Source organism: Mastigoproctus giganteus, chromosome 13 (genome assembly GCF_048544385.1).
Source record: "Mastigoproctus giganteus isolate SK-2022 chromosome 13, ASM4854438v1, whole genome shotgun sequence".
Classification (NCBI taxonomy): Eukaryota; Metazoa; Arthropoda; class Arachnida; order Uropygi; family Thelyphonidae; genus Mastigoproctus; species Mastigoproctus giganteus.
Window position 1 is genome coordinate 174,125,749 of NC_143587.1, and position 144,179 is coordinate 174,269,927.

General features: G+C 39.7%; 1 protein-coding gene across 1 annotated transcript; it reads right to left on the bottom strand.

The window, feature by feature from the left end:
* Positions 1-13,608: 13,608 nt before the first annotated feature.
* prel (preli-like) lies at positions 13,609-114,752 on the bottom strand. Its single transcript, XM_090388114.1, has 4 exons — positions 114,670-114,752; positions 64,089-64,213; positions 33,766-33,979; positions 13,609-14,066 (listed from the first exon to the last, which is right to left on the bottom strand). Exons 2-4 carry the CDS (start codon positions 64,178-64,180, stop codon positions 13,731-13,733), a joined length of 642 nt encoding a protein of 213 aa, XP_090244240.1. The 5' UTR covers positions 64,181-64,213; positions 114,670-114,752; the 3' UTR covers positions 13,609-13,730.
* Positions 114,753-144,179: the final 29,427 nt, after the last annotated feature.

Consider the following 144,179-nt stretch of genomic DNA (forward strand, 5'->3'; position numbering starts at 1 on the left):
ACTAAGTACTATATGTTCTAATACCTCTTGTGTTTGGGATTTACATAAAAAAAAAAAAAAACTACTGAAGAAGAGCCAACATCTGAACTATGCCAACCTTAAAATTGTAATTCCCATCACTCATAATGCAAGCCTTGCTAAAACCACTTAGTCCATTAATAGAATACTGAGCAATCTATCTATCTCATCATCGTTCTGCTATCCACGGGTCAATGTATGAAGCCTCGCCATCATACCCAGCCTGTGTACTTCTCTCCATCGTTGATTTCACAATTTCCTCCTCTCTTAATGACATCGGTCTGTCATGTCCTGCCATTTCATTCTTGGTCTCCCCTTGGTCTTTTGTCCCTTAATTGTAAATCAAACATTCTTCTTGGCAAATGCCTCTTGTTCATCCTCTTGACATGACCAAGCATTTCAAACAGTTACCTGTCCAGAATAGGGATTCTGGAGTTTTTCAACCTGAATTCTCTCCCTAATCACATCACTCCTGATTTTGCAGCATCTAGTCTTTCCAGCTATGCTCCTCACAAATCTCATTTCTACCCCCTGAATTCTGCTTTTATCCTTTTTCCTCATAGTCAGTATTTCAGATGCATACGTCAGAATTGGTACATAATAGGCCTGATATAGCCTTCTTACACTTCAGTGGTATGTTCCTGTTCCAGAGCAGATCTCTTGTCTGCCTATAGAAACTACCACCCTGCTTGTATCCTTCTACTTATTTATTCGTCTATTATTCCAGTCTTTGTAATGTTGCTTCCTAGATACTTGAAGTTAACCATTTTTAGCTGTTTCCCTTTCATTGTAATTAGTATTAGTAATGGCCGCATGGTGCAAAAAAGCCTATGGCTTATGCTGCACCAGCCAAAAAAAAAAAAAAAAAAAAAACACAATGATAAAAAAAACAAAACAAATTATTAATAAAAGAAAAGGAAATTAAACCTATCAATCCTATGCGTTTCCCTCACCCGGAGGTACTATCCAGATGTGCTTTGAATTTCCCCAAACTGTCAGCCTCTACCACCCATGTAAGCAACTTATTCCAGTAATTTATAACTCGCTGGCTAAAATAAAACTTCCTGCAGTCCAATCTAAATATCTCCCCCCGTAACTTGGATTTATGTCCCCTAGTTCTAGCATCATTTATAATCTTGAAAATTTCGTCCTCATTCATTTTACTGATGCCTCTCAGAGCCTTAAACACCTCAATCATATCTCCTCTAAGGTGTCTAGTTTCCGAACTCTGCAACCCACATATTCAAAGTCTTTCTTCATAAGGACGCCCTTTTGCCAATCTCACCAGGCGAGTTACTCGTCTTTGCACCCTTTCAAGAAGCTTGATGTCTTTCTTTAGGTGCAGTCTCCATACTTGAACACAGTATTCCAAGCATGGTCTAACAAAAGCCTTATATAATGGGATTATCACGTCCCTATCTGTAAAAGTTGCAAAAGTTCAATAGATCATCGATAGGACACCATGGGCCTTCTTGCAACCTGTTTACAATGCTCAGAGAATTTCATGTCTGACCGTATCATAACACCCAAGTCCCTTTCCTCTAGTACTGGGTTTAGTTGAACTCCAAGTGAATAAGTTATTTTGGGATTACTGTTTCCCAGGTGTAATACTTTACACTTTGTTGGATTAAAGCATAGCTGCCATTTTTCTGACCATTCCTGAATGTCTATCTAGGTCTCTCTGAAGAAGCTCAGCTTGACAGTGATCATTAACTACTCTACCAATTTTAACATCATCTGCGAATTTAGACATCACGCCCTCTATCCTTTCATCAATGTTATTTATGAAAATTAGAAACAACAGTGGTCCTAATACTGGTCGTTGGGGAACCCCACTTCTTACGTCAACCCAATCTGAGGAATAGCCATTAATCACAACCCTCTGCCTGCTGCCCTGAAGCCATCCTGATATCTATCTAAGGATTTTCCCAGTGATTCCAACCTGTTCCAGCTTATAAAGTGTAAGCTTAAGCTTATTTCAAAAAATAAAATAAATAAATTAAGATAATAAGTATATGGGCGAAATTAACATGGAACATTCTATATAATTAGAAAATTTCAGTGAACAACAATTATACACGCAACACAACAGTTGTAATGGGATAAGGAATAGTTATTAGGAAAATATCTAAGGGTGAGACCATATTTCTCAGAAGTACGGTGAACATTTGACTTACTAAGGGGAGGTCAGGTCGAAATTCAGAGCAATTTAGGTAAAAGTTCGGATATATAAGAACTGGTTCGGTGGAGAAAAAGCACGAGAATTTTGTCAGAGTATGGGCGAGAGGGTTTGCCGGAGTAAGGGAAGCAGAGTTTTTCGGAGTTAGCAAGTTGGGAAGCAGCTGTTGTTGTTGTTTAGTTAGTTGTTGGCGCATCGGCTTCTGTGGCCATAATGCACCTCCCAAGGTTTTTTTGCAGTACTGTGATCCAAGCCCGAGGCGGGATTCAAACCCGCGACCTTTGGGCTGCCAGGCAGGCACTTTACCCACCCGGCTATGGGAAGCAGCGAGTAAGTTAGTAGACAAGAGAAGTCGTGGTTGGGAGTTGTAGTTAGATGCAGATATGTAACTAGTAGTTCAAGAGAGTAGATAAATTTATAGTAAGTGGGCCGTTTAGTATGAATAGGCCACATTAAAGTGAGTTTGTTCGAGGAGAATCTTGGATAATAACAAGGAATCAGATGTGGAGGCTATTAAAGAAAGTGCTGGAAGATCAAGGAGCTGGTCCCAAAAAAAAAAAAAAAAACTCGGAGAAATGAAAGTTATTGTAAGTACTGTTTCGTATTATTATTCCTAGTCAAGGAAATAATCCAAAAAAAGGAGAAAGGCATTCTGAAATCCTAACTGTGATAAATTTGACTGGCCTAGGAGGTAGCTGGATAATCAAATTGGATGTCGTAAAGAACTATATATAATTGAATTTAGAATGAGATACAGAATAGACTTGTTGAAATTGTCAATCCCAGTGGGGGAGCATCTGTAATTTGTAAAAGTTTTCTTGTGATAAATTTTATATGTATTTAATCAGTTTCTATAATTAAACATGCTAAATTTTTCATGTGTATTGTCAATTGTCTCACTAAATTTTCTAGCTAAATAAATAAATTGCCTGGAACACAGTCAGAGGCCCCAGGATAACTTGTAGTTACCAGATAAAATTGACATGCCTATTAAGAGAGGAAGTCATACAAAAGCAACCGCTCGTGTGGGACTGAGTCAAAAGCTTTGCTGAAATCTAAATAAACAATGTCGAAATGGTCCACTTGATATTGATGGGTCAACTGTTGATGACCCTGCTCAGGTAGCTAACAAACTAAATGAATATTTTGCATTGACATTCACACATGAGGAGTTATTCAGCGAGGGGAATGCCAGAGGTGTATTCAACTCTAGCAGTAAGCTACAGAATCTTGAAATAACTGGGAGTAAAGTGGAGGAGAAACTGTTGAAGATAAACACAAGAAAGGCACCCGGGGTGGATGGGATCTATCCAGTTATATTAAAGGAGGCAGCAAAGGAAGTAAGCAAACCCTTAGCCATAATTATGAGAGCTTCCTTGGACTCAGGGGAGGTACCCATAGACTGGAAATGTGCAAATGTGACCCCAATTCACAAAGGAGGATCAAAGGCTGACACAAGTAACTATAGACCTGTGAGCTTAACTTCTGTTCCAGGAAAATTAATGGAGGCACTGGTTAAAGAAGCACTGCAGGATCATTTAGACAAGACTTCAGTTATAGCTCGGACACAGCATGGTTTTGTTAAGGGGAAGTCTTGCCTGACCAATTTGATTGGATATTATGATGCAGTCACAAAAGAACTGGATGCAGGGAATAGCTTTGATATTATATACTTGGATCTTAGAAAGGCTTTTGATACTGTTGCGCATGGAAGACTGCTACACAAATTGGAACAGTGTGACATTGGAGGCAAATTGCTGCTATGGATAAAGGGGTGGTTGAGGGGGAGAAGACAGAGAGTGGTAATCAATGGACACTGCTCATCGTGGACTAATGTTATTAGTGGAGTCCCTCAGGGCTCAATGTTGGGTCCATTATTGTTTTCTGTATTTATAAATGATATTGATGATGGTATATCAAGCTTAATGTCCAAGTTTGCAGACAATACAAAGGTTGGCAGGGTTGTCAAGGACACTACTGACACTATGCTGCTGCAACAGGATCTGGAAAGGTTGAACAGATGGGCTGAGAGGTGGCAAATGAAGTTTAACATTGACAAATATAAAGTACTACACATGGGAAACAGCAACCCCAGAGCAACGTATCAACTCTGTGGTACTACACTGACAGTGGTAGAGAATGAAAGGGACTTGGGGGTGATTGTGCAGGCAGATATGAAGTTCTCTGAGCAGTGCAGACGGGCTGCAAGAGTAGCTCATGGAGTATTGTCAATGATATACAGGAATTTTTCCAGCAGGGATAAGGAGGTGATTATTCCATTGTATAAGGCAATGGTCAGGCCACACCTAGAGTACTGTATACAGGTCTGGAGACCTCATTTCAAGAAGGATGTAGAGCTGCTGGAACGAGTACAGAGAAGGGCAACAAGATTAGTGAATGGAACAAAGGGGTGCTCTTACGAAGAAAGGCTTAAGTTTTGCAAATTACAGTGTCTGGAGACTAGGCACCAGCGAGGTGATCTGATAGAGGTGTATAAAGCCTTGAATGGTTTAAGCATGCTCAATGCTGATGGGATTCTTCCTCTAGCTCAGAAAAATCACCTGAGAGGGCATAAATTCAAATTGAGGAAAGACAGATGTAGGATAGACGTGCGGAAATTTGCCTTTAGCCAGCGGGTGGTTGGTTGGTGGAACAGACTGCCATCCCTTGTGGTGGAGGTTGATAGCCTAAATAAGTTTAAGGCTCAGCTGGACAGGTATTTTGAACGAACAGAGGGGTGAAGTGGAAGTGGGTTTTTTTTTTTTTTTTTTTTTTTTTTTGGCTGATGCTGCATAAGCTTGCTTTCTTGCATCAAATGCCTCTACTAATGCTAATGCTATCCCCAAGTTTCTCAAAACCTCCCACACTTTCTCTCTCTCTCTTTACAGCATCAAATGCTTTCTTTATATCTAAAAATGCCATCCATAATTCTTTGTATTCGTAACACTTTTCCTACAGTTGCAGAAAATTAGATCCACTGTCAATCCGCCAGGCCTAAAGCCGTACTGTTCCTCAGCCATCCTATTTTCAATCGTTCTTGTTATCTTCCACTCTAACACTCTCTCATACAGCTTACTCGCATGTGGTGATGCCTCTATAATTGGAACACTTTTCCCTGTTCCCCTTCTTCAACAACGGGATGATCAAACCTTCTTTCCAGTCCTTCAGCACCTGTCTCTCATCCCAGATTTTAAGGAACAGTCTCTATGTTCATGCTATCACTGCCTCGCCTGTAGCCTTCAGCATTTATCCCATCCATACCAGCAGACATACCTGTCTCGATGTATTTCCATGCCTGCACATCATTCCACGTCAAGTCTCTCTCTCTCCGCTTTCATCCCCTCTTTTAGGATCAAACTGCCTTTGTCCCTTTTGCTGGGCTGTCCTGCACGTTCAACAGATTTTCAAAATACTTCTTCCATGTTCCTCTTATCTCTTCCTTGGTTATTAGGTTCTCATTCATCAAGTATTTGCTCTGTTCACCATCTCTTCTCCTTTTCCTCACCATACCATAAAGTGTCTTTTTATTACCGTCGATATCTTGTTGTAGTTTCACTCCATTCTTCCAACCACACTTCTTTCCTCGTTAATTATCCGCCTGGCCTCTCTCTTTTCAGTTTCATCTCTCTCTAGGGGTCGTGGAAGATAACAGTCAGTGGAATTTTGGCTGCTGTAAAGGGATAAGTATTTTTAATTTTTACCTTATTCCTCGTTACTTAACATAGTATATTGTGTTTTACAGAGATATTAAATAGGTTAGTAGCGTTTGTTAGCTTCTTATTTTCAATTTAACCAGTGATTTCTGGAAGTTAAGACTCCCGGTGTTACAAATATTGCTGAACTAGCCGCCATATTGTACCCGATAAGAAATAGCTTAATGTATATACAGGGTGTCTCAAAAATATTGGTACAAACGTTTAGGGGAGGTAGGTAACATCTAAAGGAATGTGAATCGCATAAGAACCTATAACTGGAAACGTCACCGTAAGTCGGTACACGGCACTGTTCATCAGTTCGCGAGAGGGAAAATTTCTGGTTTACTCATTCAAGCAGTAGTCGTCACACGAAGAGCATGCATCGATATATGAACTGTGAGCTGGCAGACATGCACCTAGTGTATGGATTAGCAGAGGGCCCACACGGTGTGCATCCCCATGTGGCACAACATCGCTTTGCAATAAATGTGTGGGCAGGTATGGTCGGTGACTGCTTAGTCGGCCCATACCTGTTACCATCCCGCATGAACTCCGCTAAATATTGGATCTTTCTTGAACAAGTTCTAGCAGGGTTACTTGACGATGGATCAGCAAATGTGAGATGCAACATTTGGTTTCAACATGACGGGGGCGCCTAGTGTGTTTGTGACCATTTCAACAGGCGTTTTGGCCGGGGTGGACCCGTTGCCAGGCCCCCACGCTCACCTGATTTACCGAGCCTTGATTTCTTTCTGTGGGGGGGCCCTCAAATCTATCATTTGAGGGCACCCCGCAGAAAGAAATCAAGTATGAATCACCTGTGGAGACAGAAATGGATCTTGTGGCAAGACTCATCGGCACTGCTGCTACTGTGAAAGAAACTCCAGGTGTGTTCGACCGTGTCTGCCAATCCATGCTGCGTCGGTGTCACCCATGCATCGCGTCTCATGCTGGAACCTTCGAGCATCTGTTGTAACATCATGAAATGCATCCATCTCGTACTCCATTGTTAATATTATGTCAAATAAATGTTTGCCACTAATTACTCTCTTGTGTCATTTCCGCTTCTTGTGCCTCTGCTACTACTTTCCTGTGACGTTTCCGGTTATGGGGTCCTAGGCGATTCACATTCCTTTAGATGTTACCTACCTCCCCTAAACATTTGTACCAATATTTTTGAGACACCCTGTATATTTCGAACTGATAGCATAAGGTATAAATTAAAACTAGATAGCATAATACGAAGCACTGTATTAGGAATCTGTTAGTTATAATAGTATTATCAATTAATCAAAAATAATATTAATCTTATTAAAATTCATTGTTAATTAAATTGTATTTAAAGAGAAGTCATGACCCAGACAAGAGCTGCGAAGCAAAGATCACAGACTAACGAGAGTGCTGTGACTCGGGGGAGAAACGAAGGGGTCAATTCTCCAACGCATCACAATCTCAAAAAATGTGCAAAATGTGAAATTTTTGCCGACCTTTCTAAAGCAGAATTTGATCTAGACAAGGAGGATGCCTTTGTGTGTGCTCAGTGTCTAGAGTGTTGAGAAATTAGGCACCAACTCAATGTTCTGATGGGAGTCTATGAGAGTTTGAAGTGTAGGATAAATGCCCTCGAAGAAATTAATATGAGGGGCCCATCAAGCTCTCAGCTGCCCAGCTCAATGACAGAGCTCACTCCTGTGCATCAGACAAAACAGAGGCAATCTCCAAGGCAGAATGCGCTGGTCCCAAAGGAACTAGTTATTGTTGGTGACTCTTGTCAGGGAGACAGGGAATATACTATGCAAGAAGAATAGGAACAGAACCAGGGACAAAAATTGATGATGTTGTAGACTAGATATCTTTTAAGGGCACAAAAGATGATGCTGTTGTACACGTTGGAACTAATGACATTAAGAGTAGATCTGCAGATTTACTCAAAGTACAGGTCAATGTTGAAAAAAAGTCGTGAGTTAGAGTTGAATGTGAAAGTGTCTGCAATTCTGCCAAAACAAGATAGGAGGGAGCATATGATGAGCCTTTTTGATCAATTCGGCCCTGGAGAGATTGTGCAAGGCTTAAGGGGTAGAATTTTTTTTCAGCCAGGTCTGTGCTTGTTAACAGGAGAGACTGCTTCTACAGGAATGGAGTACACTTAAATAGAAAGGTCACAAGAATATTTGCTGATACTATCAAGGCAGTGTTAGGTGGGCCAGAAAGCTGCTAGTTTGGGGGATACACAGACTAAAAGGTTAACAATGGCTGTAGGCAGAGGCAAAAGTGATTCTTGCACTGCTTTTATTAGAATGAGCAGCAGCCTGGAAAGCAAGGTAATGGCAATTTCCAGGACTGCTAGGCATCATAGTGGAAGAAGTAAATACATGGACTGTGTTAGGGTAACTAAGAGTAGGGACAGGTGCATGTACAAAGCTAGGAGTATAGTTATTAAATTTGATGAGGTTGAACTGCTAGTCAAAGTATCAAAAGGCAGATATTGTTGGGATATCAGAGACATCGTGTCACACAGATATAAGCAGTGCAGAATTGGGATTTGAGGAGTACAATTTGTACTCCCGAAATCCCTTAACTAACAGCATAACCCCTCCTCCTAGGAAGGGAGGAGGGGTTATGCTGTTAGTTAAGAAACACAAAATCTAAGGAAGTGCATCCAACTGATGTTGGTGGACAATGCAGTGTTCAGTCTGTTTGGTGTGAAATAAGAACTGAGAAAGGAAAAATGAGAAGTGTGTGTTATAATGCCTAATGAATCTGATGAGTATAATGAGCAATTGTGCAGAGAAATAGAGTGGGCCAGTAAATCATTAAAATCCCCCATTATAAGACTATCAGTGGGTAGTCTTATAATGGGCGATTTTAATTTTCCAGATATTGACGAACTTGTGGGTTGGTCACTCGGACACTGACAAGACTTTTTTGGATTTATTGGATGACTGTTTTGAGTAAGAACTTGAGGGGGCATAGTTTCAAACTGAGGAAAGAAAGTTGTAGAATAGATGTGCAGAAATTTGCCTTTAGCCAGCAGTTGATTGGTGGAACAGGCTTCCATCTCTTGTTGTGGAAGCTAATAGCCTAAATAAATTTAAGGCTTAGCTGGACAGGCATTTGGATTGAATGGAGTGGTGAAATGGGTTTTTTTTGGCTGATGCTGCATAAGTTTGCTTTCCTGCATCGTATGCCTTTACTAATGCTCTTTATTCTCATCATCTTTTCTGAAAGTAGGTGCTGAATGCATTATTCTTGATTTTCACAGCCTCTCTCATCCTATCATTCCACCAAACGGTTTTCTTTCCATCTCTTTCTATTGCTTGTCCTTCCACAAACCTGCTCTGTCAGTCCTACTATACAGTCTTTGAATGCTTTCCATTCTGATTCCACACTGTTCACCACTGTCTTAGGTATAACCTTCCTGAACTCTTCTCTAAACATCACACCTTTTTCCTCTTCTTTCAACTTCCACACCTGTAGTTTTCTCTCTTTTGTTATTTTGATCCTCTTCAATTTAGGGAATCTTGAAATTCCAACAACTAACCTGTGATCACTGCCCAAGGAAACACTAGGAATGACACTGATGTCCACTAGTCTTCTGTGTCACTCTTTATCCACGAGTATATAGTCAATGAGGAATTCTGTTGACCATCCCAACTGTACCTTGTTACTTTATGACTCTTTCCTCTTCTTGAACCAGGTGTTTCCTATGACCAAGCTGTTCCATAAACAGAAATCCAACAGCCTGTCACCATCATTCCTAGGTTCCCAGCCATGCGGACCCATAACATATTCTAGTCCTTGTCTCTCCACTCCGACTTTTGCATTCAGGTCACCCATGATAACTATATCTCCACCTGTGATGTTCTCTTCGAGCTTGTCCTCGAACTCCAGCTTCTCTATTTCTTTTCAACTGGTTTGCAGTGCATTAAGAGAGAGAGAGAGAGAGAGAGAGAGAGAGATAATCTTTAATGCCCTTCACGGCCAAAAAGCCAGGGGTTTACATTTGTACAACTTCCCGAAACTTCCGGGAAAATAGAACAATTAATTTACAAAAACAGGTAATTTTACAAAAGAAAACATATTTTATACAAAGGAGAGAACTCCTTACGAGAGTTGTGCTATCTTCAATGTTCAATTGACATGAGTCTGTCACTAATATTATTCACATCCATTAGCCTTTCCTTAATCCTCTGATCTATAATGATGGCTACACCCTTCCTCGCTACATCACCCAAAGACCAATATAGGTAACAGCCTCCTCTTAACTCTCCACCCAATCTATCTACCTATCTCACAAAATTGGGGCTGAAAATCAACCCATCCAAATCTGCCTTTATTTCAACTTAAGCCTACTGCACTGTGATTTCCACACCTCTTAACATACAAACTCTCAGGTTACAACTCATTCAGATCTGGGTGTGATATTTGATCCTGAACTCCAATTGCATCTTCAGGTTGATAAGCTTTCTTCCTGCACTGCTGGGTGCAACTATAAGGAAAACCCCAAACATGAAAGGTATTAGAACCTATAGTACTAGTACTGCACACAGGATGAAGGTTGAGAGGACAAGATACTTGTTGAAATACAGCTGAATTTCTGTAGGATGTGACTTAAATTAAAATGACAAGAGGTTGGTTTGTGAGTTTGAAATTGGATATAAACAAATGCTGACTATTTGAAATTGGATAGAAACAAATGAAACAGATGCTGACTGCTTGCAGCATGGTTTGGAAGATGGGAATTAGAGATACCAACAGTGCTCATGAATGTGCCTAAAGAAAAGGAATGCTGAAAAAATTGATCATGTATTAGACAGACTGGGGAGAGACTTTGTAAGAGATGGGTCATTAATTAACCTCACTGGCCTCTTTGAAACTGAGTCAAGCAGCTTAAGCGAGGTTTTGGGAGGGAGAGGGAAAATATGCACTATCAACATTTGGGTGGGGTGAGGCTGATTTTTGATTTGTACCAAGTTGATAAGAAGAAAAGTAAGGCCAATAATCAAAAACAGTTTTTTTTTTTTTTTTTGGATGCGCAGGAAGCAATATTTGTGACGTGCTGAAATCAAGAGAGAGATGTCAGGGTAATCCCTAACAGAGATATGTAATCATGTTTAGTAATCTGGAAGACAAGCATACTCTTTTTTGCAAGAAATAAGACAGAACTAAGTTTTAGAAGAATTAAAGCTAAGGGATGGTGGTGGATATTTGAGAAGTTGAGGCTGTTTGTGCAAGACTAGTTTCCTCAAACTGAAAGATTGAATTTGGTATGCAATCAACAAAATATGAATAGAATTCTAATCTGTCTAAAGAAGTTCATTAATATATAAGATAAAAAGAGTAGGAGAGAGAACTGAACATTGGAGCATTAATGGAGAATATAGATGACAGAGCAACATCTACAGGCATTAACAATAACAGGCCCAACACCAAATTCTGGGGGACAATAACTTTAGTACCTAAAAAAAAAAAAAAAAACAGTGCCCACTGATAACCACTCTGTCTTCTCCCACACAAACATTCCTTTATCCATAGCAATAGCTAGCCCTAATTCCATACTGTCCCAGTTGTACTACAGCAGTTTTTCATGAGGAAAGAATAAGACTTTTCTGAAATCTTAGGTATTTGAAGTGAAAATTATTTTTTGCTATCAGGCAAGATCATTCCTTAACAAATTCACTCTGTGATTAGTGCATAACTACATTCCTATCTAGATGGCTCTACATTACTTCTTTAACCAGTGACGACTCCATTTATTTCTCTGGAACAGAAATAAATAGGGGTCTGAAATTACCCATTCACCTTTGGATCATTTTCTGAAATGAGGGAGATATCTTCACATCTACAATCCATAAATAACTCCCCTAAATCCAAGGATGCTTTCCTTGGATCCAAGGAAAATTTATCCATAATTATGCCACTACTAATACTAATTAATTGGCATATAAGCTCTATAGAAATTCACCCCCAAAAATTTTCAAACTGTTTTTAGATTAATTTATTTAAAATAATTTAAATGATTTATTTAAAATAATATAAAGAGGAAAATTCAGGAAAATATAAAGAATATATCTGATTTCAAAAAAATAAAAAATTGTTATAGTTAGGGAAGGATTTTACGTGGTTGTTTTCCACGTAAAATCTTTAAAAATATTACTGATTTCAGTTGTTGTTGTTGTTATTTGGTTTTTAGGAGCATTAGCAACTAAGGCCATATTGCCCCGGGATATGCGGTGGTCATTCCCTGACCTTTCCGCATCCTCCGTATTTGGTGGTGACGGGCTCGAACCCCGGTCTAATCAAGAAGCGTGTGCTACGCACTGCTGCTCCTTCCCACCTGGCTAAGGAGGCACACTACTGATTTCAGAGAAATCAGTGTGGAAGCCATGGTTGTGGTAAATGCTTGACCCTATTTATAATGGACTTCAAATTTAAAGTATTTTATTACTAAACATAATCAGCATGTGTGTGTGTTTTAACTGACAAGACACCTTGGTTATAGCATAATATATACACTTCACCCAGTCCTACACATTTTAATGACAAACATGTATCTATACACTTATGATTTCTGCTTTTTTTTATATATTTAAGATGTTATGTAACTCACAAAGGATAGTACTTGAACACAATTTTCAGGATTATTCTGATAAAAATAGGGTATGTTGGCTCTTGATAAGTTTTGTAACCAAACTTTCATATATAATATTGTTCTTATAGAAAATGGTTTCATTATACAAAATATGAATAATGAAAAGGCTGTCTGTATAGGGAAAAAACAGATGGCTGCTGAGGATATATAAGTGCAGAAGTTTTAAAAATTTTATAGTAATGTTATAGGAAATATTGCTCATGTAGCTCACAAGTTAAAAATTCATTTAAGTAAAATTATACAATAAAAAATTAATGAAAATTAAACAATAAATAGAGTAAAAACAGTACCTTAAATTTAATTTATTAATATATTTGAAAGTAAACTCAGCTATACACTACTTCCCTTAGTGAATTTTCAATTACAAAATTAGCAGACCCAAACAGACATTCATTCACGCATCACACCAATTTGTTTTCAATAAAATAATTTGCTTTAAGAAATAACACTTCCAAATACTACAGTAATAAGTAACAAAACAAATAACATATTGTTAAGCAAAGTTTGAATGATATATAGGCAGATTTCTATCCATCACTTAAACAGTACTTAATGCTATGGGTGACAGACAGGCAGACATGCCATTTTCAAAGCATCCCTTAATTACTAATTAATAATTTTGTTATCAACAACTAATCAAAAAGCAATTTCTTTAGAAATAAAAAGGATTAGTTTATCCATTCAAGGCTTGTAATTTTAATTTAATGTGTATTTCAGGACAAACTACTGTGTTAGAAGTGCCTAGTCATTTCATGCTGCATAAAAATTATTGAAACTGCCATTTAGAAACGTGCATGAGATGTCAACCAACTACTAATGTACAACTTAATTCTCACTGTTTCAAATTTTCCAAAGAAGTGATGATGTATTAATAATTTATAAGAAATGTTCTATCTCAAATAAGAAATTTCAAACTGACAACACAATTCATGAAGTGAATTGTGTTGAATTATGAAATGTCACAACACATTTCATAATTCACTTTGTAAATTATATAATTAATTTACTTAATTTACCTAAAGCATATCAAGCAACATGTACTTAATATTTATGAAGAATAAGGGTGTTAAATATTTAAGGAGCAGAATACAAATAGCAACTGATCCACAATATCCAGAAATGATTTCCATGTGAAACCATGCTACAAGTTGAAAATTAAAAAAGAATGTTAAATATTACAATAGCTTTACTGGCTATTTGGAGCACAGACAGCAACAAGTGGAGCTGCTTTGGATTTGGCCAACTCTGTTGCCTTTTTAGCTTTCTGCCGCAATTTCTTGTTTTCTATCAATATATAAGGAACAGTAATCTCTTGTAAAGGAGAAGTGGGAAACATCTTCTCCAGTACAAACTGAAATCCATGACATGCTTTAACTGTATTCTTTCTAAACCTTTCCACTCCAAATGCTTGAATAGCTCTTCCAAATCCAAAGATAGATGAAGACACCCAAGCTGCACGATCCACCATAGTCCATTTGTGATTTTCCTCATTTTGTCTATACACACACTTCTCTTCTATAGACTGAAATTAATAAGATAAATTAGTGCAATTACATCATTACTACTCAGTTGAATTTTTAAGAAAAACTAAAGTTTGTACATCATTACTATAGTATCTCATATTGTGAAATCATTCACAAGTTGCCTTCCTCTTATACTTCAAATAAGTAACACTGTCCCAACAGAGAAGTCTACTGTTACTTATTTTCAGTTGAATACCACCACCACTACCCACACACCACCATTTCAAAGTTATTTGGCCTCTCATCAGCAGACAGGTAGGTAGGTAGGTACGCAGAAGTATAAGAGCTGAAGACCCACTTGTGACTTATTTACACAGTATGAGACACAAAAGATGTACTTCTTAGACTAACAAAACTTTAGGACAGAAAACCTCAAACCAAGATGTTGATAACAAAGTTCAAACTATTGTTAGTACTTTTGCATCATTACTACATAGCTTTGAAACAATGCTCACTAGGCAATGATAGTACTCACCTGAGAATAAGTAACAGCAGACCTCTGTAACAGGAAAGTGCTACATATTTGAAATATAAGAGGAAGGCAACATGGTATGAAGGATTTCAGAATATGATATATTATAATAATGATATCTAATGTACAAACTTCAGTTTGTCTTAAAAATTCAGCTATGTAATAATGATGCAAATGCACTAACAATATCACAGTTTGAATTTTTCATAGTTTGTGGCTAAAATTTTAAAAAACCCTAAAATTTTATTAGTCTAAAAAAGTTATGAACTACATTTGTCTCTACTTTAAATAAATATTATAAAAAATTGATATGCTGACTTTGAACAAAAAATATCAAGCAAAACCACATTTGTACAAAAGTTCAGTTCACACTCATCCAAAAGTACCAGATAGTGGTATTAAGTGAAGACTAGAAATCAAATTAATATTCAATTATAGATCTTTGCATAGCACAGCAGACAGGTTCTTGTCCACTTAAAAGTTCAATCCAAAATATGATTTTTTTTAATCCACTGTGATCTTAATGATCTGAAGTTACACAACTGAGAAGAGGCTAAGTTTAGCTGTTTCAAATATTAATCAACGATGACAATTAGCAATACATGCCATATAACAAAACTAGGCTTTGCATAAAAACTTTTTATATTAACTTCCATTTACAAAAATGCAACAAAAAATATAACATAAATGCATGCTAAAGTACAATGACAGCACAGTTATATAACAGTCTCAATGCATTTTACTCTTCAGATGGTTAGAATAAATCAATATTTGATCTCTTGACCCTGAATGCTGAAATATTTCTTTTCGGCATGTGATTAATCAAAGTTCCAAAACAAGATATTATTCAAAATAATTTGATTGTTAAATATTTTCCTTAGTAGATACTTTATTTCTTGATTGTGTACATCTGTTTGTGTGTGTGTATGCATGCACACATGCTAACAAACAAATTAATGTATACCGTGCTTTTCATTTCATTAGCAAATAGTGAATAATTATTAACTATTTGCTAATACTATTAGCAACAGTTAATGATTCATGATTTACATAAAAAAAGACAATCAAAAAATGAGAACATTTTGTTTCTGCATATCTGCCATATTGATCATTCATTCCAATTAGCAAATCACAACAAAATTCTCAGTGCTTCAACTACAACATATTGTGTTATGTATGTTATGTAACCTACGCGTTATGTATGAAAAAAAAAAAAAAAATAAATAACTACCAGATTTTTATTGGTTCAACTTTAATGAAATTTCGGAAGGCTTCACAAATCTTTCTCGAAGAGTCAAATATAACATTTTATGAAAATCCATCCACTGGGAGTAGAGTTATTCTGAATTAATGGAAATGGGGTAGACATCAGGGACTTTAGATACATAAAGTGCCTAAAAACTGTATTTCAAAAATCAACTGTATCCAATGCAAATTTCTACAAAGAGCTTCATGAATATTCCCAAATGACAAGACTGACAATCCACTTTCCACTAGATTAGCACAAGTTCTAATAACCTCAGAGCAATAATAAATAATATTCAATGTACAGAAACAACACAAACTGTGTTCAACCAAATCATTAGTTCAACCAATTCATTTGTACAAAACATAACCACTTTTAACTAAATAAGAACTGTCAATCACACAGAAAAAGTTAAGTGCCATTTTGCACATGGCATCTTCTAAAGAAAAGTGGCATTTTTTAATTAATTAGTGCAATAATAATGTAAAAAAGCACGAAATTTATCTCAAAAACAGTCAAGTTTCACTACAATACTCGCCACTCTATCAGTTTTCTTTTAAGCTCAAGTGGTTGGCTATGAATCCAGAGAGAGGATACTTCTCATTTTGCACTTTTCTTGAAAGGGTGCAAATTACAAGATCAACTGCTGAAATGCACATATCTATACACACACACTAATAATCCATATCTCACAATTCGAGCAACATCCTGTCTTCCCTTGCATACTGAATCTCTTTCTCTCCCTCCCTGCCCCATCCTTTAAAAATTCAATCCTTTCCCTCCACTTGAGCTGCTTCTCAGCTCAAGCCCTCTGGATCAGGATGAGCATACATACAATTAAAACCACATCAAATGTACTAAAGCAAACACTTTAATACCATGTACAGAGTGAAGTCCATTTAACAATAGTGACACACAAGATATTCAACTGTAGCACATCCAATAAAACAAATGAAATTAAACCATATACAAATACAGTGGATTCCAGTTATTTGGGCCACCGGTTAATCGGGGCAGCCGTTTATTTGGGGCAAATCTTAAAAGACAGAAACCAATCGAGAAAATAGCCAGGGTTTACTTTGCTTAATTGGGACAGCATGCCGTTTAATCGGGACAGGAGACCGCAGCACTGGAGATTACCCTACAATTGTCTCAGACGGTACCACGTGGTTCGGTCAAAATCCTGAAGGTCACAACCATAAAACAATAAAAACAATTAGCAGTCATCTGGTTATTGGGCTTTTCTGTTAGTGAAATCTATCATAAACGGACAGTAAACTCGATCTTATTGAATTTGCGATAATACTGACAGCTGGAATTCTGTGGGTTATTATGGTGAAATGTGTTTGCACTTCCACGAAATCTTTAATCATATAAAAAAATTAATTTTCAGATCTTCTCTTCATTCCTATTTTTAAAGCTTTGTAACCCATTACTCCGTTCTCACTTGCGCGTATCGTGTTACTTGCAATTTGTGTGTACCGTGTTCTTTGTTATTGATTGCTTATCTTTTTACTGTTTTAAATTTTAACACCCACCCACCCACCCACAAATGTCAGTGAACAGAAATGTCAACTAGTTCGTATGTACATATTACAGTACGATTCCGATTTTCACGTATCATTTAATTTTTTAATTGGTAAGGTAATAAAGGGTAAATTTGTGCTTAATATATCTTTGCTTTTATAGCCTGTGGATAATATTCCTCCTATTTTCGCTAATTAGAATCGCTGTTTAATAAAATTAAAATTAAATTCACAAACGTTATCATAATGACCGACGCTTACTGCACATCGTATATAGTGCACGGTTACTATGTTGAGTTCGTCATAATGTGATTTAATTGTACAGTGAACAAATTGTAAGGGGGGGTTACATTGTATTTTTAACTATTTATGTGAAACTTCGGATAATTGGGGCAGCCGCTTAATCTGGCCAACATGCACTAGTCCCAATGTGTCCCAAATAACCTGAATGGACTGTATTTTATTACAACTGCCTTTTATTTAATATTTTCATTTTTTGTTCCATGCAATTTATAAAGTACTTTTTAAAGAGTGCTTGTAAAAATAAAAGTTCAGTTGCAACTAATTAATACAATTTACATTTAAAGTAAATTAAGATAGACAAAACAAATTATGTCAACTTGAAACTTGAAGTTCATAAACAGCCATAAAAGTTTATATTATTTAATTTTAAATAATTTGGCATAAACTTATCATGAAGCTCTACATTTTTATTTTCAGTTTATTTAAAAATTCTTTTATATTATTTAGAATTTCACAATGATATTTTATAATATTTAACTTCCGTTGCTAGTAAGCCATCTAACAAGCAGTTTATTTTTTTTAAAATATGTAAATAAATTATATCAAATTCTCCCATATCCTTTTTATAGAGTCAGTTAGTATCTCTAAGTGTTTATACAGTATTCTATAGCATTAGACGCCAAGTGAGGAAGCGTCTTCCTTCTAGGCAATTCCAATTCACATTAAATATGTGAGACACCAGCAACATCTAATGTTGTAAAGCTTTGATTCTGCCAGCTAAATGCAAACAGCTGACAAAAATAGACTTCACACTACATCTGCCAGATGTCACATGAACATCTGGGTTTCAATCCAGGGTATCAGTGACCTCAAATTCTAAAAAATACAATAAAAACTATTATTATTATTGGATTTTATTGTTTATTTTCATTCTATATTTTTTAATTGGGTTTAGAAAATTTTAATTAATAGATCACCATTTTAATTCAGTAAAAAAGCTAAAAATTAATTTTTCATAACTAAAAAAAAAACAAAAACACACTGGCACTGTGCTTGTGTGAGTTCATTCTCACCTCACCTCGGTCTTCATTAAACTGAGTGCACAAGTGATGAAAAAGTAATCACAAGTAATAAAAAAATTAATAAATAACAAAGGAAATAGACAACCTATGCATTTCCCTCCTCCCATAGGTAACCATGGGAGCAGGGAAAGCCAGCTGAACTTAGAATTTCTCGAAACTGTCAGCCTCTACTACCCAATTAGGTAACTTATTCCAGTAATTTATAATTGGCTAAAATAAAATTTCCTGAAATCTAGTCTAAACTTCTTCCCCCATAACTTGAATTTATGGCCCCTAGTTCTATAATCATCTATAACCATAAATTTTAATCTCATTCATTTTACTTTTGCCTCTCAGAGACTTAAACACCTCAATCAAGTCTCTGCTAAGGTGCCTAGTTTCCAAGCTGTGCAACCTACATATTTGTAGTTTTCTCATATGGGTGTCCTTTTGTTGATCTCATCAGACAAGTAACCCATCTTTGGACCCTTTCAAGAAGCTCGGTGTCTTTTTTAGGTATAGTATTCCATAGTATAGTATGAACATAGTATTCCAAGTGCAGGCCTTGTATAATGGGATTATGATGTCCTTATCTCTACTAGAAAATGATCGCTAAACCATAAATAGGATGCCATGGACCTTCCTTGCAACCAGTCTACAATCCTCAGAGAACTTTATCTGACCGTATAGTAACTCCCAAGTCCATTTCTTCTATTACTGACTTTAGATCAACTCCACCTAGTGTACAAGTTATTTTGTCATTAGTGCTCCCCAGGTGTAAGACCTTGCACTTTGCTGGATTAAAGCAAAGCTGCCACTTTTCTGACCAGTCCCGAAGTCTATCTAGGTCACTCTGAAGAAGCTGTGCTTGGCAGTGATCACTAACTACTCTCCCAATCTTTACATCATCTGCAAATTTAGACATCACGCCCTCTATCCCTTCATCGATGTCACTTAAGAAATTGAAAAACAAGATTGTCCCAATACTGATCGCTGGAGAACCTCACTTCTTACATTAACTCAATCTGAGGAATCACACTCCCCTGTTATCCATCTAAGGACTTTCCCTGTGATTCCAACCTGTTCCAGCTTATAAAGAAACTGCTCATGTGGGACTAAATCAAATGCTTTGCTGAAATCTAAATAAACAATGTCGAAATTATTCCCTAAATCCAGCTCACGAGTGACCCTGCCAAAATAGCTAACCAGATTTGTTAAACATGATTTTCCCTTTACAAAACCATGCCACGTATCCTTCAGTATTCATAGAAATGATAATTTAGATCATTTTTATCTAAATGATCCTGAATTCCACCCTTCATCATTGCCTTCATGATTTTCCCTACTACTGAAGCTAGACTGACTGGTCAGTAATCACCCACTACACTCTTAGAACTGCCCCCATGTACTGGAGATACATCAGCACTTTTCCAATCCAACGGAGTCTCTCCTGGGGTCCAATGATGCTCTAATAATTAGCCTCAATGGTTCAATGCCCTCGCTTTCCACCTCCTTTAAAATTATAGGGTATATACCATCAAACCCAGGAGCCTTACTCGCCATAGATTTGAAAGTTTTTTTCATTAAACATGTGAAATTTCAATATCATTAATTGCATTAATTTTTCTTCTGTAAATATCGATGCAAAGTAACTGTTGAGTTTCATCTGCAACACCAGCTGGGGTATCTAATACTATCCCACATCCATTACATAAGGGTCTGATCTGGGTTGTCCTTCTCTTCTTTGCATTTATATATGTGAACTCCTTATCCCCACTCTTTGCTCCTTTTGCCAGCCTAACCCCACCACACGTCATTTCCCTTCCCATTTGCTCCAATCAATTAGAGGCAAATTAAAATCACCTATAATAATAAGACATTCATGCTTACTTGCCCATTCCATTTGCATATAGGCTCATCATAATGTTTTCAAACAGGCCTATGGGCTGGGAATTTCCATACTATAATAATTAATGATAAACACCAGCCAAGAAATTGAACTGAAAATTTACTATAAAATAAAATAATATACAGTGAAATGTGATGAAAATAAAAACACTGATTAAATTATAGTTACAATATAATTTAAAATATAGTTAAAAGTAATAAAATTATCTAAAATAAACTGGGTTAAAAGTGATAAAACAATGAAACCTGGAGCTTTTGGAGAACTGCCGTCTCCTTCTTCAACAGCATACTACTAGTGCTAAGACACATCCTTAAGTAGCAGGTCCATGGCACTCATGCACGTGATCATCAGACACATGATCTACATTCTCCATGCGCGTATCGGAAACGGAAGTGGCTCGGGAGCGTGCCAAACAGAAACGGTCATCCCTTCTGAGGACAACTGCCTCAAACATGGGGTGTAAACGGATCCCCCTGTCCCTATTAATAGTATTGTGACTGGATGAACCGATTCGCAAGCTCTCGAGCCACTTGCGTTCCCAAAATCCATGGGCGCGGTCAGTAATGACCGCGTCTTCAGGGGAGATCCGATGCTGCTTTTCCCAGAAATGCTCTACCACAGCAGACCTCGCATAGTTAGCAGTCTTGATAGCGGTCGTGTGTTCCCCCAGACGGTCCTTTAAACGTCGCCCCGTTTCCCCCACATAACACTCCTCACAATCCGGGCACTTAATCTCGTAGACCACATTGCTAGTATGGTCCTGGGCTACGGGATCTTTAACTTGGGATATCACTGTGTGCAACCTCCGACCCGGAAGTTGCACACAGCGAGTCTGGCACTCCTGCATTTGTGGGTAGTCCCACTTATGCTTTATCTGGATTTTTAGCTGGAGTCATCTCTCCTATAGTGGGACGCTCCAGTTTAGTAATCAGGAACAGCAAGGAATTTGTGAACTTTATAAGAAGCCAATCTATAGGTGAAGACGAACTCATGATTTCGTTTGACGTGGTATCCTTGTTCACATGTATCCCCATTGATCATGGGGTGCATTGTGTAAGATCGGCCTTGGAACGGGATAATTGCTTTAGTGCTAGATCTTCACTAAGCATTGATGATATTTGTAAAGGTGTTGAATTTTGCCTCGCAAGCACTACCATGGTGTTTCAAAAAGTTATGTATAAGCAGGTCCATGGCAAGGCCATGGGTTCCCCCATCAGTGCCATTGTGGCCAATTTGGCAAGGGAGGAACTGGAAACTAGGGTTTTTCATCAGTTGAATTTCCTCATGCGCGAGTGGAGGAGATATGTGGACGATACCTTCACTATTTTAAAAAAGGGAAAGGAAGATGAGGTGCTCAATTTACTCAACAGCTTTTCCACATTTATACAATTTACCTCGGAGGTGGAAGAAGCAGGGTCCCTCCCGTTTCTGGATGTCTTGGTGAGCAGAGATGGATCTAGATTAAAAACAACGATCTATAGAAAGCCTATGTGCCTTGGCCAATTTGTTCATTATAGCTCAGCACAGGCTTGTCATCATAAGAACAGTGTAGCCAGGGCATTGTTGAATAGGGTGGGGACCCACTGTAGTATCCCTGAAGAAAAGGAAATAGAAATTTGCAAAGTCACGGCAGACCTTAGGAAATGTGGATACCCCCAGAGGGTCTTGGACAAATATGTTCATAGGGCTGAGTCCAATTGTAGGGAGTCGCCTGCCCCTGTGGCTACTGCATACATTCCTTACTATCCGGGCCTTTCAGAACGTATTGTACGGGCATTGCGGGAGTGCCAGACTCGCTGTGTGCAACTTCCGGGTCGGAAGTTGCACACAGTGATATCCCAAGTTAAAGATCCCGTAGCCCAGGACCAAAATAGCAATGTGGTCTACGAGATTAAGTGCCCGAATTGTGAGGAGTGTTATGTGGGGGAAACGGGGCGACGTTTAAAGGACCGTCTGGGGGAACACACGACCGCTATCAAGACTGCTAACTATGCGAGGTCTGCTGTGGCAGAGCATTTCTGGGAAAAGCAGCATCGGATCTACCCTGAAGACGCGGTCATTACTGACCGCGCCCATGGATTTTGGGAACGCAAGTGGCTCGAGAGCTTGCAAATCGGTTCATCCAGTCACAATACTATTAATAGGGACAGGGGGATCCGTTTACACCCCCTGTTTGAGGCAGTTGTCCTCAGAAGGGATGACCGTTTCTGTTTGGCACGCTCCCGAGCCACTTCCGTTTCCGATACGCGCATGGAGAATGTAGCTCGTGTCTGATGATCACGTGCATGAGTGCCATGGACCTGCTACTTAAGGATGTGTCTTAGCACTAGTAGTATGCTGTTGAAGGAGACAGCAGTTCTCCGAAAGCTCCAGGTTTCATTGTTTTATCGCTTTTAACCCAGTTTATTTTAGATATTTTATTGCTTTTAACTATATTTTAAATTATATTGTAACTATAATTTAATCAGTGTTTTTATTTTCATCACATTTCACTGTATATTATTTTATTTTATAGTAAATTTTCAGTTCAATTTCTTGGCTGGTCATTTATACTATAATAATTAATTTTTCATTAATTATTATAGTATCATCATAATGTTCACAATCACATGGTCTGTAGATTACTCCAACTCTCATTATACCTCTGCTTCCAAAAATCTCACTCCATACAGATTCTATACTAGCATACAAAACATCTGAATCTGGGAATGCTTTCGTCACACTCAGGCTGCTTTTGATAAGAAGCATGACCCCACCACTCCATTCTATCTGCCCTATCCTTCCTAAATATTGTACTGAACAATTCTCATGCCAAGACATATCCAATGGCATTTCTTCACTTGTTCTCAAAACCTGTGCCCCAGAGATCCCTTATTTCTTTGTTCCCTTTTACACTCTTATTCCAATGGTTGGCATAAAGGATCAGTGAAACTCAAGAAGATGCTTAAATAAAAAGTGAATCCACATAACCGCACCAAAATAATAAAACTGATTTAATGTTAGCCACATGCAAAGAAGCCCTAGACTTTTGTGGGCACAAAAAAAAAAAAAAAAAAAAAAAACACCTAAAAAAAATAAAACAAATTATCTATATTACTCTTCATTCCACGTAGATATCTATCTACCTTTGAATTTTGCCTCAACCACAAATGGAAGCAATTTATTCCAGTAATTAACAAGTCACTGGCTAAAAGGAAACTTTGTGCAGTCCAGCCTAAACCTCTTTCCCAATAATTTGAATTTATAATACAGTGGATTCCAGTTATTTGGGCCACCGGTTAATCGGGACAGCCATTTATTTGGGGAAAATCTTAAAAAACAGAAACCAATCGAGAAAATAGCCAGGGTTTACTTCGCTTAATTGGGACAGCATGCCGTTTAATCAAGGCAGGAGACCACAGCACTGGAGATTACCCTACGATTGTCTCCGACGGTACCACGTGGTTCGGTCGAAATCCTGAAGGTCACAACCAAAAAACAATAAAAACAATTAGCAGTCACCTGTTTATTGGGCTTTTCTGTTAGTGAAATCTATCATAAACGGACAGTAAACTCGATCTTATTGAATTTGCGATAATACTGACAGCTGGAATTCTGAGGGTTATTATGTTGAAATGTGTTTACACTTCCATGAAATCTTCAATCATATAAAAAAATTAATTTTCAGCTCTTCTCTTCATTCCTATTTTTAAGGCTTTGTAACTCGTTACTCCGTTCTCACTTCCACGTATCGTGTTACTTGCAATTTGTGTGTGTTCGGTGTTCTTTGTTATTGATTGCTTATCTTTTTACTGTTTTAAATTTTAACCCCCACCCACAAATGTCAGTAAACAGAAATGTCAACTAGTTCGTATGTACATATTATAGTACATATTAATTATTCCGATTTTCACGTAACATTTAATTTTTTAATTGGTAAGGTAATAAAGGGCTAGAAAAGAATAGCGAAAGCTTAAAATAAAGGGTAAATTTGTGCTTAATATATCTTTGCTTTTATAGCCTGTGGATAATATTCCTCCTATTTTCGCTAATTAGAATTGCTGTTTAATAGAATTAAAATTCAATTCACAAACATGATCACAATGATTGGTGCTTACTACAACACATTGTATAGTGAACGGTACTTTGCTATGTTGAGTTCGTCATAATGTGATTTGATTGTACAGCGAACCAATTGTAAAGGGGTGGGGGGGGAATACATTATATTTTTAACTATTTACGTGAAACTTCGGATAATTGGGGCACCCGCTTAATCGGGCCAAAATGCACTAGTCCCGATGTGTCCCAAATAACCGGAATGGACTGTACCTAATTCTGGAATCATAACAGTGAAGATTTCACCCTCATTCACCTCAGGTCTCCTCTAAGGTGCCTAGTTTCCAAGCTCTGTAGTCAACACAGGTGGAGTGTTTCCTCATATTGATACCATTTTGCTAATCTTACCAGGTACACTACTCATCTTTGGATCCTTTCAAGAAGCTCAATGTCTTTTTTTATGCATGGTAATGGCCGTAGCCCAGTGGTCAGGTATGCAGTAGTACACGCTCTTTGAGCAGACCGAGGTTCAAATCCCCCAACTGCTAAATACGGTCAATCTGCTAACCCGCACTGGACCAGTGTGGCAGATTACGGTCCATTTCCCACAACATGAATCGTTGAGGATTCCATTCTGCAGTGGAATGATAATGGCTGCAGTTTTATCTACTGCAGAACACAATTTTCCAAGTGTGGCATCACAATTGCCTTATACATTGAGACCATGACCTCTCTATCTTCACACCAAAAGGCCTAACAAATCTTCAACAGAACAGCATGAGCTTTTTTCTCTGTGATCCACACTACTCAGTGACCTTGTCTGACCACATTGCAACTCCCAAATCCCCTCCCCATACCACTGTCCCAAGTTTTATCTTACCTAAAATATTAGCCACCTTGAAGTTTCAATTCTCCAAAAGCAAGACCCTCTATACTAAAACATGGCATCAACTTCTGTAACTATCCCAGGTTTATTTTTAAAATTACAATGACTCTTTTACTGATTTCTTGCACTGATACTCCACAAAAGTAACAAAGAACCAAATTACAATATACAGGTAGTTCTTGATTGTACGAGTTAATTCGTTCCTGGCGCATGCTCGTAAAGCGAAAACTTGTAAAGTGGGAATTTATTTCCCATAGACAATGTTAAAAATAGGGGTTAAGTTATCGACACTGAAATTAGTTAGCCAATTAGTTTGTTTAAACAATGATTGATTTATCGAAAGAAATGAAAACATAGCCTGTAAACTCAAGCAAATTATAATAATAGAGAAATTATTTCCGACTTACAAATGTTAAAGAATGTTTATTCTTCGTCATCGACTAAATGCACACTCGTTGATCACTCAATAGTGGCTTGGCACTCGTCGGTTTCTTGCACAAGCAGTTGTCTTCTTCAGAAATGCTTTAAGAGGCGTTTGTTTCCAAGATAATCTTCTCTTTTCTTTATAAATTGGAAAAGTGCCAATGTATCTCCCATACATGAGGGTGGTTCTAAGAGTGAAGTGGGAAATTATCGACCTGTCAGTCTGACTTCAGTGGTAGGGAAAATCATGAAGGCAATGATCAAGGGTGGAATTCAGGATCATTTGGATAGAATTGAAATTCTCAAGGATACTCAGCATGGTTTTGTAAAGGGAAAATCATGTTTAACAAATCTGGTTCGCTATTTTGAAAGAATCACTCTTAGAGGTTGAGATTATCAAAAAATTAGAGGAAATGGCACCAGATACATTAATAGCACTATATAATAACCATATGATAGAAGGTATATTCCCAAAAATATGGAAAAAAAGCAGTGTTAAGATTAATTCTCAAAAACCCTGAAAAACTCCCTACTGATCCCAAATCATATAGACCAATAGCCCTACTTCCTGTACTAGGGAAAATATATGAAAGACTTATAGCAGATTAGCTCAATATTACACAGAACCAGGTTTACATTCCAACAGTAGTACGGTTTTAAGCAGGGAAATTCTACGGAGGATGCCATGCACCACCTACTGACAACAGTTAAAAACACTGAGGAGAAATATTGCTGGCAATCTCTACTGATTTTGCTGGGGCATTTAACTCACTCTGGTGGCCTAGTGTCCTTAGGAGACTCCGCCAGGCAAATTCCCCACAAAACCTCTATAAGGTAATAAACAACTACCTTACAGACAGAAGTGTCTCAGTATGCACAAGGTACCAGGAATTGACATGCCCTGTGAATAAAGGCTGCCCACAGGGTTCAATCCTTGGCCCTTTCTTCTGGAACATTGTTCTGGACGAAAATCTGGCCTTGGATCCGAGTCCCCCATTGAAAGCCTGGCCTTTGCAGAGGATATAATTTTCCTTGTAAAAGGTAACACGCGAGTGGTTGTAGAGCAAAGATTAAATGCCGCCCTCTTGCAGCTGCAGGAGTGGGCAAAACTGCACATGCTCAAAATATCGCCTGAAAAAAACAAAACAAATACTTCTAAAAGGCAATTTGGACATAAGAAGACGTCCACAAATCAAAATTAACACAACCACTATAAAAATGGTAACAGAACTAAAATATCTTGGAGTGGTCTTTGATTCAAAATTAACTTTTTACTCCCATTTGATCTACTTGGCAAAGAAAGTCCGAAATTATGCAGGTATGACTGCCAGGATCAGTCGAGCAGATGGGACTCAAAAGAAAGACCCTGGTAATCATATACCGTGCAATGTTCCTACCTGTCATCACCTATGGAGCCGGTGCGAGGTTCATCCGCTCGACCATAGTAAGAAATAGGAATAAATTAGAATCGATACAAAGGACAATACTACTCTCTATTACCAGAGCATATCGCACAGTAAGCGCACCTGCACTACAGTTGCTGGCCACAACTCTCCCACTTTACCTGGAAGTAGCCAAAAGAGGCTTATATTATAGATTTAAAAAGGGCATTTGATTGTACACAGAATTTCTGGGGATAGCCCTTGATACAACCAACACCTTCAATGATGAAAGAAAAAGAATAGCCACAAAGCTCCATGAGCTATGCCAAACAAAGTGGGAGCAGAAAACCAGAGGTCTGGTTACCAAATGGTTTCTGCCACGAGTGTCAATGGCTAGCCCAAAGCCACCTAAGTGGTATGCCCCTGGACTTTTTACAACATTTATATTGACAGGTCATGGCTCCCTAAAAGCAAAACTAACCTCCTTAGGGCTGATTGATGACCCAAAGTGCACCTGTGGTGAAAGTGAAGACTGGGCACCCATTCTATATTCCCCCAGAGCAGAGCTAATAGCACAGATTAGCTCCCTTCCCAGGGGAGAAGAACATCTGTTCATCACAGAAGAGGAAAATTATAAAGCTTTTACATCTTTCACACAGAAAGTATTCGAAATGCACAGAACAATCCAAAGAATGGAAATTAAACAATCATCAATAGTAAAATTGCCCAAGTTTCCCACCATGCCCAGACGATCACTTAAAAACTGTCAGGATAGCAGTATTCTGTGCCCTGACATGACAAAACTCCCCAGGACTACCCTGCCATGTGTAGGAACCTGGGGCCCCATACCAAATAAGTAACCACGTAGGGTAGGGAGATGTACAGGCAGCCAGGGAAGCAGATTAGCTGAAAAATTTCAGTAAGCTAGTAGCAAAGGGATGCAATGTAGAATGAAAGAAGAATGAATGAATGAGAATGAAAGATAGAATGAATAGGCTGGGCACTGAGTGAACTAGGAATTATGGTAAAAGGGAATAAATGGCAGTTCTGGTGAAAGAAAGAGTGACCTACCATGAGGGAAGGGGAGAGTGAATGGGAATGAGTGGAAGAGCAAATGTAATTGGCAAAAAGAATACAAAGTTAAAAATAACTTACATTACTTTATATATATACTAGCAAACATTTGCTAACCACAAATACTATCACTGCATTCTCCCCTGGCCTGCAAAAAAAAAAAAAAAAAAAAAAAAAACCTTGCGGCTTGGTCTGCACAACAACTGAAGAATAACAGTAAGTTGAGGTGCCCAGAGAGTGTAGTGCAGAAAGTAAGAGTCGAATAAATGAGATGAGAGCTAGAAGAATGAATAAAAGTGTAAGTGTATGAAAAAAAGAATACAAACCATAAATGCTACAGTTAAGTACACTAAGTACAGTTAAGTGGTTGTAGAGCAAAGATTAAATGCCGCCCTCTTGCAGCTGCAGGAGTGGGCAAAACTGCACATGCTCAAAATATCGCCTGAAAAAAACAAAACAAATACTTCTAAAAGGCAATTTGGACATAAGAAGACGTCCACAAATCAAAATTAACACAACCACTATAAAAATGGTAACAGAACTAAAATATCTTGGAGTGGTCTTTGATTCAAAATTAACTTTTTACTCCCATTTGATCTACTTGGCAAAGAAAGTCCGAAATTATGCAGGTATGACTGCCAGGATCAGTCGAGCAGATGGGACTCAAAAGAAAGACCCTGGTAATCATATACCGTGCAATGTTCCTACCTGTCATCACCTATGGAGCCGGTGCGAGGTTCATCCGCTCGACCATAGTAAGAAATAGGAATAAATTAGAATCGATACAAACCTAGATATTACCCTAGTTTTAATTAGTATATAAATTTACACTACATATCATTGCATCCCTCCTGGTGGTGAGAAAAAGATGAATGAGTTGAGTGAAAAAAAAAAAAAAAAAAAAATATATATATATATATATATAACTTGGGAAAAAAAAAAAAAAGAATGCAAGTAGAGTGAGAATGCAGATTATGAATGAAGTAAATGTGTCTCTCTCCCACCCCTTCGCCTGGTGGATTATGCCACCAGCCAGCTAACATATCCCACCCCCAGAGCGGGATGGGCAGCTTGACCTTCATACCGGATTTGACACTACTTGGACATGACACCGACGAAGACGTTCTGTGGCTTTGCTGCCAATAATGCCATTGGCGATCCGAACTGGGTACTCTAACCCGGTTCCCTTTAAAACACCATCCCCAGGCAGGGGAGGGAGGAGACAGGTCTCTGTCTCCTCTCCTCCCTGCCTATCTCCCATACACCCCATACTTCACCTGGTGGGGTGAAGTATGGGGGGGTATGGGAGATAAGCAGGGAGGAGAGGAGCATTGTCTCCCCCCTCTCACTAACCCGACCGAGTTAGTGAGGGGGGGGAGACAATGCCGCCAAATTCTAATCAATGTCTAAATTCTACTGGTTTCGTGTAAATCTCTAAGACAACTAACACTATTATCTTTCATCTAGCGTATAGCCTCACGCGTCTAAATTTAATAACATCAAAATTTTGCCCGACCTATTAAGCATTTAACACTTCTCTCTAGCGTTTAACTCCAACCAGCAATCCCATTAAGCATTAATGTCAAATGCATAATTTTTATATATATATAGGTCCTAGCCACTGAAATCCCAGGAAACTAGGTGGCAGGACCTGCCAGAGCAACTTGTTGTGATACTGGATATACCTGGCTAGCCTCCAAGTGGCAAGGTATGGGCAACATCGGGTCCCACTAGGGGCCTGGCGGCCAATAAACCAGACAAACAATGGGCACAACATATCACACTGCACAGACTGGGCCCACACACTTTCAAGTCTCTGGCTTGTCCTCAATACAGTGAACACACGCGAAGATGGGAGAAATCGCAGGTGCTGTCTGGCACGAACATACTTTATACCTTACCTTGTCAGCGTAGTACCACAGAGTTGATACATTACTCTGGGATTACTGCTTCCCATATGTAGTACCTTACAATGTTAAACTTCATTTGCTACCTCAGCCCATCTGCTCAACTTTTCTAGATCCTGTTGCAGCAGCGTACTGTCATTAGTGTCATTAACAACCCTGCCAACCTTCGTATCGTCTGCAAACTTGGACATTAAGTTTGATATACCATAATCAATATCATTTATAAATACAGAAAACAACAATGGACCCAACACTGAACACTGAGGGACTCCACTAATAACATTAATCCACGAAGAGCAGTGTCCAATGATTATCACTGTCTTCTCCCACTCAACCATCCCTTTATCTGTAGCAGGAATTTGCCCCACAATGCCGCACTGCTCCAATTTGTGCAGCAGTCTTCCATGTGCAACAGTATCAAAAGCCTTTCTAAGATCCAAATATATGATATCAAAGTTATTCCCTGCATCCGGTTCCTTTGTGACCACATCATAGTATCCAATCAAATTGGTCAGACTAGACTTCCCGTTAACAAAATTATGCTGTGTCGGAGCTATAACTGAAGTCTTGTCTAGATGATCCTGCAGTGCTTCTTTAACCAGTGCCTCCCTGGAACAGATGTTGTTGTTATTTGGGAGCATTAGCAACTAAGGCCATATTGCTCCGGGAATATGCGGTGGTCATTCCCTGACCTTTCCGCGTCCTCCGTATTTGGTGGTGACGGGCTCGAACCCCGGTCTAATCAAGAAGCGTGTGCTACGCACTGCTGCTCCTTCCCACCTGGCTACGGAGGCGCCTCCCTGGAACAGAAGTTAAACTAACAGGCCTATAATTACTTGATCCTTTGATCCTCCTTTGTGAATTGGGATCATATTTGCACATCTCCAGTCCATGGGTACCTCTCCCTTGAGTCCAAGGAAGCTCTCATAATAATGGCTAAGGGTTTGCTTGCTTCCTTTGCTGTCTCCTTCAATATAACTGGATAGATCCCATCCACCCTAGATATCTTTCATAACTATTTAGGTTAATTGTGAGGTCATCACTAGATTCACGAGTCATTCCCTTGTATTGGAAAAGTATTGTACTGCCAATGTATTGCCAATACATAAAGGTGCCACTAAGATTGAAGTAGGTAATTACCAACCAGGCAGTCTGACCTCACTGGTAAGGGAAATCATGGGGGCAATGATAAAGAGTGCATTACCAGGTCAATTAGATAAAAATAGTATTGTGAAGGAATGCACATGGTTTTGTAAAGGGAAAAAAGCTCCACATCATGATAATTAAACATTGTTTACTTAGATTTCAGCAAACCATTTAATTTGGTCGCATATGAGCAGTTACTGTATAATTTTGAACATGTTGGAATCTAGCGATGATCTCACAGGGAAAATCATTAGATGGATTGCAGGATGGCTACAGGGTAGGAGGTAGATGGTTGTGATTAATGACTATTCTTCAGATTGGGTTGATGTTAGAAATGGGGAGTTCCTCAAGGATCAGTACTCGAACCACTTGTTTTATTTTCTTAATTGACACCAATGAAGGGATGGGAGCTTGATGACAAAATTTGCAGATGATATCAAGATCAGTAAAGTAGTTAATGATCAGCAACAAGCACAGATTCTTCAGAACAATTTAGCTAAACTTCAGAGATGGTCAGAAAAGTGGCAGCTATCTTTTAATGAAAGAAAATTCAAGATCTTACACTTGGAATAGCAACTCAAAATAATTTACACACTTATTGTGGTTAAGCTGAAAACAGCAGAGAAAGAAAGATTTGGAAGTACACTAAATCAGACATGAAGTTCTCCAAATAGTATAGACAGGCAGCAAGGAGAACCCTTGGTGTCCTATAGATGATTTATCAAACATTTCCTTGTAGAGATAGGTCATAATATCTCTGTATAAGGTAATTTGTATGACCACACTTGGAATACTGTGTCTAGGTATGGAATCTGACCCTAAAAAGACATCAAGCTTTTTGAAACTCTACAATTGTTGCGAGCTTTAGTGTAGGCAGAAAATGAAACTGAAGAATTGGAAACAAGCCAATTACGATATGCAACATTCTTCTCTTGAACAGCCTGAGCACATTTATTGGAAAACCAAGTTTTAGATAAAGGACAAGATTTTAAAGTGGAGTGCGGAATCTTTATTCCGCACTCCAAAGGATTCCATTCCTAAGAGAATAATTTTGTTAGCATGATCTGAGCAATCGCTGACATCAGAAGTTTTGAAACAGTAATCCAACCAAGGAAAAGATGAAAAGAAATCTTGCAGGTCATCCCATTTTGCATTCTTGTAATGCCAAACAACATGAGGTTGGGAATAGCCATGAGATTAAGGTTCTATTGGAGAAGAGAATCACCAACTTGTGATCTGAGGTGACTAAAGGACCACTCACTTCAACCTCATGTACTTATAATGGTTGTTTGTGAGAAAAAGATCAAGCATTTTGGCTGTGTGGTTAGGATTGTCCAGTATTCTGGTAGGTAAATGAACTATTTGTGCAAGGTCATTAGCAATTGCAAAAGCCTCAGCATCTCAACCAGCTGGGTCTGTGTTACTAGAGAACGGAAGCCAGCTGGAATTAAAATCTGGAACATTAAAATCACCAAGAAATATTACCTCACTGTTAGGAACGTTGTACTGGAGAAAGTCAAGTTTCAAAGAGAGGAAGTCAGAGTTCCAAGTGATTAGTGGGGTTGGGAAAACGTAGAGACAACAAATGAATTTGGCAGAATGAGGTAGAGAGATTTTAAGACAGAAAAGATCAAAAAGAGCCGATTCGAAATTACTAAGTCTCTGACAGGGAATATCGGAACGAACATATGCACAAGTAATACCTTTGAGTTCATTGTTGTGAAATCATTCATTGTTAAAGGAATCATAAAGCGAATAATTTGGGCAACTGATATAAGCAGTGGGGTTTAGCAGACTGTAAGTGGAAATGGGCATCATTGAGATCAGAGCTGAGACAACGTACATTTGAACTAGAAAGAAACTAGAAAGTGTTTGGGAGGTTTAGATCTTTTCACAGATAAGTTTGCTCTATTAGTGTTCTATTCGTGCTGGAGAAATATGTGATAGTACAAGATATTTCAACTCTCTGAAACCATAAGTAGAAATAATTAGGTTTTCACAATTGCAAATCAGATTATATATTTCATTCACATTATAGTTGTGCATCAGACCTTTTAAAGAATTTATTGATACCTCTGATATGTGATGTCTGCATAGAAGTTTACCTTTTATATTTCTATACAGACCAATCACAATTAAAAGCCAACTGCTATTAACGCTGCTGGTTACTAAACATGAGTTCAACTGAAAAGTACCTAATATGGAAAAATATGCAAGAATATGGAAAAATTATCAAATTTCATCAAATGCAAAAAAAATTTATTCAAAGTTCAGTTCTATCAAAGGAAGAGAAGTTAAGAAAGAATAACAAAGCTATATGTTGTTATACTGCATTGTGTATTTTCAGTTAAACATAATCAAAAATTATGAAATCTTAGAAATGCTTACCATTATGCTCCTCATGCCAATATTTCTTGTATATGTGGTAATTGTTTTGTTACTGGGGTCAATGACAGATTCTTCTATAACCTGTACAGAGCGAGCATGAATAAATCTCTCACCCCATTTAGGAATCCTATTGGTTTTGGTAAGAAGCCTCTTTGAATATAATTTTCCATCTGTAACTTTTCTGGAAACTATATCTTCGGACAGGACATGCTTGCTAACAAAAAAAAAAAAAAAAAAAAGAAAAAAAAAAAGAAAGGTATCACTAACTGATTATAATATCTGCCCTTTATTTTACATAGTTTTTCTTTTAGCTTTAGCTCTAATAAACAAGTTATTGAATTCATAATTTATATATTAAAAAAAAGCAACAACTATTATGCATAAAAAAAGAAATTTCATTTCTGTGCATCCTCCAAGTGAAGACCGGCATCTAATATAGACATTTTGTTTAAAACTATTTTTACATATGAATAAGCAAAATTATTTTAAACTAGTAAATGGAAGACATTAATAGCTTCATCTTCATATATTATGCCTGTATTTTATTTTTTTTAATCTAATATATTTTAGATTTAGATTATTAATGAATTAATATATTTTGGTCGTTTTTTGTAAATAAAAGGTATAAAAAACACAGCATTTTTAAAATATGTATTAATTTTAAAAAAATTTTAAAAATGCAAACAGTTAGTATTGAAATCCATTAAGAAAAGATAAAATATTGGCATACCCAAAAATAACAAACTCCAAAAACTTTTTCCAGAAATTTAAAAGAAAGTTTACACCTGTCAAGTATAGCACCACCATGTTTGTAAAAATTAGGAGAGCCGTGACTGAAGGGTTAAAGACAAATGAATTACAGTATGAAAATTATCAGCGGCCTTAGGTAGTTGTTATGGGAGCACACACCAAGCATTTTGAGAAAACATTTAGAAATGAAAAGTTCTTATTGGGTCCTTTTATTCCTTACTCCTGAACAAAAGTAGTAGTAGTAGTAGTGGCATGTGATGCAAGAAAGCAAATGTATGAGCTTATGCAGCATTAGCCAAAAAAAATCACACCATTCCCTCCAAATGCCTGTCCAGTTCCTCCTTAAATTTATTCAACCTATCAACTTCCACAATGACAGATGGAAGTTTGTTCCAGCAATTAACCACCCGCTGGCTAAAAGCAAATTTCCACACATCTATTCTACATCTGTCTTTTCTTAATTTGAATTTATGCCCCCTTAGGTTCGTAATCTGAACAATTGGAAGGATCCCATCAGAATTCAGCGTGCTCAACCCATTCAAGGCCTTATATACCTCAATCAGATCACCGCGCAGGTGCCTAGTCTCCAGCCACTGCAATTTGCAGAACTTAAGCCTCTCTTGGTAAGAGGATCCCTTCATTCCCCTCACCAATCTTGTTGCTCTTCTCTGTACACGCTCAAGTAAATCTACGTCCTTCCTAAAATGAGGCCTCCAGACCTGTACGCAGTACTCAAGGCGTGGCCTGACCATTGCCTTATACAGAGGGATAAATCACCACCTTTTCCCTGCTTAGCAAAATTCCTATATATCATTGACAAAACCCCATGACCTGCCCTGGCAGCCTGTCTGCATTGCTCAGAAAACTTCATATCTGCCTGCACAATTACTCCCAGGTCTTTTTCATTTTCTACCACCTTAAGTGTAGTACCACACAGTTGGTACGTTTCTCTGGTTGGTACGTTTCTACCCATATGCAGTACTTTGCATTTGTCAAGGTTAAACTTCAGTTGCCACTTCTTAGCCCATCTGCCCAAATTATCTAGATCCTGTTGCAGTAGCACACTGCCATTACTGTCATTAACAACCCCACAGATGCTATCTCCAAGTAGATTGGAGATAGCATCTGTGTTTGCCTAGAAAACTCATATTAAAGTCTGAAAATTTTTTACTCAATAATCACTGGAGAAGAATCCTGGATTCACCACTGTAATGCTGAATCAAAACACTTTAAAGAAATGGAAGCATACTACATCTCCACCTCCAAAGACAAAGTGGTCTATGAATTTTGCTAGCAGGGCTAAGGAGATGATTATTCCTTTGTATAAGGCAATGATTAGGCAACACCTTTAGTACTGCACAGATCTGGAGGCCTCATTTTAGAAAGGATGTGGAGCTGCTGGATTAAGTACAGAGAAGGGCAACAAAGGTTGGTGTGCAGAACAAAGGGGGGTGCTCTTACCAAGGAAAGCTTCAATTCTGCAAACTGCAGTTTTTGTTTTTTTTTGGCTGATGCTGTATAAGCTTGTTTTCTTGCTTCATTTGCCACTCAGCTACAGAGGCTGCAAATAAAGGAATATATTTAAAAGAACAAACAGCACATTTGCAACTACACCAACAGTAATAAGTTAAATATACAATACAGTAATACCCCGAAGTTACGCGATAGGTGGGTCCGACGAAAATCACTTAAGTCGAATTCGCATAAGTCGGGGTACAACTTTGCATATAATTACATATAAATTTTGTTTAATTGGGACCAAGGACTAACAAAAACACTAGTTTAGAAGAAAAATATTTAATAAAATTGCAGTTCTTTATAAATATTAATACAAAATATGTATTAAAACATAAATGAGTTACGTAAAAAAGTTATTTCGATGTCAATGACTTCATAAAATCTAACAAATTCGTCTGACGACACAGCGCCTTTTTTTCACGCAGAATTTCTTCGTAGCAAGCTAATAATTTTTTTTTTATTTCTTGCTTTGTAGCTATAACGCGTTCTTCGTTGGAGTCTATGTTTTCTAAAATTTTTAAGCCCTTTTCAATTGAGCTGAGACCTTCTGTCAAGCTTGCAATTGCCATGTGCTTTTCAGTGGAACTGGATCTGAAGTAGTAGTAGTGGCACATGATGCAAGAAAGCAAGTGTAGGAGCTTATGCAGCATCAGCCAAAAAAAAAAAAAACACACCATTCCCTCCAAATGCCTGTCCAGTTCCTCCTTAAATTTATTTAACCTATCAACTTCTACAACGACAGATGGAAGTTTGTTCCAGCAATTAACCACCCGCTGGCTAAAGGCAAATTTCCGCACATCTATTCTACATCTGTCCTTTCTTAATTTGAACTTATGTCCCCGTAGGTTGGTAATCTGAACAAGTGGAAGGATCCCATCAGAATTCAGCGTGCTCAACCCATTCAAGACCTTATAGACCTCAATCAGATCACCGCGCAGGTGCCTAGTCTCCAGCCACTGCAATTTGCAGAACTTAAGCCTCTCTTGGTAAGAGAATCCCTTCATTCCCCTCACCAATCGTGTTGCTCTTCTCTGTACACGCTCAAGCAAATCTACATCCTTCCTAAAATGAGGCCTCCAGACCTGTACGCAGTACTCAAGGCCACGCCTTGAGTACTGTACGCAGTACTCAAGGCGTGGCCTGACCATTGCCTTATACAGAGGGACAATCACCTCCTTTTCCCTGCTAGCAAAATTCCTATATATCATTGACAAAACCCCATGACCCGCCCTAGCAGCCTGTCTGCACTGCTCAGAAAACTTCATATCTGACTGCACAATTACTCCCAGGTCTTTTTCATTTTCTACCACCTTAAGTGTAGTACCACACAGTTGGTACGTTTCTCTGGGGTTACTTCTACCCATATGCAGTACTTTGCATTTGTCAAGGTTGAATTTCAGTTGCCACTTCTTAGCTCATCTGCCCAAATTATCTAGATCCTGTTGCAGTAGCACACTGCCATTACTGTCATTAACAACCCTGCCAACCTTTGTGTCATCTGCAAACTTCGACATTAAGCCTGATATACCTTCATCAATATCATTGATAAATACACAAAACAACAGTGGACCCAACACCGAACCCTGTGGGACTCCACTAATAACATTAGTCCACGAAGAGCAGCACCCATTGATTACCACCCTCTGTCTTCTCCCACTTAACCATCCTTTTATCCATTGTAGCAACTTACCCTTAATACCATTCTGCTCCAATTTGTACAGTAGTCTTCCATGCGCAACAGTGTCAAAAGCTTTCCTGAAATCCAAGTATATGATATCAAAATTATTTTTTGCATCCAGTTCCTTTGTGACCACATCATAATAACCAATCAAATTTGTCAGACAAGACTTTCCCTTAACAAACCCATGCTGTGTTTGAATTATTGCTGCAGTCTTGTCTAGATGATCCTGCAATGCATCTTTAACCAACGACTCCATTATTTTACCCGGAACAGAAGTTAAACTAACTGGTCTGTAATTACTCGTGTCACCCTTCGATCCACCTTTGTGAATTGGGGACACATTTGCACATCTCCAGTCCGTGGGAACCTCCCCTGAGTCCAAGGATGCTCTCATAATTATGGCTAAGGGTTTGCTTAGTTGCTTTGCCGCCTCCTTTAAAATAACTGGATAGATCCCATCCACCCCAGGTGCCTTTCTTATGTTTAACTTCAACAATTTCTCCTCCACTTTGCTCTCAGTTATTACAAAATCATTAAGTACACTACTACAATTTGATAACCTTCTTCCATTTTCAAATTGTAATAATTCCTCACGTGTGAATGTAGATGCAAAATACTCATTCAGTTTGTTTGCTATCTGAGCAGGATCATCAACAGTCGAACCAACGATGTCAAGTGGACCAATCATATTCATCCCCTTCCTTTTAGAGTTTATATAAGTAAAGAAATCCTTGCTGTTTTTCTTAGCATCTTTTGCCAAAGATTTCTCGTAATCCGCCTTCGCCTGCCGAACCTCCTTTGTGACCTGATTACAGACTAGCTTATATCTGCCACAGGCTTCTGCGTCAACTGATAATTTATATGCATCCCATGCATTTTTCTTCTCTGTCACGAGTCTCATTAGTTCATTTGATAACCATTTAGGCCTAAACCTTGAACGATATTTCTTAATCGGTATATAAAGTCTAGTAGCTTCCACGATTAATTCTTTGAATGCTTCCCACTTAGAATTTACTGTTTGTAACATCGTCAGTTGATCCCACTGTACAGAATTTAAAAACTGTCTGAGACCACTGTACTCCCCTTTACGGAAGCAAAAACCCTTTCCTTTACCCCTGACGGTAGTTACCTCTTTGAGTAAATCCCACTTCAGCACACTGTGATCACTGCCACCTAGTGGTTCCTTTATCTGCAAATTCTTAATACACGAATGATCACTGCTGATAACCAGATCAAGAGTGTTACTTTCTCTGGTTGCCTCTCGAACATGCTGCTGCAGAAAACAATCATCCAATAACTCCACAAAAGTCTGACTAGTGTGTGAGTGACCAACCGACAAGTTCCAGTCAATATCTGGGAAGTTAAAATCCCCCATTATAAGACATTCTGATTTACTGGCCCACTCTATTTCTCTGTACAATTGTTCATTGTACTCATTCAAGTCATTAGGCCTATAACACACTCCTACTCTTATTTTTCCTTTCGCAGTGCTTATCTCACACCAAACTGACTCAACAGAGCACTGTTCATCTATATTAACTGGGTGCACTTCCTTTGATTTTATGTTTTTCTTAATTAACAGCATAACACCCCCTCCCTTTCTGTCCTGTCTATCCTTTCTGTACACATTATAGTGTCGGATACTTCAGTGACGTTTTGCTCACGCATCTCTACGAGCTCATTCATTGTCAGCTCCTGACTATGTGAATCCAACAGCTCGTTGACATCATCACCACTGACTTCCAAATCTAATTGCCTGGCAAGATTAACAAATTCTTCTATCACATGAGCGACATGATCAGTTTCTGGCGTTGTTTTTGTCTCGTTTTTGAAAAAAATGGACAAAGTTTCTTCCAGACACCATTCAATGTTTTTTGTGAATTTCATCCCAAGATTCTTCAATGATTCTTACGGCATCTAAAAGATTGAATTGTTTCCAAAAGTCTTTAACAGATATCTCACTATTTTGTCTCATAGCTTCATTCAGACGTGCAAACGAACGCCTCGTGTAGTAAGCCTTGAATGTTTTGATGACGCCCTGGTCCATCGGTTGAAGCAAGCTGGTTGTGTTTGGAGGCAAAAACACAACTTTCACATGTGGGTCGAAATTAATTAGGGTGGCAGGAGGGTGACCGGGTGCATTGTCAATAAGAAGCATCACTTTAAATGGAATCTGTTTAGACTTGCAATAACATTCGACTTCGTGTATGAAGTGGTGACCAAACCAGTCCTCAAAAATGGAAGCTGTCACCCAAGCTTTATGATTTGACTTCCAAATCACTGGTAAGCTAATTTTAGATATACACCAAATGAAAAAATCAAGAACCGCGTAACTCCAGAGCTCGTGTAAGTCGGGGTATTACTGTACTTTACATCTTGCAGGTAGCCACCTAGAAAGAGTGGCTAAATTATAGAGGTCTTACTATAATCTGATTAAGAATACTCAGTGTTGACATTATCATCCAACTACAACTAAACAGATGCACAATCAAGCAAAGAAAATAGTTCGTTTTTCTGTAAGTTTCTTATATTTAAATTGCTGCATCTTATCATTCATTGTTACATTGCTGCCAAATCTCCAGATTTACATCAGAGAATCAGTATTTTATGACCCAATTTGACCCTCTCTCCTTTTTTTTTTTTTTTTTTTTTTTTAATAGTTTTCTGCTTTTTATTTTCACAAAAAAACAGTACAACTTGTTAAAATCAGAATTAATTTTTTTTTTAATTTATATGAATTTTTTCTTATTTTCATTAATGAATATGGTTGTAATACACTCCTCAGAATAGTTTGTCCACCACTGCCATGCTCATGAATATGCAGAATGTTCTCCTGTCAGTTAACTGGTTTTGGAGTTGATCATCCCATGATTTTCAATGTCCTTTGCACTATATCGAGCACATGCTGTTGTTGTTGGTTTAGGGATTTATTAGGTACATTGGCAACTATGGCCATAATGCACCATCGAGCACATGCAAGTGTACCAGAACAAGTCATTTGCAAGTGTCCATACGTGTGGCACTAAAAGCACCTTAATGGGTTTAGTACATATTGTCTTACTGGGCACTGCAAGTACCTAGCTTTGATAGAATTAGGAGATGTTGGTAAATTCAAAGTAGGGATGAGGTTTCTAGTGGTCAGTATATTTCCATCTATCTATGCACAAATATTCTTTTCAACAGCTGTCACTCCTTGTGGGTTACATTCAGAGCAAATTTCTTCTTCTGCCACTTCAAGAAGATCCCACTCAGAGATCACACCATGAGAGGAATCAAGTGACGTACTCATAAGGAGTTACTATAATTGGAATGTCGCCAATAGAGAAGTGGCTCTGAATGCTTATTGTTTTTCTATTGGAATGTCACCAGATTATCTTTTTAAACCAGAATGTCTAAATGTCATTAGCATTAGCAGAGGCATGCAAGAAAGCAAGCTTATACAGCATCAGTCAAAAAAAAAAAATAAAAACCTTCCCATTTCGCCCATCCGGTCACTCAAAATGTTTGTCTAGTTCAGCCTTAAATTTATTTGAGCTATCAACTTCCACAACAACAGATGGAAGTCTGTTCCAGCAATCAACTACCAACTGACTAAAGGCAAACTTCTGCACATCTATTCTACAACTGTCTTTCCTCAATTTGAATCTATGCCCCATTAGGTTCTTAGTCTGAGCAAGCAGAAGTATCCTGTCAGCATTGAGCCTGCTCAAACCATTCAAGGCCTTATACACCCCCCTTGTTCCTTCGTAAGTGCACCCTTAGTTGCCCTTCTCTGTACTCGTTCTAGCAACTCTACATCCTTCCTAAAATGAGGCCCCCAGACCTGTTGCAGTACTCAAGGCATAGCCTCACCATTGCTTTATGCAAAGGGATAATCGCCTCCTTTGTCTCTGCTAGCAAAATTCGTATATGTATATCATTGACAAAACTCCATGACCTGCTCTGGCAGCCCGTCTGCACTGCTCAGAGAACTTCATATCTGACTTCACAATTACCCCCAGGTCTTTTTCATTCTCCACCTCCCTGAATGTAGTACCACACAGTTGGTACATTTCTCTTGGGTTACTTCTACCCATATGCAGTACTTTGCATTTGTCAATGTTAAACTTCAGTTGCCCATCTGCTTAACTTTTCTAGATCTTGTTGCAGTAGCAACAAGATCTAGAAAAGTCTTTACTGTCATTAACAATCCTGCCAACCTTTGTAGCATCTGCAACTTCATCACATACCTTCATAAATACCATTGATAAATACACAAAACAACAATGTGCCCAGCACTGAACCCTGGGGGACTCCACTAATAACATTAGTTGAAATAGAGCAGTGTCCATTTATTACCACTCTCTGCTGTCTCCCACTCAACCATCCAGTTATCCATTGCAGCAACTTGCCTTTAATGCCATACCGATTTGTACTGCAGTCTTCCATGTGCAACAGTATCAAAAGCTTTCCTGAAATCCAAGTATATGATATCAAAATTATTTTTTGCATCCAGTTCCTTTGTGACCACATTGTAGTATCCAATCAAATTGGTTAGACAAGACTTCCTCTTAACAAACCTACGCTTGTGTGTAAACTATTACTGCAGTCTTGTCTAGGTGATCCTGTATCACCTCTTTAACCAGTGACTCCATTATTTTCCCCAGAACAGAAGTTAAACTAACAGGTCTATAATTATTTGTGTCACCCTTTGACCTCCTTTGTGAATTGGGAATAAATATGCACTTCTCCAGTCCATGGGGACCTCCCCTGAATCTAAGAATGCTCTCATAATTATGGCTAAGGGTTTGCTAACTTCCCTCGCTGCCTCCTTCAATAACTGAATAGATTCCATCCCCACAGGTGCCTTTTTTTGTGTTGAACTTCAATAATTTCATATTCCAGCTTATACACAGACTATATAAGCTGGAATATGTCATAATTGCAGTGAAAATCCTTAGATGGATCACATTATACCTGCAAGGTAGGGTAGGAGGCAATGGGATATGGTTACCCTTTACATTGGGCTATTGTAAAAAGTGAGATTTTCCAAGGACTGCTGTATTTGATTTTTTTAAATAATATCAAAGAATTAATGTCAATGATGTTCAAATTTACAGATGTCAAGTTCAGCTGAGAAACAATAAGAGCCATGCATGGTTTTCTTCAGGACAATTTAGATAGATTTCAGAGATGGTCAGAAAAGTGGCAGCTATTTTTTAATGCAACAAAATATATCTGGGAAAGGTGCAACCCCAAAAATACTAGATGAAGAAAGAAATATATGAATTACAATATGATAAGTCATGCAGTTCTCAGAAATGGAGACAGGAAGCAAAGAGGGGGCCATGGTATTCTACTGATGACTTATCAAATATTTTCTTGTAAAAATAGAGAGATCATAATCCCAATGTATAAGGCAATTGTAAGATACGCTTTATACATTTGGATTACTGCACTAAAGTATGGAGACTGCACCTGAAAAACAAAACTTTCTTTTGAAGATGCCAAAGAGAGGGAATGCACCTTGTTAAATTAGCAAAAGGGCATCTATATGAGGAAAGACTGAATACATGGACTACAAAACGCTTGAGACTTGAGGTATACGAGGTGTGACAAAATTCCTGGACTGGTGATGTTGTAGTCATGTTCAATAAGTGGCAAAAGTAAAGAAAGCCAACACGAGAACCACAGAAAACTTCAGGAGAACTTACCGGGCAAACACGTTTCCTGCTACCGCAGTTGCTCCCTGCATTCTCGGTAAACAGATGGTGCTACAAGTTATCGGTAGCGGCAGTAGAAGTAGACAACGATGCATGCCTTGATTAGTTTTTTTCTCATTATTAAAAGCATTATTGGAGTTCATGAGTATAATGCCTTCATGGCTGAAATTTACTTATGGGTACATCCCCCAGACTGCCTCAGTCTTAAGGTATTTATCCTCCACTTCCCGCTGTTTAAAATAGTAAAACGACTTCTACAGATGCTGCGTTTTATCGGTAGTAGCAGTAGAAGTTTCCTATTGGGAAAAAAACAGCGGGAATGGGGATAAACACCCTAAGACTGAGGCAGTCTGTAGGGTGTACCCATAAGTAAATTTCAGCACACTCATGAACTCTAATGATCTGCTTTTAATAATGAGAAAAAAACTAATCAATACATCATTATCGACTTCTACTGCCACTATCGATTACACACACCCTTAGGAAATGAGTTTGACCGGTAAGTTAAGTGAAGTTTCATGTGGTTCTCGTGTTGGCTTTCTTTATCTTAGCTCAATAAGTTTGAAAATGAACAGAAGTGTTATGTTGTAGTTCAAACTTCCTCTTACAGATGGTGGCATAAAGAATATCCAATAGGCTGACAGGCTGCAGGTAACAAAAATTTTGTCAGTAGCATTATGTCACAATTTTGCAATGGAGCAACGAATGGATTTTGTTATTTTGGTTTTTTTTTTAGGAGCATTAGCAACTAAGGCCATATTGCTCCGGGATATGCGGTGGTCATTCCCTGACCTTTCCGCATCCTCGTATTTGGTGGTGACGGGCTCGAACCCCGGTCTAATCAAGAAGCGTGTGCTACGCACTGCTGCTCCTTCCCACCTGGCTACGGAGGCGCCCCGCAACGAATGGATACCAAATTTTGCTTTAAACTGGGAACAGAAATTTATGAAATGTTAAAACTGTTTATGGTGATGAAATTTTCAATTGGATTTCAATTTTCAATTTTCAATTGACATTTGTGATGACTGACGAAGGCTCTGTCAACCTCTCGAAATAGGACACAGTTTCAAAAATTCAGGAAAGAGATCGTTGTTTGAACCTCAAAATCGATTCATCAAAGACACTGATTTATCAGACTTCATCCAGACTAGCCAAGACAATACTAATTTCCTCAACTGTATTGTCACTGGAGATGAACATTGGATATTTCACAATGAAGCACCACAGCATGCAGTGGATCTCAAAATCACCACTGTTATGATTCCAAAACTAAGGGCCATAAATTAAACTTAGAAGAGAAGGGTAGGAAGTTAAATTAAAAGAATTTAACTTCCTACTTTAACTTCCTTAATAAAAGAAAAGTTAAATTAAATTAAATTAGAAATTAAACTTAGAAGAGAAGGATAGGAGAAGGGTAGGCAGTAATTAACAACTCATTGGCTAACAATGAGTTGTTAATTACTGCCTCCATGAGTGACTAAGGTTGATAGCTTTGGGAAATTTAAAGGTCAGCTGGATAGATTTCCCAAAGCTAAATTTGACACACTAATTACATAATTAATAAATAATAATTTACCGTTTGTTTTTTTATTATTAATTTTTTTTTTTTTGTTAGTGCAGCAAAAGCCTGGACTCCCTTACACCATGTCTAATACTATACCTAAAGTCTCCTGACTATAAGCCCCATTTGACACCCTCCAACCAGGTTCCACCTCAAGTTGACTCCCACTCTCTGCTGAGGGAATCCCCATTCTTAAGGACCCACTAAAAGAGCCAATGTTGTCATCACAAGTGCTAAGGTCTGAAGATGGTGTCAGTCAACCTCTGTTTTCGTTTGCCTCTGCTGTTTGCCCATGAACTTTAGGCTTCTGAAAGACTATAAACCTTTGTTATAGTAGATCTCCAAATGAACTCTGTAGCAGCCAGTTCATGCATCACTATATTGACCCATATGTCAATTGTCAAAAACTTTTAGCCTTAATGTAATTTAGTTAGTCTCGAGTTAATGTATACTGAAGTTGGCCTCCTGAAAGGAGAATACATGGTTTAGACGAAGTCCAGAGTGTTATTTTAATATTATAGTCTAACTAAGAGTCTGGTGCACTGAGTCAACAAGAGATTCTAGCAATATTTCAATATATTTCAGCATTGTTCCAGCAGTAATATTGCAGAAATTTGTGCTCTTCATCTATTCTCTCCACACAGCTGAAACTCCTAACAGCTGTTTTGAAAATGCTTTCTTTGATTTCTCCACTAAAAATTTCTAGAAATCACTGCTAATTCAACACAATTAGGAAAAATTTATGAATTAAGTTAAATCTAAATACATACAGGTTTTGTTGGCATCATCATCATCCATTTTCAATCCACTGCAGGATGAAGGCCTCTCCAGAAACTTTCCAGTTCTTCTGTTTTCTGCAATGGCCATCCATTTACTACCCCAAAACTCATGACTTTCATCTGTCCATCTCCGTTGCCTTCCAGGTTTTCTTCTAGATCCTCTTGGGTACCATTCTGTTATTTTCTTAGTCCATCTGTCGTCATGTCTTCGAGCTATGTGTCCTGCCCAAGACCATTTTAGTTCTTTAGTTTTGATAAGAATGTCCTTTATTTCAATTTGCTACCAATTTAATTGCTACTGATTACCAATATAATTTATTCCATCCTTCGCTGTGTTCTCAGCTCCTCTTCCATTCTTTTGGTGAGTGCAGAAGTTTCACTTCCATAAGTCATGATGGGGAGTATACATTGGTTCATTATTTTACGTTTCAGACAAATTGAGATATTGCTCCTCAGTATATGACTATATTTGCTGAATGCTATCCATCCAAAATTTATTCTTCTCTTGACTTCCAGCCATTTATCATTATTACAGCTAATGACTTTTCCCAGATAAATATATGATTCCACCTTTTCAATTACTGCTCCTTCAATCATTATATCCCTTTCTGTGGCATACTGGTTCATTACTTTTGTTTTAGCCATATTGATCTTTAGTCCAAAATCCTTACTAACTCTGCATAACTGATTAAGATTTTCCTAATTCTTTGGGATCGTGGCTTATGACCACAATGTCAATTGCAAATCGGAAATGGTTTAGGTACTCTCCATTCACATTGACTCCTTTCTGCGACCAGTCTAATCTTCTGAAAGCTTCCTCAAGGGCAGCAGTAAAGAAATTCGGAGATATTGTGTCTCCTTGTCAAACTCCTCAATTTTAAATTTACTACTGTCTTTGTCTAGTCTAATAAAGGAGGTAGCATTCTCATATTTTCTTCAAAATCATAATATATGGGGTATCTATGCCTTGTCTTTCCAGTGCCCGAAGCATTGCCTTATGCTGTATGGAGTCAAATGCCTTTTCATAATCCACAAATGCCAGGCATAATGGTGTTTTATATTCATTTGCTTTCTCCATTAGCTGTGACATTACGTGAAGATGATCCACAGTTGAGAATCCTGTCCTAAAGCCAGCTTGCTCTTTCGGTTGATTCTCATCAAGTATTCTTTCTAATCTGTTAGTAATGACCCTTGTGAACAACTTGTAGATGTGGGATAACAAAGCTAATTTGTCTATAATTTCCAATTTCTGATTTATCTCCTTTCTTATGCAGCAAAATTAAGATTGCATTATTTTACTCCTTAGGCGTCACACCTTTTCTATTGCATTTTGTGAAGTCTTGCCAGTTTGTGTCATGTCTCTTCCTCCCAATTTTAACAACGCTACAGTAACTTCATCTTTCCCTGGGGCTTTCTGATTCTTCATTTTCTTCAACGCATGTTCTACCTCATCAGGAAGGATATCAGGATATGTTGTATGTGTTTCTTTTTTGCGATCCATCTTCCCCACTGCTGGCATCATTCCCTTGCTCCTTGTATAACTCTTTATAGTAATCTGCTATTTGAATTATGCCTTCTCTGCTATTTATAAGTACACCATCGCTATTCTTCAGTTTCAGTATCATTTGTCTTTCTATATTACTGCTGATTTAAATCCTTTGTTTTCCCTTAATGCTTGTTCCTCTTTTCTTGTGTCCTCTCTGAGTCTCTTTCTAATGGCTTTGCATAACTCGGTATACTCAATTTTCTCCCTGTCAGTGTTTTTCTTGCTAACATGAAAAGTTAGCAAGAAAATGACAAGTGTTTCTCGACTAATTTTTTCTTCTTTGGATTTCTTTTTACCTATAGGTTTCTTGGGCTTTATCACTTTAAGAAAGTTGTAATATTCCTCGTCGATATCTTGGTCCTGAGCAGTCTGCAGAAGCTCAAACTTGTTCTTGTTCTTAAGTTCCAGTACATACTGCTTTTTCTCCTCTTCTGTTATATCAAAGGCCTTTGTATTATTTACTAGAGTCAGTTTTTTCCTTTCTTTTCTTATATCTATATTACCATTCTGTGATCACTTCCAACATTTACCTTGTTCAAGACAGTAACATCATTCACGATATATATTCTGTTAGTGAGAATGAAGTTGATTTCATTAGTTGTTAATCCATTTGGGCTCTTCCATGTCCACTTTCTGTTCACCCTTTTCTTGAAAAAAGTATTCAATACTGACATTCCTCGAGATTCTGCAGGTTCCACAAGTCTTTCACCTCTTTAATTTCTTTCAACCAATTCCAAAATTTCCTATAGTTCCCCTTTCTGTGCTGTTTTGCCTCTTTCCAACCTTAGCATTGAAGTCCCCTATAATAAAGAATAAGGAGTTTGAGAACGAGAGTATCCTTTGCAGACGTACATTTTTGCCACTCCTGGAACAGAGAAGTTTTTTCTGATTTATTTTCTGTTTTATTAGCTTAAATTGGCATATTAACTTATTTTCTAGAGTAGTTTTATATTCTTATTTACGATACTTAGATTAAAGTAACTTAGATAGAGATTTTGTAGGTATTACTTAGTATCGGAAAGAGTATCAAATCCATGTGTTTACCGTTCGTAACTGCCGCCACTGTAACGCGATACAAAATATCTCGAAATAGATAGCATAAGCTTAATATAGTATAGTATCATACATAAGAAGGGAGGAGGGGTTATGCTATTAGTTAAGAAATACATAAAATCCAAGGAAGTGAAGCCAGTGGACATCGGTGGACAGTGCAGTGTCGAGTCAGTTTGGTGTGACATAAGCATTGGGAGATCAAAATTGAGAGTAGGAGTGTGCTATAGGCCTAATGACTCTGATTAGTATAATAAGATACTGTACAGGGAAATAGAGTGGGCCAGTAAATCAGAGATTCTTATAATGGGAGATTTTAATTTCCCAGATATTGACTGGAATTTGGGGGCTGGTCACTCACACACACTAGCAAGGCTTTTGTGGATTTATTGGATGATTGTTTTCTACATCAGCATGTTCAGGAGGCAACTAGAGGGAGGAATACTCTTGATTTGATTATCAGCAGTGATTCTTCATGCATTAAGAATCTGCAGATAAATGAACCACTAGGTGGCAGTGATCAGTGTGCTGAAGTGGGATGTACTCAAAGAGGTAACTACCATTAGGGGTAAAGGGAAGGGTTATTGCTTTCGTAAAGGCGACTACGATGGACTGAGACAGTATTTAAATTCTATACAGTGGGACCAACTGATGATGTTACCAAAAGCAAATGCAAAATGGGAAGCATTCAAAGAACTTATCTTGGAAGCTACTAGGCTTTACATACCAACTAAGAAATATTGTTCAAGGTTTAGGCCAAAATGGATGTCAGATGAACTGATGAGGCATATGGCAGAGAAGAAACATGCATGGGATACATACAAATTAACACATGACACAGAAGCCTATGATAGATACAAGTTGATCTGTAACCAAGTTACAAAGGAGGTTAGGCAGGCGAAGGCAGATGACGAGAAATCTTTGGCAAGGGATGCAAAGAAAAACAGCAAAGAGTTCCTTTCTTATGTAAACTCTAGAAGGAAGGGGATGAATCAGATTGGTCCACTTGATATCGATGGGTCAACTGTTGATGATCCTGCTCAGGTAGCTAACCAACTAAATGAATATTTTGCATCAACATTCACACATGAGGAGTTATTCAGCGAGGAGAATGCCAGAGGTTTATTCAACTCTGGCAGTAAGCTAGAGAATCTTGTAATAACTGAGAGTAAAGTCGGGGAGAAATTGTTGAAGATAAACACAAGAAAGGCACCCGGGGTGGATGGGATCTATCCAGTTATATTAAAGGAGGCAGCAAAGGAAGTAAGCAAACCCTTAGCCATAATTATGAGAGCTTCCTTGGACTCAGGGGAGGTACCCACAGACTGGAGATGTGCAAATGTCACCCCAATTCACAAAGGAGGATCAAAGGCTGACACAAGTAATTATAGACTTGTGAGTTTAACTTCTGTTCCAAGAAAATTAATGGAGGCACTAGTTAAAGAAGCACTGCAGGATCATTTAGACAAGACTTCAGTTATAGCTCGGACAAAGCATGGTTTTGTTAAGGGGAAGTCTTGCCTGACCAATTTGATTGGATGCTATGATGTAGTCACAAAGGAACTGGATGCAGGGAATAACTTTGATATTATATACTTGGATCTTAGAAAGGCTTTTGATACTGTTGCACATGGAAGACTGCTGCACAAATTGGAGCAGTGTGGCAATGGAGGTAAATTGCTGCTGTGGATAAAGGGATGGCTGAGGGGGAGAAGACAGAGAGTGGTAATCAATGGACACTGCTTGACGTGGACTAATGTTATTAGTGGAGTCCCTCAGGGCTCAGTGTTGGGTCCATTATTGTTTTCTGTATTCATAAATGATATTGATGAAGGTATATCAAGCTTAATGTCGAAGTTTTCAGACGATACAAAGGTAGGCAGGGTTGTCAAGGACACTACTGACACTATGCTGCTGCAACAGGATCTGGAAAGGTTGAGCAGATGGGCTGAGAGGTGGCAAATGAAGTTTAACATTGACAAATGTAAAGTACTACACATGGGAAACAGCAACCCCAGAGCAATGTATCAACTCTGTGGTACTACACTGACAGTGGTAGAGAATGAAAGGGACCTGGGGGTGGTTGTGCAGGCAGATATGAAGTTCTCTGAGCAGTGCAGACAGGCTGCAAGAGTAGCCCATGGTGTACTGTCAATGATATATAGGAATTTTTCTAGCAGGGATAAGGAGGTGATTATTCTCTTGTATAAGGCAATGGTCAGGCCACACCTAGAGTACTGTATACAGGTCTGGAGGCCTCATTTCAAGAAGGATGTAGAGCTGCTGGAACGAGTACAGAGAAGGGCAACAAGATTAGTGAATGGAACAAAGGGGTGCTCTTACAAAGAAAGGCTTAAGTTTTGCAAATTACAGTGTCTGGAGACTAGGCACCAGCGAGGTGATCTGATAGAGGTGTATAAAGCATTGAATGGTTTGAGCATGCTCAATGATGATGGGATTCTTTCTCTCACTCAGAATAATCACCTGAGAGGGCATAAATTCAAATTGAGGAAAGACAGATGTAGGATAGACGTGCGGAAATTTGCCTTTAGCCAGCGGGTGGTTGGTTGGTGGAACAGACTTCCATCCCTTGTCGTGGAAGTTGATAGCCTAAATAAGTTTAAGGCTCAGCTGGAGAGGTATTTTGAACGAACAGAGGGGTGAAGTGGAAGTGGTTTTTTTTATTTTTTTTTTTACTAATGCTAATGCTAATAATATTGTCAAGTCCTCTTCTTCTTCTTGGTCCTTAGCTGGCAGCTGGGGGAGGCGGTTGACCACGCAACCAGTATGCTGCTGTAGGTGCCGCAGGGTTTCGGACTTGCTCTATGATGTTCTTCCATACTTTTCGATCAATGGCGTCAGTCCTGGCCTGGTTAAGGTCGAGACGTCGGGTCTTCACGTCATTTTCCACTTGCTTGGCCCACGTTTTCCTAGGCACAGTCCGTTGGATGCTCCATTGGGTGGGTCGTTGTCTCCAAAGGAGTGTGGATGGTATTCTGTTCGTGCCCATTCTACATACGTGGCCAAACCATCTAAGCCTTCGCTTCTGGATTTGGTCGGCAATGGCTGGTTGCTGTTGGCATCTGGGGCGGATGGTATCATTAGTGATGCGGTCACGAAGTGAGATGCCCAAAATCTGCCGCAGGCATCGCATTTGGAATACCTCAAGTTTGTTTAAATCTAGCTTGAGAGAAATCCATGTTTCTGATCCGTAAAGGAGAATGGGCAGGATCAAAGTCTGGAAGAGTCGGATTTTAGTCTTTGAGGAAATGTTGGTCCTCTTCCACAGACACCATTTGAGCGAGGCGAACGCAGTGGCCGCCTGTCCAATTCTGCTGTGGATTTCCATGGTGGATGCAACTTTTTTCTCCTGGACCAGCGACCCAAGGTATTTAAAGTCCTGCACTTGCTCGATCTGGACGCCTTCGAGATAGTTGGTGGCTTGCGACCCAACTGTTGTCAGGGTCTTTGTCTTATCAGCATTGATCTTCAAACCGTATGGCCAGGCAATGCGGGCAATGTCGTAGAGGATGTCCGTGGCTTCAGAGTCGTTACCAGCAAAGATAGCACTATCATCGGCAAACATCAGGTCAGTCACATAGTGATCCTTGTCATATTGTATGCCCCGTCTGTTTCTGAATGCTTGCCTCATAATGGCGTCGACCACGATGTTGAAAAGCAACGGGGAGGCTACATCCCCTTGGCGGACTCCAGTTTGGATGTAAATTCCTCAGATAAATCGTTCTGGATGCGCACCTGGCTGGTTAAACCGTTGTATGCAGTTTGTAGGAGTGTGATGACTTTTCGAGGTACATGTTTGACCTCTAGTAGTTTCCATAAGGCAGGCCGATGGACACAGTCGAAAACAGACTTAGTCAATGAAAACAATGACAGTTCGCTGTCCACACCGGATCCTCTCCTCCATCAGCTGACGGATGGCAAAGATTTGATCACAGCATCCTCGCCCGGGTCTAAATCCCGCCTGTTCTTCTCGACTGGTTTGCTCGCGATGTTTTTGCAGCCTTGATTGGATGATCTTCATAAAGACCTTTCCGATGATGGAAAGGAGACTGATGCCACGGTAGTTCTTGCAATCCTGGTTATCACCTTTCTTGTGGATCGGTACGATAATCGCTTTCCTCCATGTTAGCGGAATTTGTTCAGTGCACCAGATGGTTTTGAGGAGTGAGTGTAGTCGGCGAAGCAGTACATCTCCCCCGGCTTTGATTGCTTCTGTGGTGACTTGGTCCACTCCTGGTGCCCTGCCATTCTTTAGGGATTGTATGGCTGCTTTCACTTCTTCTACTGTAGGCTCAACATCGACCATGGAGACTTCAGGGGGATCGATCTGTGCAGCTTCTGGCGGTCCCTGAGGTGGGTCGTGATTATACAATGCTTTGAAGAATTCACTCCACCGTTGCAGGCGTTCGGACGGTGATCGCACGAAGGTCCCATCAGCATTCTTGATGTTGTCACTAGTCAATTTGGTCTTTCCACTCAGAGATCTGACGGTGCGGTAGAGAGGGCGGTACTCATTCTTGGATGCTGCCACTTCAAGATCGTCTGCCACTTTGTTCCAGTATGCTTCTCTTTCCGCTGTCATCCTCTGTCGGACTTCTCGGTTTAGCTGCCGGTACCGTTCAAAGTCGACCAACTTTGCCTGTTTCCGTTTGTCCACGAGGTCGAGGCACTCGTCTGATATCCATGGTTGCATTCGACGTCGGGCAGGTGGACATAGGGGCTTGGCACATTCCAGGATGGCATCAGAGATCTGCTTTTCTTCTTCATTTATATCCTCGGGCACGGCTTGCGTCTCGAAGCGGTTGAATAGGGCGATCTGATATGCCCCTTTGTTGGCAGCATTCATTAGCTACCTCCAGTCCAGCTTGGGTGACCGAGATGACCTTTTTGCATGCCGTAATTTGAGCTGCACCTTAGCCCGGATGAGGTAGTGATCAGGTCCCCTCATGGCACAAACGTCCATGAGTGATGAGCGAAATCGGGCGTTGATCAGAATGTAGTCCAGGATTGCTGAGTCCTTGCCAGATGGATTTCGCCATGTAAGTTGATGTTTTTGAGGGTGCTGGAAATGGCTGTTTCTGATGATCAGGTTGTTAGATGCGGCAAAGGACAACAAACGTAGTCCGTTGTCATTGATCTTCCCATGGCCAAACTTGCCCATTGTTGTTTCCCAACCAGATCTGTCCACGCCAATGTGGAAATTAAAGTCCCCTGCAAGGATGATCACTTCTGTCTGTGGAATTGAATCCAGCGTATGTTGGAGCTGGTTGTAGAAGTCATTCTTGGTCAGGTCCAGGCTAGTCTCAGTTGGTGCATAGGCGGAGATAATATGGTGCCCTTGACAGTAAGGACTGCCAGGCGGTCAGAAATTGGTTGGAAAGCGATCACGCTACTGGTGGCCTGAACATCGACCATAAAGCCCACTCCTGCTTCTCGTTTCTCACCACCAGAGTAGAATAGCATAACCGCTTCGTTAGGTGCTTGTGGTTGGATGATCATCGTTCCAGACCCGTTGAGCCTTAATTCGGATAATGCCGCGATTGATACCTTGCACCTAAGTAGTTCTTGGGCAATGATTTCCTTTTGTCCAACGTGGTGCCCCGTTCGAACATTCCATTCGTCAATTAAATTGTACTTTTAATTATACATTTAAAGGCTTGGGTTATGTAACATAAAAAATTAGTAAGAAATAAATAATTAATACTTAACTTGATACGGAAGTTATATAAAGGGATTTCGTAGATAACACTCGATACTGAAACATAAATATAGCATTATAACTATGTTGAGATATAAGTTTAGGGTTTTAATTTTGTACTGAAATTGAAATTTTATTGAAATTAAATCGAAATCATGACTCTGACCAGAGCAGCAAAGCAAAAGGCTCAAGCTAATGGGAGTGCTGTGGCTCAGGGGAGAACTGAGGGGGGCAGTTGCCCTCTGAATCACAGCCTATTAAAATGCACTACTTGCTTGATGTTTGTGGAGCAGTCAGGTACGGGACATGATACTGCCATGGGGGATGTCTTTGTGTGTGCGCGATGCAAGGAGTGTAAGGAAATCAGGCAACAACTCAGCATTGTTATGGGCCTATATGAGAGCTTGAAGGACGGTGGATGCCCTCGAAGGATTAAAAGTGAGGGGCCCATCAAGCTCTCAGCTGCCCACACCAATGCCAGAGCTTGCACTTGGTCATTGCGCAACACAGCGGCAGCCCCCAAGGCAGAATGTGCTGGTCCCAAAGGAACTAGTAGTTGTTGGTGACTCTATTGTCAGGGAAATGGGAAACATGCTTTGTAAAAAGGATAGGTGGAATAGGACCAGGGTATGTCTGCCAGGGGCAAAGGTTGATGAGGTTGTAGAGCAGATATCTTTTAAGGGCACAAAAGGTGATATAGTTGTACACGTTAGCACAAATGATATTAAGAGTAGGAGACCGGTGGAATTACTTAACAAGTACAGGTCACTGTTGAAAAAAAGCCGTGAATTAGGGTTGAATTTGAAATTGTCTGCAATTCTGGCCAGGCACGATAGGAGGGAGTATATGATGAGAGCCCTGTCGATCAATTCGGCCCAGGAAGGATTGTGCAATGCTCAAGGGGTAGAATTTTTTTCAGCATGGTCTGAACTTGTTAACAGGAGAGACTGCTTCTACAGGGATGGGATACACTTAAATAGAAAGGGTGCAAGAATGTTTGCTGATGCTATCGAGGCAGTGTTAGGTGGGTCGGGAAAACTGCTAGATTGGGGGGATACAAGGACTAATAGATTAACAGTAGCCACTGGCAGAGGTGAAAGTGATTCTTGCACTGCTTCTATTGGAATGAGCCGCAGCCTAGAAAATAAGATGCAGGATATTTCAGAGACTGCTAGGAATCATTGGGGTACAAATAAACAAATAGGTTGTGTTAGAGTAGTTAAAAAAAAGAACAGGTGCATGTATACTTGCGTGTACACCAATGCTAGGAGTTTAGTAAATAAATTTGATGAATTTGAGGTATTGCTCAAAACATCAAAGGCAGATATTGTGGGGATTTCAGAGACGTGGTGTCACACAGATATAAGGAATGCAGAACTGGAATTTGGGGAGTACAATGTCTACAAAAAGGATAGACAGGATAGGAAGGGAGGAGGGGTTATGCTATTAGTTAAGAAATACATAAAATCCAAGGAAGTGAAGCCAGTCGACATTGCTGGACAGTGCAGTGTCGAGTCAGTTTGGTGTGACATAAGCATTGGGAGATCAAAATTGAGAGTAGGAGTGTGCTATAGGCCTAATGACTCTGATGAGTATAATAAGAAATTGTACGGGGAAATAGAGTGGGCCAGTAAATCAGAGAGTCTTATAATGGGGGGATTTTAATTTCCCAGATACTGACTGGAATTTGGGGACTGGTCACTCACACACTAGCAAGGCTTTTGTGGATTTATTGGATGATTGTTTTCTACATCAGCATGTTCAGGAGGCAACTACAGGGAGTAATACTCTTGATTTGATTATCAGTAGTGATTCTTCATGCATTAAGAATCTGCAGATAAATGAACCACTAGGTGGCAGTGATCACAGTGTGCTGAAGTGGGATTTACTCAAAGAGGTAACTATCATTAGGGGTAAAGGGAAGGGTTATTGGTTTCGTAAAGGCGACTATGATGGACTGAGACAGTATTTAAATTCAATACAGTGGGACCAACTAATGATGTTACCAACAGCAAATTCAAAATGGGAAGCATTCAAAGAACTTATCTTGGAAGCTACTAGGCTTTACATACCAACTAAGAAATATAGTTCAAGGTTTAGGCCTAAGTGGACGTCAGATGAACTAATGAGACAATATGGCAGAGAAGAAAAATGCATGGGATACATACAAATTAACACGTGACACAGAAGCCTATGATAGATACAAGTTGATCTGTAACCAAGTTACAAAGGAGGTTAGGCAGGCGAAGGCAGATTACGAGAAATCCTTGGCAAGGGATGCAAAGAAAAACAGCAAAGAGTTCTATAATTATGTAAACTCTAGAAGGAAGGGGATGAATCAGATTGGTCCACTTGATATCGATGGGTCAACTGTTGATGATCCTGCTCAGGTAGCTAACAAACTGAATGAATATTTTGCATCAACATTCACACGTGAGGAGTTATTCAGGGAGGGGAATGCCAGAGGTGTATTCAACTCTGGCAGTAAGCTAGAGAATCTTGTAATTACTAAGAGTAAAGTGGAGGAGAAATTGTTGAAGATATATACAAGAAAGGCACCTGAGGTGGAAGGGATCTATCCAGTTATATTAAAGGAAGCAGCAAAGGAAGTAAGCAAACCCTTAGCCATAATTATGAGAGCTTCCTTGGACTCAGGGGAAGTACCCATGGACTGGAGATGTGCAAATGTGACCCCAATTCACAAAGGAGGATCAAAGGGCGACAAGTAATTATAGACCTGTTAGTTTAACTTCTGTTCCTGGAAAATTAATGGAGGCACTGGTTAAAGAAGCACTGCAGGATCATCTAGACAAGACCAGTTATAGCTCAGACACAGCATGGTTTTGTTAAGGGGAAATCTTGCCTGACCAATTTGACTGGATACTATGATGCAGTCACAAAAGAACTGGATGCAGGGAATAACTTTGATATTTTATACTTGGATCTTAGAAAGGCTTTTGATACTGTTGCACATGGAAGACTGCTGCACAAATTGGAGCAGTGTGGCATTGGAGGCAAATTGCTGCTATGGATAAAGGGGTGGTTCAGGGGGAGAAGACAGAGTGGTAATCAATGGACATTGCTCGTCGTGGACTAATGTTATTAGTGGAGTCCCTCAGGGTTCAGTATTGGGTCCATTATTGTTTTCTGTATCTATAAATGATATTGATGATGGTATATCAAGCTTAATGTCCAAGTTTGCAGACGATACGAAGGTTGGCAGGGTTGTCAAGGACACTACTGACACTATGCTACTGCAACAGGATCTGGAAAGGTTGAGCAGATGGGCTGAGAGGTGGCAAATGAAGTTTAACATTGAGAAATGTAAAGTACTACATATGGGAAACAGCAACCCCAGAGCAACGTACCAACTCTGTGGTACTACACTGACAGTGATAGAGAATGAAAGGGACCTGGGGGTGGTTGTGCAGGCAGATATGAAGTTTTCTGAGCAGTGCAGATGGGCTGCAAGAGTAGCTTATGGTGTATTGTTGATGATATATAGGAATTTTTCTAGCAGGGATAAGGAGGTGATTATTCCCTTGTATAAGGCAATGGTCAGACCACACCTAGACTACTGTATACAGGTCTGGAGGCCTCATTTCAAGAAGGATGTTGAGATGCTGGAACGAGTACAGAGAAGGGCAACAAGATTAGTGAATGGAACAAAGGGGTGCTCTTACGAAGAAAGGCTGATGTTTTGCAAATTACAGTGTCTGGAGACTAGGCACTGGCGAGGTGATCTGATAGAGGTGTATAAAGCCTTGAATGGTTTGAGCATGCTCAATGCTGACGGGATTCTTCCTCTTGCTCAGAATAATCACCTGAGAGGGCATAAATTCAAATTGAGGAAAGACAGATGTAGGATAGACGTGAGGAAATTTGCCTTTAGCCAGCGGGTGGTTGGTTGCTGGAATAGACTTCCATCCCTTGTCGTGGAAGTTGATAGCCTAAATAAGTTTAAGGCTCAGCTGGACAGGTAATTTCGAATGAACAGAGGGATGAAGTGGAAGTGGTTATTTTTTACTTATTTATTTTTATTTATTTTTTTTTTTTTTGGCTGATGCTGCATAAGCTTGCTTTCTTGCATCAAATGCCTCTACTAATGCTAATGCTAATGATAGTGTAATGAGTTTTCTCTTCATCTAGGAGGCTCTCGATTTCGGTGTACATTTCTTCAACCTCTTCATCATCATGGCTCAACCATCATGGTTGGTGCATAAATCATTATAACCTTTAGCTTATACCTCTTAGAAATTCTGAGTAGTAGTCTTGACACCCTTAGTGATGTACTTTTGAATTCTAAAATACTGTTTTTTTATATCTTTATGGACCAGAAAGCCAACTCCACCTTCACTCATTTCACTGTTTCCATTGGTGTACAGTAGATTTCCACTTGATAAACTTATAAGTGATTCATTTCTTCTTCTTGTTTCAGCCGAACTGATGATATTCAAATTCACATTTTCTAATTCCTTTTCCAGCTCTAATATCCTGTCTTCACCGATGAGCGATCTTTAGTTGTAACAGGCCAAGTTCAGTTTCTGTGCATGGCAGGCTGAGTGTCTGACAACACACAGAATGCCTGTTCCCCTCTAAGCCCCTGTTGGCATCACTTAATTATTGACCAGCTTTACTGGGGAAGTAAGACTAGCTTTACCAGCTAGTTTTACTTCCTCAGGCTTTACTCCAATCATTCTCTAGTTTTGTGACACTGAAGCATCATCTGGAATCAAACTGTTAACATGCACACTTCATGTTTCATGCAGCAGGCACTCCTGTTACTGACAGACTGGTGTCAAAATGCAGGCATTTCTTGAAGCACACAGTTTCTAATTTTGCATTTCACTTGTTGACAAATCTAATGGAAGTTTTAACTTAAAAATTAATTAAAAATATATGCCTTTAATATAAAAATGCAATTTTGACAGTTGTGTTCAGAAGAAATTGAAATAAAGGTATAATCAAAAAAGTAGTAAACAAATTTGAATAATTTTTTATGATCTTTCATGCATGCAGTTTGTTGCCACCTAAGTGATATTTTCAAATTTTAATTAAAATTTGAAAATATCACTTAGGAAATATCGAGTGGTTGCTGACGAGGCTACTAGAGACGGTCGTTTTCAAAGCCGCTAAGTGGATTTTTGTTAATTATTGATTTGAAATTATTGTTTTTCTAAAACTTTTGATTTAAATTTAGTAGTATAACATTATTTTGTGATTTTCTGATTAATTTGGTGTATTTATTCTTTACTCGGCCTTGTAATTGCATAAAAGTATCGGTAAAGGTTTCCACCTGTTTCAACTCCGCTAACCGTTCGTAATTTTCCCGCCTTTGTGATACGATATACCGTACTAGATAGCGTTAGTTGAACTTCGTTAGCAGTTAAATTGTACGTTTAAATAAATACATATAACGACTTAGATTACAAACGTAATATAATTAATTTTATTTAACATAATTAATTATACATATAACCACTTAGGTTACGTAACATAAATAATTAGTAAAAACAAATAATTAATACATAACTTGATACGAAAGTTATATAAAGGGATTTCGCAGATAACACTCGTTACTGAAACGTAAATATTTCGTAGATAACACTCGTTACTGAAACGTAAATATTCCGTAGATAACACTCGTTACTGAAACATAAATATAGCGTTATAACTGTGTTTGGATACAAGTTTAGGATTTAATTTTGTACAGAAATTGAAATTTTATTGAAAGTAAATCTAAATCATGACTCAAACCAGAGCAGCAAAGCAAAGGGCTCAAGCTAATGGGAATGCTGTGGCCCAGGGGAGAACTGAGGGGGGCAGTTGTCCTCTGAATCACAGCCTTGTAAGATGCACTATTTGCTTGATGTTTGCGGAGCAGTCAAGTATGGGACATGATACTGCCATGGGGGATGTCTTTGTGTGTGTGCGATGCAAGGAGTGTAAGGAGATAAGGCGACAACTCAGCGTTGTTATGGGCCTATATGAGAGCTTGAAGGATAGGGTGGATGCCCTCGAAGGATTACAAGTGAGGGGCCCATCAAGCTCTCAGCTGCCCACACCAATGCCAGAGCTTGCACTTGGTCATCGCGGAACACAGCGGCAACCCCCAAGGCAGAATGCGCTGGTCCCAAAGGAACTAGTAGTTGTTGGTGACTCTATTGTCAGGGAAACGGGAAACATGCTTTGTAAAAAGGATAGGTGGAATAGGACCAGGGTATGTCTGCCAGGGGCAAAGGTTGATGACGTTGTAGAGCGGATATCATCTTTTAAGGGCACAAAAGGTGATATAGTTGTACACGTTGGCACTAATGACATTAAGAGTAGGAGACCGGCGGAATTACTTGACAAGTACAGGTCACTGATGAAAAAAAGCCGTGAATTAGGGTTGAAATTGAAAGTGTCTGCAATTCTGCCCAGACACGATAGGAGGGAGTATATGATGAGAGCCCTGTCAATCAATTCGGCCCTGGAAAGATTGTGCAGGGCTCAAGGGGTAGAATTTTTTTCAGCCTGGTCTGTACTTGTTAACAGGAGAGACTGCTTCTACAGGGATGGGATACACTTAAATAGAAAGGGTGCAAGAATGTTTGCTGATGCTATCGAGGCAATGTTAGGTGGGTCGGAAAACTGCTAGATTGGGGGGATACAAGGACTAATAGATTAACAGTAGCCACTGGCAGAGGTGAAAGTGATTCTTGCACTGCTTCTATTGGAATGAGCCGCAGCCTGGAAAATAAGATGCAGGATATTTCAGAGACTGCTGGGAATCATTGGGGTACAAGTAAACACATGGGTTGTGTTAGGGTAGCTAAGAAAAAGAACAGGTGCATGTATACTTGTGTGTACACCAATGCTAGGAGTTTAGTAAATAAATTTGATGAATTTGAGGTATTGCTCAAAACATCAAAGGCAGATATTGTGGGGATTTCAGAGACGTGGTGTCACACAGATATAAGAAATGCAGAACTGGAATTTGGGGAGTACAATGTGTACAGAAAGGATAGACAGGATAGGAAGGGAGGAGGGGTTATGCTATTAATTAAGAAACACATAAAATCCAAGGAAGTGAAGCCAGTCGACATCGCTGGACAGTGCAGTGTCGAGTCAGTTTGGTGTGACATAAGCATTGGGAGATCAAAATTGAGAGTAGGAGTGTGCTATAGGCCTAATGACTCTGATGAGTATAATAAGAAACTGTTCGGAGAAATAGAGTGGGCCAGTAAATCAGAGAGTCTTATAATGGGGGATTTTAATTTCCCAGATATTGACTGGAATTTGGGGGCTGGTCACTCACACAGTAGCAAGGCTTTTGTGGATTTATTGGATGATTGTTTTCTACATCAGCATGTTCGGGAGGCAACTAGAGGGAGTAATACTCTTGATTTGATTATCAGTAGTGATTCTTCATGCATTCAGAATCTGCAGATAAATGAACCACTTGGTGGCAGTGATCACAGTGTGCTGAAGTGGGAGTTACTCAAAGAGGTAACTACCATTAGGGGTAAAGGGAAGGGGTATTGCTTTCGTAAAGGCGACTACAATGGACTGAGACAGTATTTAAATTCTATACAGTGGGATCAACTGATGATATTGCCAACAGCAAATTCAAAATGGGAAGCATTCAAAGAACTTATCGTGGAAGCTACTAGGCTTTACATACCAACTAAGAAATATTGTTCAAGGTTTAGGCCTAAATGGTTGTCAGATGAACTAATGAGGCATATGGCAGAGAAGAAAAATGCATGGGATACATACAAATTAACACGTGACACGGATGCCTATGATAGATACAAGTTGATCTGTAACCAAGTTACAAAGGAGGTTAGGCAGGCGAAGGCAGATTACGAGAGATCCTTGGCAAGGGATGCGAAGAAAAACAGCAAAGAGTTCTTTACTTATGTAAACTCTAGAAGGAAGGGGATGAATCAGATTGGTCCACTTGAGATCGATGGGTCAACTGTTGATGACCCTGCTCGGGTAGCTAACAAACTAAATGAATATTTTGCATCGACATTCACACATGAGGAGTTATTCAGCGAGGGGAATGCCAGAGGTGTATTCAACTCTAGCAGTAAGCTAGAGAATCTTGTAATAACTGAGAGCAAAGTGGAGGAGAAATTGTTGAAGATAAACACAAGAAAGGCACCTGGGGTGGATGGGATCTATCCAGTTATATTAAAGGAGGCAGCAAAGGAGGTAAGCAAACCCTTAGCCATAATTATGAGAGCTTCCTTGGACTCAGGGGAGGTACCCATTGACTGGAGATGTGCAAATGTGACCCCAATTCACAAAGGGGGATCAAAGGCTGACACAAGTAATTATAGACCTGTGAGTTTAACTTCTGTTCCCGGAAAATTAATGGAGGCACTGGTGAAAGAAGCACTGCAGGATCATCTAGACAAGACTTCAGTTATAGCTAGGACACAGCATGGTTTTGTTAAGGGGAAGTCTTGCCTGACCAATTTGATTGGATACTATGATGCAGTCACAAAAGAACTGGATGCAGGGAATAACTTTGATATTATATACTTGGATCTTAGAAAGGCTTTTGATACTGTTGCACATGGAAGACTGCTGCACAAATTGGAGCAGTGTGGCATTGGAGGCAAGTTGCTGCTATGGATAAAGGGGTGGTTGAGGGGGAGAAGACAGAGAGTGGTAATCAATGGACACTGCTCATCGTGGACTAATGTTATTAGTGGAGTCCCTCAGGGTTCAGTATTGGGGCCTTTATTGTTTTCTGTATTTATAAATGATATTGATGATGGTATATCAGGCTTAATGTCCAAGTTTGCAGACGATACAAAGGTTGGCAGGGTTGTCAAGGACACTACTGACACTATGCTGCTGCAACAGGATTTGGAAAGGTTGAGCAGATGGGCTTCGAGGTGGCAAATGAAGTTTAACATTGACAAATGTAAAGTACTACATATGGGAAACAGCAACCCCAGAGCAACGTATCAACTCTGTGGTACTACACTGACAGTGGTAGAGAATGAAAGGGACCTGGGGGTGGTGGTGCAGGCAGATATGAAGTTCTCTGAGCAGTGCAGACGAGCTGCAAGAGTAGCTCATGGTGTATTGTCAATGATATATAGAAATTTTTCTAGCAGGGATAAGGAGGTGATTATTCCCTTGTATAAGGCAATGGTCAGGCCACACCTAGAGTACTGTATACAGGCCTGGAGGCCTCATTTCAGGAAGGATGTAGAGCTGCTGGAACGAGTACAGAGAAGGGCAACTAGATTGGTGAATGGGACAAAGGGGTTCTCTTACGAAGAAAGGCTTAAGTTTTGCAAATTACAGTGTCTGGAAACTAGGCACCAGCGGGGTGATCTGATAGAGGTGTACAAAGCCTTGAATGGTTTGAGCATGCTCAATGCTGATGGGATTCTTCCTCTAGCTCAGAAAAATCACCTGAGAGGGCATAAATTCAAATTGAGGAAAGACAGATGTAGGATAGATGTGCGGAAATTTGCCTTTAGCCAGCGGGTGGTTGGTGGGTGGAACAGACTTCCATCCCTTGTCGTGGAAGTTGATAGCCTAAATAAGTTTAAGGCTCAGCTGGACAGGTATTTCGAACGAACAGAGGGGTGAAGTGGAAGTGGTTATTTTTATTTATTTATGTTACTTTTTTTTTTTTTTTTTTTTTTTTTTGGCTGATGCTGCATAAGCTTGCTTTCTTGCATCAAATGCCTCTACTAATGCTAATGCTAATGCTAAAATATCCCATTTCTCATTGCTGAATAAAAGACTGTTTGCCTTTGTTCATGGAGACAGTAGCAGAGTAACAGGTTATAATGGGATAGGTTCCCAGAACGTTCATACCATGTGCAAAGAGATGGATTATAAACCTGCAAAACACAGCTCTTTCAAAACTCATACGAAAAGCACAAAAAAAAAATTCCAGATGGCATTACACATTAGCAGCAAATGTCGATAATTACAAAACAATACAACACTATAGGGTAACAGGCTGATATCTAACTAAAAATTATTCCTTTAACATACCTATATGGATTAGGATATCTAGACCAAAAGGCTAGAGCAACTTGTTCCCATGAGAAATGAAATGTATCATTTTGCTCATAAAATTTTACCATTTTGATAAAATTTCAGGCAATTCTATTCTGTTCCTGTATAAAAGAAAACACAAAATAAGCAAGTGGGTAGGTGGTGAAAAAGAAAAAAATTAATAAACATTTTGTATAGCCACAATAACTCATTTGCACTGGAAGTTATATCTTCCAGACATACTATTTTGCTTTAACAACGAATCGTTAAAAAACTGTCAAATTTATCACACAACTTTGGTCACCTGTTTATTATTGTTGTAAAAATGATGTAAGAAAAAAAAAGTACTTACAAAAAATTGTCAAAAAAACATTTCAAAAGAACTCTGCTCACTTGTTTATTGTTGTTCCTAACAAAACATTTCAAATGGGTGGTTATTAAGTTTATCATATCATATGACACTTGCACATTGATATTTATAAAAAAATTGATCAATAGTCTTCACTCTCAAGCACAACCAATATATCAATTTAACCATTCGGTCAAACTTCTCTTTCCTTTGCTATTTTCATATAATGGTGATACATGAAGCCTCAAAAAATCAGTCATACACATGATATTTTATTTTTATAATGATTACAATATTGCTGACAAATTAAAAAAATCAAAATGATAAAATATATCATGAAACATAAAATATACCACACAGCTACATTATAAGCAGTAAGTTTTTCATGCATTTTATAAAAAATAATAACTACTATAATTATAACTGTTATAAATGTTAACTAAACACAATAAAATGAAATAAATATTTCATTTTATTGTGTTTATATTACTGATAGGTAACTAATTACTCATGCATTGAGGTTGAAACTACAGCCTGCACTTGTAGGTAGCAGGAATGTATTTTGTGGACAGGATATCCTTGAATAAAGTAGTGCAAGTTCATTAAAAGTTCATTAGATAGTGTGACACCTTAAAAGTTCATTAGATAGTGTGAACCAGAGCTGTAATACTCAATAAAAAGCATCTGTAATGTTTAAAAGTTCACAGAAACTGCTACTTAGGGAGGATAGGGGTAATATCAATATACATTTCTTGGATAAGGCAGTAATTAAGTTATAAGTAAATAAGTTACATTGACAATAATGCTTGCACACATCAAGAATTTTGTTTACTGCCACAATTTCAGAGGGCAGTGCTGTTTCAAATGAGCAGGAAGCTCATGCTAGGGAAGCAGGTTTAAATAAATTCAAGGGGTGTGTCATTATAATAAACTACATGTATATGAGAACACTTAGTGTTAACTATGTATATCAGGAATGTAGTCAATACAATGATTGAATCCAAAGTCCTAGTAAAGACAACTAATGCTGATAAAATAGGGCTAGGGAGAATGTGGTGCCACCCAGAAAAAAGTGATCATCAATTTCACTATGGCATACACAATGTATTGCAAAGAAAGGGAGTGATGGGTTCATTTTTTTTTTTTTTTTTCCAAATCAAAAGCAACCTGAGCTGAGACAAGTTATGCAGGCTAGTATAAAATCTGTGTGAAATGACTGCTGTAATCAAAGGTATAATGAGAGTAGGAGTAATCTACAAAGAAGATTATGATGACAAACAATGTGCAAATGAAAATGGGCAAGCAAGTATGCAAGTAAGAATGTCTTATTATATGTGATTTCAATTTGTCCCTACTGATTGGAAAATGAAAGGGAAACTCAGAATGGGGACCAATTTTTATATCAACCAAATGACTGTTATTTGTATCAGTATGTTAGGGAAAGTACAAGGAGAAAAAAATTCTAGAACTGATCATCTCTTAAGAACCAGATGGCAGCATAGGATTGCCAGTACATGAACAAATAATAGCAGGGAGTAATCACGGAGTTCTAAGTTAAATGAGGAGAGTGGCAGCAGTTGTTAAGCAAAAGGAATGGGTTACAATTTCAGAAAGAGATTAGGACAACTAAAGGTGCTATGTAGCTGTATCAACTGGGAAGATAGTGTAGAATGAAAATACATCGGATTTAAGGTATAATTTGCCAATATTGACTGGGACTTGTGATTTGGTCACTCACACACTAGCAAGACTTTTGTGGATTTCTAGGATGACTGCTTTCCTGGTTCCTCGTTTTGTGGATGACTGGTTGCCTCTCGAACATGCTACTGTAGCATGTTCGAGAGGCAACCAGAGAGAGAAATACTCTTGATCTGATTATCAGCAGTGATCATGCATTAAGAATCTACAGATAAAGGAACTAGTAGGAAGCAGTGATCACTGTACCGATGTGGGATTTACTTAAAGACATAACTACTAGCAGGGGTAAACAGAAGAGTTTTTGCTTTCATAAAGGTGACTATGGTGGTCTCAGACAGTTTTTAAATTGCATACAGTGAACCAACTGATGATGGCTACCAACAGCAAATTCTAAATGGGTAGCATTTAAGGAATTAATCTTCGAAGCTACTAAACTTTCTCATAACAACTAAGTAATACTGTTCAAGGTTTGAGCCTAAATGGATGTCAGATGAATTAACAAGACTTGTGGCAGAGAAGAAAAATGCATATACATTATCAGGCGACACAGAAGCCTAGTCTGTAATCAAGTCACAAAGGAGGTTAGGAAAGCGAAGGCAGATTACAAGAAATCTTTGGCAAAGAAAAATAGCAAAAGCTTCTTCACTTATGTAAACTCTAGAAGGAAGAGGATGAATCAGATTACTCACACTTGGTATCGATGGTTTGACTGTTGATGAGCCTGCTCAGGTAGCTGACAGACAAACTGGATGAATATTTTGCATCTACAATGAAACATGAAGAATTCCCTAAGGAATTGGAGGCCAGAAGTTTATCAGGCTCTAACAGGGGGCTAAATGATTTTATAATAACCGAGAGCAAAGTGGAGCATCTTTGGATTCGAGAGAAGTCCCCACAGATAGATCTGCAAATGTAATCCCAATTCACAAAGGGGGAACAAAGGGTGACAAATAATTACAGACCTGTTAGTTTAACTTCTGTTCCTGGGAAATTAATGGAGTCTGGTTAAAAAGTAAAGCAGGATCATCTAGACATGACTGCAGTTTGACCAATTTGATTGGATACTACAAGATGGTCACAAAGGAACTGGATGCAAAAAAATCGTGTGTGCACCCTGTACACACGAAAGATGTTAAGTGTGTAAACATCTTTGACGACACCTATTAAATTTTGAACGACTAAAACCGAAATCATGAACAATGTAATTTATGCTCATACCTGCCACTTACTCTTCCGAATCAATGTTAGTGATAAATAGAATACACACACACGCCTGCTGCTTACTCTACCAAATCAATGTTTGGAAAATATTAGGCCAATAGCCTAATTACCCATTTGATTATTTGTTGAATAGTATGATTGCAACAATACAAGTATTTGTATTACTACAATCATACTATCATGTTGGATCATGTTTCTCTGTCATGCTTTGTCACAAATTACACATGCAGCGCTACGAGATCTGCAAGAAACGGCAGTATCCACGCATAACACACTATTGATATGACAAGTCCATTTCAGGTAAATGCTTCAACATAATGTAATCAATACCATCTGGGTCTGCGGCACTATTGGATGATCTATTTAATGATTCTTAATGCAAAGGAATGTTAATGCAAAGGGTTGGTTGTAAGGGAAGGAGCGGCGTGTGAAGAAGTTGATTTTATGCCGTTCTGCAGCTGCTTTAATGTTTTGGAAGGCGGATGCATAAGAAAGCAGAAGCAGAGATTGTGGCAAATGATTCAGCCAGTGCATTAACAACTTCTTCAGGCGTATACACGTCTTTCCCTTTGCAAGAATATTTGCTGATGCTATCGAGGCAGTGTTAGGTGGGTCGGAAAACTGCTAGCTTGGGGGGATACAAGGACTAATAGAATAACAGTAGCCACTGACAGAGGTGAAAGTGATTCTTGCACTGCTTCTATTGGAATGAGCAGAAGCCTGGAAAACAAGATGCAGGATATTTTAGAGACTGCTGGGAGTCATTGCGGTACAAGTAAACACATGGGTTGTGTTAGGGTAGCTAAGAATAGGAACAGGTGCATGTATACTTGCGTGTACACCAATGCTAGGAGTTTGGTAAATAATTTGATGAATTTGAGGTATTGCTCAAAGCATCAAAGGTGGATATTGTTCAGATATCTGAGACGTGGTGTCACACAGATATAAGGAATGCAGAACTGGAATTTGGGGAGTACAACGTCTACAGAAAGGATAGACAGGATAGGAAGGAGGAGGGGGGTTATGCTATTAGTTAAGAATTAGTTGGTTGGTGGAACAGACTTCCATCCCTTGTTGTGGAGGTTGATAGCCTAAATAAATTTAAGGCTCAGCTGGAGAGGTATTTCGAACAAACGAAGGGGTGAAGTGGAAGTTTTTTTTTTGGCTGATGCTGCATAAGCTTGCTTTCTTGCATCATATGCCTCTGCTAATGCTAAGACACTATTTCTTGGTAAGTTATCTTGTTCATATATTTCATGGTAATAACTTCTATAGTGAAGAACATGTAGATGCTATAATACGCATATATGTGGTATTATATGGTGAAAAGACACATAAATGGGGTTGTTCCTCAAGTAGCATCGATTCAGTGCATGCTGATAAAAAATGTAGGTGGCATGCTACTCAAGCTATTCCTGCATCTGAAATCCAATCTAATGGCTATGATCAGATGTACATTTTTTTCTATTCCCTGCAATTTTTTTTAGTCTTGTTTTTTTTTTAAACTTTTTTTTTTTTTGCTCTTTCTTAGGTATTTTGTCAAAGTTTTACTCCAGAAACCCTCCTCAAATGACAAAACAAGGATATGATGAGCAATACATGAAATTTGGATTCACATCCTTTCGTGATTGTGGAGAATTAAAGGGACAATGCATCCTGTGCCAGAAAGTTCTTGGAAATCACTCTTTGCGCCCATCAAAGTCGAAGCCCCATTTAGAGAAGACGCATCCACAACGTCAACGTGGACTACTTCAAGCAAATGGAACAGAATTTGAAGTGGATGAAGTGGATCCAGCACTTGGATCAAACTGGAGCATTGTTTCAGCAAGACAATGCATCTTATGCCGCCAGCTTCCTCATTGTGCAACAGAAGAAACCTCACAGTCGGAGAGACTCTGATCAAGCCATGTGCTCTGAAGATGGCTTATATTCTGCTTGGAGAAGCTGAAAAAAAAAAAAAATTCAACAAAATTTCTTTATAAAATAATAATGTTCAAAGGAGAATTGCTGACTTGTTTAGCGACATAAAAGAACATGTGATTGCTGAAATCAAAGGAACTGCATTTGGATTGTTCTCAAATCAGTTGGATGAATTCACAGATGTTTCATCCTGTTCCCAGCTTCTTGTCTTTGTTCGGCATGAGAAGGGTGATTCTATCAAGGAAGAATTCTTATTCTGCCTTTCTCTTGAAAGAAATACCACAGCTATGGATGTGATAGAAATAGTATCAGAGCTCTTTGACCATGAGGGACTGAACTGGCACAATCTATGTGGAGTGTGCACCGATGGCACCCCAAGCTATGCTAGGAGCAAAAAAGTGGCTTCCAAACGCTTGTTTAAGATCGATCTCCAGGAATCATTGGTGTTCAATGTCTGATTCATTGGCACGCTCTTGCTTCAAAAACCCTTCCATCTCATCTTCTGGATGTTCTTGAACAAATCATCAAAATTGTGAATTACGTGAAAAGCAGTGCTTTGAATTCCCGACTTTTCAAGCAATTGTGCACAGAAAAGAATTCAAAGCATAAGAACCTGCTCTACTACAGCAAGGTGCATTGTCTATTAAAAGACAATGTTGTGGCACAAGTGTTGGGAAGAGTTGCAGTTTCCTACAGATGCAAGAAAAGCATAAACTTGAAGCTTCCTTCCATGAAAAGCTGTGGGTCTTTCACTGCACATTCCTTGTGGATATTTTTGATCAACTGAACAGACTGGATCTAAAGCTGCAAGGAAAAGGAACTATCATTCAGTTCATTGACACTCAATGCATTTATACAGAAGCTTGAAAACTGGAAACAAAAGGCTGAGGAAGGGAACTTTGCCATGTTTGAATCTCTTTCAGCAGTCACTATTAATGATCCATTGGATCCTGGCATTGCAAAGGATGTTGTGACACACTCACCTGTCTCCGAGAAGAATTTCTGCAGTACTTTCCAGAAAGTACTGCAGAAATTCAGTTTTGGCCAAAAATGAGCTTCTGAAGGCATTCCTTTGGGAATGCCTTCAGAAGCTCCTGCTCTTTGGGAATCAGGCTTCTCAACGTTGGTGCAGCTAAAGACAAAGGCTCGGAACTGCCTTAAATGTGAGGCAGATCTTAGATGTGCAATTCTATAACTGAACCTAGGATTGGGAAACTGGTGCAGAAATTTCAGGAGAGAATCTCTCATTAAAGTAGGCTTAAACTTCAGCTTAAACTAGTTTGAATTTTTTTTTTCATTTGGCAGATGCCTGCAATGTTTTGTTTTCACAAAGAAATTGTTCAAATGAGAAACATTGTTCCATTAAATACTTTTACATTGAACTAAGTTGTGGTTGTTATTGACATTTCTTTGGTTTCAAAAAATTGCTCAGCTATGATCCCCACTAGGCCATGACATGCCAAGCCAAAAGCCAGTTGGGCCTCGGCAAAAAAAGTTGGAAAACACCGGCCTTTACTAATGCTAATTCAAATTGAGGAAAGGCAGTTGCAGAATAGATGTGCGGAAATTTGCCTTTAGCCAACAAGTGGTTGACTGCTGGAAGAAACTTCCATCTGTCGTTGTGGAAGGTGATAGCTTAAATAAATTCAAGGAAGAACTGGACAAACTTTTGGAGCCTGTGGATAGATGAATGGAAGTGTTTTTTTTTTTTTTTGACTGATGCAGTATAAGCTTGCTTTCTTATACCACTTCTTCTTCTTTGTCTTTGCCTTTTCTCACGTTATGTTGGGTCAGCATTCGATGTTCCCAATTCACACTTTACATCCTCTAGTTGGATTAACTTCTTAACCAGAACACATCTATTGGCATAGTTTTTACGACCGGATGCCCTTCCTGACATCAAACCCTCACCATTTATCTGGGCTTGGGATTTAAGCTGCCGATCTACTAAACCTGCCGCAGCCATATAAATGGAGTAGCTCTTATTCAGTGATGAAGCTTTCTCACGATGTCACAATTTAATAATTTTACGCAATTTATGCCGAATTTCTCGTCACCACTGAACAAGCAGGTGGCACTGCTGTAGTTCTTTTATCTCCTGGAAACATTCAAATGACTGACTCGGCAGAATTACTGTGACCTTGAAAATACCAATAATGCATAACTCAGCAACACGTGAGTATTTTTAAATACAATTTGGTATCCTGAAAACTTCTACATCAAAGCTATCAGGTAGCACAACTATTCTACTAAGAATTCCCAGTGACTGATTATAGTTCCTTAAAAATTTAATAACCTTGAAATTTCCTATGTTTTCCTATGTCCGAACATAATATTGATAGCCATTTTAAAAAAGTTCACAGTCCGAAAAATAAAACCACCTTTAGGTCCCAAATCTTAACCTATCACTCACCCACACTTATTTTATCTAAAATATAACTTTTTGAGCAACGCTCCCGAAAACCTTCTTTATTAATTAATTTTAATAGCGCATTAATTTAGCTGGCATACAGCTGGTGCCACCAGCACAGTGTATTCTGCTTAATATATGTTTCCTTATACCACTACTAATGCTAATTTCATTTCAATATCCAAAAGTTCAATCCCACATTATAAAGCATTCTTATTTACTGGCTGATTCTACTTGTCTGTACAACTCATCGTAATCATTTGGTCTATAACATACTTCAACCTTTATCAGTGCTTAAGTCACATGAAACTACATTATACTGGCCAGGTATAAAATACAGTGTACTACCATATATTCTGTGTGTTTCTTAACCAAGAACATAACTCCTCCCATCCCTCCTTTCCTGTTTGTCCTTCCTATAAACTCTCATTTTCAAATTCCTCATCCGCTAAGTCCAAGTGGTATGTTTCTCATATCCTTACTGTCAACCTCTAATGGCCCTAACCGATACTTCAAATTCCTCAAATTGATTTACTATATCTTAGTATTAGTGCAAAAGGAAGTAGATATGCACCTGTTTTTGCTCATAGTTACTCGGACAGATAGATCGCATGTGCCACGAGGCCAGCAGGGTAATTCCCCAACTTTATTTTCCTGGGTAAAGCATGCCCCAATACAAGCATCCCATGAATACATTTGTTCCCTGAATAAGTGTATTTCATCACTGAAAAAAAAGAATCCTTATAACAGGCAGAGTCCATTCTGAGAAAATTCTACCCCATGAGGCTTGCACTCTAGGGTAATATTAATTGACAAGCCTCTCATCATGCAATGCTTAACATTTCTCATCCACTTTCCTCTCAGTTATCACAAAAGCATTTAACTCCCCATTAGAGTTTCTTAAACTTCCGGCATCTCCTTCCTTAAAAATTTGTGTGAAAATAGCTGCGAAATACTCATTCAGTTTGTCAGTACCTGAGCAGAATTATCAACAGACAAACCATCGACCAATTTGATTCATCCCCTTCCTTCTACTGTTTACTTAACTAAAGAAGTCTTTGATGTTTACTTTGCATCCTTCGCCTAATTTTTCTTGTAATATGCATGAGCATTAGTAGAGGCATACGATGCAAGAAAAGCAAGCTTATGCAGCATCAGCCAAAAAAAAACCAAAAAAAAAACCATCCCATTTCATCCCTCCATTTGTTCCAAATGCCTGTCCAGCTCAGCCTTAAATTTATTTAGGCTATTAGCTTCCACAACAAAAGAAGGAAGCCTATTCCACCAATCAACTACCCACTGGCTAAAAGAAAATTTCCGCACATATATTCTACAACTATCTTTCCTCAATTTGAAACTATGCCCCCTCAGGTTCTTAGTCTGAGCAAGACGAAGAATCCCATCAGCATTCAGCTTGCTCAAACCATTCAAGGCTTTATACATCTCAATCAGATCACCTCGCAGGTGCCTACTCTCCAGGTGCTGCAATTGGCAGAACTTTAGCCTTGTTCCCCTCACCAATCTTGTTGCCCTTCTTTGTACTCTTAATAGCAACTCTACATCTTTCCTAAAAGCAGGCCTCCAGACCTGTACACAGTACTCTAGGTGTGGCCTGACCATTGCCTTGTATAATGTGATTATCACCTCCATGTCTGTGCTAGCAAAATTCCTATATATCATTTACAATATTCCGTGAACTGCCCTGGCATCCCGTCTGCATTGCTCAGCGAACTTCATATTTGGCTGCACAATTACCCCCCAGGTCTTTTTCACTTTCCACTTCCCTGAGTGTAGTACCACCCAGTTGGTATGTTTCTCTTCAGTTACTGCTAACCATATGCAGTACGTTGCATTTGTCAATGTTAAACTTCAGTTGCCACTTCTCAGCCCATTTTCCCAACTCATCTAGATCCAGCTGGAGTAGCATACTGTCATTAACAACCCTGTCAACCTTTGTATCATATGCAAACTTGGACATTAAACCTGATATACCTTCATCAATATCATTGATAAATATACAAAACAACAATGGGCCCAAAACCAAACCTTGGGGAACTCCACTAATAACATTTGTCCACGAAGAGCAGTGTCCATTGATTACCACTCTCTGTTGTCTCCAACTCAACCATCCCTTTATCCATTGTAGCAGCTTACCTTGACGCCATACCTCTCCAATTTGTACAGCAGTCTTCCATGTGCAACAGTATCAAAAGCTTTCCTGAAATCCAAGTATAAGATATCAAAATTATTTTTGGCATTCAGTTCCTGTGACCACATCACAGTATCCAATCAAATTGGTCAGACAAGACCTCCCTTTAACAAACTCATGCTGTGTTCTTAACTATTACTGCAGTATTGTCTAGATGATCCTAAAATGTTTCTTTAACCAGTGATTCCATTATTTTCCCCAGAACACAAGTTAAACTAACAGTCAATAGTTATTTGTCACCTTTTAAACCCCCTTTGTGAATTGGTGATACATTTCCTGTCCATGGGGGACCTCCTCTGAGTCCAAAGAATCTCTCATAATTATGAGAGATTCTATGCTGCTTCCTTTAATATAACTGGATAGATCCCATTCACCCCAGATGCCTTTTTTATGTTTAACTTCAATTTCTCCTCCATTTTGCTCTCAGTTATTACCAAATCACTTAGCTCCCCATTTGATAAACTTCTGGCACTCCCTTCATTGAAAACTCCTCATGTGTGAATGTAGATGCAAAATACTCATTCAGTTTATCAGCTAACTGAGCATGATCTTCAATAGTCAACCCATCTATGTTAAGTGGTCCAATCTGATTCATCCCTTTACTTCTACAGTTTACATACGTAAAGAACTCTTTGCTGTTTTTCTTTACATCCTTTGCCAAAGATTTCTCGTAATCTGCCTTCGCCTGCCTAAACACTTTTGTGACTTGATTACAGACTAGTTTATACCTGCCATAGGTTGCTGTGCCACCTGATACTTTATATGCATCCCATACATTCTTCTTATTTTACCAAGAGCCTCATACAAATTAATGGGTGACATGGAAGCCTATGATAGATATAAGTTGATCTGTAACCAAGTCACAAAGGAGATTAGGCAGGCAAAGGCAGATTATGAGAAATCCTTGGCAAAGGATGCAAAGAAAAACAGAAAAGAGTTCTTTACCTATTTAAACTCAAGAAGGAAAGGGATGAATCAGATTGGTCCACTGGATGTTGATGGTTCAACAGTTGAGAATCCTGCTCAGGTGGCTAACAATCTAAACAAGTATTTTGCATCTATATTCACACATGAGTAGTTATTCAGGAAGGGGAATGTCGTAGGTGAAGTAAACATTGGCAGTGAGCTAGATGATTTTCTAATAACTGAGAGGAAAGTGGAGGAGAAATTGTTCAGGATAAACATAAAAAAGGCACCCGGGGTGGATGGGATCTATCCAGTTATATTAAAGGAGGCAGCAAAGGAAGTAAGCAAACCCCTAGCCATAATTATGAGAGCTTCTTTGGACTAAGGGGAGGTACCCATAGACTGGAGATGTGCAAATGTAACCCCAATTCACAAAGGAGGATCAAAGGCTGACACAAGTAATTTAACTTTGGTTTAACTGTTAGTTTAACTTTGGTTCCAGGAAAATTAATGGAGGCACTGGTTAAAGAAGCACTGCAGGATCATCTAGACAAGAATTCAGTTATAGCTCAGACACAGCATGGTTTTGTTAAGGGCAGGTCTTGTCTGACCAATTTGATTGGATACTATGATCTAGTCACAAAAGAACTGGATGCAAGGAATAACTTTGATATTATATATTTGGATCTTAGAAAGGCTTTTGATACTGTTGTGCATGGAAGACTGCTGCACAAATTGGAGCAGTGTGGCATTGGAGGCAAATTGCTGCTACAGATAAAGGGATGGTTGAGTGGCAGAAGAAAGAGAGTGGTAATCAATGGACACTGCTCAACGTGGACTAATGTTATTAGTGGAGTTCCTCAGGGTTCAGTGTTGGGTCCATTGCTGTTTTCTGTATTTATAAATGATATTGATGATGGTATATCAAGCTTAATGTCCAAGTTTGCAGACGATACAAAGGTTGGCAGGGTTGTTAAGGACACTACTGATGCTATGCTGCTGCAACAGGATCTGGAAAGGTTGAGCAGATGGGCTGAGAGGTGGCAAATGAAGTTTAACATTGACAAATGTAAAGTACTACATATGGGAAACAGCAACCCCAGATCAACGTATCAACTCTGTGGTACACTGACAGTGGTAGAGAATGAAAAGGACCTGGGGGTAATTGTGCAGGCAGATATGAAGTTCTCTGAGCAGTGCAGACGAGCTGCAAGAGTAGCTCATGGTGTCTTGTCAATGATATACAGGAATTTTTCTAGCAGGGATAGGGATGTGATTATTCCCTTGTATAAGGCATTGGTCAGGCCACACCTTGAGTACTGTATACAGGTCTGGAGGCCTCATTTCAAGTAGATGTAGAGCTGCTAGAACGAGTACAGAGAAGGGCAACAAGATTAGTGAATGGAACAAAGGGTTGCTCTTACGAAGAAAGGCTTAAGTTTTGCAAATTACAGAGTCTGGAGACTAGGCATCGGCGAGGTGATCTGATAGAGGTGTATAGGGCATTGAATGGCTTGAGCATGCTCAATGCTGATGGGATTCTTCCTCTTGCTCAGAATAATCACCTGAGAGGGCATAAATTCAAATTGAGGAAGGACGGATGTCGGATAGATGTGCGGAAATATGCCTTTAGCCAGCGGGCAGTTGGTTTGTGGAATAGTCTTCCATCACTTGTTGTTGAAGTTGATAGCCTAAACAAATTTAAGGCTCAGCTGGACAGGTATTTCGAACGAACGGAGGGGTGAAATGGGAGTAGTGGTGTGTTTTTTTTTGTTTTTTTTTGGCTGATGCTGAATAAGCTTACTTTCTTGCATCATATGCCTCTACTAATGCTAATTAATTCATCTGGCATCCATTTAGGCCTAAATCTTTAACAGTATTTCTTAGTTGGAATGAAAACCCTGGTAGCCTCCAAAATTAAGTCCATGAAAGCTTCCCATTTAGAATTCAATGTTAGTAACATTATCAGCTGATCCCACTGTACAGAATTTAAACTGTCTGAGACTTCTGTAGTCACATAAGCAAAAGGCCTTCCCTTTAGCCTTGATGGTAGTTACATCTTTAAATAATCCCCACATCAGTACATTGTGATCACTGTCACCCAGTGGTTCCTTTATCATCTGCAAATTCTTAATGCATGAATAATCACTGCTGATAAACAGATCAAAAGTATTACTCCCTCTGGTTCCCTCTCAAACATGTTGCTGTAGAAAACAGTCATCCAATAAATCCACAAAAATCTTGCTAGTGTGCGAGTGACCAACACACATGTTCCAGTCAATATCTGGAAAGTTAAAATCCCCCATAAGACATTCTGATTTACTGACCCACTATTTCTCTGCACAATTGCTCATTATACTCATCAATTCGGCCCTGGAAGGATTGTGCAAGGCTCAAGGGGTAGAATTTTTTTCAGCCTGGTCTGTACTTGTTAACAGGAGAGACTGCTTCTACAGGGATGGGATACACTTAAATAGAAAGGGTGCAAGAATGTTTGCTGATGCTATCGAGGCAGTGTTAGGTGGGTCGGAAAACTGCTAGATTGGGGGGATACAAGAACTAATAGATTAACAGTAGCCACTGGCAGAGGTGAAAGTGATTCTTGCACTGCTTCTATTGGAATGAGCAGCAGCTTGGAAAATAAGATGCAGGATATTTCAGAGACTGCTGGGAATCATTGGGGTACAAGTAAACGCATGAGTTGTGTTACGTTAGCTAAGAAAAAGAACATGTGCATGTATACTTGCGTGTACACCAATGCTAGGAGTTTGGTAAATAAATTTGATGAATTTGAGGTATTACTCAAAGCATCAAAGGCTGATATTGTTGGGATATCAGAGACGTGGTGTCACACAGATATAAGTAATGCAGAACTGGAATTTGGGTAGTACAACATCTACAGAAAGGATAGACAGGATAGGAAGGGGGGAGGGGTTATGCTATTAGTTAAGAAACACATAAAATTCAAGGAAGTGAAGCCAGTCGACATCGCTGGACAGTGCAGAGTCGAGTCAGTTTAGTGTGATATAAGCATTGAGACATCAAAATTGAGAGTAAGAGTGTGCTATAGGCCTAATGACTCTGATAAGTATAATAAGAAACTGTACAGGGAAATAGAGTGGGCCAGTAAATCAGAGAGTCTTATAATGGGGAATTTTAATTTCCCAGATATTGACTGGAATTTGTGGGTTGGTCACTCACGCACTAGCAAGGCTTTTGTGGATTTATTGGATGATTGTTTTCTAAATCAGTATGTTCGGGAGGCAACTAGAGGGAGCAATACTCTTGATTTGATTATCAGTAGTGATTCTTCATGCATTAAGAATCTGCAGATACAGGAACCACTAGGTGGCAGTGATCACAGTGTGCTGAAGTGGGATTTACGCAAGGAGGTAACTACCATCAGGGGTAAAGGGAAGGGTTATTGCTTTCGTAAAGGCGACTACGATGGACTGAGACAGTATTTAAATTCTATACAGTGGGACCTACTGATAATGTTACCAACAGCAAATTCAAAATGGGAAGCATTCAAAGAACTTATCTTGGAAGCCACTAGGCTTTACATACCAACTAAGAAATATAGTTCAAGGTTTAGGCCTAAGTGGATGTCAGATGAACTAATGAGACATATGGCAGAGAAGAAAAATGCATGGGATACATACAAATTAACACGTGACACAGAAGCCTATTATAGATATAAGTTGATCTGTAAACACGTTACAAAGGAGGTTAGGCAGGCGAAGGCAGATTACGAAAAATCTTTTCCAAGGGATGCAAAGAAAAACAGCAAGGAATTCTTTACTTATGTAAACTCTAAAAGAAAGGGGATGAATCAGATTGGTCCACTTGATATCACTAGTTCAACTGTTCATGATCCTGCTCAGGTAGCTAACAAAATCAATATTTTGCATCTACATTCACACATGAGGAGTTATTCAGGAAGGGGAATGCCATAGATGAAGTAAACACTGGCAGTGAGCTAGATGAGCTTGTAATAATTGAGAGTAAAGTGGAGGAGAAATTGTTGAAGATAAATACAAGAAAGGCACCTTGGGTGGATGGGATCTATCCCGTTATATTAAAGGAGGCAGCAAAGGAAGTAAGCAATCCGTTAGCCATAATTATGAGAGCTTCCTTGGACTCAGGGGAGGTACCCACAGACTGGAGATGTGCAAATGTAACCCCAATTCACAAAGGAGGATCAAAGGCTGACAAAAGTAATTATAGACCTGTGAGTTTAACCTCTGTTCCAGGAAAATTAATGGAAGTACTGGTTAAAGAAGCACTGCAGAATCATCTTGACAAGAATTTAGTTATAGCTCAGACAGCATGGTTTTGTTAAGGGAAGGTCTTGCCTGACCAATTTGATTGGTCAGGCAAGACCTTCCCTTTATCCATGCTCAATGCTGATGGGATACTGCCTCTTGCTCAGAATAATCACCTGAGAGGGCATAAATTCAAATTGAGGAAAGACAGATGTAGGATAGATGTGCAGAAATTTGCCTTTAGCCAGCGGGTAGTTGGTTGGTGGAACAGACTTCCATCCCTTCTTGTTTTTGTGAAGTTGATAGCCTAAATAAATTTAAGGCTCAGCTGGACAGGTATTTCGAAGGAACGGAGAGGTGAAATGGAAGGGTTTTTTTTTTTTTTTTTCTTTTGGTTGATGCTGCATAAGCTTGCTTTCTTGCATCATCATATGCCTCTACTAATGCTAATATTCATCAGATTCATTAGGCCTATAACAACACACCTATTCTCATTTTTCCTTTCCCAGTGCATATTTCACACCAAACAGACAACACTGCACTGTCCACCAACATCAATTGGGTGCACTTCCTTAGATTTTGTGTTTCTTAACAGCATAACACCTCCTCCCTCCCTTCCTGTCCTGTCTATCCTTCCTGTACACATTGTATTCCCCAAATTGCAATTCTGCACTGCTTATATCTGTGTTAAACCACGTCTCTGATATCTCAACAATATCTGCCTTTGATGTCTTGACTAGCACTTGACAAGCTCATCAAATTTATTAACTATACTCCTAGCATTGGTATACATGCAAGTATACATGCAGCTGTTCCTACTCTTAGTTACCCTAACACAGCCCATGTATTTACTTGTTACAATGTGACTCCCAGCAGTTCTGGAAATCTCAATTACCTTGCTTTCTAGGCTGCTGCTCTTTCTAATAGATGCAGTGCAAGAATCACTTTTGCCTCTGCCTGCGACCAATGTTAACCTTTTAGTCTGTGTATCCCCTCTAAGTTAGCAGTTTTCTGACCCACCTAACACTGCCTCGATAGCATCAGCAAATATTCTTGCACTCTTTCTATTTAAGTATACCCCATCCTTGTAGAAGCAGTCTCTCCTGTCAACAAGCACAGACCAGGCTGAAAAAAATTTAACTCTTGAGCCTTGCACAATCTCTCCAGGGCCAAATTGATCAACAAGGCTTTCATCATATACTCCCTCCTATTGTGTTTGGGCAGAATTGCGGACACTTTCACATTCAACCCTAACTCGTGACATTTTTTAAAATTACCTGTACTTGTTGAGTAAATCTCCAGATCTCTTACTCTTGGGTCATTATTTCCAATGGGTATAACAACATCACCTTTTTTGCCCTTAAAAGTTGACATCTGCTGTACAACATCATCAACTTAACTTTATTACAGTCAAACAAAAAATAGAGGAACAAAATAAACAAACTATTCATCATGAAGATAAAAAACATTAATAACAGCATGGTTCAAATATCAACTATTTATACTTTTTTTTTTGTATGATTCTAGAATATTCCAGAGTTCTAGAACGATCATGAGTTTTTTTTTTTTTTGGAATTCAAGAATATTCTAGAATTTTCTAGAATTCTTGGGTATTCTTCTAGAATACCCAAAAATTCTAGAATATACTATTTCTAGATTATTCTAAACATTAGGCAGGATTAAGGGTAAAGTTTTCTGCAACAAAAAAGATCTCAAAAATTAACAATACGGCATATAAAACTACTTGATGTTCAGGCTTAATTTTAAGCCCTTAAGTGCAAAGACACAAAACAGTTAAACCATGATCCTTGTAGCTGAAACTCTACTCTTTCCAGTGGTGCTAAAAAAACAAAAGAATTGAAGGTGTCCCACATTAAGATATTTTCCCCTTAGGATAGGTCAAATTTGGCTTTCAAATTTTGAGTCAATCTTTGAAGGAAAATATCTCAGCCAGAAAACAAGTATAAGAGCTGATATTTAGTTAGGATGAATTCATGCAGTTGGTAACTGGAATGTCCAAAAGAGGAAGGTACCAATGGTTTTTATTTCAAAGTTATGACTTTCAAAAATCTTGCTCAAATTTGTTGCAACAAATTTTTTTTTGGTGCCAGTTTAGACTGCACTGTAAAAAATGTGAAGCTGTTTGAGCCTGGACACCAAAAGATTTGCATTCTCTGCCAATAGTTAACTAGGTATACCAAGTTTAAGAGCACTACCTCTCACCGTTGTGCAACAGTAACACTTAAACACATTTGAAACATTTTTGTGATTTATTTCACATAACACAAGTGACCTCCACAAAAAAAGGTGCTGGTGCCTCAAGCATACTATATTTTGAACTGCAATTGTGCACAGCTTCATTTGAAACCTGTTTAAACATCCACACCAAGTTTCAACAAAATTGAAGATGGTCAAGCAGGGACCCCTAGGCTACTTGATATGGAATGACCCTGTTTCATAGACACTCCTGAAATGTTGTTTCAGCACCACAATTGAAGTTAGCCAGATGGAAGGAGCAGTGCGTAGCACATGTTTCTTGATTAGACCGCGGTTCGAGCCCGTGACCACCAAATACAGAGGATGCGGAAAGGTCAGGGAATGACCACCGCATATTCCCGGAGCAATATGGCCTTAGTTGCTAATGCTCCTAAAAAAAAAAAAAAATAAAAAATAACAAAAAATAACCACAATTGAAAACCACTGCACTGGCCCAACGTGGGACTCATTCACTATCTATTTATGCTGATCAGGTTCTGTGTGCCAGTGTGGCATTTTCTACATAAATTGCTTGGGGTAGGATAATTGCTGATGCTGAGGCTTCTCTGCTTTGCAAGAAGCAGAGAATGGTTTGTAATCGCTCCCTCCAACTCTCCAAGTGACTCCTTTTGCAGACATGTAACTCTTTGTGCCTAGTGTGGGATTCCACCATGCAAACCCACTTTTGGGTTAAGATTATCATTGACACTGGGAATGATTATTACTAGTGCTCCTCTGTTCCACTGTGGAATTTCTTCTCATCCTCTTGTTGACAGCACCTGGTAGAAAGAAGGTATCTCATGCTTGGTTACCTGTCAAAGTGTAGAAGAGAATTATCTCTTGCAAGGTTACTCTGTCAAAGTGTAGGGGAGTGAAGTCAAAAAATATCTAATTTAATGATAATGAAATTTAACTTGTTTATTTAATGAAACGACTTTCGATCCTACATGCCAGTAAGGCTCCTTGGTGTTGATGGCATATACCCTATAATCTTAAGGGAGGTGGCAAGTAAGTGCATTGAACCATTAAGGCTAATTATGAGAGCATCACTGGACTCAGTAGTGATTCCATTGGATTGGAAAAGTGCCAATGTATCTCCCAAACATAAGGGTGGCTCTAAGAGTGAAGTGGGAAATTATCGACCTGTCAGTCTGACTTCAGTGGTAGGGAAAATCATGGAGGCAATGATCAAGGATGGAATTCAGGTTCATTTGGATATAATTGAAATTCTCAAGGATACTCAGCATGGTTTTGTAAAGGGAAAGTCATGTTTAACAAATCTGGTTCACTATTTTGAAAGGGTCCCTCACGAGCTGGATTTAGGGAATAATTTCAACATTGTTTATATGGATTTCAGCAAAGCCTTTGACTCAGTCCCACTAAGCTGGAAACAGGTTGGAATCATGGGGAAAATCTTCAGATGGATAGCAAAATGGCTTCAGGGCACGAGGCAGAGGGTTGTGATAAATGGTTATTCCTTAGATTGGGTTGATGTATGAAGTGGAGTTCCCCAAGGATCAATATTATGACCACTGCTCTTTTTGATTTTCATAATTGACATCAATGAAGGGATAGAGGGCGTGACGTCTAAATTTGCAGATGATATAAAGATTGGTAGAGTAGTTAATGATCACTGCTAATGATCACTAAATTTTCAGATGATATAAAGATTGGTAAAGTAGTTAATGATCACTGTTAAGCAGAGCTTCTTCAGAGTGACCTAGACAGATTTCAGGGATGGTCAGAAAAATGGCAGCCATGCTTTAATCCAGCAAAGTGTAAGGTATTACACCTGGGGAACAGTCACCCCAAAATAACTTATACACTTGGTGGAGTTGAACTAAAGCCAGTAGTGGAGGAAAGGAACTTTGATGTTACGATATGGTCAGGCACGAAGTTCTCCGAGCATTGTAGACAGGTTGCATGGAAGGCTTATGGTGTCCTATCAATGATTTATTGAACATTTACTAATAGAGATAAGGACGTCATAATCCCATTATATAATGCTGTTGTTAGACCACACTTGGAATACTGTGTTTTAACTATGGAGATCGCAACTAAAGGAAGACATTGAGCTTCTTGAAAGGGTCCAAAGATGGGAAACTTGTCTTTTGAGATTGGCAAAAGGGCATCCACATGAGGAAAGACTGAATTTGTAGGTTGCAGAGCTTGGAAACTAGGCACCTTACAGGAGCCTTGATTGAGATGTTTAAGGCTCTGAGAGACATAAGTGAAATAAAGGAGGGCAAAATTTTCATCATTATATATAATTCTAGAACTAGGGGCCATAAATTCAAGTTATGGGGAAGATGTTTAGACTGGATTGCAGAAAGTTTTATTTTAGCCAGAAAGTTATAAATTACTGGAATAAGTTACCTACATTGGTGGTAGAGGCTGACAGTTTGGGGAAATTCAAAGGTCAGCTGGAATTACCTAGGAGAGGAGGGAAATGCATAGGTTGTCTATTTCCTTTTATTTTATTAATTATTATTATTTTTTATTTTATTTTTCTGGCTGGTGCAGCATAAGCCATAGGCTTTCTTGCACCATGTGGCCATTGCTAACTAGACACCAGATAGACATGAATTATAAATACCTTCAGTTATAATTCTAACTCACGACTTTTACCTAACATCCTGTACTTGTTGATTAAATCCTCATATCATCAGCAATACAGAATAGGCTACCATAGTCTTAATATCATCAGTCCCAAAGAATATCACCTATTAGCTATCTCTATAACGCCATCAACTTTTGTCACTGCTATGCATACCTTGGTGCTATTCTACCTCTCCTTTCTGCACAATATACATTCCATCCCAACAAAGATTAGCATTAGTAGACACATATGATGCAAGAAAGCAAGCTTATGCAGTATCAGCAAAAAAAAAAAAAAAAAACCACTCCCATTTCACCCCTCTGTTCATTCCAAATACCTGTCCAACTCAGCCTTAAATTTATTTAGGCTATCAACTTCCACAACAAAAGATGGAAGTCTGTTCCACCAACCAACACCTGCTGGCTAAAGGCATCTATCCTACAACTCTTTCCTCAATTTGAATTTATGCCTTCTCAGGTGATTATTCTGAGCAAGAGGAAGAATCCCATCAGCACTGAGCATGCTCAAACCATTCAAGGCTTTATATACCTCAATCAGATCACTTCGCAGGTGCCTAGTTTCCAGATACTGTAATCTGCAAAACTTAAGCCTTTCTTCGTAAGGGCAATCCTTCGTTCCATTCACTAATCTTGTTGCCCTTCTCTGCACTCGTTCCAAAAGCTCTACATCCTTCTTAAAATAAGGCCTCCAGATCTGTATACAGTACTCAAGGTGTGATCTGACCATTGCCTTATAAGGTGATAATCACCTCCAATGACAATGGCTACTTCTTGTATCAGCAATCTATACAGATTCACCAGTGGTACCATTCATATCCAGTGGGCCAATGTGATTCATCCCATTCCTTCTATTAACAGTTAACATTATTAACTTCTTTATATTCTTAAAGACTTCTAACAATATGCATCACCCTGCCTAATTCTCAGTGTTGTTTGTATTAGTGTGTAAATTGATTACACACTAGTTCATACTTACTGTAGGAATGTGTACCCACAGTCCTACAATAAGTACACGCTGAGTACATTTATACTCATCCCATGCATTTTTCTTCTCTGCCACTGAAGTGTTCAGTCCATCTGACATTATTTTGGTCTAAATATTGAACAATATTTCTTCACTGATGAAACATTTACTAGCCTCTAAAATAATCTTTGAACCCTGCCCAACTGGCATTTACATTTTTCAATGTCATTAATTGGGCCCAAAGAAAGGAATTTAAAAAATTTCTAAGCTCTTATACTGATAATTGCCTTCACAAAAACACAAAAACAGTTCTTTTCGCCATTGACAGCAGCTATTCCTTTGAATAAACCCGACATCAATATGGTATGATCATGGCAATATTATTATTATTAGCCATATGGTGCAAGGAGGTGCAGCAAGCCTGAGGATTCTGCTGCACCAGCCAAAAAAAATTTCTGAATTACCCTGTGTGTGAGTGAGTGAGAGTGAGAGTGAGAGAACAAGAGTCAGAAGTAGAAGAAAATCACCAAGAAAGAAGAATAATAATATCCAGCTCAGGACCCTGGGTCTGCCAAGCCCATACTGACCAGATATAAGTCCCTGGGGCTCACTGGCTGCAATAGTGGCACAATTAAAAATTCTTAATTTTTGAGTTAATATAACTAATGAATTGGGATAGTGGACTCTACATTGTGCAATAACAGTAGAAAGTTATTGCACCCTTACTAGATCCGTCACCGCAGGAGTCACAAGGAGGGGTCCTTTCCAGCCTTCTGTTCTCATCTATTATCTTCCCACTGGTTGCACATTCTCGATGTCTACTGAGCTATGCAGATGATATCAAGATACTCACTCCCATCATCCCTGGTCGAGACCTTGATCTGGTAAAAATGGAAATTAACAACACTCACTGCAGTCACATCCTACCTCTGCCAGTTTAGGCTCAAGATCAATCCTGCTAAGTCCGAATTCATGGGTGTTCATTGAAGCAAACTCCTTCTCTCCAGCCTTCAGTCAGCAACACCCTCATCCCAATTGTATCCAGCCAATTGTATCTGGGCATTGTATTTGACTCCAAACTTCGATTCAACGCCCACATAGACATGCTCCTCACACGTGCTTCAAGACTCCGGTGGATAGCAAAACAGCATCTCCTTCATATCAGAGATAAAAAGACAACCGTGAGGTACATAAGAACAATTATCTTTCCACCTTTACTCTATGCTGCTGAAATTTGGGCATCAACGGCACCGTCAATAAAGAAACCACTTTTTGCCACAGAATTCTGGCTCCTAAAGTGGGCCAACAGGAAACACAACCTTCCAGCTCTGATTCGTACCACGCAACTTGCCAACTCTCTCGGGATTCCACGGCTTCCCACCTTAGTCGACAACCAATGCCTCCTAGCAACAGTCAAGATGATAACAAGCATAATCGCAACACCTTCATTCTGGAATACCTGTGGCTGGAGGATTCCCCCTGCTGCCCTTAGGGCCAATCCCGAGCTCTACTCGCATTCAGCACCACTCCATCTGTCGGACAGATTCCTCCCTCAGCAGATGTTCAAGCAAACCCAGGCACTTGACACCGACCTGAACAAATTCGCTGTTGACCGGACTTACCGGAAAAAAATTATGACTAGCAGGGCTAATCAGCAATGACATGTGTACCTTGCATCTGTTACTGTCTGATTGAACTGGTGCTCATATCTCGATGTTAAGCCAGCTCAATCAGACCTAACTCTCGTAAGGAGTTCTCTCCTTTGTATCAAAATATGTTTTCATTTGTAAAATTACCTGTTTTTGTAAATTAATTGTTCGATTTTCCCGTAAGTTTCGGGAGGCTGTAAAAATGTAAACCCCTGGGCTTTTTGGCCGTGAAGGGCATTAAAGATTATCTCTCTCTCTCTCTCTCTCTCTCTCTCTCTCTCTCTCTCTCTCTCTCTCTCTCTCTCTCTCTCTCTCTCTCTCTCTCTCTCTCTCAAGTGAATTCAATATTTACTCACTAACTGGCACAAGTGTGGTTATGACATTTTAGATTTTACTGTATCGAGAAACATCAACATTGGCATTTTTTCAGTGTGCCCCCAACTATGGGACTGAATGGAGTGCAGTCTGTGTGCAACATTGACCCTTTTTTGATTTGAGCCAGTATTGCAATGTAATAGAGCCTTCTTTTTTTTTTTTTTTTTTTTTTTATGTGAACCCCAAACACTAGAGGTATTACAACCTATAGTACTTTGTACCGTGCTTGGGTTGGAGGTTGAGAAGACAAAAGAAGATATTTGTTGACACTGGACTTGAACTTCTGTAGATTGTAATTTTCAGGAAATACGTATGAAGGAAGGTTGTTCCAGAAAACGGCAGTTGAATGAATAAATGAGGAAGATGAAAAGTTGGTTCTGTGGGTTTGAAGTTGGACAGTAAATGGATGTTGGCTGGTGGCGGCACGTGTTCGGACTGTTTTGAAAGAGAGAGCGGGAATTATAGAAGCCAATTCAGAAGAACAGTGCCCATAGAACATGTAGAAGATGCATGCAGCAGAAACAGTACGTCTATGAGAAAGCAAGTGGAGAGACTCTGTTAGAGAAGAATCATTAATTAACCTAACTGCCCTCTTCTGAATGGAATCAAGAAGCCTGAGAGAGGTTTTGGGGGCACCACCCCAAATGTGGGAACAATATTCCATGGCAGGGCAGATTTGCGATTTATACAGAGTGAGCAGCTGTTTGGAAGAAAAATAATGCCGAGAGTGAAAGACAAAACCAACTTTTTTAGACGCAGAGGAAGCAATATTTGTAAGGTGCTTGTGCCAAGAGACATTACAAGTCAGGGTAATCCCCAAAAGGGATATATCATTTGTGTCACTAAAGATAAGCATAGGAGCACAAGAATCCTTTTTGCGAGATATAAGACAAGGCTGAGTTTTAGAAGGGTTGAAATCAACTAAGTTCTCTTTGCCCCACTGGAGAATTACCCGAAGATCGGCATTTAAGGAATTGGTAGCAGATTTTCGAGAAGTTGAAACTGATTGAGCAGGACAAGGTTTATCAAAATGGAAAGTGGAATGCAATGTGCTGTCATCGGCAAAACTATGGATGGGATTTCCAGTCAATGGAAGAAGGTCATTAATATACAACAAGAGGAAAAGAGTTGGGGAAAGAACAGAACCTTGGGGGACACCGGCATTAGTGGAGAAGTTAGAACACAGAGAGCCATCTACCATCACCCTCAGTGAGCAATCAGAGAGAAAACTGGATAACCAATTACTAAAAACAGTTGGCAAACCATAAGATGGAAGCTTGTTTAGAAGACCTTTATGCCAAACACGATCAAAAGCCTTTGAGATGTCAAGAGCAACTACTGGTGTTTCACCGAACCTTTCCATTGAATTAGTCCATAAATGGATAACATAAGCCAGAATATCACTAGTGGATCAACACTGACGGAATCCTTGATCATTCGTAGGTTTCTAGGTAGTTTAAGAGTTGGCGGTTAATTGATTTCTCCATTACTTTAGAAAGAGTGGAGGTAATTGCAATGGGACGATAATTGGATGGGAGGGATTTGTCACCCTTTTTAGGAACTGGCCGGATATGAGCAAATTTCCAAGCAGAAGGAAAAACACCTTTGGAATAAGAAAGTGAGAAAAGGCGGCAAAGAATAGGAGTAAGTTCAGGAGCACAGGTTTTGAGAACAAGTGGAGAAATACCATCGGGACCTGGAGCTTTCTTAGCATCAAGATTCATCAAAATCCTTCTGATATCCTTTTGACGGACGACCACAGGAGGCATTGAATGGAGCGTGTTTTACCAAGATCATTAATACATGAGCTGGAAGAAAAATGGGATGCTAGCAGGTCAGCTTTATCCTTGGCTGAAGTGAAAACAGAACCATCTGGTTTGGATAGAGGTGGGAGCAGAGATTGGCTGCAAATTTTGCATGGGCAAAATTTGCAGCCAATAGCTTTGGCAAGAGACCAGAATGCTCGACTACCATTAGGGCAAGAAGCAAGTTTTCTACTCTTAGCCTGTTCAAACTCTAGTTTGGACTGATTAATAACTGCTTTACAATGGTTGCAAACTTTGGGGTAGGCAGAAAATGAAACTGAAGAATTAGAAACAAGCCAATTACTATATGCAACATAATTCTCTTGAACAGCCTTAGCACATTTATAGGAAAACAAAGGTTTAGATAAAGGACGAGATTTTAAAGTGGAGTGTGGGATAAAGGATTCCATTCCTGCAAGAATAATTTCACTGACACGATCTGAGCAAACGTTGACATCAGAACTTTTGAAACAGTAATCCGACCAAGGAAAAGAAGAAAAGAAGTCTCGCAGGTCATCCCATTTTGCATTCTTGTAATGCCAAACAACACAAGGTTGGGAATAGCCATGATTGCTTATAATATCAGTTGGCATCATTTTAGTTGAGCACTATTGTACTCAAAATAGTTTACATTGTTTTGTGCCACTTAGTGTTGTTGTTTTTTTTTTTTTTTTTCTTGTAATAGTTTATCATTAACTGTTCTGTCACAGAAGGGAAAACTTCAAGCGTGGTGAATTAAATCTTAAAAAAAAAAAAAAAAAAAAAAAGACTAGACATTGTAAATTGCTACATATGGCATGAAGGTGAAGGTGGAAAATGTTCCATTGAAAGAGGATCTTGCCTACTAAAATATTTAGAACAGCAAGCAGCTTTTATCCAGACAATTGTGGGGGACAAGAGAAGAACAAATTTATTATAACAGCCTGTTTGTATGCTGTGGCAAACTTTCAAATCAAAACCATTACACACTAATTTCCTTTTTGTAGGTCATACACAAAAAGAGAGGACTGTACACACTCATTAATACAGAAAAATATTAAAAGATGCTAAAGTTTGTTTCTCTGTTTACTTGGTTTTTAGGAGCATTAGCAACTAAGGCCATATTGTTCTGGGGATATGCGGTGGTCATTCCGTGACCTTTCTACATCCTCCATATTTGGTGGTTACGGAATCGAACCCCGGTCTAATCAAGAAGCGAGTGCTGCACACTGCTGCTCCTGCCCACCTGGATATGGAGGCGGCCTGGATGCTAAAGTCTAGCTGGGGTCTGTTACATTAGCTAGAACTGCCAGGAAATCCTTTCAAGGTGACAGAGATTAGCATTAGTAGAGGCATTTGATGCAAGAAAGCAAGCTTATGCAGCATCAGCCCAAAAAAGAAAAAAAATTAAATAAACAAATTTAAAAAAAATAAATAAAAATAACCACTTCCACTTCACCCCTCTGTTCGTTCGAAATACCTGTCCAGCTGAGCCTTAAACTTATTTAGGCTATCAACTTCCACAACAAGGGATGGAAGTCTATTCCACCAACCAACCACCCGCTGGCTAAAGGCAAATTTCCTCACGTCTACCCTACATCTGTCCTTTCTCAATTTGAATTTATGCCCCCTCAGGTGATTATTCTGAGCAAGAGGAAGAATCCCATCAGCATTGAGCATGCTAAAACCATTCAAGGCTTTATACACCTCTATCAGATCACCTCGCCGGTGCCTAGTCTCCAGACACTGTAATTTGCAAAACTTAAGCCTTTCTTCGTAAGAGCACCCCTTTGTTCCATTCACTAATCTTGTTGCCCTTCTCTGTACTCGTTCCAGCATCTCTACATCCTTCTTGAAATGAGACCTCCAGACCTGTATACAGTACTCTACGTGTGATCTGACCATTGCCTTATACAAGGGAATAATCACCTCCTTATCCCTGCTAGAAAAATTCCTATATATCATCGACAATACACCATGAGCTACTCTTGCAGCCCATCTGCACTGCTCAGAAAACTTCATATCTGCCTGCACAACCACCCCCAGTCCCTTTCATTCTCTACCACTGTCAGTGTAGTACCACAGAGTTGATACATTGCTCTGGGGTTGCTATTTCCCATATGTAGTACTTTATATTTGTCAATGCTAAACTTCATTTGCCACCTCTCAGCCCATCTGCTCAACCTTTCCAGATCCTGTTGCAGTAGCATAGTGTCAGTAGTGTCCTTGACAACCCTGCCAACCTTCGTATCGTCTGCAAACTTGGACGTTAAGCTTGATATACCATCATCAATATCATTTATAAATACAGAAAACAATAATGGATCCAATACTGAACCCTGAGGGACTCCACTAATAACATTAGTCCATGATGAGCAGTGTCCATTGATTACCACTCTCGGTCTTCTCCCCCTCAACCACCCCTATATCCATAGCAGCAATTTGCCTCCAATGCCACACTGCTCCAATTTGTGCAGCAGTCTTCCATGTGCAACAGTATCAAAAGCCTTTCTAAGATCCAAGTATAAAATATCAAAGTTATTCCCTGCATCCAGTTCTTTTGTCACTGCATCATAGTATCCAATCAAATTGGTCAGGCAAGACTTCCGCTTAACAAAACCATGCTGTGTCTGAGCTATAACTGAAGTCTTGTCTAGATGATCCTGCAGTGCTTCTTTAACCAGTACCTCCATTAATTTTCCAGGAACAGAAGTTAAACTAACAGGTCTATAATTGCTTGTGTCGCCCTTTGATCCTCCTTTGTGAATTGGGGTCACATTTGCACATCTCCAGTCCATGGGTACTTCCCGTAAGTCCAAGGAAGCTCTCATAATTTTGGCTAAGGGTTTGCTTACTTCCTTTGCTGCCTCCTTTAATATAATTGGATAGATCCCATCCACCCCAGGTGCCTTTCTTGTATTTATCTTCAACAGTTTCTCCTCCACTTTACTCTCAGTTATTACAAGATTCTCTAGCTTACTGTCAGAGTTGAATACACCTCTGGCATTCCCCTCGCTGAATAACTCCTCATGTGTAAATGTCGATGCAAAATATTCATTCAGTTTGTTAGCTACCTGAGCAGGATCATCAACAGTTGACCCATCGATATCAAGTGGACCAATCTGATTCATCCCCTTCATTCTAGAGTTTACATAAGAAAAGAACTCTTTGCTGTTTTTCTTTGCATCCCTTGCCAAAGATTTTTCGTAATCTGCCTTCGCCTGCCTAACCTCCTTTGTAACTTGGTTACAGATCAACTTGTATCTATCAAAGGCTTCTGTGTCACGTGTTAATTTGTATGTATCCCATACATTTTTCTTCTCTGCCATATGTCTCATTAGTTCATCTGACATCCACTTAGGCCTAAACCTTGAACAATATTTCTTAGTTGGTATGTAATGCACAAGTATGTATCTAATGTATCTATTACACAAGGTGATGTGTAATAGAGCCACAGAAAAGGTTCGACAGGCAAAGGCAGTTTATGAGAAATCACTAGCAAACAGAGCAAAGAGGGGGGATAAAGAATTCTTCACATATATAAATGCCAAGAAGAGCAGGACAAACCAGATCGGACCTTTACGTAAGGGAAAGGGGATAGTAATAAATACACCAGCTGCCGTTGCAGATGAACTCAACAGTTATTTTGCATCGATATTTACAAATGAAAAGCCTTTTGTGGCAATGGGAAATTGTGGGAGCGAAGTTAAAAAATATGTAATTAATGATATTGAAATTTCGCAAGATTATTTAATGAAAAAACTTTCAAGCCTACAGACTAGTAAGGCTCCTGGAGTTGATGGAATATACCCTATAATCTTGAGAGAGGCGGCAAGCGAGTGCATTGAACCACTGAGGCTGGTTATGCGAGCATCACTAGACTCTGGGGAGATTCCCTTGGATTGGAAAAGTGCAAATGTATCTCCCATACATAAGGGTGGCTCTAAAAGTGAAGTGGGAAATTATCGACCTGTCAGTCTGACTTCAGTAGTAGGGAAAATCATGGAGGCATTGATCAAGGGTGGAATTCAGGATCATTTGGATCGAATTGAAATTCTCAAGGATACTCAGCATGGTTTTGTAAAGGGAAAATCATGTTTAACAAATCTGGTTCGCTATTTCGAAAGGGTCACTCACGAGCTGGATTTAGGGAATAATTTCGACATTGTTTATTTAGATTTCAGCAAAGCTTTTGACTCAGTCCCACATGAGCGGTTGCTTTATAAGCTGGAACAGGTTGGAATCACTGGGAAAATCCTTAGATGGATAGAAGGATGGCTTCAGGGCAGGAGGCAGAGGGTTGTGATAAATGGCTATTCCTCAGATTGGGTTGATGTAAGAAGTGGGGTTCCCCAAGGATCAGTATTAGGACCACTGTTGTTTTTAATTTTCATAAACGACATTGATGAAGGGATAGAGGGCGTGATGTCTAAATTTGCAGATGATGTTAAAATTGGTAGAGTAGTTAATGATCACTGTCAAGCTGAGCTTCTTCAGAGAGACCTAGATAGACTTCAAGAATGGTCAGAAAAATGGCAGCTGTGCTTTAATCCAACAAAGTGTAAGGTATTACACCTGGGAAACAGTAATCCCAAAATAACTTATTCACTTGGTGGAGTTCAACTAAACCCAGTACTGGAGGAAAGGGACTTGGGTGTTACGATACGGTCAGACATGAAATTCTCTGAGCATTGTAAACAGGTTGCAAGGAAGGCCCATGGTGTCCTATCGATGATCTATCGAACTTTTGCAAGTAGAGATAGGGACGTGATAATCCCATTATATAAGGCTTATGTTAGACCACACTTGGAATACTGTGTTCAAGTATGGAGACCGCACCTAAAGAAAGACATCGAGCTTCTTGAAAGGGTGCAAAGAAGGGTAACTCGCCTGGTGAGATCGGCAAAAGGGCGTCCTTATGAAGAAAGACTTCGAATATGTGGGTTGCAGAGTTTGGAAACTAGACACCTTAGAGGAGATTTGATTGAGGTGTTTAAGGCTCTGAGAGGCATCAGTAAAATGAATGAGGACAAAATTTTCAAGATTATAAATGATGCTAGAACTAGGGGACATAAATTCAAGTTACGCGGGGAAATGTTTAGATTGGACTGCAGGAAGTTTTATTTTAGCCAGCGAGTTATAAATTACTGGAATAAATTGCCTTCATGGGTGGTAGAGGCCGACAGTTTGGGGAAATTCAAAGGTCATCTGGATAGTACTTTCGGGTAAGGGAAGCGCATAGGATGATAGGATTAATTTCCTTTTTATTTAATTTTTAATTTCATTTTATTATTTTTATTTATTTATTAATTATTATTATTTATTTATTTATTTAATTTTTGTTTTTATCATTGTTTTGTTCGGATTTTTTTTTTTTTTTTTTTTTTGGCTGGTGCAGCATAAGCCATAGGCTTTCTTGCACCATACGGCCGTTACTAATACTAATACTAATACTAAATGCCTAGTGGCTTCCAAGATAAGTTCTTTGAATGCTTCCCATTTTGAATTTGCTGTTGGTAACATCATCAGTTGGTCCCACTGTATAGAATTTAAATACTGTCTCAGTCCATCGTAGTCGCCTTTATGAAAGCAATAACCCTTCCATTTACCCCTAATGGTAGTTACCTCTTTGAGTAAATCCCACTTCAGCACACTGTGATCACTGTCCCCTAGTGGTTCATTTACCTGCAGATTCTTAATGCATGAAGAATCACTACTGATAATCAAATCAAGAGTATTACTCCCTCTAGTTGCCTCCCGAACATGCTGATGTAGAAAACAATCATCCAATAAATCCACAAAAGCCTTGCTAGTGTGTGAGTGACCAGCCCCCAAATTCCAGTCAATATCTGGGAAATTAAAATCCCCCATTATAAGACTCTCTGATTTACTGGCCCACTATTTCCCCGTACAGTTTCTTATTATACTCATCAGAGTCATTAGGCCTATAAAAAGTGCAGCCATTATCAACCCACTGCAGGATGGAAGCGTCCTCAACAATTCATGCTGAGGGAAATGGACCATAATCTGCCACACTGGTCCAGTGCGGGTTGGCAGATCGACCGTATTCAGCAGTCAGGGGCTTGAACCCCGGTCTACTCAAAGAGCGTGTGCTACTGCACTGCCGCTCCTGACCACTTGGCCTATAGCACACTCCTACTCTCAATTTTGATCTCCCAATGCTTATGTCACACCAAACTGACTCGACACTGCACTGTCCAGCAATGTTGACTGGCTTCACTTCCTTGGATTTTATGTATTTCTTAACTAATAGCATAACCCTTCCTCCCTTCCTACCCTGTCTATTCTTTCTGTAGACATTGTACTCCCCAAATTCCAGTTCTGCATTCCTTATATCTGTGTGACACCACGTGTCTGAAATCGCCACAATATCTGCCTTTGATGGTTTGAGCAATAACTCAAATTCATCAAATTTATTTACTAAACTCCTAGCATTGGTGTACACGCAAGTATACCTGCACCTGTTTCTATTCTTAGCTACCCTAACACAACCCATGTGTTTACTTGTACCGCAATGGCTCCCAGCAGTCTCTGAAATACCATGCATCTTGTTTTCCAGGCTTCTGCTCATTCTAATAGAAGCAGTGCAAGAATCTCTTTCACCTCTGCCAGTGGCTACTGTCAATCTATTGGTCTTTGTCTCCCCCCAAGCTAGCAGTTTTCCGACCCACCTAACACTGCCTCGATAGCATCAGCAAATATTCTTGCACCCTTTCTATTTAAGTGTATCCCATCCCTGTAGAAGCAGTCTCTCCTGTTAGCAAGTACAGACCAGGCTGAAAAAAATTCTACCCCTTGAGCCTTGCACAATCCTTCCAGGGCCGAATTAATCGACAGGGCTCTCATCATATACTCCCTCCTATCGTGTCTTTGCAGAATTGCAGACACTTTCAAATTCAACCCTAATTCACGGCTTTTTTTCAACAGTGACTAGATGAGTCGTGACAAATTTTATAACCTGAAAGATTTGGCTCAATGTACTTCTATGAAATTTAATGAAAATACTAATGATGTGAAGTTCAACTTCAATGGCATTACTATCTTTAAAGTAGAAAAGTAGCATTTAGACTCTTTCTTTAAAAAAAAAAATCATACAAACAGGACAATTATAAGTCAGTTAATATTAGAGATTAAAACAATAAAATCTTTGGACTCATTCGTAGATTTTGAATTGAAAAAAGCCTACAAGAGTTCCATTCTGATTTCTAAAAAGAAGCAGATTTTATATTTGTTGAACAACACAATTCCCAAATGTCATGCCAGTTTTTATAAGTCTAAAAGTTGATTTATGGAAGAATTAAATTTTCTAAGAATGACTAAATTCTTCCAAATTTTTGCTTGTTTGTACACCAATAATTTTGTACAAACTTCTTGTTTTTATTTATGCTTTACCACAATTACGTTCTCAAAGATTAAAATGTAGTTCATAAATGTTCCTGAGTTTATGAATATAAACCAAGTTCTTGTTTAATGTTTTTTTTTCTCTTCATCCTAATTAACTTTCAATCTTTAGGAGACTCAAGTCACAAATTCAGTGTTTGTTGGTGCAATAGTGGCAAAACCCAAAAGAGGAAATTCAATTTTTGAAATTCCAGTTACCCATAAGGGAATGTTGATCAAGCCAGAGTAATTTTGAGTGCCACTGTGTATGATGAGATGAAACACAATATATTTCAACAATCATAAAATTTTTTCATTTCTAAAGAAACTAATTTTAAAAACCAAATTTTTTTCATTGATTATCTTAGAACTGCAATTTTTGAGTTATGCCACAAGGCTTTACCCTGAGCACTGAGGCATAACTGAGTGATATAATCAGATTCCTTTACTAGAAATTCTTAATACAAGATAAATTGTTACTGGTTAGCATTAGCAAATGCACATGATACAAGAAAGCAAGCTTTCTTGTCTAGTATCAGACAAAAAAAAAAAAAAAAAAAACCTCATTTCACCCACCCACTTGCTCCAAATGCTTGTGTAGTTCTGCCTTGAATTTATTTAAGCTATCAACTTCTACAACGACACATGGAAATTTGTTCCAGCAATCAACCACCCGCTGGTTAAAGGCAAATTTCCGCACATCTATCCTACAACTCTTTCTTCAATTAGAATTCATGCCCTCTCAGATGATTATTCTGAGCAAGAGCAAGAATCCCATCAGCACTTCGCACGCTCAAACCATTCAAGGCTTTATTAGCATTAGCACACGCATACGATGCAAGAAAGCAAGCTTATGCAGCATCAGCAAAAAAAAAAAAAAAAAAAAAAACACTTCCATTTCGCCCCTCCGCTCGTTCGAAATACCTGTCCAGCTGAACCTTAAATTTATTTAGGCTATCAACTTCCACAACAAGGGATGGAAGTCTGTTCCACCAACCAACTACCCGCTGGCTAAAGGCAAATTTCCGCACATCTATCCTAAATCTGTCTTTCCTCAATCTGAATTTATGCCCTCTCAGGTGATTATTCTGAACAGGAGGAAGAATCCCATCGGCATTGAGCATGCTCAAACCATTCACAGCTTTATACAACTCTATCAGATCACGCCAGACACTGTAATTTGCAAAACTCAAGCCTTTCTTCATAAAAATATACACCTCAATAAGATAACCTCGCAGGTGCCTAGTCTCCAGACAAAAAATTTGCAAAACTTAAGACTTTCTTTGTAAGAGCAACCCTTTGTTCCATTCACTAATCTTGTTGCCGTTCTCTCTCTACTCGTTCCAGCAGCTCTACATCCTTTTTGAAATGAGGCCTCCAGAACTGTATACAGTACTCAAGGTGTGGCCTGACCTTTGCCTTATACAAGGGAATAATCACCTCCTTATCCCTGCTAGAAAAATTCCTGTATATCATTTTCAAGACACCATGAGCTACTCTTCCAGCCCATCTGCACTGCTCAGAGAACTTCATATCTGCCTGCACAATTATCCCCAGGTCCTTTTCATTCTCTACCAATCTCAGTGTAGTATCACAGAGATGATACGTTGCTCTGGGGGATGCTGTTTCCCATACGTATTACTTTAAATTTGTCAAGGTTAAACTTCATTTGCCACCTCTCAGCCCATCTGCTCAACCTTTCCAGATCCTGTTGCAGCAGCATAGCGTCAGTAGTGTCCTTAAAACCGTGCCAACCTTTGTATCGTCTGCAAACTTGGACATTAAGCTTGATATACTGTAATACCATCATCAATATTATTTATAAACACAGAAAACAACAACGGACCCAAAACCGAACCCTGAGGGACTCCACTGATAACATTAGTCCACGATGAGCAGTGTTCATTGCTTACCACTCTGTCTTCTCCCCTTCAACCACCCCTTTATCCATAGCAGCAGTTTGCCTCCAATGCCACACTGCTCCAATTTGTGCAGCAGTCTTCCTTGTGCAACAGTATCAAAAGCCTTTCTAAGATCCAAGTAGAGTCAGTCCTCGTATAACATGTGTTTACACTACACGAATTCGATCATACACAATTTATAAATAGGGGACGATATCTTATATAACACGAACCGAATTCACTTAAGCACGATTCGCCTTTGTGTTTACAAGAAATGGTAGTCGAACGAGGAATCACCCCAACGGATTATAACTTTATATCAGTGAAGGGGAAACACATTTCACCATAATAACGTAAAAACCAATACAATTCCAGCTATCGGTATAATCGCAAATGCAATTAGATCGAGTTTACTACCAGTTTATAACAGATTCTCCTAGCAGAAACACAACTGTAAATTGTTTTTGTTTTATGGTAGTAACCCCTAGAAATGTGCTTTAGTAAAATGTGAGGTGTTAATAGTGTATCTCTGCCTTTACGGTGTTGTTTATTCAGTTGCTACAGGCGCGCCGCTTAGTTTGTGTATCAAGTGTGCTTCCTCGTTTTGTAATTGTGCTTCATTCCCTAAAAATTAGTAAAATACTAAAAAGGTGTGAAAAGGAAGTGTCCTGGTGAAGACACTCCAGATTCAGAGAGAAAAAGAAAAGCAATATCGATAAACAGAGGCGGACTGGGTCAAAAATTCTTACCCCAGAAAATTTATAGTGGCCTCATACTGGTGTTTATGGCCAAAATCACAACGGCCTCTGGCCCACCCGGGGTTTCCCCGGTAAGTCTTATGGCCAGTCCGCCTCTGTCGATAGAGAAAAAATATGAAATTGTGAAACGCTTTGAGCGAAATGAAAGACCATGTGATATTGCACATGCTACAGACCTAAATGAGGCAACGGCGAGAATTATAAAGAATGCAGAGAAAACAAAAACAACTTTCATAGCAGGAACAATTCAAATTGCAATTAAAGTCCATTAGATCAAAACACAAAGAATTGGAAGAGATAGAACGGCTATCATCTGTTTGGATAGAAAACCAAATAAAAAACAAGTTTGCTTACAATAGAAGCAAAAGTATGATTGATGATGAACGTCATGGCGAGATCCAATATTCCTTACATTTCGAGGGTACAGCTCTAAAACGGTGTTCGCAGGCCGGCCGCTAGTCAGTACACCGGACCGAACCTATTGGTAACTTTCTAGGAGGCTTCCGAATCAGCTAGTGTATTATAATCTTCCTACCTCTACTCTGCCAGATAGTGACTGGAGGGAGTCTGAGTAGTGTGTGTGTGTGCGGGGAGCATTGTCGAGGCCATTCTTACCACGTGTATGCCATATCCAAAAATTTCATTACTTCATACAGCATGTCCCACCCACTTTTTCTTACTATTGAATACACGATGAATTGTCAAACTAATAGAGCAAGCTTATCTGCGGAAAGATCTAAACCTCCCAAGCACTTCCTAATTCATTTCACAAATATACGTGATCTCAATTCTAATCTCAACGATGTCCATTTCCACTTGCAGTCTGCCAAACCCCATGTACTTTTTCTAACAGAATCTCAGTTATCTGTTGATTCAACTACTACTCATCTCAGATGCCCAAATTGTACGCTGTATGATTCCTTTCGCCTCAAAGGTGGTACTTGTGCATATGTCCGTTCTGATATTCCCTGTCAGAGACTTGGCAATTTGGAATCTCCTCTCTTTGATCTTCTCTGGCTTAAAATCTCTTACCTCATTGTGTCAAATTCATCTATTGTTTCTACCGTTCTCCCAACTCCACCAATCACTTGGAGCTCTTTGACTTCCTCTCTATGCAACTTTCTCCAGTTCAACTTTCCTAACAGTGAAATAATTTTCCTTGGTGATTTTAATGTTCACAACTCCAGCTCGCTTCCGTTTTCTAGTCACACCAACCGAGCAGGTCGAGATGCTGAGCCTTTTGCAATTACTAATGACCTAGCACAGATTGTTCATTTACCTACAAGAATACCGGCCAATCCTAATCATACAGCCAATACGCTTGATCTTTTTCTCACAAACAACCCTTCTAAGTACGTGGTCGAAGTGAGAGGTCCTTTAGGCACTTCAGATCACAACTTGGTGATTGTCTCTTCTCCAATGGAACCTTTATCTCATGGCTATTCCCAACCTCGTGTTGTTTGGCATTACAACAATGCAAATTGGGATGTCCGGCAAGACTTCTTTTCTTCTTTTCCTTTGTCGGATTACTGTTTCAAAACTTCTGATGTCAACGTTTGCTCAGATCGTGTCAGTGAAATTATTCTTGCAGGAATGGAATCCTTTATCCCACACTCCACTTTAAAATCTCGTCCTTTATCTAAACCTTTGTTTTCCAATAAATGTGCTAAGGCTGTTCAAGAGAATTATGTTGCATATCGTAATTTGCTTGTTTCTAATTCTTCAGTTTCATTTTCTGCCTACACCAAAGCTCACAACAATTGTAAAGCAGTTATTAATCAGTCCAAACTAGATTTTGAACAGGCTAAGAGTAGAAAACTTGCTTCTTGCCCTAATGGTAGCCGAGCATTCTGGTCTCTTGCCAAAGCTATTGGCCGCAACGTTTGCCCATTTCTGCTCCCACCTCTGTCCAAACCAGATGGTTCTGTTGTCACTTCAGCCAAGGATAAAGCTGACCTGCTAGCATCCCATTTTTCTTCCAGCTGATGTATTAATGATCTTGGTAAAACACCTCCCACCATTCCCAACACGCTCCATTCAATGCCTCCTGTAATTTTCGGTCAAAATGATATCAGAAGGATTTTGATGAATCTTGATGCTAAGAAAGCTCCAGGTCCTGATGGTATTTCTCCACTTGTTTTCAAAACATGTGCTACTGAACTTACTCCTATTCTTTGCCGCCTTTTTTCACTTTCTTATTCCAAAGGTGTTTTTCCTTCTGCTTGGAAATTTGCTCATATCCAGCCAGTTCCAAAAAAGGGTGACAAATCCCTCCCATCCAATTATCATCCCATTGCAATTACTTCTACTCTTTCTAAAGTAATGGAGAAATCAATTAACCGCCAACTCTTAAACTACCTAGAAACCTTCATTCTGATCAACGATCGCCAGTATGGATTCCGTCAGTGTCGATCCACTGGTGATATTCTGGCTTATGTTACCCATTTATGGACTAATTCAATGGAAAGGTTCGGAGAAATACAAGTAGTTGCTCTTGACATCTCAAAGGCTTTTGATCGTGTTTGGCATAAAGGTCTTCTAAACAAGCTTCCATCTTATGGTTTGCCAACTGTTTTTAGTAATTGGTTATCTAGTTTTCTCTCTGATTGCTCACTGAGGGTGATGGTAGATGGCTCTCTGTCTTCTAACTTCTCCACTAATGCCGGTGTCCCCCAAGATTCAGTTCTTTCCCCCACTCTTTTCCTCTTGTATATTAATGACCTTCTTCCATTGACTAGAATTCCTATGCATAGTTTTGCCGATGATAGCACATTGCATTCCACTTTCATTTTGAAAAACCTTGTCCTGCTCAATCAGCTTCAACTTCTCGAAAATCTGCTACCAATTCCTTAAATGCCTTTCTTCAGGTAATTCTCCAGTGGCGCAAAGACAACTTAGTTGACTTCAACCCTTCTAAAACTCAGTCTTGTCTTATATCTCGCAAAAAGGATTCTTCTGCTCCTCTACTTATCTTTGGTGACACTGCGATTTCTAGGCAAAATGATATATCTCTTTTTGAATTACCGACTTCTAATCTCTCTTGGTATAAGCACATTACAAATATTGCTTCCTCTGCATCTAAAAAACTTGGTTTTCTCTTTTGCTCTCGGTGTTACTTTTCTTCCAAACAGCTGTTCACTCTGTACAAATCACATATCCGCCCTACCATGGAATATTGTTCCCACATCTGGGGTGGTGCCCCCAAAACCTCTCTCAGGCTTCATGATTCCATTCAGAAGAGGACAGTTAGGTTAATTAATGATTCATCTCTAACAGTCTCTCCACTCGCTTTCTCATAAACGTACTGTTTCTGCTGCATGCCTCTTCTACAGATACTTCCATGGGCACTGTTCTTCTGAATTGGCTTCTATAATTCCCGCTCACTGTTTCAAAACAGTCTGAACACGTGCCACCACCAGCCAACATACATTTACTATCCAACTTCAAACCCACTTTTTATCTTCCTCATTTATTCATTCAACTGCCGCTTTCTGGAACAACCTTCCTTCATACGTATTTCCTGAAAATACAATCTACAGGAGTTCAAGTCCAATGTCAACGAATATCTTCTTTCGTCTTCTCAACCTCCAACCCAAGCACAGTACTAAGTACTATAGGTTCTAATACCTCTTGTGTTTGGGGTTCACATATAAAAAAAAAAAAAAAAAAAAAAAAAAGCATTAGAAATATTTTATTACGTAATAGTCGTAATAAAATTTCTAATATATGATATCGGTGTTTAGGTACACCATAGATAACTCTTAAGAAACTATAAAGTAGTTGTTGGCAGCATCATTGGCTCTTTCTCATATTGTGCTCTGCCTTCACGACGAGTTGCCATGATATTGCACTACCTTGAATAAGTAACGCTTCACTGATAGAGAAGACTATTGTTACTTATTCTCAGTTGAGTACCACCACCCAGACAGCACTGTTTCATGGCTATTGGCCAATCATCAGTGGGTGGGCAGGTACCCTGGTATTGCAGACATGACGACCCAGTTGTGAAGTTAATCACACAATATGAGAGATGCCAATAGGTGTAGATGTCAATATTTAAAATAAATAAATGCACAAGGCATAATACTTTAAGAGTTTGGTATCTATATATGATATTGGTGTTTAGATACACCATAGATAACTCTTAAGGTGGAAGTGATTCTTGCACTGCTTCTATTGAAATGAGCAGAAGCCTGAAAAACAAGATGCAGGATATTTCAGAGACTGCTGGGAGTCATTGCGGTACAAGTAAACACATGGGTTGTGTTAGGGTAGCTAAGAATAGAAACAGGTGCATGTATACCTGCGTGTACACCAATGCTAGGAGTTTGGTAAATAAACTTGATGAATTTGAGGTATTGCTCAAAACATCAAAGGCAGATATTGTTGGGATATCAGAGACGTGGTGCCACACAGATATAAGTAATGCGGAACTGGAATTTGGGGAATACAATGCGTATAGAAAGGATAGACAGGACAGGAGGGGAGGAGGGGTTATGCTATTAATTAAGAAACACATAAGGTCCAAGGAAGTGAAGCCAGTCGACATCGCTGGACAGGGCAGTGTCGAGTCAGTTTGGTGTGACATAAGCATAGGGAAATCAAAATTGAGAGTAGGAGTGTGCTATAGGCCTAATGCCTCTGATGAGTATAATAAGATATTGTACAGGGAAATAGACTGGGCCAGTAAATCAGAGAGTCTTATAATGGGGGATTTTAATTTCCCAGATATTGAATGGAATTTGTGGGTTGGTCACTCACACACTAGCAAGGCTTTTGTGGATTTATTGGATGATTGTTTTCTACATCAGCATGTTCGTGAGGCAAAAAGAGGGAGCAATACTCTTGATCTGATTACCAGTAGTGATTCTTCATGCATTAAGAATCTGCAGATAAATGAACCACTAGGTGGCAGTGATCACAGTGTGTTGAAGTGGGATTTACTCAAGGAGGTAACTACCATCAGAGGTAAAGGGAAGGGTTTTTGTTTTCGTAAAGGCGACTATGATGGTCTGAGACAGTATTTAAATTCTATACGGTGGAACCAACTGATGATGTTACCAACAGCGAACTCAAAATGGGAAGCATTCAAGGAACTAATCTTGGAGGCTACCAGGCTTTACATACCAACTAAGAAATATTGTTCAAGGTTTAGGCCTAAATGGTTGTCAGATGAACTAATGAGGCATGTGGCAGAGAAGAAAAATGCATGGGATACATACAAATTAATGGGTGACATGGAAGCCTATGACAGATATAAGCTGATCTGTAACCAAGTCACAAAGGAGATTAGGCAGGCAAAGGCAGACTACGAAAAATCCTTGGCAAAGGATGCAAAGAAAAACAGAAAAGAGTTCTTTACATATTTAAACTCGAGAAGGAAAGGGATGAATCAGATTGGTCCACTGGATATTGATGGTTCAACAGTTGAGGATCCTGCTCAGGTGGCTAACAATCTAAACGAGTATTTTGCATCTACATTCACGCATGAGGAGTTATTCAGGAAGGAGAATGATGTAGGTAAAGTAAACATTGGCAGTGAGCTGGATGATTTTGTAATAACTGAGAGGAAAGTGGAGGAGAGATTGTTGAGGATAAACATAAAAAAGGCACCTGGGGTGCATGGGATCTATCCAGTTATATTAAAGGAGGCAGCAAAGGAAGTAAGCAAACCCCTAGCCATAATTATGAGAGCTTCTTTGGACTCAGGGGAGGTACCCATAGACTGGAGATGTGCAAATGTAACCCCAATTCACAAAGGAGGATCAAAGGCTGACACAAGTAATTATAGACCTGTTAGTTTAACTTCTGTTCCAGGTAAGTTAATGGAGGCACTGGTTAAAGAAGCACTGCAGGATCATCTAGACAAGAATTCAGTTATAGCTCAGACACAGCATGGTTTTGTTAAGGGCAGGTCTTGCCTGACCAATTTGATTGGATACTATGATGTAGTCACAAAAGAACTGGATGCAGGGAATAACTTTGATATTATATATTTGGATCTTAGAAAGGCTTTTGATACTGTTGCACATGGAAGACTGCTGCACAAATTGGAGCAGTGTGGCATTGGAGGCAAATTGCTGCTATGGATAAGGCAATGGTTGAGTGGCAGAAGACAGAGAGTGGTAATCAATGGACACTGCTCAACATGGACTAATGTTATTAGTGGAGTTCCTCAGGGTTCAGTGTTGGGTCCGTTGTTGTTTTCGGTGTTTATGAATGATATTGATGATGGGATATCAAGTTTAATGTCCAAGTTTGCAGATGATACAAAGGTTGGCAGGGTTGTTAAGGACACTACTGACGCTATGCTGCTGCAACAGGATCTGGAAAGGTTGAATAGATGGGCTGAGAGGTGGCAAATGAAGTTTAACATTGACAAATATAAAGTACTACATATGGGAAACAGTAACCCCAGAGCAACGTATCAACTCTGCGGTACTACACTGACAGTGGTGGAGAATGAAAAGGACCTGGGGGTAATTGTGCAGGCAGATATGAAGTTCTCTGAGCAGTGCAGACGAGCTGCAAGAGTAGTTCATGGTGTCTTGTCAATGATATACAGGAATTTTTCTAACAGGGATAAGGAGGTGATTATTCCCTTGTATAAGGCAATGGTTAGGCCACATCTTGAGTACTGTATACAGGTCTGGAGGCCTCATTTCAAGAAGGATGTAGAGCTGCTGGGACGGGTACAGAGAAGGGCAACAAGATTAGTGAATGGAACAAAGGGTTGCTCTTATGAAGAAAGGCTTAAGTTTTGCAAATTACAGAGTCTGGAGACTAGGCACCGGCGAGGTGATCTGATAGAGGTGTATAAGGCTTTGAATGGTTTGAGCATGCTCAATGCCAATGGGATTCTTCATCTTGCTCAGAATAATCACCTCAGAGGGCATAAATTCAAATTGAGGAAGGATGGATGTCGGATAGATGTGCAGAAATTTGCCTTTGGCCAGCGTGTGGTTGGTTGGTGGAACCGACTTCCATCACTTGTTGTTGAAGTTGATAGCCTAAACAAATTTAAGGCTCAACTGGACAGGTATTTCGAATGAACGGAGGGGTGAAATGGGAGTGGGTTTTTTTTTTTTTTTTTTTTTTGGCTGATGCTGAATAAGCTTGCTTTCTTGCATCATATGCCTCTACTAATGCTAATGCTAATGAAACTATAAAGTAGTTGTTGGCGGCATCATTTGCTCTTTCTCATATTGTGCTCTGCCTTCACGACGAGTTGCCATGATATTGCACTACCTCGAATAAGTAACGCTTCACTGATAGAGAAGACTATTGTTACTTATTCTCAGTTGAGTACCACCACCCAGGTGGTGGTACTCAACTGAGAATTTTAAATTAGGTGTAGTTGAGTACCACCACCCAGGTGGTGGTACTCAACTACACCTAATTTAAAATTATGTCAATATGTCAATGTCAATATGTAGATGTCAATATTTAAATATTGACATCTACACCTATTGGCATCTCTCATATTGTGTGATTAACTTCACAACTGGGTCGTCATGTCTGCAATAGCAGGGTACCTGCCCACCCACTGATGATTGGCCAATAGCCATGAAACAGTACTGTCTGGGTGGTGGTACTCAACTGAGAATAAGTAACAATAGTCTTCTCTATCAGTGAAGCGTTACTTATTCGAGGTAGTGCAATATCATGGCAACTCGTCGTGAAGGCAGAGCACAATATGAGAAAGAGCAAATGATGCCGCCAACAACTACAGGCATACCTCGAATAACGAATAGGATGCATTCCACGAAATTACTTCGTTAAGCGAAACTTCGTTTTCAGAGGTAAAAATACTATGGCCAGAATAGGGATACGTTCGTACGTAAAGAAAATGAAAAGCTTTTTTTTCGAACAAAGAAAAGTTTTATTAAATAAACATTCAACTTACATACAAAGTGAAATCACATTTTAAAATATGAGTCTAAAGTTGATTGCTTATGCTTTTTTTCTCTTTCATTTAACAATTGCCTATACGGAGTTATTGCATTTAACACTGATCGCTTAACAATAAAACTTCTTCCTAAATCAGGATCATTTTCACTAAAAAAATTTAAACGTTTTCAATGTCATTTAAGCAGCTTTTTAAATCTTTGTTTGTTAACACTTTTTCGGCAGGAACTTCTTTAACTTCGTCTTCATTATCTTTGTCTTCATTGCTAACAAGGTTTTCTAAATCTACCACTGAAAAACCATCATCTTCTGCATTCAATAAATTTCTAACATCCTCTTCATCGACATTTTCGAAACCTATTGATTGAGCCATCTGGATAACTTCATTTCTAATTTCTTGGATGCTATTTTCTTCTTCTAGTACAACTTCTGACCATATTTTGCGCCAAACTCCATTTAAGCATTTCTTAGTGACTTCTTTCCAAGAACTATCAATGTTTTCAATTGCCTTTTTAATGGTGTAGTTTTTCCAAAACGTTTTAACTCTCATTTCCTCTTTATCCTCTAGTTCAGTTAAATTGCTTAATGTTCGACGCAGATAATAAGCTTTAAATGATGCTATCACTCCCTGATCCAATGGTTGAATCAGAGAAGTTGTGTTTGCTGGAAGAAACACAACTTTGACAGGAATGCATGTGTCCAACGTGTTAAGATCAGTAGGATGTCCCGGAGCATTGGCTAACAACAAAAGAGCTTTTTCTTCAAAGTTGTTTTTTTGACAATACCGTTTTACTTCAGGACAAAAGTGGTTAACAAACCAATCAGTAAATAACTCCTTGGTAACCCACGCCTTTCTATTTGTTTTCCATATTACAGGTAAATTCATTTTTATGTTACCTTTTAACGCCCTCGGATTTTCTGAATGGTAAACTAATAACAATTTTAATTTATAATTGCCAGAGGCATTTGATCGAAAGAGTAACATTAAACGGTCTTTAGCTGCTTTGAACCCAGCAGCAGGTTTTTCTTCAATAGAAATGAAACCTTTTGTTGGCAGCCGTTTCCAGAACAAACCGCTTTCGTCAACACTGAACACCAAATTTGGTGGAAAATTTTCACGTTCAATTATTTCCTTTAGTTTTTCTGAAAACTTATTTGCGGCTTCTCCTGTTAATTTTACACCATGAACCCTGGCCCGTTTTTTAAATTTCTCGAACCAACCACGAGAAGCCCAAAAGGTTTCCGTAATTTCGTCAGTTTGTTTAGATTTCAGGTGATTAAACTGGAATATTTTTTTTATGTTAAATGAGGCTTGAAATTGCGGACTTCGTTATATCGAAGCTTCGTTATCAGAGGTAACGTTAACCGAGGTATGCCTGTACTTTATAGTTTCTTAAAAGTTATCTATGGTGTATCTAAACACCGATATCATATATAGATACCAAACTCTTAAAGTATTATGTCTTGTGCATTTATTTATTTTAAAATTTCTAAGTATTTTATTACAATATTGTGTTTGGTAATATTTTGGTTACAAATGCGTGTTCAATCTTGGGTGGTCAGCACCTAACCCTATTTTACCCATAGGGACTGTTGTTTTTATTGCACGAGGGTTTCTAGGTAAACAATTATCCTGCTATACGAGGACTGACTGTATATAATATCAAAGTTATTCCCTGCATCCAGCTCTTTTGTGATTGCATTATATATCCAATCAAATTGGTCAGGCAAGACTTCCCCTTAACAAAACCATGCTGTGTCCGAACTATAACTGAAGTCTTGTCTAGATGATCCTGCAGTACTTCTTTAACCAGTGCCTCCATTAATTTTCCAGGAACAGAAGTTAAACTCTATAATTACTTGTGTCAGCCTTTGATCCTCCTTTGTGAATTGGGGTCACATTTGCACATCTCCAGTCTATGGGTACCTCCCCTGAGTCCAAGGAAGCTCTCATAATTATGGCTAAGGGTTTGCTTACTTTCTTTGCTGCCTACTTTAATATAACTGGGTAGATCCCATCCTTGTGTTTATCTTCAACAATTTCTCCTTCACTTTACTCTCAGTTATTACAAGATTATCTAGCTTACTGCCAGAGTTGAATACACCTCTGCATTCCCCTCGCTGAATAACTCCTCATGTGTGAATGTTGATGCAAAATATTCATTTAGTTTGTCAGCTACCTGAGCAGGATTATCAACAGTTGAACCATCGATATCAAGTGGACCAACCTGATTCGTCCCGTTCCTTCTAGAGCTTACATAAGTAAAGAACTCTTTGCTGTTTTTCTTTGCAGCCTTTGCCAAATATTTCTCGTAATCTGCCTTTGCCTGCCTAACCTCCTTTGTCACTTGGTTACAGACCAGCTTACATCTATCATAGGCTTCCATGTCACCCATTGATTTATATGTATCACATGCATTTTTCTTCTCTGCAATGTGTCTCATTAGTTCATCTGACATCCACTTAGGCCTAAACCTTGAACAATATTTCTTAGTTGGTATGTAAAGCCTAGTGGCTTTCAAGACAAATTCCCTGAATGCTTCCCATTTTGAATTTGCTGTTGGTAACATCATCAGTTGGTCCCACTGTATAGAATTTAAATATTGTCTCAGACCATCATAGTCGCCTTTACGAAAGCAATAACCCTTCCACTTACCCCTGATGGTAGTTACCTCTTTGAGTAAATCCCACTTCAGCACACTGTGATCACTGCCACCTAGTGGTTCCTTTATCTGCAGATTCTTGACGCATGAAGAATCACTACTGATAATCAAATCAAGAATATTACTCCCTCTAGTTGCCTCCCGAACATGCTGATGTAGAAAACAATCATCCCATAAATCCACAAAAGACTTGCTAGTGTGTGAGTGCCCAACCCACAAATTCCAGTTAATATCTGGGAAATTAAAATCCCCAATTATAAGACTCTGATTTACTGGCCCAATATTTCCCTGTGGAATTTCCCATTATAAACATCAGAGTCATTAGGCCTATAGCATTAGCATTAGTAGAGGCATTTGATGCAAGAAAGCAAGCTTATGCAGCATCAGCCAACAAAAAAAAAAAAAAAAAATCCACTTCACCCCTCTGTTCGTTCAAAATACCTGTCCAGCTGAGCCTTAAACTTATTTAGGCTATCAACCTCCACCACAAGGGATGGAAGTCTGTTCCACCAACCAACCACCCACTGGCTAAAGGCAAATTTCCGCACGTCTATCCTACATCTGTCTTTCCTCAGTTTGAATTTATGCCCTCTCAGGTGATTTTTCTTAGAGGAAGAATCCCATCAGCACTGAGCATGCTTAAAACATTCAAGGCTTTATACACCTCTATCAGATCACCTCGCTGGTGCCTAGTCTCCAGACACTGTAATTTGCAAAACTTAAGCCTTTCTTCGTAAGAGCACCCCTTTGTTCCATTCACTAATCTTGTTGCTCTTCTCTGTACTCGTTCCAGCAGCTCTACATCCTTCTTGAAATGAGGTCTCCAGACCTGTATACAGTACTCTAGGTGTGGCCTGACCATCGCCTTATACAAGGGAATAATCACCTCCTTATCCCTGCTGGAAAAATTCCTGTATATCATTGACAATACTCCATGAGCTACTCTTGCAGCCCGTCTGCACTGCTCAGAGAACTTCATATCTGCCTGCACAACCACCCCCAAGTCCCTTTCATTCTCTACCACTGTCAGTGTAGTACCACAGAGTTGATACGTTGCTCTGGGGTTGCTGTTTCCCATGTGTAGTACTTTACATTTATCAATGTTAAACTTCATTTGCCACCTCTCAGCCCATCTGCTCAACCTTTCCAGATCCTGTTGCAGCAGCATAGTGTCAGTAGTGTCCTTGACAACCCTGCCAACCTTTGTATCGTCTGCAAACTTGGACATTAAGCCCGATATACCATCATCAATATCATTTATAAATACAGAAAACAATAATGGACCCAACATTGAGCCCTGAGGGACTCCACTAATAACATCAGTCCACGATGAGCAGTGTCCATTGATTACCACTCTCTGTCTTCTCCCCCTCAACCACCCCTTTATCCATAGCAGCAATTTGCCTCCAATGTCACACTGCTCCAATTTGTGTAGCAGTCTTCCATGTGCAACAGTATCAAAAGCCTTTCTAAGATCCAAGTATATAATATCAAAGTTATTCCCTGCATCCAGTTCTTTTGTGACTGCATCATAGTATCCAATCAAGTTGGTCAGGCAAGACTTCCCCTTAACAAAACCATGCTGTGTCTGAGCTATAACTGAAGTCTTGTCTAAATGATCCTGCAGTGCTTCTTTAACCAGTGCCTCCATTAATTTTCCTGGAACAGAAGTTAAGCTCACAGGTCTATAATTACTTGTGTCAGCCTTTGATCCTCCTTTGTGAATTGGGGTCACATTTGCACATTTCCTGTCTATGGGTACCTCCCCTGAGTCCAAGGAAGCTCTCATAATTATGGCTAAGGGTTTGCTTACTTCCTTTGCTGCCTCCTTTAATATAACTGGATAGATCCCATCCATCCCGGGTGCCTTTCTTGTGTTTATCTTCAACAGTTTCTCCTCCACTTTACTCCCAGTTATTTCAAGATTCTGTAGCTTACTGCTAGAGTTGAATACACCTCTGGCATTCCCCTCGCTGAATAACTCCTCATGTGTGAATGTCGATGCAAAATATTCATTTAGTTTGTTAGCTACCTGAGCAGGATCATCAACACTTGACCCACCAATATCAAGTGGACCAATCTGATTCATCCCCTTCCATCTAGAGTTTACATAAGTAAAGAACTCTTTGCTGTTTTTCTTTGCATCCCTTGCCAAGGATTTCTCGTAATCTGCCTTCGCCTGCCTAACCTCCTTTGTAACTTGGTTGCATATCAACTTGTATGTATCATAGGCTTCTGTGTCATGTGTTAATTTGTATGTATCCCATGCATTTTTCTTCTCTGCCATATGCCTCATTAGTTCATCTGACATCCATTTTGGTCTAAACCTTGAACAATATTTCTTAGTTGGTATGTAAAGCCTAGTAGCTTCCAAGATAAGTTCTTTGAATGCTTCCCATTTTGAATTTGCTGTTGGTAACATCATCAGTTGGTCCCACTGTATAGAATTTAAATACTGTCTCTGTCCATCGTAGTCGCCTTTACGGAAGCAATAAACCTTCCCTTTACCCCTAATGGTAGTTACCTCTTTGAGTAAATCCCACTTCAGCACACTGTGATCACTGCCACCTAGTGGTTCATTTATCTGCAGATTCTTAATGCATGAAGAATCACTGCTGATAATCAAATCAAGAGTATTACTCCCTCTAGTTGCCTCACGAACACGCTGATGTAGAAAACAATCATCCAATAAATCCACAAAAGCCCTGCTAGTGTGTGAGTAACCAGCCCCCAAATTCCAGTCAATATCTGGGAAATTAAAATCTCCCATTATAAGACACTCTGATTTACTGGCCCACTCTATTTCCCTGTACAGTTCCTTATTATACTCATCAGAGTCATTAGGCCTATAGCACACTCCTACTCTCAATTTTGATCTCCCAATGTTTATGTCACACCAAACTGACTCCACACTGCACTGTCCAGCGATGTCGACTGGCTTCACTTCCTTGGTTTTTATGTGTTTCTTAACTAATAGCATAACCCCTCCCCCCTTCCTATCCTGTCTATCCTTTCTGTAGACGTTGTACTCCCCAAATTGCAGTTCTGCATCCCTTATATCTGTGTGACACCACGCTGCTCCTCTCAATTTTGATCTCCCAATGCTTATGTCACACCAAACTGACTCGACACTGCACTGTCCAGTAATGTCGACTAGCTTCACTTCCTTGGATTTTATGTGTTTCTTAACTAATAGCATAACCCCTCCTCCCTTCCTATCTTTAGACATTGTACTCCCAAAACTGCAGTTCTGCATTCCTTATATCTGTGTGAGACCACATCTCTGATTTCCCAACAATATCCGCCATTGATGCTTTGAGCAATACCTCATATCCATCAAATTTATTTACCAAACTCATAGCATTGGTGTACAAGCAAGTATACATGCACCTGTTCCTATTCATAGCTACCCTAACACAACCCATGTGTTTACTTGTACCACAATGACTCTCAGCAATCTCTGAAACATGTATCTTGTTTTCCAGGCTTCTGCTCATTCCAATAGAAGCAGGGCAAGAATCACTTTCACCTTTGCCAGTGGCTACTGTTAATCTATAAGTCCTTCTATCCCCACAAGCTAGCAGTTTTCCGACCCACCGCCTCAATAGCATCAGCAAATATTCTTGCACCCTTTCTATTTAAGTGTATCCAATCCCTGTAGAAGCAGTCTCTGCTGTTAAGTATAGACCAAGCTGAAAAAAAAAATTCTACCCCTTGAACTTTGCACAATCTGTCCTTTGCCAAGGATTTCCTGTAGTAGTAGTAGTAGTAGTAGTAGTAGTAGTGGCACGTGATGCAAGAAAGCAAGTGTAGGAGCTTATGCAGCATCAGCCAAAAAAAAAAAAAAATCACACCATTCCCTCCAAATGCCTGTCCAGTTCCTCCTTAAATTTATTTAACCTATCAACTTCCACAACGACAGATGGAAGTTTGTTCCAGCAATTAACCACCCGGTGGCTAAAGGCAAATTTCCGCACATCTATTCTACATCTGTCCTTTCTTAATTTGAATTTATGTCCCCGTAGGTTCGTAATCTGAAAAAGTGGAAGGATCCCATCAGAATTCAGCGTGCTCAACCCATTCAAGGCCTTACAGACCTCAATCAGATCACCGCGCAGGTGCCTAGTCTCCAGCCACTGCAACTTGCAGAACTTAAGCCTCTCTTGGTAAGAGGATCCCTTCATTCCCCTCACCAATCGTGTAGCTCTTCTCTGTACACGCTCAAGCAAATCTACATCCTTCCAAAAATGAGGCCTCCAGACCTGTACGCAGTACTCAAGGCGTGGCCTGACCATTGCCTTATACAGAGGGACAATCACCTCCATTTCCCTGCTAGCAAAATTCCTATATATCATTGACAAAACCCCATGACCTGCCCTAGCAGCCTGTCTGCATTGCTCAGAAAACTTCATATCTGACTGCACAATTACTCCCAGGTCTTTTTCATTTTCTACCACCTTACGTGTAGTACCACACAGTTGGTACGTTTCGCTGGGGTTACTTCTACCCATATGCAGTACTTTGCGTTTGTCAAGGTTAAACTTCAGTTGCCACTTCTTAGCCCATCTGCCCAAATTATCTAGATCCTGTTGCAGTAGCACACTGCCATGACTGTCATTAATAACCCTGCCAACCTTTGTGTCATCTGCAAACTTCGACATTAAACTTCATTAAACTTCTGACAGGCAAAGGCAGATTCGACCGTAATCTGCCTTTGCCTGCCTAACCTCCCTTGGTTACAGACCAGTTTATATCTTTCATTGGCTTCCGTGTCACCTGTTAATATTGATGTATTCCATGCATTTTTCTTCTCTGCCACATATCTCATCATTTCATCTGACATCCAGTTAAGAAGCATTGCTTTCTCTTGTTGCCTCTCTAACCTTATGGTCTCGAGAGCAGTCATCCAGCAAATAATGAAATGTTTTGCAACTGAGAAAGTGGCAAAACCCACGAGTGCGAAAATCCAATGTTCCAAAACACAAGTTCCAGTATGCAGAACAGTAACGGCACCACCCACCTAAACAATAATGCATACTAATTTGCTAGATAGTTCTCTATTTGACTATATAATTGTTTGTTATACTCGTCAGGTATTTGTTATAACTATATGGTATTTGTTATATGTACCAAAAATACTAAATTTCAGTTCTGTTTTTTGAAAGATGTGCAGTACAACAATTTGATATACTCCCAAATGCTGACGTGCAAGGTGTCTGAAAAAAAAGCAAAATTCACAAAAAAAAAAAAAAATACAACCTCGCCGAATTAATTCAAAATCAAGCAATTCCTTATTGAAGAATATTTATAAGTGAAACTTACAAATGCCAACCAAAACCAGCACACAACACATCCACCTGAGAACATTTCATAAATAAATCATACAATGTGGAAAAACGTTTACAACTGCGCCACATGGCGATAAACTGCAATTCGTCTTTTGTCGCTCACTAAATGCATCATTGGTTTGTTGAAGATTTTTAGGAGAAACAGCGATTTAGGATATATTCCTGCGTACATAATATATCTGTAAATTTCTAGCGTTTTATGGACGATTTAAGCAATGTGCAACAAAGTATACGGAATATGTAGGAAATTTGCTAGCAGGTATAAGGATCTGATTATTCCATCATTTAAGGCAATGGTCAGACCGCATCTTTATCAAATTATTATATTAGGGTTTCCCGGAATTGACTACATAAACCCATATTGGTGTCTTTAAATTACGTGTGCTCTCTGGTAGATCTGCCTATTTTGCTGGACGAAAAAACCCTATGTTTTTTTTTTTTGGGGGGGGGGGCGGGAACCTTGCTATCTACGTCTGAGACCGACTCACACAGCCAGGGAGTGAAAGAAGCCCATTAAAGTTCCTCGCGTCATCGACAGGATTCGAACAACGGCCTTTTCCACCCGGGAAGGAAGGTGACGATACCACTGTGCTTCCCGCGCAGAAAGCATACAGCGCTGGAAGGCTCATGTTAGGAATCATATGGGAAGGAGGCGGCAAAGCAACTAAGCAAACCCTTAGCCATAATTATGAGAGCATCCTTGGACTAAGGGAAGGTTTCCACGGACTGGAGATGTGCAAATGTATTCCCAATTCACAAAGGGGGTTCGAAGGGTGACGCGAATAATTATAGACCAGTTAGTTTAACTTCTGTTCTGGGTAAAATAATGGAGTCACTTGATAAAGATGCTCTGAAGGATCATCTAGACAAGACTGCAGGAATAATTCAGACACAGCATGGGTTTGTTAAGGGAAAGTCTTGTATGACAAATTTGATAGGATATTATGATGTGATTCCAAAGGAACTGGATGCAAAAAATAATTTTGATATCATATATTTGGATTTCAGGAAAGCTATTGACACAGTTGCGCATGGAAGACTATTGTACAAATTGGAGCAGAATGGTATTAAAGATAAGTTACTACAATGGATAAAAGGATGGTTAAGTTGGAGAAGACAGAGACTGGTAATCAATGGGTGATCCTCTTCGTGGATTAATATTATTAGTGGAGTCCCACAGGGTTTGGTGTTAGGTCCACTGTTGTTTTGAATATTTATCAATGATATTGATGAAGGTATATCAGGCTTAAGGTCGAAGTTTGCAGATTATACAAAGGTTGGCAGGGTTGTTAACGAAAGTAAAGACAGTATGCTACTTCAATTGCATTTGGATAAATTGGGAAAATGGGCTGAGAAGTGGCAACTGAAGTTTAAACTTGACAAATGCAAAGTACTGCATATGGGAAGAAGTAGCCCCAGAGAAACGTACCGACTGTGTAGTACTACACTTAAGGTGGTAGAAAATATAAAAGACCTGGGAGTAATTGTGCAGTAAGATATGAAGTTTTCTGAGCAATGCAAACAGCCTGGAAGGGCAGGTCATGGGGTGTTGTCAATGTTGAATTTGATTGGATACTACGATGAAGTCACAAAGGAACTGGATGCAGGGAATAACTTTGATATTATATACTTGGATCTTAGAAAGGCTTTTGATACTGTTGCACATGGAAGACTGCTGAACAAATTGGAGCAGTGTGGCATTGGAGGCAAATTGCTGCTGTGGATAAAGGGGTGGCTGAGGGGGAGAAGACAGAGAGTGGTAATCAATGGACACTGCTCGTCGTGGACTGATGCTATTAGTAGAGTCCTCAGGGCTCAGTGTTGGGTCCATTATTGTTTTCTGTATTCATAAATGATATTGATGAGGGTATATCAAGCTTAATGTCGAAGTTTGCAGACGATACAAAGGTAGGCAGGGTTGTCAAGGACACTACTGACACTATACTGCTGCAACAGGATCTGGAAAGGTAGAGCAGATGGGCTGAGAGGTGGCAAATGAAGTATAACATTGACAAATGTAAAGTACTACACATCGGAAACAGCAACCCCAGAGCAACGTATGAACTCTGTGGTACAACACTGACAGTGGTAGAGAATGAAAGGGACCTGGGGGTGGTTGTGCAGGCAAATATGAAGTTCTCTGAAGAGTGCAGACGGGCTGCAAGAGTAGCTCATGGTGTTTTGTCAATGATATATAGGAATTTTTCTAGCAGAGATAAGGAGGTGATTATTTCCTTGTATAAGGCAATGGTCAGGCCACACTATAGAGTACTGTATACAGGTTTGGAGGCCTCATTTTAAGAAGGGTGTAGAGCTGCTGGAACGAGTACAGAGAAGGGCAACAAGATTAGTGAATGGAACAAAGGGGTGCTCTTATGAAGAAAGGCTTAAGTTTTACAAATTACAGTGTCGGGAGACTAGGCACCAGCAAGGTGATCTGATAGAGGTGTATAAAACCTTGAATGGTTTGAGCATGCTCAATGCTGATGGGATTCTTCCTCTCGCTCAGAATAATCACCTGAGAGGGCATAAATTCAAATTGAGGAAAGACAGATGCAGGATAGACGTGCGGAAATTTGCCTTTAGCCAGAGGGTGATTGGTTGGTGGAACACACTTCCATCGCTTGTCGTGGAAGTTGATAGCCTAAATAAGTTTAAGGCTCAGCTGGACAGATATTTTGAACGAACAGAGGGGGGAAGTGGAAGTGTTTTTTTTTTTTTTTTTTTTTTGGCTGATGCTGCATAAGCTTGCTTTCTTGCATCAAATGCCTCTACTAATGCTAATGCTAATGCTAATGATGTATAGAAATTTTGCTAGCAAGGAGAAGGAGGTGATTGTCTCTCTGTATAAGGTAATGGTTAGGCCACGCCTTGAGTACTGCGTACAGGTCTGGAGGCCTCATTTTAGGAAGGATGTAGATTTACTTGAGCGTGTACAGAGAAGGGCAACAAGATTGGTGAGGGGAATTAAAGGATCCTCTTACCAAGAGAGGCTTAAATTCTGCAAATTACAGTGGCTGGAGACTAGGCACCTGTGCGGTGATCTGACTGAGGTTTATAAGGCCTTCGATGGGTTGAGCCCACTGAATTCTGTTGGGATCCTTCCACTTGTTCAGATTACGAACCTAAGGGGGCATAAATTCGATTTAAGAAAAGACATGTGAAGAACAGATGTGCGGAAATTTGACTTTAGCCAGCGGGTGGTTACTTGCTGGAACAAACTTGCATCTGTCGTTGTGGAAGTTGACAGGTTAAATAAATTTAAGGAGGAACTGGACAGGCATTTGGAGGGAATGGTGTTATTTATTTTTTTTTTTTTGGCTGATGCTGCATAAGCTCATACACTTGCTTTCTTGCATCACATGCCACTACTACTACCACTAAAGCTTTTGAGATGAATACACAGAAGGGCAACAAGATTCGTGAACAGAATAAAGGGGCGCTCTTACCAAGAGGGCTAGGAAAGTCTAGGTACCTGGAGGTAATCTCACTGAGGTGTTTAAGGCTTTCAATGGAATTAACAAGCTGAACGCTGACAGAATTTTTGCTCTTGCTTAAAATATGCACATGAGGGGGTATAAATTTAAATTCAGTTAGGAAGTTTGTAGAATACGTGTGTGGAACTTTGCCTTTGGGCAGCAGGTAAATAGGATGGAAAAAAATTCCACCTGTGGTTGTGTAAGTGGATAGCTCAAAAATACAAGATTAGATAAATCATTGAAGTGAATAAATAGGATTTTTTTTTTTTTTTCGGCTGATGCTATATAAATTTGCTTTTCTCCATCACTTGCCACTACTAAAACAAAAATAACCCTTCTAGGGTACTGGTCTCAGAACTGAAGATTCCGTAGGACAATGTACATATAAAACACCAATTGCATACAGAAAAATAATGATAACTAGAAAAGATATTAGAACAGATAGATTGGTTATTCACGGACGATTCTTGGAGACAGCCAATGTTCAGTCAACACTGGCCACAAGCATGTTCAAACGGTTTTGTTGAACAGGGACACAGCGCCTCATTCTGTCGAACAGAGCTCCGTTCCTGGTTCTACTATATATTACCCCGCGCACAAATGATCTAAATAATATTATCTGCGTCTTTTCCGCATTTCTAGCAACGAGCCTACAGCTCTAAATGTCTAGCATTAGCATTAGTAGAGGCATTTGATGCAAGAAAGCAAGATTACGCAGCATCAGCCAAAAAAAAAAAAAAAAAAAAACCACTTCCACTTCACCCCTCTGTTCGTTCAAAATACCTATCCAGCTGAGCCTTAAACTTATTTAGGCTATCACCTTCCACGACAAGGGATGGAAGTCTGTTCCACCAACCAACCACCCGCTGGCTAAAGGCAAATTTCCGCACGTCTATCCTACATCTGTCTTTCCTCAATTTGAATTTATGCTCTCTCAGGTGATTATTCTGAGCAAGAGGAAGAATCCCATTAGCTTTGAGCATGCTCAAACCATTCAAGGCTTTATACACCTCTATCAGATCACCTCGCTGGTGCCTAGTCTCCAGACACTGTAATTTGCAACACTTAAGCCTTTCTTCTTAAGAGCACCCCTTTGTCCCATTCACTTATCTTGGTGCCTTTCTCTGTACTCGTTTGAGTAGCTCTACATCCTTCTTGAAATTAGGCCTCCAGACCTGTATACAGTACTCTACGTGTGGCCAGACCATTGCCTTATACAAGGAAATAATCACCTCCTTATCCCTGCTAGAAAATTCCTATATATCATTGACAATACACCATGAGCTACTCTTGCAGCCCGTCTGCACTGCTCAGAGAACTTCATATCTGCCTGAACAACCACCCCCAGGTCCCTTTCATTCTCTACCACTGTCAGTGTATTGCCACAGAGTTGATACGTAGCTCTGGGGTTGCTGTTCCCATGGGTAATACTTTCCATTTGTCAATGTTAAACTTCATTTGCCACCTCTCAGCCCATCTGCTCAACCTTTCCAGATCCTGTTGCAGCAGTATAGTGTCAGTAGTGTCCTTGACAACCCTGCCTACCTTTGTATCGTCTGCAAACTTCGACATTAAGCTTGATATACCATCATCAATATTATTTATGAATACAGAAAACAATAATGGACCCAACACTGAGCCCTGAGGGACTCCACTAATAACATTAGTCCACGCCGAGCAGTGTCCATTAATTACCGCTCTCTGTCTTCTCGCAGTCAACCATCCCTTTATCCATAGAAGCAATTTTCCTCCAATGTCACACTGCTCCAATTTGTGCAGCAGTCTTCCATGTGCAACAGTATCAAAAGCCTTTCTAAGATCCAAGTATATAATATCAAAATTATTCCCTGCATCCAGTTCCTTTGTGACTGCATCATAGCATCCAATCAAATTGGTCAGGCAAGACTTCCCCTTAACAAAACCATGCTGTGTCCGAGCTATAACTGAAGTCTTGTCTAATTGATCCTGCAGTGCCTCTTTAACTAATACCTTCATTAATTTTCCTGGAACAGAAATTAAACTCACAGGTCTATAATTACTTCTGTCAGCCTTTGATCCTCCTTTGTGAATTGGGGTCACATTTGCACATCTCCAGTCTGTGGGTACCTCCCCTGAGTCCAAGGAAGCTCTCATAATTATGGCTAAGGGTTTGCTTACTTCCTCTGCTGCCTCCTTTAATATAACTGGATAGATCCCATCCACCCCGGGTGCCTTTCTTGTGTTTATCTTCAACAATTTCTCCTCCATTTTACTCTCAGTTATTACAAGATTCTCCAGCTTACTGCTAGAGTTCAATACACCTCTGGCATTCCCCTCGCTGAATAACTCCTCATGTGTGAATGTCGGTGCAAAATATTCATTTAGTTTGTTAGCTACCTGAGCAGGATCATCAACAGTTGACCCATCGATATCAAGTGGACCAATCTGATTCATCCCCTTCCTTCTAGAGTTTACACAAGTAAAGAACTCTTTGTTGTTTTTCTTTGCATCCTTTGCCAAAGATTTCTTGTAATCTGCCTTCGCCTACCTAACCTCCTTTGTAACTTGATTGATTTAGTTTAGTTTTATTGGCGCATCAGCAACTAAGGCTATAATGCGCCTGTAACTTGGTTACAGATCGACTTATATCTATCATAGGCTTCTGGGTCACATGTTAATTTATATGTATTCCATGCATTTTTCTTCTCTGCCATATGCCTCATCAGTTCATCTGACATCGATTTAGGTCTAACCCTTGAACAATATTTCTATAGTTGGTATGTAAAACCTAGTAGTTTCCAAGGTCAATTCTTTGAATGCTTCCCATTTTGCATTTGCTGTTGGTAACATCATCAGTTGGTCCCACTGTATAGAATTTAAATACTGTCTCAGTCCATCGTAGTCCCCTTTACGAAAGCAATAACAGTTCCCTTAACCCCTAATGGTAGTTACCTCTTTTGAGTAAATCCCACTTCAGCACACTGTGATCACTGCCACCTAGTGGTTCATTTATCTGCAGATTCTTAATGCATGAAAAATCACTGCTGATAATCAAATCAAGAGTATTCCTCCCTCTAGTTGCCTCCCGACCATGCTGATGTAGAAAACAATCATCCAATAAATCCACAAAAGCCTTGCTATTGTGTGAGTGTCCAGCCCCCAAATTCCAATCAATATCTGGGAAATTAAAATCTCCCATTATAAGACTCTCTGATTTACTGACCCACTCTATTTCCCTGTACAGTTTCTCATTATACTCATCAGAGTCATAAGGCCTATAGCACACTCCGACTCTCAATTTTGATCTCCCAATGCTTAGGTCACACCAAACTGACTCGACATGCACTGTCCAGCGGTGTCCACTGGCTTCACTTCCTTGGATTTTATGTATTTCTTAACTAATAGCATAACCCCTCCTCCCTTCCTATCCAATCTATCCTTTCTGTAGACGTTGTACTCCCCAAATTCCAGTTCTGCATTCCTTATATCTGTGTGACACCACGTCTCTGATATCCCAACAATATTTGACTTTGATGTTTTGAGCAATACCTCAAATTCATCAAATTTATTTACTAAACTCCTAGCATTGGTGTACACGCAGGTATACCTGCACCTATTTCTATTCTTAGCTACCCTAACACAACCCATGTGTTTATTGTACCGCAATGACTCCCAGCAGTCTCTGAAATATCCTGCATCTTATTTTCCAGGCTGCTGCTAATTCCAATAGAATCAGTGCAAGAATCTCTTTCACCTCTGCCAGTGGCTACTGTTAATCTATTCGTCTTTGTCCCCCCCCCCCAAGCTAGCAGTTTTCCGACCCACCTAACACTGCCTCGATAGCATCAGCAAATATTCTTGCACCCTTTCTATTTAAGTGTATCCCATCCCTGTGAAGCAATCTCTCCTGCTAACAAGTACAGTCCAGTCTGAAAACAATTCTACCCCTTGAGCATTGCACAATCTTTCCAGGGCCGAATTGATCGACAAGGCTCTCATCATATACTCCCTCCTATCGTGTCTGGGCAGAATTGCAGACACTTTCAAATTCAACCCTAATTCTCGGCTTTTGTTCAACAGTGACCTGTACTTGTTAAGTAATTCTGCCGGTCTCCTACTCTTAATATTATTAGTGCCAACGTGTACAACTATATCACCTTTTGTGCCGTTAAGAGATGATATCTGCTCCACAATGTCATCAACCTTTGCCCCTGGCAGACATACCCTGGTCGTGTTCCACCTATCCTTTTTTCAAAGCATGTTCCCCGTTTCCCTGATAATAGAGTCACCAACAACTACTAGTTCCTTTGGGACCAGCGCATTCTGTCTAGTTACACTCATTATCGTCACTCCATGAGCACTTTCGCGAGTCGACTTGAAAATTACAGAGAGTATATTGAAGTGAATAAATTCAAGGCGTATGTTTCGCTTGACATCGAACATTTAAAAATAGTTTCAGTGGAACGAAGAAAATTTCCAACGAATGGATCAGGAGAGACTTAACTGGAAACGCATTTTTATCATATCTTTCTGGCCTTCAGGCAATTCATGCAATTAATGTTGCTGCTGTTAAGCATGAATTTCAAATTCAAAATTCAAATTATTATATTAGGGCCACCCATACTTTCTTATATATGCCCGTATGTGTATTATTACGTATCTGTAAATTGCGTGTGTTCCCTGGTCGAATTGCCTGTTTTACTGGACGTAAAAACCCTAGTTTCTGGGGGAAACTTTGCTATCTAAGCATGAGACTAACTAACATTGGGTTTGTTAAGGGGAAGTCTTGTCTGACTAATTTCATTGGATACTATGATGTCACAAAGGAACTGGATGCAAACAATAACTTTGATATCATATATTTGGATCTTAGAAAAGCCTTTGATACTGTTGCACATGGAAGACTGCTCCACAAATTGGAGCAGTGTGGCATTGGAGGCAAATTGCTGCTATGGAAAAAGGAATGGTTGAGTGGGAAAGACAGAGTCGTAATCAATGGCCACTGCTCTTCGTGGACTAAAGTTATTAGTGGATGTCCCTCAGGGTTCACTGTTGGGTCCATTGTTGTTTTCTGTAATTATAAATGATATTTGTGATGGTATATCAGGCTTGATGTCCAAGATTGCAGACAATACAAAGGGTTGGTAGGATGATAATGACAGTACACTGCTGCAACAGTGTACTGTCATTATCAGTACACTGCTGCAACAGTATCTAGAAAAGTTGAGCAGATGGGCTGAAAGGTGGCAAATGAAGTTTAACATTCACGAATTTAAAGTACTACATATGGAAAGCAGTAATCCCAGAGTAACGTATCAACACTGTGGTACTACACCGACAGTGGTAGAGAACGAAAAGGACCTGGGGGTAATTGTGCAGGCTGATATGAAGTTTTTTGAGCAGTGCAGGCGGTCTGCAAGTGCAGTTCATGGTGTCTTGTCAATAGTATACACGGAATTTTCTAGCAGAGATAAGGAGGTGATTATCCTCTTGTATAAGGCAATGGTCAGGCCACACCTTGAGTACTCTACACAGGTCTGGAGGCCTCATTTTAATTGAGCTGTTGGAACGAGTACAAAGAAGGGCAACAAGATTACTGAATGGAAAAAAGGGTTGCTCTTATGAAGTAAACCTTAAGTTTTGCAAATTACAGTGTCTGGAGACTAGGCACCTGCGAGGTGATCTGATTGAGTTGTATACACCTTGAGTGGTGTGAGCATGCTCACTTCTGATGGGAGTCTTCCCTTTGCTCAGAATAATTACCTGAGATGGCACAAATTCAAATTGAGGAAAGACAGTTGCTGGATAAATGTGTGGTAGTTTGCCTTTAGCTAGCGAGTAGTTTGTTGGTGGAATAGACTTCCATCATTTGTTGTGGATGTTGATAGCCTAAATAAATTTAAGCCTGAGCTTTACAGGTATTTGCATCATATGCCTCTGCTAATGCTAATGCTAATAGACAACTCTTAAAAAACTACGATCGTAGTGTGAAATGCATAATTTCATCTGAATCTCATTATTATTATTATTATTATTAGCCCTATGGTGCAAGGAAGCCTGAGGCTTATGGTGCAAAAGCCAAAAAAAAAAAAAAAAAAAGAATTCCCGGGTTATCTTGAGCGAGAGAGAGAGAGAGAGAGTGAGAAGTAGAAAGGAATCACCAAGAAAGAGAAGAATGATGCTATCCATCTGAGGACCAGGGTTTGCCAAGCCCATACACACCAGATGTGAGTTCCTGTAGTTCCTTCACATCGAGTTTCCATGTATTGCACTTCCTCGAATAAGTAACAGTTCACTGATAGAGAAAATTATTGTTATTTATTCGTTGGGTGCCATCATCCAGACGGACCGTTTCCAAGCTAGTTGGTTTTTGATAGGTGGCTTCATTTCATACTACAGTCGTAGGTTTTCTTTAAAAGTTGTCTATGGTGTATCTACAGCGATATTATATAGATATAGAATCTTAAAATAATATGCCTTGTTTCATTTAGGTTATTTAATTAAATACGTTACGTATGGAAGTCAAGAATGGTACAGCGTGGTCGTGTTACATAAACATAGCGCGTGACCACGCTTAAAGAGAAGCTCGTTTTACAACAGTAAAATAAGCTTCTGTTACGTATTTTTGTAATTGTTAAGTACAACATGTAAACCGCATGATCAGAATCAATGGAACAACTATCAAGTTCTCAACAGAATTAAAGTACCTGGGATTTATACTCGAATACCTCAGGAAAAAAGAACGAAATTATGCAGCCCAGGTTGCCAGGGTCTCACGTCGTGACAGGGAGCTCCACCGGAAGACCTTAACTTTATTCTCCACAACTGCTTTCACACCGATAATAACATGTGCTTCTGGAATCTGGTATACGAAAGCTACCACTGCCACCAACAGAAGGACGCTGGATGCCAATCAAGGCTCCATACTCCTCGTCACCTCCCGTGCCCGCCGCACAGTGAGCACTCATGACCTCCAGGTCTTCGCTGGTGGCTTACCTCTCGACCTCGAGGGGTCATTAGAACTGGTCTACTGTACCACTCTTCTAAGGGATACCCAGGCCACAAAACCTCCTCAACTTCACCATTAATCCAGCAAATAGCAAGACAGCTGGAAAATATGTAAGGTGTAAATTATGGTGAATTCAAACTGCACCAGCGGATTTCCCCATCTCCGCGTTGCTTTCATTGTACGTGAACAAGTTCACTGGAAAGGCCAGAGACAGTGGTAGAGAATGAAAGGGACTTGGGGGTGGTTGTGCAGGCAGATATGAAGTTCTCTGAGCAGTGCAGACGGGCTGCAAGAGTAGCTCATGGAGTATTGTCAATGATTAGCATTAGCATTAGCATTAGCATTAGTAGAGGCATATGATGCAAGAAAGCAAGCTTATTCAGCATCAGCCAAAAAAAAAAAACAAAAAAAAAACCCTCTCCCATTTCACCCCTCCGTTCGTTCGAAATACCTGTCCAGTTGAGCTTTAAATTTGTTTAGGCTATCAACTTCAACAACAAGTGATGGAAGTCGGTTCCACCAACTAACCACCCGCTGGCCAAAGGCAAATTTCCGCACATCTATCCGACATCCGTCCTTCCTCAATTTGAATTTATGCCCTCTGAGGTGATTATTCTGAGAAAGATGAAGAATCCCATTGGCATTGAGCATGCTCAAACCATTCAAAGCCTTATACACCTCTATCAGATCACCTCGCCGGTGCCTAGTCTCCAGACTCTGTAATTTGCAAAACTTAAGCCTTTCTTCGTAAGAGCAACCCTTTGTTCCATTTACTAATATTGTAGCCCTTCTCTGTACCCGTTCCAGCAGTTCTACATCCTTCTTGAAATGAGGCCTCCAGACCTGTATACAGTACTCAAGATGTGGCCTAACCATTGCCTTATACAAGGGAATAATCACCTCCTTATCCCTGCTAGAAAAACTCCTGTATATCATTGACAAGACACCATGAGCTACTCTTGCAGCTCGTCTGCACTGCTCAGAGAACTTCATATCTGCCTGCACAATTAACCTCAGGTCCTTTTCATTCTCCACCACTGTCAGTGTAGTACCGCAGAGTTGATACATTGCTCTGGGGTTACTGTTACCCATATGTAGTACTTTACATTTGTCAATGTTAAACTTCATTTGCCACCCCTCAGCCCATCTGTTCAACCTTTCCAGATCCTGTTGCAGCAGCATAGCGTCAGTAGTGTCCTTAATGACCCTGCCAACCTTTGTATCATCTGCAAACTTAGACATTAAACTTTATATCCCATCATAAATATCATTCATAAACACCGAAAACAACAATGGACCCAACATTGAACCTTGAGGAACTCCACTAATAACATTAGTCCACGTTGAGCAGTGTCCATTGATTACCACTCTCTGTCTTCTACCACTCAACCATCCCCTTATCCATAGCAGCAATTTGCCTCCAATGCCACACTGCTCCAATTTGTGCAGCAGTCTTCCATGTGCAACAGTATCAAAAGCCTTTCTAAGATCCAAATATATAATATCAAAATTATTCCCTGCATCCAGTTCTTTTGTGACTACATCATAGTATTCAATCAAATTGGTCAGGCAAGACCTGCCCGTAACAAAACCATGCTGCGTCTGAGCTATAACTGAATTCTTGTCTAGATGATCCTGCAGTGCTTCTTTAACCAGTGCCTCCATTAATTTACCTGGAACAGAAGTTAAACTAACAGGTCTATAATTACTTGTGTCAGCCTTTGATCCTCCTTTGTGAATTGGGGTTACATTTGCACATCTCCAGTCTATGGGTACCTCCCCTGAGTCCAAAGAAGCTCTCATAATTATGGCTAGGGGTTTGCATACTTCCTTTGCTGCCTCCTTTAATATAACTGGATAGATCCCATCCACCCCAGGTGCCTTTTTTATGTTTATCCTCAACAATCTCTCCTGCACTTTCCTCTCAGTTATTACAAAATCATCCAGCTCACTGCCAATGTTTACTTTACCTACATCATTCTGCTTCCTGAATAACTCCTCATGCGTGAATGTAGATGCAAAATACTCGTTTAGATTGTTAGCCACCTGAGCAGGATCCTCAACTGTTGAACCATCAATATCCAGTGGACCAATCTGATTCATCCTTTCCTTCTCGAGTTCAAGTATGTAAAGAACTCCTTTCTGTTTTTCTTTGCATCCTTTGCCAAGGATTTTTCGTAGTCTGCCTTTGCCTGCCTAATCTCCTTTGTGACTTGGTTACAGACCAACTTATATCTATCATAGGCTTCCATGTCACCCATTAATTTGTATGTATCCCATGCATTTTTTTTCTCTGCCACATGTCTCATTAGTCCATCTGACAACCATTTAGGCCTAAACCTTGAACAATATTTCTTAATTGGTATGTAAAGCCTGGTAGCCACCAAGATTAGTTCCTTGAATGCTTCCCATTTTGAGTTTGCTATTGGTAACATCATCAGTTGGTCCCACTGTATAGAATTTAAATACTGTCTCAGACCATCATAGTCGCCTTTACGAAAACAAAAACCCTTCCCTTTACCTGGATGGTAGTAAATCCTGTGATTACTGCCACCTAGTGGTTCATTTATCTGTAGGTTCTTAATGCATGAAGAATCACTACTGATAATCAGATCAAGAGTATTGCTCCCTCTTGTTGCCTCACGAACATGCTGATGTAGAAAACAATCATCCAATAAATGATATACAGGAATTTTTCCAGCAGGAGTAAGGAGGTTATTATTCCCTTGTATAAGGCAATGGTCTGGCCACACCTAGAGTACTGTGTATACGTCTGGAGGCCTCATTTCAAGAAGGATGTAGAGCTGCTGGAACGAGTACAGAGAAGGGCAACAAGATTAGTGAATGGAACAAAGGGGTGCTCTTACGAAGAAAGGCTTAAGTTTTGCAAATTACAGTGTCTCTGGAGACTAGGCACCAGCGAGGTGATCTGATAGAGGTGTATAAGGCCTTGAATGGTTTGAGGATGCTCAATGCTGATGGGATTCTTTCCCTCGCTCAGAATAATCACCTGAGAGGGCATAAATTCAAATTGAGGAAAGACAGATGTAGGATAGACGTGCGGAAATTTGCCTTTAGCCAGCGGGTGGTTGGTTGGTGGAACAGACTTCCATCCCTTGTCGTGGAAGTTGATAGCCTAAATAAGTTTAAGGCTCAGTTCGACAGGTATTTTGAACGAACAGAGGCGTGAAGTGGAAGTGGTTTTTTTTTTTTTTTTTTGGCTGATGCTGCATAAGCTTGCTTTCTTGCATCAAATGCCTCTACTAATGGTAAAAAATGCTAATGATTTAAAAGTGTATGGATATTGTAAATGAGTAATGTCATGTACCGTTGTTCCTCTGGCCATTTAGCCGCTGGTTTCCTACTCACGCTCAACGTTGCCCACACTTCGTCCCTTGGAGGCAGACCAGGTAAACCAGTATTTTAAGTATGTACTCTGGCAGGTCCTGCCGCCTAATTTCCTGAGATTTCAGCGGCTAGGGTCTAAAAAAAAAATAAATAAATAAATAAAATAAATAATCACAAATAAAAAAATAAAAAATATATATCGATTGCATTGGGATGTCCCTTGAAATGAATAGGCCGAGATTGGACGAAACTCTAAATTTGGTCGAGATTAGATGTAATTTGTGTGGGGCATTCGCTTGTGTGCAGATAGAGTGGATAGCGGAAGACTGGGGGGGGGGGGGGTAAAGGCAGAAGAAAGACGATAGAGATGATTTCCCCAGATGATCAGTAGGGATGCCCAACCAGGAGAAGCGAGGATTGGCAGGAGAAAAAAATATATATATATTATTTTAGGGTTGCCCGTAATTAAATACATTAACCCGTATTTGTGTCTGTAAATGGCGTATGTTCTATGGTCGATTTGCAGTTTTGCTGGACGAAAAAACCCCAGTTACTTGGGAGAAAAACCTTGCTCTCTACGCCTGAGGCCGACTAACCCAGCCGCGGAGTGAAAAAAGCCCATTAAAGTTCCTCGCGTCATTGAGGGGATTCGAACCCAGGCCTTTTCCACCCGGTGTGGGGAGGACGGTGACGATACCACTGTGCTACCGCGCAGACATCGGCGGGAGAAGGGAGAGCCAGGAGGCTGTCTGCCCCCCCCTCTCGGGGAGTGCGGTTTAAAGTGAAACGGGCTAGAGTGCTCGATTCAGGTCGCCAATACGGCTATTGGCAGCAAGCTGCATAGTCCAGGCTTAGTGTGTAGCAGTCCGGTCCTATGTCATTCATGTGGCCTGGTTCCACGTCCATGTTGTCTCTTCAGTTAAGCATGGAGTTGTGCGTCGTTTTAGTGTCCAGTTAGTCAATCTCTTGTTGTGGCTAGGATTCTGTTCTCCGGAAGGGTGAGTCTTAGTCCACGTGCCATTTTTTGTAGTTAAACCAATTGAGCGTTTTGTTTGTGGTTGTTCCTTGCCTCAGATTTGTCCAGATCCTTGTGTTGGGTTTTCCTATTCCTCTTGGTTAAGTTGTTTGGTTCGCTTGTTGGGGTTGCAGCGTTCGGCGTCTCGCGAATAGTTCCTGTGAATATTCAGAAAAAGTGATGTATGTCTCCTTGCCTTCTAAGAGACGTTGTTCTTGGTCTTTGGGACAGTATTGTATTCTTGTGACCATTTGGCAGCGGATGTCATCATATTTGTGGCAGTCATACTGCCACCAGTATAAGGTGCTGCCAGGTTTCTTGCTCGCCGCAGGTACAGTTTGAATCATCTGTAATTCCAAGTGAGGTCAACTTGGCCTCGATGGCATCATGTCCTGTTAATAGGTAGGTTGTGAACAAGCCAGATAAGTACCAGGTTGGTGTCTTCGGCTGAAATCTGTCAACTTTGGGGAGGAGTTTTTTGGTAATTTGCCCTTTGTGGAGGCATCCTAGCGTTCCTGCCACACCTGCAGCAGGTGAGTCTTGAGCCTTCTTTTTTCTGCAGCGTGGTTGTTTGCGGGCTGGACCCCTGGTGAGCTCATAGAATATGCCACTTTTAACCACCTCAAGGTCGAGGGGGACAGTTCCTGCGATAATCTGTAGTGCGGGTGTGCTCACCGTGCTGCAGGCATAGGTAGTGGGCAGTAGCATAGTTTTGTGGGTTTGAATCCCGGATCCTTAGGTTGACAGCAGTGTCGGCATTTTTATACCATGCACCCGCTGCATATGTTGCTATTGGCAGAAGTGCTGCCTTATAGTATAGCCTCATTGTGCGTTGGTTTAATTCCCAGTCTTGCCGGGCGATTCTTTTAACCAGGGCAGTGCAGAGCATATCTTCCTTCTCAGGTGGTTGAGGTGTGGTTTAAATAACAGTTGCGTCTCGAGTATGACTACCAGATATTTGAGTTCTTTGCTGAATCGGATGGTTGTATTGCTTATTTTCAACTGGGGAGGTCTGCCCATATCCAGCATTCCCTTGTGGAGTATGGAATTAGTTTTAGTGGGTGAGATTTGGAGCAAGTGAAGTCCAACCCAGTTTTGGAGGGTTTGTATGGCGCGGTTTGCTTGGGTCTGCAGGTGTAGTCTGCAGCGAGTTGGCTGCAATTGTCAAGACAAGGTCGTCCGCGAAAGCCTAAGAACGAACTTCCTCGGGGTCATTGTTCCGGAAATCGTCCATCAGCAAGTTCCACATAGTTGGTCCCAGCAGTGAGCTTTGTGGGGAGCCTCTGTGGCTTTGTCTCTGTATTGCCTTGTAGGGGGTGTCGACGATGATCATTCTCTCGGTGAGGTAGCTCTGGATAACGTTGTGCAGGTTTCCGAGGACCCTGGCCTCCCGGAGCAGCCCCATGGCGCTCGGCCACCATAGGGTGTCAAACGCCCCGGCAAAATCTATGGAAATAGCCAGGAGGTATTTTTTATCCTACTCCTATGCTTGTGTGTTTAGGCTTTGATGGGCGTCAACAGTGGAGCGACCTTGTCGGAATCCATATTGGGTGGGTGTAGGTCGGTTTGCTAGTTGGTAGTAGTGTTGGATTCTTTCTAGTAGTAATCTTTCAAAAAGTTTACTGCAGACGATGAGACGGGCGATTGGTCTGTATGAAGATGGTTGTTCAGGTGGTTTGTTTGGATATTTGATTATTAGTTTTACAATGGCTATTTTCAGTCGAGTGGGAAGGATCCGTTTAGCATGCATCGGTTGAACAGTTGGAGCAATAGATCAGGGTCAGTTTCAGTGACCCTCTTAATGATCTCCAGCTCCAGGAAGTCCGGGCCTGGACATTTTCTTAAAGTTATATGTGATGCAGCCTGCAAAAGCTCCACTTTAGAAAATTGTGGCTCCATATCGTCAGTTCGATAAGCGTCGTTTTTCCGACATGTCCTAATCTGTTCGTCTGTTTGTGGGACCACACGAGGGCGGAAGGCAGTATCCAGGAATTTATTTGTTGATGCGTCCCAGGAACATGTTGCAACACCTTCTGGGGTGATCGTGCTTGTTATTACCTCCCCTCTGGGGAGATGGTTCGTGACGATTTTATAAACGGCGCCCCAGGGATTAATATTTCCCGTGTTAGTCACAAGTCGTTCCCATGATTCTGGTTTGTTTTTCGGTATGAGAGCAGTGTATAAGTTCCGTGCCTCTCTATAGAGTTTCCTGAGTGTCTCCACTTCCTGTGCGGACCAAGTCCGTCTGGCTGTTTGGAAGTTTTTCTTCCTGTTTTGGACTTCTTTCCGGAGTCCTTGCAACTCATGGGTCAACCATGGTATAGCGCCAGGTGTAGTTCGTTTTCTTTTTATTGCAGTGTTGGCAGAATCGGCGATGATATCTGTGATTGTCCTTAGTAATTCATCTGAGCTTCTGACGTTTTCTAGGTCCATTGTTCTACTGTTTTTGTTAACAGTTAGCGTCTCCTTAAATACATCCCAGTTTGCAGAATGGAGCGCGTAGCCGTGGAGCATCCGTCCAGCTGTTGGCTACCTGTGGAGGTTCCTACTGAGTTGGAAGGTGAGGACCCTGTGGTCAGACGTGGTCCAGGCATCCTGTACCGTGCAATCAGAAATGTTACCCGCTATATTTCGAGTGGCGAGGGAGACATCAATGGTCGCTTCCCATCTCAGATTACAAAATGTCAGCAACTCGTTTGGCTTGTTTAGTACAGCAATGGAAGCGCTTGCAATGAACTCCTCCAGTCGCTGTCCATTACTGGTGCCCTGCCTGTCAGGTGTGTGGCTGTACCAGGCCGGGGATCTGCAATTAGCATTCGCTCCGATGATATTTTTTTCTCCTTGGAGCGTATTGGTGACATAGTCCGGGTATCTGGTGGCTGTAGTGATGTCTTCTCCAGTCCTGAAGTAAAGGGAGATTATGTACAAGTCGCCGATTGCAGTTATAACTTCTGCGCAGGTCACCCAAGCTGTGCATAGATGTGAGACTTTGGTGGCTGTTATATCCGGGTTTGTTATGAGAATTGCAGCCCATGGAGTTGTTTCCTCTCTCTCTGTATTATTTTGTATTTTAGGGGATATCCCTCCTGACCAGTCTGGAGTGGGTATATGGTTCCTGTAGGATGATGATGTCAGCATTTACTTCATCAGCTTTGAGCCTGATTTGGTCTATTAGGTTTTTGTGCGTTGTGTTGGAAGAATTTGACAATCGTGGTGTTGTATTCATTAGGGTGTGCTGCAATAGTCGATTCTGGATTGGTTCATACTCTATTTTTATGTAGACGGGATATTTGTTATCTCTTACTGAGTGCTCTGCATCGAGTTTTTGGCCTTTGCAGTTGGTGCATATTGGTTGTTCATCTTTCTTAGGGCAGTCCTTGTAGTCGTGGCCTTTTTCGCCACAGCGGCCACATGTCTGGACTGATTGGCTGCAAATAGGGTGGTGTGGCCAAACTTGCAGCACCTATAACATTTGGAGACCACGATGTGTTTGTGAAATCTATGGCTTCTCCAGTTTACAAAGATCCTTGTTTGCTTGGCAAGGACTTGCGATGCCTCGGGGCTAAGTTCCATGACCCAATTCTTGAAGTTTCCTGTCATGGGTTTAATCGCATATCTCGGTGTGACCAGTTTTTCATGGTGGTATTTGGGAAGGACCTCTGCTGGTTTCTGAAGTATATCTTCAGAGGTCAGTTCCTCTGGCATACTTTGCTATTCAGGTCGTATATGTTGATGTACGGTCTTTTTTTCTTCGGTGATACCGCCTTCAATCCTATAGTTGTTATTTTGGGGTTAGTCATAATCTGGCTGGTTCTTCGATGGTTTCCGTCTCTATGACGATTCCCGGATTCCTCATTTTTCTGATTGTTTTTATTCTTTTCGATTTCAGATCATCTGATAATTCTTATATAAAGTGGGTCTTTATAACTTCACTGGAGGGTTTCAAGGGCAGCCTTGAGGAACATCGCCTTCTCGAGAACAGTGCCCTTCAGCAGAGAGAGGGTTCCGGTTGTTTATCGTCCTAGCATCTCTCTTGGCTTGGCTGGTTATCTTGGATTTCTTTCGGTTCTTTCAGTTCGGTTTGTGAGCACGTCACCCGCTCCAACTTGAGCACTGTTGGCTTTATATATTTCCTCTTGCCAGTCTGTGGGGGCTCCAGAGTGAGGGTCCACCGCTTCATCCTGGTTTTCTCTGATGATGGAGTCATCGTTGGGATTCAGGTACGTAATGTCCTTGGTGTTTTCAGGCTTTGCCTCCATGTTGAGTAAAATCCGGATTTTCGAGACTTTTCAGTTTGGCGAAGTTTCGTGGGTTTCCTATTATAAAGCCCGTAGCTCGGTGGAGATTGACACCTGTTGTGTATTTCTAAGTGAAACAGGGGCTGAGCAATTCGTCAGCAAAAATTTCGGCTGACCCCCATGTGTTCAGATGGGAGGGGGAGCAGCCAACAGTTAAGATTTACCTAGAGGAGTGGGACTAATTCCCTGTGACGTTTCTAGCAGGGCAAGAAACAATAGTGACAACTGATATGGTGTGTTGTACACTAGGGAAAAGTTTGCATAACAACATGGAAAGTTTGAGTGGTGGGGGAACACAAACATCGTCATCATTTGGCAGTTTTGCACTTAATCGGTAAAATACGGGCCTCTGACATGGTCCAAGATTACTCACAGTTCGGAAGCACCCAGTACGGCACCGATATAACGCGGCTGCCCTGTTATATCGGTGAACTTCCCTATGTCCTCGTTGTGAGCCTCATGGTGACCATAGTGGTTAAGGTTGGGGTTCCAACCGAGTACAGTTCTATGAATTTTGGTGTGAACTTTGGTGCTTGCTGGCGCCTCGGTCGTTTGTTTTGCCGTTTCGGTTTTGAGCGTGTGCCGGTGAGGCGAGCTGAGGTTTAGGTTTAGCTGTTGCGCCGAGGCATAGTTGTGGAGTCGGAGGAAAAAATATTTTAGTTCTTATTTCGCCCGCTAGATGGCGCCACTTATTTTCGACATTAAATTAAATATATAAATTTTATTTTTGCTTTACCTAGGCTCGAACCCATGTTGTTGCTACTGGTGGTTCCGTGCTTATCCCCACGGTTATCCTTTCAGTTATAATGATATGTGTAAATGTAGCTGTTATAGTTAAGAGTGGTGTGAGTGTGACGTAGGAAGTTGTATTTCTCCTTGTTTTGATTGGAGGGGGATATGAACCGATGTTCTGATTGGTCTGGGGGTATAAACCGAGTATGGCTCTGAGTCTGCCTGTGATTTCTGGTCGCTTGCTGCCGTAGGAATCGTCTGTTTTTGCCGTGTTGGTTTTTCAAGCTACCGTGTTCACAATGGATCGTGGGTTCGTGCACGCACACACACACACACACACACACACACACGGGGGCCACAACACTTAGTGCACGGAGATTACGACAACAGAAGACCCCGAAACAGTGTCGCCATCTGTTGAGTTATTCTGAAAGCTGAAATTAAAGATTTTATTTTATTTAAGGTGTTTAAATATACGTATATATTTTTTTTCCTAGGCAGCTATGACTTTGCCATTTAAATATATTTCCGTGACTTTGCAAGATGTGGCGTCATCTGTGGAAGCAATCTGAAAGCTGAAAATCTGAAATTAAAAATTTTATTTAAATATATATATATTTTTTTTTCCACATACGTGTATTTGGGGTCATAACAGTTAGTTCATGGAGATTACCTTGACATTGGAAGACCCAGATACTGTGTCGCCATCTAGTGTGTCATTCTGAAAGCTGAAATCTGAAATTAAGGATTTTATTTAAATATATATATATATATATATTTTTTCCCCCATACGGATACTTGGGGTCACAATACTTCTTGAACGGAGATTGCCACGACATCATAACAACCAAGAAACTGTGGGCCATCTAGGAAGTCATTCTGAAAGCTGAAATCTGAAATTAAGAATTTTATTTAAATATATATATATATATATTTTTTTTTCTCACATACGGATATTTGGTGTCACAATACTTCTTGAACGGAGATTGCCACGACATCGTAACAACCAAGAAACTGTGGCGCCATCTAGCGAGTCATTCTGAAAGCTGAAATCTGAAATTAAGGATTTTATTTAAATATATATATTTTTTTCCCACATACTGATACTTGGGGTCACAATACTTCTTGAGCGGAGATTACCTTGACATCGGAAGACCTAGATACTGTGTTGCCATCTAGCGAGTCATTCTGACAGTTGAAAAATCTGAAATTAAGTATTTTCTTTAAGTTGCTTTGATGTTTAAATTTTTTTTTTTACCAAAAGCACTGAGACTGTCATAACATCGTAACTACCAAGAAACTGTGGCGCCATCTACCAGGTCATTCTGAAAGTTGAAAATCTGAAATTAAAGATTTTATTTAAGATGTTTAAATATATATTTTTTCCAATAGCTATGAGTTCGACGTTTAAATATATTTCCGTGGCTTTGCAAGATGTAGCTCCATCTACCAGGTCATTCTGTAAGTTGAAAATCTGAAATTAAGTATTTCATTTTATGTGGTTTTGTTTAATGTTATGTGTGTGTGTTTTTTTTTTTTTTTTTTTTGATGGTTAAATTTATATGTATATATTTTTACCTATAACTATTTGTGATAGTTCCTCTGCGAGTTGAATTTGTATCCCTATGTTTAGAGTCTATCTTGGAAAAAAAAAACTGAAAAGTAAAATGTATTGATGTGTATATTTATTTATTTACCGTCTTCGTGATATGGTATCTCCATCTTCAGATTCTATCCGTAACTTTGAATTTTTTTTTTTGTTTAATCTATATTTGAAATCATTTTATGTCTTTTTTCTTTCCTAAAAGTAACTTCTGAATTTTTAAAAAAGGTTATTTATTAATGGAAAATTAAAACCTATTTTCAACTTTCTAAGAAAAAAGACAGACAATATGTTTTCAAATAGATATGTTTTTATTGATAAATAAAAAAAAAAAAAAAAAATAAATAAATAAAAATTACAGCTTAGTGGGGATTATCACCAGTTTACCCCATTCTTTGAATAGTAACAGTCAAATGCGCCACGAGTAATCTTGTGCATCTTGAAAGAAGTGCATCTCCGTCTGGAAAAGAAAAAAAATGTTAGAAGATTACAATGATCCACGTGTCGTGGGTAGTTTTAGTGGTCTTAATGCATTACAAAAACATACAAAATTACCCAGACGTATCGGGAAAGAGTACTTGTCATCTCAACCTGCTTATGTCAGACACAAACCTCAAAGAGTTAATTTTCCTAGAAACCAAATAATAGTTCCTGGACTACACCATACGTTTCAGTGCGACTTAGCAGAAGTTTCCAATCTGTCTGATGCTAATGGTGGAGTGTGCTATTTACTCGTCTGTATAGATGCTTTTTCTAGATACGCCTGGGTGAGAACACTTAAAAATAAAACATCAAAGCAGATGGTAAAAGCATTCAAATCAATTTTCAAGGAAGAAACACCATTCAGTCTTAACAGCGACCAGGGCAAAAGAATTTACAAGTAAAGATGTTAGGGCCTTATTTAAATCTCTCAACATTAATTTCTACACAACTAGATCTGAAAAAAAGCAGCAATAGCTGAACGTTTCATTCGAACTCTGAAAGAAAAAATATTTAAATGGGTAACTTATTCTGAAAGTAAGAAATATGTGCATGTTCTTCCCGACATTGTGTCTACTTATAATCGAACGCCACATCGAGAGATAGGAATGCCACCAGCCGATGTCAACTTGCATAATGAAGAAGATGTCTACAGGAAATTGTACTTGAAAAAAACCAAAGAACAGATTCCTAAATTTAAATTGGGGGATCGTGTCGTTCTAAGTACAGGTTCACATATTTCCGCAAAGGATTCTGGGGTTGCTGGACTCGTGAGGTTTTTACTATATCTCAAATATTGAAACGAAGAAAGCCAGTTGTGTACAGAGTACAAGAGAAAACAGGCGACACGATAGAAGGTAGCTTTTATGAGCAACAGCTACAACTTGTTAATATTAGTATTAGTATTAGTATTAGTAACGGCCGCATGGTGCAAGAAAGCCTATGGCTTATGCTGCACCAGCCAAAAAAAAAAAAAAATCCGAACAAAACAATGATAAAAACAAAAAACAAATATAAATAAATAACTAAATAATAATAATTAATAAATAAAAAAATAATAATAAAGTAAAAAATAAATAAAAAGGAAATTAAACCTATCATCCTATGCGCTTCCCTTACCCGAAAGTACTATCCAGATGACCTTTGAATTTCCCCAAACTGTCGGCCTCTACCACCCATGAAGGCAACTTATTCCAGTAATTTATAACTCGCTGGCTAAAATAGAACTTCCTGCAGTCCAATCTAAATATTTCCCCCCGTAACTTGAATTTATGTCCCCTAGTTCTAGCATCATTTATAATCTTGAAAATTTTGTCCTCATTCATTTTACTGATGCCTTTCAGAGCCTTAAATACCTCAATCAAATCTCCTCTAAGGTGTCTAGTTTCCAAACTCTGCAACCCACATATTCGAAGTCTTTCTTCATAAGGACGCCCTTTTGCCGATCTCACCAGGCGAGTTACCCTTCTTTGCACCCTTTCAAGAAGCTCGATGTCTTTCTTCAGGTGCGGTCTCCATACTTGAACACAGTATTCCAAGTGTGGTCTAACATAAGCCTTATATAATGGGATTATCACGTCCCTATCTCTACTTGCAAAAGTTCGATAGATCATCGATAGGACACCATGGGCCTCCCTTGCAACCTGTTTACAATGCTCAGAGAATTTCATGTCTGACCGTATCGTAACACCCAAGTCCCTTTCCTCCAGTACTGGGTTTAGTTGAACCCCACCAAGTGAATAAGTTTTTTTGGGATTACTGTTTCCCAGGTGTAATACCTTACACTTTGTTGGATTAAAGCACAGCTGCCATTTTTCTGACCATTCCTGAAGTCTATCTAGGTCTCTCTGAAGAAGCTCAGCTTGACAGTGATCATTAACTACTCTTCCAATTTTAACATCATCTGCAAATTTAGACATCACGCCCTCTATCCCTTCATCAATGTCGTTTATGAAAATTAAAAACAACAGTGGTCCTAATACTGATCCTTGGGGAACCCCACTTCTTACATCAACCCAATCTGAGGAATAGCCATTTATCACAACCCTCTGCCTCCTGCCCTGAAGCCATCCTTCTATCCATCTAAGGATTTTCCCAGTGATTCCAACCTGTTCCAGCTTATAAAGCAACCACTCATGTGGGACTGAGTCAAAAGCTTTGCTGAAATCTAAATAAACAATGTCGAAATTATTCCCTAAATCCAGCTCGTGAATGACCCTTTCGAAATAGCGAACCAGATTTGTTAAACATGATTTTCCCTTTACGAAACCGTGCTGAGTATCCTTGAGAATTTCAATTCGATCCAAATGATCCTGAATTCCAACCTTGATCATTGCCTCCATGATTTTCCCTACTACTGAAGTCAGACTGACAGGTCGATAATTTCCAACTTCACTTTTAGAGCCACCCTTATGTATGGGAGATACATTTGCACTTTTCCAATCCAAGGGAATCTCCCCAGAGTCTAATGATGCTCGCATAATTAGCCTCAATGGTTCAATGCACTCGCTTGCCGCCTCTCTTAAGATTATAGGGTATATTCCATCAACTCCAGGAACTTTACTGGTCTGTAGGCTCGAAAGTTTTTTCATTAAATAATCTTGCAAAAATTCAATATCATTAATTACATATTTTTTAACTTCGCTCCCACAATTTCCCTTTGCCACAAAAGGCTTTTCATTTGTAAATATCGATGCAAAATAACTGTTGAGTTCATCTGCAACGGCAGCTGGTGTATTTATTACTATCCCTTTTCCCTTACGTAAAGGTCCGATCTGGTTTGTCCTGCTCTTCTTGACATTTATATATGTGAAGAATTCTTTATCCCCCCCTCTTTGCTCTGTTTGCTAGTGATTTCTCATAAACTGCCTTTGCCTGTCGAACCTTTTCTGTGGCTCTATTACACATCACCTTGTAGCTGTTATAGGCTTCAGTACTTTTTATTGTTCTGTAACTTTTCCATGCCACCTTTTTCTGCTCAAGTAATGCGGCAACTTCACTAGTCATCCAACTTGGAACCCTCCTCGTGGAGTATTTTTTTAATGGTATATACGCATTCAAGGCATTTGTGATTAATGTTTTATATCCACGACAAGTTGCCACTCGACACATATCTTATTGAAAAAGTACTTAAGGAGCGACGTGTGAAAGGAGAGCGTCAATTGCGTGTTAAGTGGTTAGGATATCCGGCTTCCTACAACAGTTGGGTTTCGGCTAAGGATGTTCTTCTTAATCCTACCAAGTAATGCGTGTATGGATTTCCATCCCCAGAATACCCAATCTAATTTTACTATTATATTACCCGACACTATACCTCTCAAGAGCAAGTGGGAAGTCGCACTGGCTGAAATACACGTACCTAAGTCATGGGACAATATTTCCGAAGGTTGGGCTGAGTTTGCAACTCTGCAGAAAGAACCGACAGTTAGGAACCCTGAGGTTTACAGGCTGAACGATGAGTACGAAAATTCGTCTAAATTGATTGAACATATGTGTGGTCTTAATACGAATTTAGAGCTTAAAGTAGAAGAGACAGAATTCAAAGTGAGATTTACAATTCGTGTTAAAAATGGCTGTGAGTTGCGTATGACTTTACGAACTGCCAGAATTCTAGGACTAGTACACAAAGCAGTAGTGAGTGAAGTTGTTGACAAATCTAGAACTTTCAAAGGGGAGTACATCGGAAAGTGGATAAGTAAAGGTAAAATAGTGATACCACCAATAAAGTCTAACAGTGAGTGTGTTGATAGGAGGCTTGTGTTCGTACAACCACCGACTTGTGATGTTCGCGAATATAAAATTCCTTATGGTAATTACGATAGCATCTCCGAAATTCTAAAGGTTATGACTTTTATAGCCCCCGAAATTAAAGGTTATGTTAATGCCCATGGCTTTCTTTCTTTCGAAATAGAAAGCGGTGTGCATCTTCGCTTCCCTGAGACAGGACTCGGTGAGTTACTCGGTTTTGAGCGTATGCCCGATGGTTTCGAAGGAACAGAGAGATCGAAATTTCCCAGAGATATAAATAGAGGTGTAGGCTCTTATTTTGTTTATAGTAGTGTGATAGAAGACCAGATTGTGGGTGATATCAGAGCGCCTCTTTTGCGAGTAGTACCGTTCGGAAGCAGTGGTGAATTCTTACATTTGGATTATTACCCTGTACTTCTCTCAAACATTCAATCCATTTCTATTCAAATTCGCACAGACAGCGGTCAGTTATTTCCATTCAGAGGTGGTAAAACTCTAATTAAGTTACATTTTCGACCCCAATGAACGCGTACGTTGATAACTACTCAGTGCAAGCGGGGGGAAATCCCTACTTTGCAGGAGCAGCGATCCAGAGAGGTCAAGGCTTAGGTAGTATATTCAGATCTGCATTTACATTTCTCTCTCCTCTTCTGAAGCCCGCAGCCAAGTTCATCAGTCGCCAAGTACTGTCAGCAGGTCGTAATATGATCGATGATGTCATTTCGGGAGCACCCGTGAAACGATCATTTATAAATCGAGCTTCTGAAGTTGGACAGGCCATTAGGCAAAACGTCCGTAGTCAGAGTGGCGGCAAGCATCGAAAGAAAAAATATCAGGACATCTTTCCATGATGGCCGAAGTTATGATGTCCGAACTAGACCTGTTTGCCCAGCCGGCTACTAATCTGTGCATCGAGCGATCTTCATACATTACTTTCTTGCCTTTAGCTTCTGTGGACACGCCGGGGCCAATAGAATTTTCCATACCGGGAACATCGGAAGAATATCTGGACCTGGGAAAAACTTATTTGCGACTCAAAGTACAGTTAACTCAAAGCGACGGAAAAGAATTACAGTCGAGTGTAGGCGTTGTCAACAACTTTTTTCACTCCATGTTTAAACATGTAGATCTTTTCGTTCAAGGCAAATTAATAAATCCTAGCAGTGACACATACGCCTATAGAGCTTATTTAGAAACGCTTTTGAATTTTGACAGAGGAGCAAAAAAATCCCAACTCACTACAGAACTGTTCGTAAAAGACAATGTTTCCGATGTTTCGCAAATGTTTTCTCAGCCTGACAGTGGTATGAATCAACGTATGATTTTTTTTTCGAAAACCAAAACTGTGGAACTTCTGGTTCGTCTCAGACTAGATTTGTGCCATCAGGCCAAATATATTGTTAACAACGTATCACTCCACCTGAGAATGGTTCGCAGTTCGCCCGAGTTCTGTGTGTTGTCTCTCGACAATACTGCGAAGATTCAAATACGTGAAGCATGTCTTTTTGTGCGTAAAGTTAAACTTAACCCCAGCATACAGTTAGCCCACATGAACGTTCTTGAAAAACACCCTCTTGTATACCCCATTAACAGAGTTAATGTTACTTACTTCTCAATACCAAAAGGTATGGTAGACTCTACCAGAGACAATATATATCTAGGCCAGATCCCCGCTCGTTTAATAGCCGGTATTGTGTCCAGTGATAGTTTCAATGGCTCCCTCAAAACCAACCCATTCAATTTTGGTCACTACAACCTGTGTTATTTACTTCTGACGGCTGATGGTGTGCAGCACCCTTCCATACCGCTAACACCCGATTATAAGAACGGACATTATACCAGATCCTACTTATCTCTTTTTACATCACTAAACAAGTGGAATTCAGACTGTGGAAACGACATATCACTCTTGGATTATACTGAAGGGAATGTGCTTTATGCTTTCGACTGACTCCAGACAACAACGCGGTCGGCGAACACATCAGCTCATTACGACGAGGTGGAGTTCGATTCGAACTGAAATTCGCAGAACCTCTTCCCGAAAACATAACAGTGATCTTGTATGCCGAATTCGAAAACATTCTTTCTGTGACTAAAGACCGATCAATACTCATTAGTTATGAACACTAGAGAAATATTGAAGGTTTTAGAAGCAGACAGTGAATCGAGAAAACATCTGATAGGTGTCTGTGCCAGGGACGAATTCGTCAAGAATACCGAGAAAACCAGCATTGTTAGTCATCAATACTGACTTGGCAAATATGCCAGGTACTCATTGGATGTGCATTTTCCTAGGAAAAAGAGAAAGTCAATATTTCGACAGTTTTGCAAGACCGCCGACACAGGACATTGCAGTGTTCCTTAACCAAAACAGTAAGAAATGGACATATAACAGAGTGGTGATTCAACATCCAGAATCTATAGCGTGTGGACTACATTGTATTTTTTTCCTAACTCATAGATGTAGAAACATTTCTATGCCAAAGATTGTAAACAAATATTATTGTAAAGATTTGTGGGCAAATGATCTATTTGCCATATTACATGTAATTCAGCATTTACTTACAAAATAAAATTTTTATTTATTTTTTAAAAAAGTGTCTGTTTTATTGAAAAAAAAACTTACCACAACGATATCCACGCATGCTTACGTCTCAAACGACGAGGCGATATCAAAGCTGTATATCTGCGCTTGACCTGCTTACGAGTTTTTATAACTCGGCTCTCGGAGTGCTGTTGCTCCTGCGCTTCAGAGGAGGGAATTGTGGGTAGCGAGACGGCGGCGGCGGTTGATATGACACCCTCGATATCGCTTGATGACGGTGATGCTTGTTTTGCGGCATTAGTTTTCAGGCCTAAATATGACTGTAGTATCTGAAGATACATTTTAACTTTAGACTCGGGCTGCAAATCCTGTCTTGTTAAGATTGCAGACATTTGCTCGTCTAAAGAGAGCATCTGTTTTTGTTCTGGCGGTGCAGCTACAAGCAAGAATTTACGGAAAGATTCACTCATCTTCTGATCAAACTTGTAATGAGTGGAGGCACTATACTTGCTATCAGGGGGAACAGTGAACTTCCTTCTTGAAGTATTAATTTCCACCTAGTTTTAAATGCTACTTTTTTATCTGCTAGTGTTCTGAGCAGACGTTTTTTGCGTTGTAACTTGCTTTTCACTCTGTCTGTCAAAGGAATACTACCTTTGATTATGTTTTTACATATTTCACAGAGTGAATTTATTTGTGTTTGATCTGAACTCCTTAATAGAGCGGTTGCCTGTTTCGGTCGAACTTCCGACAGATACCTTATAAAGTTAGCATTGTTTTTTAGATGCAGAGCCATATGGGTATGTAAACGATCGTAGATCCTTCGTTTGGTAACACGTGTGAGCGCAGTCTCAATCTATCATCAGTGTTCTGACAAAAATCAAGCAGTAAATATGAATGTGGATCGCGTGTTGCATGTTTATATATGTCAACTAAAACACGTGACCTTCCGGGGAACACCTGACTTGCTAGGTGTGAGATTTGTCTCGAGTCGCGAGGGTTTTTAAAAACAATCAGATAGTGCGAATTCAAACTAATAGTACGGAACTGGGTGCCTTGCGAAAACAGGTTTTGTGTTAACAAAATAACACTCAGATTTCTATGATGTGACCCCTTTATAAATATCTCAGACACAACAATACTATCTTTTGCTTGGTTAATGAGATCGTCTAAAACGAGTAAATTGTTTACTGCTGGATCAAATTCGGGGATGTTTAAACCCTCCACGAACTCGATTTGCGAGTAACAC

Excerpts from the sequence above, each read along its gene's own strand:
- prel (XM_090388114.1), bottom strand. The coding sequence starts at position 64,180 with ATGGTAAAATTTTATGAGCAAAATGATACATTTCATTTCTCATGGGAA. Across the intron at positions 33,980-64,088 it reads AGATATCCTAATCCATATAG|CAAGCATGTCCTGTCCGAAG; the intron begins GTATGTTAAAGG and ends TTTTTTTGTTAG. Across the intron at positions 14,067-33,765 it reads TTGGCATGAGGAGCATAATG|TCTATAGAAGAGAAGTGTGT; the intron begins GTAAGCATTTCT and ends TATTAATTTCAG.